This window comes from Chiloscyllium plagiosum, chromosome 34 (genome assembly GCF_004010195.1).
Source record: "Chiloscyllium plagiosum isolate BGI_BamShark_2017 chromosome 34, ASM401019v2, whole genome shotgun sequence".
Lineage (NCBI taxonomy): Eukaryota > Metazoa > Chordata > Chondrichthyes > Orectolobiformes > Hemiscylliidae > Chiloscyllium > Chiloscyllium plagiosum.
Window position 1 is genome coordinate 20,951,340 of NC_057743.1, and position 102,688 is coordinate 21,054,027.

Sequence of the window (102,688 nt, forward strand, 5' to 3'; positions counted from 1 at the left end):
GGTTGGTTTGTAGTAGATGTCTGTGTTGATTTGGTCGCCTGAGATAGAAATAGAAAGGTCGAGGGAGGGGAGGGAGGAATCTGAGACTGTCCAGGTGAATTTGAGGTCGGGGTGGAAGGTGTTGGTGAAGTGGATGAACTGTTCAACCTCCTCGTGGGAGCACGAGGCGGCGCCGATACAGTCATCGATGTAGCGGAGGAAAAGGTGGGGGGTGGGGCCAGTGTGTGGTTGCGGAAGATGGATTGTTCCACATATCGTACGAAGAGGCAGGCATAGCTGGGGCCTATGCGGGTGCCCATGGCTACTCCTTTTGTTTGGAGGAAGTGGGAGGATTGGAAGGAGAAGTTGTTCAGGGTGAGGACCAGTTCAGTCAGTCGAAGGAGGGTGTCTGTGGAAGGGTACTGGTCGGTACGGCGGGAAAGAAAGAAGCGGAGGGCTTTGAGTCCTTCGTGATGGGGGATGGAGGTGTACAGGGACTGGATGTCCATGGTGAAAATAAGGCGTTGGGGACCGGGGAAGCAAAAATCATGGAGCAGGTGGAGGGCATGGGTGGTGTCCCGAACGTAGGTGGGGAGTTCTTGGACTAAGAGGACATGAGATAGCTTTGGCAAATAGAATTAAGGAGAATCCAAAGGGTTTTTACAAATATATTAAGGACAAAAGGGTAACTAGGGAGAGAATAGGACCCCTCAAAGATTAGCAAGGTGGCTTTTGTGTGGAGCCACAGAAAATGGGGGAGATATCAAATTAATATTTTACATCAGTATTTACTGTGGAAAAGGATATGGAAGATATAGACTGTAGGGAAATAGATGGTGACATCTTGAAAAATGTCCAGATTACAGAGGAGGAAGTGCTGGATGCCTTGAAACGGTTAAAGGTGGATAAATCCCCAGGACCTGATCAGGTGTACCCAAGAACTCTGTGGGAAGCTAGAGAAGTGGTTGCTGGACCTCTTGCTGAGATATCTGTATTATCGATTGTCACAGGTGAGGTGCCGGAAGACTGGAGGTTGGCAAACGTGGTGCCACTGTTTAAGAAGGGCAGTAAAGACAAGCCCGGAAACTATAGACTGGTGAGCCTGACCTCAGTGGTGGGCAAGTTGTTGGAGGGAATCCTGAGGGACAGGATGTATTTGGAAAGGCAAGGACTGATTAGGGATAGTCAACATGGTTGTGTGCGTGGGAAATCATGTCTGACAAACTTGATTGAGTTTTTGAAAAAGTAACAAAGAAGATTGATGAGTGCAGAGCAGTAGATGTGATCTATATAGACTTCAGTAAGGCTTTTGACAAGGTTCCCCATGGGAGACTTATTTGCAAGGTTAGATCTTATGGAATACAGGGAGAACTAGCCATTTGGATACAGAACTGGCTCAAAGGTAGAAGACAGAGAGTGGTGGTGGAGGGTTGTTTTTCAGACTGGAGGCCTGTAACCAGTCGTGTGCCACAAGAATCGGTGCTGGGTCCTCTACTTTTTGTCATTTACATAAATTATTTGGATGCGAGCGTAAGAGGTACAGTTAGTAAGTTTGCAGATGACACCAAAATTGGAGGTGTAGTGGACAGTGAAGAAGGTTACCTCAGATTACAACAGGATCTGGACCAGATGGGCCAATGGGCTGAGAAGTGGCAGATGCAGTTTAATTCAGATAAATGCGAGGTGCCGCATTTTGGGAAAGCAAATCTTAGCAGGACTTATACACTAGGGAGTGTTGCTGAACAAAGAGACCTTGGAGTGTAGGTTCATAGCTCCTTGAAAGTGGAGTCGCAGGTAGATAGGATAGTGAAGAAGGCATTTGGTATACTTTCCTTTATTGGTCAGAGTATTGAGTACAGGAGTTGGGAGGTCATGTTGCGACTGTACAGGACATTGGTTAGGCCACTTTTGGAATATTGTGTGCAATTCTGGTCTTCTTCCTATCGGAAAGATGTTGTGAAACTTGAAAGGGTTCAGAAAAGATTTACAAGGATGTTGCCAGGGTTGGAGGATCTGAGCTACAGGGAGAGGCTGAACAGGCTGGGACTGTTTTCCCTGAAGCGTCGGAGGCTGAGGGGTGACTTTATAGAGGTTTATGAAACTATGAGGGGCACGGATAGGATAAATAGACAAAGTCTTTTCCCTCGGGTCGGAGAGTCCAGAACTAGGGGGTATAGGTTTAGGGTGAGAGGGGAAAGATATAAAAGAGACCTAAGGGGCAACTTTTTCACACAGAGGGTGGTACGTACATGGAATGAGCTGCCAGAGGATGAGGTGGAGACTGGTACAATTGCAACATTTAAGAGGCATTTGGATGGGTATATGAATAGAAAGGGTTTGAGGGGATATGGGCTGGATGCTGGTAGGTGGGACTAGTTTGGGTTGGGATATCTGGTCGGCATGGATGGGTTGGACCAAAGGGTCTGTTTCCATGCTGTACATCTCTATGACTCTATGACTGTAACCCCAATTCTGAAGACCATACTGTCATTCCCTAGACATGCATTTCAACTTCAATGCATTCCTCACTTTTACATAATTCAGTTACAACTTTTCCATTCTTGATTTGGACATTTCTCCATTTATTTCTGATAAGCTTTCCACAGATCCCTTTTATAAGCTCTTGACAGTCTGAATTGCTCTTTTTCCCAGTTGCTTCCTGTAAAGGGGCTGTGCCTCCATTTCTTCCTGTTTCTCTACGGTCATGTTTACTTTGATGAGAATGCTTTTCACAGAAGCTCTTCTAAAATTTTCCCTTTCCTCCCAAAAGATTTCATGTTGCATGTGGGGGAACACAGCTTTTGATTAGCCCATTCCTCATGACTTCTCTCTCGTGCTTTCCTTCCTTTTGAAACGTGTTTGTCTTCACCTTTCGCTCCAGGAGCTTTCCCATTTCCTAAGTAGTTGCCCTTCTTTCTGCCACAAATTCAACATGATCCCATTGACAAACACATCTTCACCTTCCAAGCTCAGGAGCAACTCTTCACCCTTGAGTAAACTTTATCAATATTCCACTACTTCAAATTCCAACTGGCCTTCCTTGGACATTGGTTTCTCTCCCACAGGAGTTGCAACGTTCCCTCAGTCACTATTCCTTCCATGTGAGGGAGCAATTAACACACACTTCCTCCGATCTAATGTTTTCTGTCTGAGGTGTGATCTCCTCTATGCTGTGGGGAACCAAATGTCAGGGAAAAGAATTTCCAGCTGGAAAGTCAGATGGTGGACAGTGTACAGCTGATATGCAAAAACCAGTAAGGAGTGAAAGTGAGCTGATGTTTCTAACTTAGATCATCAATCAGAACAGAGGTCTTCTGGGGAATTTGCATAAAGTATGGTGTTCTTTTTCCCACAAAAGAAAATGTTCTGTGAACTTTAAGAATTTACAACATTTTTATTATTTCTCTATGTTCTTGTTACCTTTGTGTATGTATCTCTTCAAATCTTTATCACTTTTGCTTGTCATGGAGCCATACAGCACAGAGTCCCTTTGGCCGATTGAATCTGTGCCAACCTATCTACATTAGTCCCACTTTCTCTCATTTGGCCCATAGTTTTGAATTTTATGACATTACATGTGCTCATGCATGTAATTTGTAAACATTATGAGGTCTCTATTACCCAAGGCAGTGCATTCCAGATTCCCATCATCCTGGAGGTGAAAGTTATTTCCTCAAATCCCTTCTAATCTTTCTGTCCTTCACCTTAAAATTGTGCCCCTCAGTATTAACACTTCATCTAGGAGGATCCTTATCCACCCTGTTCATACCCCTCATAACCTCAGTCAGGTCCCCCTTCAACCTTATCTGCTTGAAAGAGTTTTGCAGATTACAGTTTTACTGTTTTTCTCTCAGTGCCTCCTGAACTGTCCATCAACTCTTTAACCACTTTCCAACTTTCCAAAGAACCTGTTTACAGTTCATTTGGCCCAGTCACTCATCTCAATGCCAGGAGTCAGCATTCCTAAAGCTCTCTGGAGGACCACTATTGCTGTCTTGTTTAGCTCAGCGCTGTTACTTTCCAGTTTTCAGCTCCGGACTAAGAGGCCTACTCTTGGAAATTTATCAATGCCGATCTAAGGCAAGATATGAGGTTGAATGTTACCAGAAATTGACAAGGTGTCCAGTTTTGGTAAACTTTGTGGATAGTTTCTTCCGTGACTCCTTATAAGATTTCTCTCTGAATATCGCCTTACTATCATTCCACCCCATATCTATGGTATTCTGTTTTTCCTATCTTCCCTCTCACCAGAGGTGGATATACTCGTCACTGTTGGGACTTCCCTGGAATCTCAGCAACAGCAACATTTTTAGAATGCAGCAGTAGACCAAGTCAAGTGTTGTCAGTCCTGTGCTGCCTTGCACAGTTCCTCCTCCTGAAGAATTGCCCCAGATATGGCCAAAATAGTCAAGTTGGAACCCTAATTTTCCAACAGGCTTTAGGAGGTCCTTGTGGATGGAGTGTTGCAGAGTAAGCTCATCCTCTTCCTTCAGGACCAGGAGAGGAGATCACGCCACTAGAACCTGCCAGCCTCATCTGAGGCTACTACTTGGACCAGTGCCATAAGAAGGTCCTCTCATCACACTCCAAAGGTGGTCAGCCCTCCATTGCCACCCTACCTCCCATGCTCAACCCCTTCAGAGTTAAAGTGGGGAAAGTGAACTTGCCTCTGGGCAAGATACACTCAGTGTGTCTGGGCCTTCTAGTCACAAATATGCCTGGGGTCACACAACCAAAACTTCCAAGGCACTTTAAGGAAGGCTATCTCTATATTAGCTGTAGAGCCTGAGACTGCACCAAGACATACTAGAAGTGCAAAAAAGAAGAAGACCTTTAGAAGGCACATAGATAGGATTTCATTATAGACAGGTTCTCACATTTGTAAATATATGTTCACTTTTCATTGTCAGCTGTATGATTGGATGACTGCCTGGCTGCAACAACAAAATTGAAATACAGATCTTAATGCTCGTTACTGCTATATGATGTGTTGTGGTCCAAGGTGTGAACTGAGCAACTCTTGCACCATGTGAAGATTTTAAAGGGCTTCATGTCACGCCTCCCTCTCAGAATGAAACACCATCTCCGCCTACTCTGAGTATGGTGGCAGCCATTTTCAGCACCAATGCAGTTTGGATGAGGATGGTAGGAAACTATAGGTTGTGCTTCATGGAGTGAATCATAGAATCAACCTTCCCATCTCAATACCCCTACCACTAAATCTTCACTTCCCTTCTTTATTGCCCTCTGTGTAACCCCATCTGCTTTGATCTTCCCAACATTCCCACATGGTCTGTTTATTTAACTGTTCATCTCCCCACATTTCTCCCTGGACTTCAGGCATATCACATAATGTCTCCAGACACTGTAGTGCATTGTCTCCCATTGAAGCCAGAGTAATGCTGACTGTTGAAACCCCACCTCCTGCATTACCCCTTTCTCTCCTATGTTTTATCATTTGCCATCTCTATATGTTGAATTGCCCCATTCACAATTGCTATGCCCTCTGTATCCCAGCATTCAATCTCCACATTTAAGTTCCCAGCTTGCCTCCCACAGCAATGACTCCTGATAACACCTCCCCCTACATTTGAGGTTTAGTGGAGAGACTCCAGGATTGACCATGATTCACTTCCTTGACTGACTTCAACAGACATCCATAACAGATGATTGATCATATCTCTGATGTGCCTGACTTACCATGAATCCCCAGACTAGTTGTACTGGACTTACAAAATTACTGTCGTCCAATGTCTGCACAGGATACAGATCTCCTGAGCCTGATGGATCCAAGTGGCTGACTGACCACTTCAAGTACTGAATCAATAGTGGATGCTGGTTTTGACTTACTGAGCTGGGACACCTGACTGACAGCAGCCTCCAGACTTGGACTGAGGACTGCTCCCCTTCGACTTTCACACCTGACCATTTGGTTGATGCACATACAGTGTGCTTGCTGTTTACACTGCTGGCATGTGGTGCAGGTGTGAGATTGACATAGCACATTACCACACGGCAACATGTCCATCCCACTGACTGATGATAACCCTGGCTAACTGTCTGGCTTCATGTCCATTTCTGAGCCCCGGCGTGGTACCCGGCGAGGTTGTCCTTGGTCCTAACTGTGCTGGGACCCCAGAGCAAAGGCTATCTCCCTTGACTTGAATTAAACCTGCTGACAACCACAACAAGCTTCCTTTCTTTGCCTCATATCTCTGGCTGAGGGGACAAAGTGCAAATTGCAAGGCAATGCAAGGCAGGAATGCTGTACACATGCAGCTAGGTTCAGAGTAATTGATGAAGGTCTTTTGCCCGAAACGTCAATTTTGAAGCTCCTTGGATGCTGCCTGAACTGCTGTGCTCTTCCAGCACCACTAATCCAGAATCAGAGTAATTGAGCACTCTGACAGAGAGTAAAAAGTTGGCGATACAGCCTAGTCCACACCAAGAGCTGATGGGTGTTCCTAAGCATACAATATCCTTACTGCAGCATTATAATGAGAGTTACCTCTGCAGCCCGATGTACAGCATTGACATGTAAATGTGTCAATGAAGGTTCTTAGAAGCTGGCACATGTTAAATACCCATGTCCGTGGACACGGGGTACATGACTGGTGCCCATGGAGCATGCCTGGAGATTTTGGAACCAGGTGTCTGATTCAGAGGTCCATGAGAGCAAACAGTGAGCTGACCCTGCCAGGTACCCACTCTGGTCACTCAGCTTGATGTCAAGCTTGTTTGATAAGATTGAAAAGTAGAATATTAATGAGGTGAGTTGTGTCAGCAACAAGGCATTTAACAAATATTAATTCCCCTCAGTTGGCAACTCACCACTCCCTCCCTCGTAGGAAACTCATCAAACTTCTCCTAAAAACATAAAAGATAGAATGAAATGATCTTGACACTCAGATGGGCCTTGCCAAAATCTCATCTGATTCTTCCAAATCTCACCATAACCTACATTGTTCAGCCCTCCTATAAGATTCTGCCCATCATTGCCAATTAGATGGAGGGCCTTCCCATTGGAGTACCAAGTGGTATAAATAAGATTAAGCACTTGTTTGACATAGCTGCTTCAGAAGCAGCTGTTAGAATTGAGCCTGACTGCCCCTCTCCTGAATATTTCATTTCTGATTCACAAATATTTCTCATACCTTTTTGTTCTAACTTTAATACCTGAGCTGAGCAGTTCTATGGCAATAATAGGGTATTAATAATAGTGTAGCTAGAAACCCTTCACCAGATTCCAATGTCGGATATTCCAACCCTTTCCCAATTACTGTCCCAGCATGTCTTGCAACATTCTCTAGGAATACCACTAATACACTGAAATCAATTGTCTTTGTAACATCAGCACATTTCAGCAAATCCACTATCATATGCTGTGCTATGCTGAGCCTATAATATTAGTTTCTGAATGTTGGTAGCCATAATTTCAATGGACACGCGCCACACAAACGGAGTTTCTGCTGATCTTTTGCAGAAGTTGAGTTGGTGCATTGGGAAACACCCAGAGGAAATAGAAAATAGGTGTTAATGTCAAGGCATATCCTAAGTTTAAACAATTTGGGGAAATAAAAAGATAAGGAGGAAGTGCAGAGACCCTGGAAATATCCACTTTTACAATACAACCCGCATGTGTTACCATATCAATAGCTACAGTATCAGCAGTTTGTCACTAGTCATTGTGATGAAAAGTGACTTAACCATCACTGAATGTGTGCTAAGATTCACTTTACAAAAGTCTGTATATCCTCTAAATACTAATTATCTCTGCTACAGATAATACAGAGATGTGTCAGAGAGATGCTATAAATAGAGAAAGACATGTTAGTGTCATTGATTCCAAAGATTAATCATTCAGTCAGCCTCTGCTGTAATTGCCAATTCTTTCAGAAGTTGCTGAATAAAAGGACATTTTGTTAAATTGCATAATCATTGATGTTCAAATGCCACATAAGTGACTTTGTAGATTTTGTCGAATTTCTCTGTCCATAGAATCTAGCTGTCTCTGCCTCCAGGCTCCACATTAAGACTGTCCTTGATTGAAAGGATAGAATACTGCAGCTGGCAGATGTCTCCTTGAACAGCATCATATTCAGTTTGCCATAGAACAGGCCATTTCTACTAATTGTCTGATATAAATGGGTTTTGAACATTCCTCAGCCGAGAGACAGTTGGGTTCAATGCAATCTGTTAAAAATGTCTACAAAATTCACACCTCCCTATATTATATATGCTATTCACTTGCTTACCCAATGAATTAACTGTCCCATATTCCTTTGCAACTGTTTTACATCCTCCTCACAGCTTATTTATCTTTAGCAGATAATTTGGATATATCACACCCAGTTACCCCTTAACTAATTCATTGATATAGATTGTAAATGGCTGAACCCCAAACACTGATCCTTTCAGCAGTTCAGTTATACTGTACCATCCTGGAAATGACCCTTTCTAGTTTTACTCTTTGTCTTCTGTCTATTAATCAATCCTCAATTTATAATATCAACTGAATTTCTAATGCTGTATTAAAACCGATTGTGTATTACTTTATCAACTCCCTTCTAAAAGTCTGAATATACTTGTTCCACTCTACAAATATACCATGAAAAATCGCAAACAGATCTGTCAAACTCTATTTACGTATAAACATACCAAGTAGGAGCAGGCCCCTTGACACTGCTCTGCCATTTAATAAGATCATGGCTGATCTGATTATTCCCCAGTCCTACCTACTCTTGATAACTTAAACCATTGACCTCTGCCTTAAACACAGTCAAGGGCTCATGACCCTTTGTGAGAAAAGACAATGCTTATCTCTGTCTCAAACAGGTGAACGTTATTTTGAAACATTGACCCTTATTTCCCTTTCATGAAACCATGTTGACTCTGCATAATCATATTGTGATTTGTCAAGTCTTTAACAACAGAGTCTAGCATTTTCCCTGTGTGACAGTTCTCACAGATCCCTCATTTGTCTCTTTCTCCGAGCCTAACAATAGTTACTCATACTACTTTCTAGAACTTACGGATCATTCTTGAATAGAGCTTCCCAAACAGTTTGGTATATCCAGCATGGTAAAAGATTCACATCCCTTGAGATAACTGCATTACTCTTCTGTTATTCTCTATTTGCTGATTTATATGCTGTCCAACACCACAATTACTGTAATGCAGACAATACAACAGTACCAGTGTTTTATAGCTCTGTTACTTCTTACCTCAATCTGGACAATTCCAATTCATAAGGTCAGCAGCAATGATCCTTTCTCACCACTGCTTTTATTTTATCCTTTAATAATGGGGCGAGTGGTCCAAGGATCGAGCATTCTTTTAATAGCTGCGCTTGTGACTTCAAACAATGGTGAGGGGACTACACAATAGTGAGATGTCTTATTCTGGCACAATGAGAGTGTTGTCAGGTTTATGTCCTAGCCATACCCCAGAAAACTGGAAAAAATTGCAATGCTCCTTCCAAAAGACAATTTCCCATAGATGTCACACTACTGTGAAGTTGGCTGCCAGTTCCTTTCAGGCAAGGTGTGGTATTGATCTACTGGGGAGATGAATGTAAAATGCCAGAGACACTACATTGCAAACACCTCAAATACCAGTATATTAATCAAACCAGCTATTAAACAGACATTCAAATGTTGCGGAACTGCACACTTTTTCCAGACATTCAGTGTCTGTTTTCATGTATATCTTGGCACAATACACATCTTGTTTTATAGTTTCATTGTTGTGGTCCATCCAGTTTATATCAAGACTTTACAAAATTCAACATGAAGTGGTTATAGCTTTATAAATTTCCCCTGTATTCCCCTGCCTGCATTCAAAATTATGGATTTACACTTCCATAACTGTCCATGAGCTCCCATTGAAATGCCTTTCCAGGTGCAATCGGACTTTGGGAGATTTCCAAGGGGATGCTTGTCAGTCAGATTTCATTCCTCCCAGTGCTGTTGTTTTAGTGTTGGAACCAGTCATAAAGATGTAAAAGCAGACCCTTTGGTCCAACTCGCCCATGCTGACCAGATATCCTAAATTAATCTAGTCATATTTGCCAGCACTTAGCCCATATCTCTCTTAATCCTTCCTATTCATATGCCCATCCAGATGCCTTTTAAACGTTGTAATTGTACCAGCCTCCACAACTTCCTCTGGCAGCTCATTCCATGTGTGCACCACCCTTTGTGTGAAAACACTGTCCCTTAGGTCCCTTTTAAATCTTTCCCCTCTCACCCTAAACCTATGCCATCTCGTTCTGTGCTCCCCCACCTCAGGGAAAAGACATTTTCTATTTACCCTATCAATGCCCCTCATGATTTTATAAACCTCTATAAGATCATCCCTCAGCCTCTGACACTCCAGGGAAAATAGCCCCAGCCTACTCAGCCTCTCCCTATAGGTCAAACCCTCCAACCCTAGTAACATCCTTGTAATTTTTTTTCTGAACCCTTTCAAGTTTCACAACATCCTTCCTATAGGAGGGAGAGCAGAATTACACGCAGTATTCCAAAAGTGGCCTAATAAACGCCCCGTACAGTGGCAACATGACCTCCCAACTTTGCACTCAATGCACTGACCAATAAAGGAAAACATACTAAATGGCTTCTACACTATCCTAGCTACCTGAGACTCCACTTTCAAGGAACTATGAACCTGTATTCCAAGGTCTCATTGTTCAGTAACGCTCCCCAGGACCTGAACATTAAGTGTATAAGTCCTGCCCTGATTTGTCTTTCCAAAATGCAGCAGTTCACATTTACCTAATTTAAACTCTATCTGCCACTCCTTGGCACATGTCTCACTAACTTGATTGAGTTTTTTGAAGAAGTAATGAAGAGGATTGATGAGGGCAGAGTGATGAACGTGATTTATATGAACTTCAGTAAGGTGTTTGACAAGGTTCCTTATGGTAGACTGTATAGCAAGGTTAGATCACACAGAATACAGTGAGAACTAGCCATTTGGATACAGAACTGGCTCAAACATAGAAGACAGACAGAGATGGTGGAGGGTTGCTCTTCAGACTGGTGCCAAGTCAACCTAATGTGTGCAGCTATGGTCCAGGTTTCTGTATATCAGCATCACCCTTCCTCCACCTTGATGCTTTTGTTATAATTCATTGTTCTAGTACCTCCTTTCCCATTGCATTATTCTGGAGTTTAAAACTTATTTTATTAACCGACTCTCATTAAATCTCTTTTGGAGTGTAGCAATATTGATAACATGTGCAAGCTCATTTCTGCTCCATTATTCAATTAGATCGTGGTTGAACTCAATGTTATTTTCTCACCAATACTTCATATCACTTGACCCCCTTCTCTAATAAAAATCTATCTCAAAAGCCTCAATTATTCCAGCATCCCTGGGAGAGAGTTCCAGATCTTTACTGTCCTTTGAAAAAGTACTTGTTGATTTCTCTCAGAATGGCCTAGCTCAGATTTCAAAGAAATGTCTCCACCTTCCAGGACAAAGCAGCTCAGACACCTACAAACATGAATTCTCTCCATCACCAATGATCAGTATATACCAGATGCAGTGCAGAAATTCACTAATAAATGCTCCTTAAAAACTACCTTCCAAACCCACAACCACTGCCATCTAAAAGGATGAGGGAACCCATGGGAACACCACTTCCTGCAAGTTGCCTTCCAAGCCGCTCACTATCCTGACTTGGAAATATATTGCCCTTCCTTCAGTGTTATTGGATCAAAATCTTGGAATTCCCTACTCAGTGGCATTATCGGTCTACCTCCATGAAATGTACTGCAGACATTCCAAAGGGTAGCTCACCTCCATCTTCACAAAGGCAACTCAGAAACATTAATAATAAATGCTGGCCCAGCCAGCAACACCCATCTCCCTTGGTTTAACAAAAAACCCAATCAAATCTTTCAATATTTGAAACAGTTTAATCAGATCAACTCTCAACCTTTTGTACTGCACAGAATGGACTTTTACAACTTGTCCTCATAATTTATCCTTTTAAGATCCAGAATAATTATGCAGAGGGATATAAATAGGTTAAGTGAGTGGGCAAGGATCCGGCAGATGGAGTACAATGTTGGTAAATATGGGGTCATCCATTTTGGTGGGACTAACAGCAAATTGGACCATTATTTAAATAGAGAAAAATTGCGGCATGCTGCAGTGTAGAGGGACCTGGGTGTTTCAAGCATGAATCACAAAAGGTTGGTTTGTAGATACAGCAGGTAATTAAGAAGGCAAATGGAATATTGTCTTTCATTGTTGGAGGAATGGAATTTAAAAACAGTGAGGTTACGCTGCAGCTGTAGGGTGCTGGTGAGGCCACACCTGGAGTACTGTGTACAGTTTTGGTCTCCTTACTTGAGAAAGGATGTACTGGCACTGGAGTGGGTGCAGAGGAGGGTCACTAGGTTGATTTTCGAATTGAGAGGGTTGGCTTATGAGGAGAAATTGAGTAGATTGGGACTATACTGATTGTATAAAAATGGGGGGGGGCGGGGGGCGGTGATCTTATAAAAACATGTAGAATCATGAAGGGAATAGATATGATATTAACAGGGAGGTTGTTTCTGCTGGCGGGTGAAACTAGAACAAGAGGGCATAACCTTAAAATAAGGGGGAGCAGATTTAGGACTAAATTGGGGAGGAACCCCTTCACCCAGGGATTGTGAATCAATGGAATTCCCTGCCCAGTGAAGCAGTTGAGGCTACCTTGTTGAATGTTTTTAAGGCAAAGACATTTTTTAACAGTAAAGGAATTAAGGTTTATGGTGAATGGGTGAGTAAGTGGAGCTGAGGCCATGATCTTATTGAATGGTGGAGCAGACCTGATGGGCCAGATGGCCTACTCCTGCTCTTATTTCTTATGTTCCTATATAATTTGCACTGCACCCCTTCCAAGGCCAATACATCTTTACTGACACGTGAATCCCCAGTCTGACTGAGCTTCAATACAAATGAAACATAATCCCCTTGGTATTTCAACTCCCTCAAAATAAAAGCCAATATTCCATGAGCCTTTTTGATTCTTTATTATGTCTGTCAATTAGCTTTTGTACTGTCAAATCTCTTTGGCCCTTATAGTCCCATACTTTCTCACCATTTAGAACATATGCTAATTTATTTTCCAAGTGGTAATTGCACACATGCCCATCTTGACTCCATTTGCCAAAGCCTTGCCCACTCAATCTATGTTCCTTTGAAAATTAGTGCTCCCAACAACTCTATTTACTGTTCATCATAACTTAGTTTAATCTACAAACTTGGATATACAACAATATCTATTCCAAGTTGAGCCACCTAAGCAGATCCAAGGGAAGCACCATTTGCTGCATGCTGCCTGTCAGGGTATCTGCGTTTTGTCCACACTCTCTATCTTTTATCTCCTGAACAATTTTCAATGCAGGTCAAAACTCGTGTTCCATAAGCTCTAAGTTTTACCATGACTTTTCTTGTGGAACTCTATCGATTGTCTTCTGCAAGTCCACATTGACAAAATTGATAGATGTTGGCGATTTCTTTACAAATTTAACTGGATTTCTCTCCTAAGTTTCTCTTTGAAACTCATTCCTCCTGCCATCATTAGTCCCTCTAGTTCTCCTATTCTCCTTTCATACCCTTCTTCTAATTTCTACTGATGCTCATCCCTTTGGTACCCTAACTGTCCAATCAAAGCAAATCCCTCTATGATCCAACTCTGATATTGAAGGCCTTTCTGCTGGTATCTGAACTTACCAATAAATGCTTATTCTCATTAAACTACTAACTCTCTCATAACAGCACCGGTTATGACTTATTGTGTTTAATCATCATTAGAGAGACTGCATTATTTTGCAAACTTTAATTGTTCTGGTTATACATTTGAGGATCTTATTAGCTCTGTAACTCCATCATGTTGTCCAGACATTGAACATAACAAATGCTACAATTCAACCATATCATACATAGCTCATTAATTGCTGCCGCTGAGTCAGATAGTTATGAAGTCAAGCCCCATTCTGGAGAACTGAGTACGCAATTGAGGCTGATATCCAACGGTTTAGTGGGAAGAGGTGCATTTTGAATGAAAGGTTTCATGGCTTTATTTGAAGTATTTTCTGGCTCTATTTGAAGTCTCCTTTGTATTCGGTCCTGGAGAATGCCAATACCTTAACCATCATCAAAGAAAAATGATCAAGTTAATTTCATACTGTTGATTGTGGGATCTCGTGTGCACTTTGGCTGCTCTGGTCCCTATATTACAACAATGACCACACTTCAAAATTAGCTGTAAAGTGCTTTGGAATGTAATTGTAATTAGCTAGATAAATGCAAGATTTTTCCTTTCAGGTCCTTCTGCCACTCCACTTGAGTAAATATTTTAATGATCAGGGGACATAGATTCCTGCCCAAATTCATACAAATTGTTTACTATTTTTAAAGTTATAAATTTCTTTCTTTGATCATTATAGATTACAGTAGAAGCTGCACTAATCATGTTAGATGTCTATAAATGGACAATTTGGCAAAGGGAAACATTTTTTCAGAGCAAGAGATTTACTGTAGGGGGAAGTACTTTAATCTTTGTAATGGGCAGCAATGAAATTATAGGTCCAAAAATGAAAATAAGCCAGCATAATGGCTTGTGTTACCAGGTAAACAAATAATTTAAGGAATCCAGGATGACAACATTGGAAAGTCTGGGAATGGTCACTATTAAAACGAAATGAATAGAAGAGAAGCTGATTGAAGGAGTCACTTTTGCAACATTGCTTCGCCCGCAACTGAAAAGGGGAAAATCATTGACTTAGCAACACTTCTACCAATTAGAGTCTATGTGTCAACCAATCAGCGTTCTCCCCTCGTGTAATGTAAATGTTAGTTTTCTTCTTAAATTGGTATTCTTGCAATTGCCCTTGGAGTACTCTAAGCAGATGTTGGCACTAGACCTTTGGAAGGATATATTGGCCTTGAAGGGGGTGCAACATAGGTTTTCAAGAACAGTGCTTGGACTTCAACGTTAAGTTATGAGGCGAGATTATGCAAATCAGGCCTGCTTTCTCTAGTACTTCATAAGCTAAAGGTGTTGTGATCAAAGTTTCCAACATATTAACCAGAGAAGACAGGGTAGATAAAGATATACATCCAAAACTAGGGGGCATAGTCTGAGAATTAGGCCCAGACCATTCAGGCGGGTATGGTAGAGGTTTGGAGCTCTCTTCCACAAACAGCAGTCAATACTGGACCAGCTGTTCATTTTAAATCTGAGATAGATAAAGCAAAGGTATTAAGTGATATGAGCCAAAAGCAGATATATGGAATTAGGCCGCAAATCAGCCATGAACTCATTAAATGGAAAATAGGTTTGAGGGGCTGAATGGCTGTTCCTATGTCCCTATGGCCTGATGAGTACAAAACAAAAGCTTTGACAAAATGTGTCTTATTTTGGCAGTACTCAAGTTCTTTACTGCCAAAAAACTAAAAGGAAAGTCCTACTTGCACATTGATGGTGTGACTGTGAAAAATCTAATTGAATTTTCCCATTTCGAAGGAATGGATGCTTCCAGTCATGTGTCGAGTCATTTGCTGCTGCATATCATATTGACCTCTTTAGAAGAGCTTCTCTGTAACACAGTATGTAAACAGCAATGGAACTCTTTTGTACAGTTGGTTCAATTCAAAACATTGCTTGTTGATTGATTTCTAATGAGAACTCTGACTAGTGAATTGGACTATTGTCGAAAGAAGATTTTTCCATTTGACTTGGTTCATATTTACTTACATAAACTCTTGATTAGACACACTGTTTGTAGCCTGGATTACTTCCATTTGGTTTGCATTGTTCTCTGGAGCTCAATTATTTCTCTCAAACTGATGCAACTAACTCCCCGGTGAACAAATGCAACACCCAGTCTGGGACTGCACCATTTGGATCCAGATGGTGCCTCAATTCACATGCAAACATGCTGTTTCTGAATTATTGGATGGAAACCTGCAGTGGCGAATATGTGGTTGATTTTACTCCCTTTTCACAAATGGCATCTGTGACTCAGTACATTGAACATCAGAAACTTGTGCATTTAATCCCCACTCCAGAGACATGAGTACAAAATGGAGGTTCACACTTCAGTGTAACACAGGAAATACTGCACAGTTGGAGGTGTTGTCTTTTGATTGAGATGTTAAACTGAGGTCCTGTCTAACCCTTCAAGTGAATGTGAATGTTCCTATGGCAATGTTTGAAGTAGAGCGGTAAAGTTCATTTGATCGGTGTTATCCCTTTGTGGGACGTGAAAATACATTGTCATTTTCCAAATAGTACAGCAGTGACAATATTTCCAAAGTACTTATTTGGCTGTAAACCACTTAAGAACACTGGTCATCTAAATCATTACATAAGTGCAAGTCTTTTTCTGAGCTCAGGAGTACTGAAGCTAATATTAGTGTCCCATCAGCTAATATTAGCTAACTCTCCATAGACAAGGGATTGAATCTGGGACCTTCCTGTTTTACACAATGTCATTACCCAACTAGGAAGCAGCAAAACTGTTGAGTTGCATCATACAGGATAACTAGGTAACATACTGAAAGCTTTTAATTTACATTGAGAGTATAGATTGTGGTGGATGTGGTTTAAGCAAAGCCATAAGACATTGAGCGCATAAAAATAAGCTGTTTAGTTGAAAAGTACATACAAGTTTTTTTGGGTTAAGAAAAGCATTTCTTGTATTTACAGTTGTTATACACAGCTTTATTAAATACAACTAATTACAAGTATTAATCACTAATTTTACATGCATGACTGTCAAACTTTACTTGAAATTCACCAAATTTATTTAAAGGACTTTAAAAGTTTAAAAAGATGTAATTCTTTAATTGAAGAAATATTAACATTTTCTTTTCACAAAACTATTACGTCACTGATTACCAATCTATTACGGGTGAATTATCGACAGGATCACAACATGGATGGGAAGCAACAGTGGCACAGTAAGCTATCCTGACAACTTCTGGAGATTAACTTTGATAGGAACCATGGAACACCTCAGAGCAATGAAAATGGCTGCCAGTTTCTGATTGATTAACTCGTGGGATCATCTGTTTCACACCGTACACTGCGTGTACACAACCTGTTTGTGTACTATCGTGCAATATTGTCTCTCCGACACAGATTTACAATCAACCTCTTCACAGTCCCATTAATGCTACTTAATGGCCTGATGGAGTTGCCCATGGATGTTCTCCAATGTTTCCTCCAGATTACATGGCTGAGGCTAAGTTTATGACTTAATTTTATAGACTCAATGATTTTTGACATCTCCGAAGGATGAATATTGAAAGGATTCTATCACAGCCATGAAATCCTCTTATATTTAAGTTGCATTTGGACAGCAGGTACAAAGGAACAAAGTACTAAGAATATTCATGGAGACAATAGGAAGTATATCCATTAAACATTAGAGAACTTTTCTATTAAATTTCACCCAGAAAATGGAAAATCTCTTACTGACCTAACTTTTGGGAAAGGATTTTAGACCATACATACAGAAATAACTTAAATTCGTTTAGAAATGCAAAATTCATTTATTAAGTTCCAATTAACCTTTCATAGCATTGCAGATGAGGAATCATAAATAAATGTAACCTACAAGCGAATTGGGGATTAAGGGAATAATTTGAACAGGCACAGTTTTATTCAGTTGTCATTTTGAAGTGATATATTCAATCCTGATCATACTTCATTTTTATAAAATTTGTAAACCAACAGGAAATGTTGAGACAATTTGGGAAGCAGAGATGTTGAATATGTTGCAGCATAGATGTTTCTATGGCACACAGAGTGACGAGCTGGGAGGTATCAAACTGCGGAGCTATATCCTGACACATTTTTACAAACTGATTTCTTTATATTTGCTGACATTTACATTTCTAAGGATTCTGTGCAGACTTTCAACTATCAATTTGTGGCAATTGTATAATAATAAAGAATTTTATGAATATATCTCCAAACTGGTTATTCATGAGTGAATAAGTAAATAGATGAATAAAGATTCTGTATAATATTTGCTTAAGCCATGTTTGAAATTGCAAGAACATTTTGTGTTTTTGTATGTGCATTTCTGACACTCTTGATGGTACCTCCATTGCTGATAAATATAAACTTGCCTTATTCTGATATCAGCACATGATGTTGAGAAATCCACTACTCTCCAGTTGACCAGTGTATATGAAATAATTAAACATTCTGTTTAGTGCCATGACTTTACCATCAGATATTGGCCATTTACTTGCCAAAAGTTAAGCAAACTGGAAATAATGGTAATATTCAGTTACTGAATGGTGCAAATAGACAAATTAAAAATAAGGAATGGCTAAAAATCACATCCATCTCCAGGTCCATTTTTTCCCTCAACTCTCAAAAGGTCAGCATTCCAGGTGAAGACAATAAAAATGCTACAAGGACATTAGCTCTACTTGAAGCCTGGCAATACTGACTTAATGACTGGAGCAGCTTGCTGTAATCATTCAAAATGGCAACATTACGTCCAGCAATCTGCAATATGCTTCGAGTCCAAACACCCTAATTCTGAGGCAGAGCAGCAGCTGAGGAAAGGAAAGGAAGCAAATCCTGGATTCTGGAACACACTTGAGGAATGTCCTGCCCATTTTCCTAAAGATCTTCAAGAATCTGGTTGATGCCTCAATTTTAGGTATGCCTGCAGTTGCTCCTAGCAATCTGTCCTGAGCTCTGCTTTGAACCAGTGTTGATACCCTGGCTTGATAATGATAGTCAGGATTGCAGATTTGTAATTAAATATAATTCTGCTGATGAACCACAGTACCCCAGGGTGCCTAGTCACGTGTTGCTAGATTTGTTCAAAACCTAATCCCTTCAGTACAATGGCGATTTCCCACAAGGCAGTGGAGGCTATCCCCAACATAACTTAGGTTTAGGTCATTTGGCTGCTCAAGCCTCCTCCATCATTCATTAAAATCATGAATGATCCTCCAACTCTGCTTTCTCCCCGTATCCTTTTGATGTCTTTAGTCCTGAGTTATATCCACATCTTTCTTGATCGTCTTCATTGGTTTACTGTGACACAATTTCACAGGTTCACCACTCTGGGTGAAGAGATTCCTCCTTACCTCTATCCTAAGAGACTTGTCTGTTATCTTTTAGACTGTGATCCCTGGTTCTGAACTCTCCAGTCATCAAGAACATTCTTCCTGCATCTACCCTTTTTAATCCTGTTAGAATCTTCGCGGTTTCTACAGGATCCACTTCATTCATCTAAACTCACTCCAGTTAATATTGCAATATTTAAAAGGAACCCGGATGCTTATTTGAATAGAAAAGGTTTGGAGGGATATGGGCCAGGTGCTGGCAAGTGGGATTAGATTAGGTTAGGATATCTGGTTGGCATAAACGAGTTGGACCGAAGGGTCTGTTTCCGTGCTGTACGTCTCTGACTCTGTGACTCTAACTCACCTGTTCAGTCACATGAAGGCTGATAGCAAAAACACACAATTCTGAGTAGACATCATCCTTGAATTTAGGGACAGCCGATGATGACTCTGTCTGTTCAGGCATGAAATATAGTTTGCCAGTTAAACCTTTTATTTATTGTATTCAATCAAGTCTTTAAAATATGCAATATCTCTCAGCATTAGATATATGGTATAAAGAAATAAATAATATTACCCCATTTTTGCTATGGGTAGATATGTGATCTATTAAATTATTTCATCCTAACTACAATTTGATGAGGAAAGCTGAAAATTTTATAAGCTTCTAGTCATGTGCCTTCCTACTTGGTTCATTACGTTCCATTTGTTTTTCATTGATTCCTGAGCTTTAGCTTCACTACCCTATCAAGAAGCACATTCTACATGTGATCACACTTTATGTGAAAGATTTCCTGATATCAGTGTTAAATTGACTTTGCACCAATCCTTCATTAAGGCATCTTTACACATATTTCATAAATATTACACTATAAATGATTCCTAAATCCTAAAATTGGAGAAATTGGAGGATATTACCAAGGGACAAGATAAAATGGACTGCCTCACCTGTAACTAATAATCTTTAACTCATTGCTATTTCTTTATCAAAAGACTGCAATGTGTCTACAAAATGTCAAGAGGCATGAATCACACACTCTCAATCTTTGCAAACAAAACAGCTATTGTACTAGCACAGAACAAATTTATAAATTACAAAAATACCCAAAAAAACTTAACCAAATTACATTAAACTAATGCCTAATCCATGTATGCACTTTACAATGTCTCTATTTAATGTGCAGGCCTTGAGAATGACCTTTTCCCAACTGTTTTACATAAAATCCTAATCCTAACCTTTACTCTGATATGTGTGAAAACATGACTCAGATGGTATTACTCATGTCTCTGAGTGTAAAATGTTGTCAGGTTATCTATTCCAGGATTTGAGCTCAGATAACTAAGCCAGTGTCATACAATGGGAGCACTGCAGGGTTGGAAGCACTGCCTTTTGGAAAGCTGTTGAACTGAGCCCCTATCATCCTTGTTTTCTGGCTCCCATAGTTTTGATGAAGGGCAAGGTAATCATTTGTTATGTCCTGGATGTGGATCCGTCGGTCAACATCAAAAAGCATACTGTCTGTTCATTATCACATGGCTGTTTATGGGGTATTCAAATTGGCTGTCATGTTTCCTGCAGCACCCCAAAAGTACTTATTTGAAACATCTTATGGTCACAAAACGCACTACATTAATTCTAGTCTTTTTTTGGAGAATTCTCTCAGTGTAACATTGAAGTGATGAAAAGCGAACATTTGTCCAGCCTTGACTACTCAATCTGACCCTGACGATCAGTGACCACTTACTGACCTACTAACTGTGCATTTCCAATATTTGCTGACTGCATGACTGCAAACATTTCGCGCATTCTGATATAAACTATCACAATTCATCGAGTGGTTTGGGAAGCAGGTGAAACTGCTTCTAAATAAAGCTACTCGCATGGATTCGAAGAGTCGGGAACGCATGTCGGGTCTTGCACTGTTTTAAATGACTAACTGTACTGAAGTGCAAAGTTTCAGTGTGAGCACGACACTGTTGGAGGCTGCCAGATGGGATGCACAGTGCATGGCAATTTTAAAAACATTGGTTAACAGCACGAAACATAAACAGGACAAAATCCTCGGAACTGAAGAAAACGGCGAATAGGCCCCGCTTCTCTTGAGAAAGCTTGCCTCCACGCCCCGAGCTGATTGGTTGCTGGGGCGTACGCGACGTCAGCAGCGGGTTGCCTATTGGTTAGTTTCTGTGTCAATCTCGCTACTTCCTAAATGTATCAAGTCAATGTATCGGAGCTGAGTCTCGGCGCTTTGGTTACAGCGAGTTTGTTTCTCACTATTTCAGTGTCCAGCCGGGGCGGGGGGCAAGTATCTGTAGAGAGAGGGGGACGGGGAACTCCCTGCTACTGAAGCACACCAGACTAATGGTGGCTGCATAGAGGGATCTGAGAGGGGCTGAATTCTTCCAGTATGGGCAATGGGATGTGTTCCAGGAGACAGAAGGGAATGCTCCAGACGGGATTCTGCGTCCTAGTTGCACTTTGTTTTGGGTTCGGGTTTTACACCTACATCCACCTGAAGGAGAACGTGAGGGGCGCCGAACTGCTGGCCCAGAAATACAAGCAACAGCACGAATCCGTCTCAGCTCAGTTACAAGGTGGGTGTGCTGGGAGAGCTGCTTTCCACTGGAGTTTGTAACATTGCGGCCACAGCGGAATAAACGGAATGATGGAGGGCGGGGTTAAGAGGCATCCGGTGATTGTAACATTTTGGACCGGAGTAACTTTGTTTTGATTCAGAAAGAGCGAAGGTATTTTGTTCGCATCTGATTGAATGAGGGTGAAAAGTTTGTCTCTTACACAAGGGGAAGGGGGCCGCATTACTTGTTCTTTCATTGCGAGAAGTTTTGAGTTCCAGTAAAGTTAAATTTCACATCGACTTATACCCTCAGAGTTGCCCTATTTACATCAAAACCTCCAACCGAAAAGCGATACAGAATCTTCATGAGTGGTTTGAGAAGATGAAAAACTCTTCTAATTTGTTTTCTAGAGATTGAGATTAGCCTCATGCTTTTAGTTTGGAAGGTGGCGGGTGGCTTTAGAGAATTTATTTGATCAACCAACAGACGTTTCAGTTGGTTTTAGTCCCCAGCCCAGGTCTCGGTGAGTTGTCACCTCAGGAGGGGGCGGTGGGCAAATGTGCTCCGCTCGATTCAGACCCTGGGGTGGGCCTAATCCTTTCGCCAGTCAAAAGTCAGCGGCCAGGCAGTTTTTGCTGTAGCTAATTTGTGGACTTATTCAGAATTTTGAAAGTTGCCAATCTAACCGGTTAAGTACTTTCGTTATTCAAAAGCCTCGGTGAAAGGAACGGCGATAGTTTTGGGGAAGAAAAGTTCTTTGTCAGTGACCTGATCAATAGCATTTGGTGGTGGTAACGTTGGCTCTTTGTTGGACCCACTGACTGGTGGATGAGTACACGGAGCGGTTCTGAACCCCTACCTCCTCAGTTCTGTTGACTCTGCAGACTTAGTGGCGCTAGAAGTGTGAATGTGACCTTGGTATGAGCTGGAGAGAAGGCAGATTTGTACTTTTTATGCAGGCTAAACCCACCCTCAGTGTGCTGTCAAACTGGACTTCAATACAAGTATTTGACTCCTTTCTGTAAGTATCAAAAAAAATTGGCGGCTTGTGTGGTGCAGTAGTAGCGTTCCTATCTCTGAACTAGAAGTACTGGGTTCAAATCCCACTTATTTCAAAGGTGTGTCGTAATGCATGTGAATAGGTTGATTTAATTTGTGTTTTAAACATGCATGAAAAGCTAGGAGAGGGGTTCTGTGCAGTTGGACAGTCGGGGGAACCTTTTGTATATGGGTAAAGATTAAGATCCATTTTCTGCCCTTTTCAAGAAAGGATGTTTAAGTTTAAATCAATGTGAGTAGGGTGCTGTATGTACTGAGGGGATGTAAACCAGCCAGCATTACTCCAATGTTAGTCAATTCTGCTCTCCGTTTCAATCACATGAGGGATTGTGTCTGGAGTAAAAATATTAGCTTTGATCATATTTCCAGAGTTGTGTTTTCATTCCTGCCAGAAACAGACTAGAAATATTTATAGTTTGTATAATCAAACTATAATGAATGACATTTTCAGTTAATGAGACAATTTCCTTCACATTCTGAAAATATGTCTCATTGGCTGATTTTGCACACAATGACCTGACTTCAAACCTTACAAAATGTTAACAAAAAGACTTTTTCTTTTTAACAGTTTATCGTTCAGTGTCAATCCAGCATGAACACCATCATTATAAATCATGGCAGCCTGTGTTTTGGGGTCTGTGTATCATTTTGTAGCATTTCCTGTCAAGGAATATATTTCATAAAAAAAAATTAGAAAAGCAATACAAAAGTAAGATGGCTGATGCTGGAAATTTGGAATAAATGCAGAAAGTGCTGGAGAAATTCAGCATACCTACCAACATGTGGAAAGAGAACAGAATTAATTTTATTTTAAAACTATGGAAAGTTAGAGATGGAAAGGGGTTTAAAGAAGCACAGAAGAAGGGAAAGTGTTTGAAAGAACAAAAGGGAAGATCAGTCATAGGAAGGAGAGTTATTATTTGCAATTTGTGCCATTGTGAGTAATGGTCAATGGCTACACCTGGAGATCTAAGATGTTATTGCAGTGCAGTTTGTGCAGCAGGGGAAGAGGACCTAACCAGGCAGATACAGGGCGGCACGGTGGCTCAGTGATTAGCACCAGGGTTGCAGGTTCAATTCGAGCCTCGGGCGACTCTGTGTGGAGTTTGCACATTCTCCCCGTGTCTGCGTGGGTTTCCTCCGGGTGCTCCGGTTTCCTCCCGCAGTCCAAAGATGTGCAGGTCAGGTGAATTGGCCACGCTAAATTGCCCATAGTGATAGGTGCATTAGTCAGAGGGTAGTGGATCTGGGTGGGTTACTCGTCAGAGGGTCGGTGTGGACTGGTTGGGCCGAAGGGCCTGCTTCCACACTGTAGGGAATCTAATCTAATCTGATGTTGAAGTGAAATGGAAGACTTAATTGTGACACTTACAAATTTCCTTGACTCTTTTTTTTGTAGATAGGAACTGGCCATTGGTTGACTGAAGCATACTGTCATTATAGCTTTCTGCTTGATGGCACAGTGGTTAGCACTGCTGCCTCACAATGCTAGGGACCTGGGTTCCATTCCTGCCTTGAGTGACTGTCTGTGTAGAGTTTGCACATTCTCTCTGTGTTTGCGTGAGTTTCCTCTGGGTGCTGCAGTTTCCTCCCACAGTCCAAAGATATGCAGTTTAGATGCATTGGCCATGCTAAATTGCCCATAGTGTTCAGGTTCGGGGTAAATATATGGTAATAGGGTAGGGAAATGGGTCTGGGTGGGTTACTCTTCAGAGCATCATTGTGGACTTGTTGGCCTGTTTCCACACTGTAGGGATTCTATTCATCTCAGATTCAATGGAGCGGGAGTGAATTTCTCCCAGTCACGGATTTGTGTAGATTTTCCAATCAGTAGTAAAAAACTGTTAATATGGTGAAGGTTTCAGAATGTTGAGGGAATGTTTTCTCTCAATGATTGATATTAAACAATTTTTTACTTTTATATATTTTTTTCATATTTTATATAAATTAATTGGTTGTTGCTTGCAGTCTGTTTTTAATTTGGATGGTATGTTTGTTTAGCCTACTTTCCACCAAAGAGAGGAGGGTTCTTGAGACAGCACATGTTATATTCTAATAGCTGGTATGTGGATGAAGGGTTCTTCGCTATTATCTTTGTCTCTGTGTATTGTTTAACTTGCCATTAAGCACCAAAATCCACTGGATTAGAAAGGACTTGTGGGTCACATAAGGGAGGGATGGCACCAAATCTGAAGAAATTGCTGTGGTGAAATTTGCAGATTAGTACAATTGGAAATAAACAGCAGATCTGTCAGTGTCTTCAAGAGGAACAAACCTGCTTAACAGGCCCATGATAGAAGATTGAAGGAGGCAGCAAGAGATCAGAAAGATGAAGCATCTTCAGTGGGGAAAAAAAAACGGCAGTGGGGATGTTAAGCGGGCAGGGTATCTTTCACACCTCTGGCAGAAGACCACAATATTGTACACATTTGTTACAAAAATAGTCAACTGTTTACTGACAAAATCAAGTGAGAAGCAAATTGCATTATCTTTTATCATGGATTAGATCTTTGTTCTTTGGAGTCTGACCACTGTTCAGTGCATGTAGGATTGAAGATTGATCTTTTCAGAGTGAATGGAGTGGCTGAAGTAATTTCTAAGAAGGTGATTTTACATCGGGCTGATATTTACAGGATGTTTCGGTGTTTGGTGCTGTCCATGGTGGTGAGAATGTTGAGGTGCCAGTGCCTTGTGATGAGTCAGGAATGTTGGGTGATTCCTGGAAAAGGGGACGTTTATTGAGGTGTCCTGCAGTTAAGGTTTATCAGCACTACCTTGTATTCCTCCTTTCTCAGTTATTCATTGAGGGCAAAGAATCATCTTACTGAAGCCTTATTTGGCGAAGTCTTAGTTTAGAGTAACTAGTTTGAAAGAGTAATTTGAAACTGGTGTCTTTGAGCTTCTATGCTTTGGCAGTTGTATCACTGTTTGAATAACTGACACGAGCAGAAGGGGAGGACTGTGATGTAGCACCTTTACAATCTCTTTTAACAGCTAATGATATACTTCTGAATTTAGTTACTGTTGTAATGCAGGGGACTTCAGCAGCTATTCTCGGCACACTGTCTTAGAAATAGCACAGACAACATGAATGACATCTGTAAAGGGATAAAAACTGACCAGGTCAATAGCATATATTTCCCTGTTTTCAAAATAGTGCCATTTGGAGTTTTTACAATAACCAGACAGGAAGATGGTGCCTCAGTTTAAGCTCTCATTTGATCGACAGTACCTCCCATGATTTGCACTCCCTTCACACCATACTTGGAGTCTAACTCTTTAGCTGCAGTCTTTGGATTGTGTCGTGAACTCATGACCTTCCCATTCTAGAGGTGAGAGTGCGACCTTCTAAGCAAAGCTGACCCTACGTCTGCAGCTAATGTTTCAACTTGAGCTGAGTAGGCAAACTCAGCCAAGGAGCTGAATGATTCCAGATTTATAAATTCATTTTTCCCCATTTATTGTCTTGTTCAAGCTTGCCATGTGATTAATGTTTTTGGATCATCTCAGCTTTTACACATTCCTCCACAGAATGCAAAGCCTTCATTTTATACTTAGTAGAAGTAACTAAGATCTAATTAACTCAGAATAAGAACTGAAAAACTGTGGATGTTGGAAATCAGAAGCACAAACAGAAATTGCTGGAAAAGCTCAGTAGGTCTCACAGAAGAGACACTGGGCCCAAAATGTTAAGTCTGATTTCTTTCCACAGGGGCTGTCAGACTTGCTGAGCTTTTCCAGAAGTTTCCATTTTTGTTCTGAATTAATTCAAATTGAGCTTATTGTATAAAAACGAGCAAGAATGAAAAAAGAACAGTTGTGATATGATAAAGCTTTAGGAGAATTATAAAGAGATGCTGTAGCATTGTCCCTCCCCTCAAACCACTGGTATTTCAACCTGTAAACTTGAATAAACCACCTCCTCCCTTCTGAGATTCTCAGAATAACATCTGAACCATAAGGAAACAAATAAACAGTGTCAAGTCAATAAAGGTGATAAGACTGACTGGTAGTTCCTGTACTGTTTTATGGTTGGCTAATGTCTTATCAATGATTCGCCTGATGATGTCGCCTAGCCAGGGGACGAAACGTTTGCAACAAAAACTTCCAGCTCGGCGAACAGAACCACAGCAACGATTCATTTTGAAACTAGAGCTTTGAATATAATTTGACAAACTTAGATTCGATTCTCTACAGTGCGGAAACAGGCCCTTCAGTCCAACCAGACCCACTTCCCTCTGACTAATGCACCTAACGCTACGAGCAATTTAGCATGGCCAATTCACCTGACCTGCACATCTTTGGACTGTGGGAGGAAGCCAGAGCACCCAGAAGAAACCCAGGCAAACACGGGGAGAATGTGCAAACTCCACACAGACAGTTGCCCGAGGCTGGAATTGAACCTGGGACCCTGGTACTGTGAGGCAGCAGTGCTAATCACTGAGCCACTGTGCCACTTGTGTGTCCAACATATTCATGTGACAATTTGTTATATTTAACTGAAGTGCTAAAACAAACTGTTTCCAAATACTGTAGCAAATATTTGAATGAACATGTTATTTTTGAACTCAAAAATAATGTAGAATAGGCAAAGACATGAACATGTTAACTTTAGTATAATTTGCATTCATTCACATCCCAAATGACTATTTTAGGTCTGTTCTCTAGGTCGATTGTATTCACTTCTACGAACAAACTGTTTGCATTCACTCACTCTGCTTGAGATTAGCTTTGTCCACTTAATAAAACAAATAAAACCTAATACATGTTTCAGATGTTTGTCTGAAGTATAAGACAATCTTCATGCTGTTTATTGAAGTGTTTGATTATATCTACGTTTTAAAGATTCCTCACCATAGTTATTATTCAAATAAATATTTTTTTTCAATTTGATATTTCATTTTTCCTCCTTCGTAAAGCTTGGAAAAACCTCCCAGCAGCTGACTGCCTTGCCGGGAATGGGAAAGAACGAGCTCTGTTTGAAGTGGGTTCCAAACTCCAGGCTGACAGCCCCAGTTGGAAAAGTGCTGCGTTTTATGCAGCGATCCAGATGCTCTGCAGCAATCTCCGTTCACGCTGTTCAGCTCATACTGCAGTTTTGAGATGTGTAGAGCAGCACAATAACATTCCAACACCACATTTCTGGCACTTAACAGAATCTGAAGGGAAATTAGTGTTTTATTCCAGAGAGTTAAACAGTGAAAAATTAAACCAGACTCAATCTTTACTCAGTCTAATGTTTATTTACAGTGAAACAATACATGCATGCACCACATAACTCACCTACATAGTTTCAGTAAGTGTCTCTATATCTGCTTAATTGAAACTCCAATTCATGCCCTCCACCCGTATACAATTAAACACAATTAACATCCAGCATGTGAAGATCAAATGTTCCTCTCTGACTTATACTTCAAGGATGATTTATAGCTGAATTAAGGTAGTTTTGGATTTAGATAAAGTGCGTGAAGTTGATGGTTTTGAGTTTGTGATAGTTAATATCCAGGGCTTGCTCTGAAAGTTGGGACAAATGTGAATCCAGATTTGTCAGTTAAGAATGGGAATGTGATAAACAGCTGTAAGAATAAGTTTGTGACCATACTGTAGCTGATATGCTGGTAAACTCAGGATTGTCCATGTATCTGTGTTCATCCTTTAAGTCTGTCATTCTCCTGTCCTACAGATTCTGTTCCAGTGCTAGTGTCACTCAGGTTATATTGAAGAAGAATTGAAGATGAAACTACCTTACAGTGCACTTGGTTAAAAACGGAAAGAACTGCGGGTGGTGGAAATCAGAAACAAAAATAGAAATTGATGGAAAATCTTAGCAGATATGTGACAGCAAAGTGGAGAGAGATCAGTTAATGTTTCGGGTCTGAGGAAGAGTCACTGGACCTGAATCATTAACTGTAATTTCTCTCCACAGATGCTGCCAGACCTGCTGAGCCTTTCCAACAATTTCTGTTGTTGTTTACAATACACTTGAGCATTCCGATAGGGTTTCTGGAGTGTGGGTGCTGTCTTTCCACTCTTTTCCTAGAATCATAGAATCGCTGCAGTGTGAGAGCAGGCTATTCAGCTCATTGAAGAGATACTGACCCTCCAAAGCACATCCTACCCAGACCCACTCCCTTACTCTAATGCTATAACTTGCATTTCTCATGGCTGATAGCCCTAGACTGCACATGGTTACTATGGGCAACTTAGCATGGCCAATCCAACCAACCTGATTTGGAGGTACCAGTGTTGGACTGGGGAGTACAAAATTAAAAATCACACAACACCAGGTTATAGTCCAACAGGTGTATTTGGAGGCACTAGCTTTCAGAGTGCTGCTCCTTCATCAGGTGGTTGTGGAGCATTCCAATGACACTGCAATCTTGTTGCTATAAATTCTGTATCGTATGATTCTGTTCCACAACTACCTGGTGAAGAAACAGCCCTTTGAAAGCTAGTGCGTCCAAAAACTCCTGTTGGACTACAACCACTTGACCCGCACATTTTTGGACTGTGGGAGGAAACTGGACACGTTTGGCTTAGATAGAACACAGAATGATTTTAAAAAACACAGCCAAACAGCACCCAAGCCTTGACTTCCAGCCTGTGTATGTGTGGTGTTAAAGAAAGTATGCTTGAGACTCTAGTTCTGAAGTCTGATTCGCTTCCCTTTGAAAGTCCTTTGGAAATGTGAGCACTTTCAAAACATGCATTGGATGGTGTGGGTGCCCAGAGAAAAAGACACTGAGTTCTAATGAAGAGGAGATGGAAAGGACAGTGATGTAAATTATGTGTCAGTGATAGGTGTGGAATGTCTACTCTGCTGAGAGCAAAGACAACAAGACATGGTTGATTGGGGAAGGAGATTGGATGTTGTAACAAAAATGGAGGGCTGAGATAATTGCTGTGACGTTGCTGAACTGAAATGTTGAGTCTTACAGGTAGTAAAGTGCCTGGCTGGAAATTGGCGTGCTCTTCCTTCAAGTTTTGTTCTGCTTTGTTGGAACGTTGCTAAACACTGACATGTGAGCAAGATGGTTTATTGAAATTGCAAACAACTGGAAGGGGTGGGGCCATTTATCCAAACAATGTTCTGCAAAGTGATCTCAGTTTGCATTTGGTGTCAAAAATATAAAGGACGTTGCATTGTAAGCCACAGACAAAGTAGATTAGATTGAAAAAAGTATAGGCAAAAGTGAGGACTGCAGATGCTGGAAATCAGAGTCTAGATTAAAGTGGTGCTGGAAAAGCGCAGCAGATCAGGCAGCATCCGGGGAACAGGAAAATCAGCGTTTCCTGCAATAGCCTTTCATCAGGAGACCTTTGAGTGCAGGTTCATAGTTCCTTGAAAGTGGAGTTACAGGTAGATAGGATAGTGAAGGAGGCATTTGGTATGCTTTCCTTTATCGTTTAGTGCAATGAGTATAGAAGTTGGGAGGTCATGCTGTGGCTGTACAGGACGTTGGTTAGGCCATTGTTGGAATATTGAGTACAATTCTAGTCTCCTTCCTATCGGAAAGATGCTGTGAAACTTGAAAGGGTTCAGAAAAGACTTACAAGGATGTTGCCAGGGTTGGAGGATCTGAGCTACAGGGAGAGGCTGAACAGGCTGGGGCTGTTTTCCCTGGAGCGTTGGAGGCTGAGAAGTGACCTTATAGAGGTTTATACAATTATGAGGGGTGTGGATAGGAAAAACTGATGAGGTTTTTTCTCTCAGGTGGGGCAGTCCAAAACTAGAGGGCATAGGTTTAAAGTGAGAGGGGAAAGACATAAAAGGGACCTAAGGGGCAACTTTTTCACGCAGAGGGTGGTGTGTGTATGGAATGAGCTGCAAGAGGAAATGGTGGAGGCTAGTACAATTATAATATTTAAAAGGCATCTGGATGGGTATATGAATAGAAAGGGTTTAGAGGGCTATGGGCAAATGGGACTAGATTTATTTAGGATATTGGTTGGCATGGACAAATTGGACCGAAGGGTCTGTTTCTGTGCTGTAAATCCCTATGGCTCAAAGTAAAACACTGCTTCACCCAGAAGGTGTGTCTGGGACTTTGGACAGTGAGGAGAATTGGCAAATGTTACATTTGCTGCAATTGCATCGCAAGGTGCTATGAGCTGGGTGTGTTTGGAGAGGGAACACTCCCTGTGGAATGTGGAGTGGAGGAAAGGTGTGTTTGGAGATGGTACGAATGGCTGAGGATGATCCTTTGAATGCAGAAGGGTATGAATTGAGGACAAGGGGAACTCCATCACTGTTCACATTTCATGTTGGGCATCACTTTTGTCTTTTTAAATTCTCTTTTCCACCTGGCTCTATGCTGCTCTTTAATCTGATGTCAATCATTCTGGTGTCTGCATTGTGTATATTGGGTCCATTTAAATTGTTCCTGGACCAGTTCTTCCCTGGCAGTGGCAGATCAGTGATTTGCAATGCTTTAATTCACAGTTGCTTCGAAGACGAGGACCAATGCGGTGAGCAGGAGGGAGAATGTTGTCAACATTTCTTGTGTTGCCCAAGAAAGCAAGCATGCCACATCAGTAGTGGTCACAACCATTTCTGCCACAGGAGAGAAAGGTGCTGATTGACTGGCAAATTCACTCTGAATGGCCAAGCAGTTGACATTGGGAAAGCAATGGGGAGCTGTAGTTTTCCCAAACTCCCAGGTAATTCAAGGAAGGTTCAAGGCTTGACTATGTTCCAATTGGTTACACAGAACCAGTCGCTGTGTATGAATGTATGTTGTCATGGGAATGTGTCACTCTCTTCAGCAATGTTCACATTCTGAACCATTAAGCAACAAGTTGTGACATGTAATAACTCTGAGCCTAGTTTTAATTGGGTCCAGACTGTAATGTGCCAGGAATTGGGGTCAAAAACAAGTGCAATCATCAACATTTAGGGCCGAACCTTAATTAGATCAAAGTCTGACCCTCGTGTGTCAACCTACAGCTGGGATTTATTATCAGATGTGTAACACAAACCTGTTTACCTCATGGGCCTTCTAATTGAATCTATTTGTTAAACAATGGCATTTGTAGGGGCTGGCATTAAATAACATCTTACACTGTTTTGAAGGTGCTATATAAATGTAATCAGTTCAAGGATTTGTGATGTTGTTCAATGATTCAGTTCAACTAAAACTTGCAGCATTAATGAAAATTGCTCAAACTCTGAAACAATGGTGTCTTGCACTTTGCTGTCACAAATTAGCGTGTGTTGTCTCAGGGAGCTGAGTGAATTGGTAGCCACTCAGCCCCATGCAAATTTTCTACTCTCGACACCAACCTATACTGCTGTTCCCACTTTCCCTCCACTCCTTTCATGCACCTGTTTTTCTTCTACTTCTGATTCACTTTCCCTCCCTGGAAGCTGCTTCTTTTCATTTTTGCTCCTTCGCTGTCTACCAATACAGTCTCCAAACTTTTCCACATCCTCTCTCAACCTTCTCTCTTTCTTCATTCTCTCTACCTTCTTGCTTCCTCCTGTCCTTTCTACCCCATCTCTCCCTCTGCCCTCCCCTTTACCCTCTTCCTGTTTTCCTCTCCATGTCTGTCTGCCTTCCTCTTCCCCTTTCCCCGCCATCCCTTCCCCTTTCCCCTTCTCCCTACCTGCCTTCTCATATCTCCACCCCACCCACACCTTTGTCCCTCCCAGTGACTCTGTCTTTCTTTGCCCTCTCCCTCACCCACTGCTCCTTCCCTTCTGGAATCATATTGTCGAGATGAGGCCATTCGGCCCATCGTCTTCACTCTCTTCCACAGGAGTGAATGAGCCTGAGTTTTCAGGAGAAGAGGCTGCGAGCAGTGGGGTTACTGAATGCGCAGAGTTCTGTGTGATTGGAGTTGGAGGGGTGGTGTTGCCTTCAGTGCACAGTGCGGTGTTTAGAGAGCTGACATGGTGGTGATTGGTCAGTAACATCTGTTTCTTTTTGCAGTGGTGTACGAGCACCGATCAAGGCTGGAGCGTTCATTGCAGAAGGAACGAGGGGAGCACAAAAAGACAAAAGAAGGTTTGACTCGCCATCGGGTTTATTGTTTATTTCCCTGCAGGATCGTGTTCCTTTCCTGGGTTAGACTTCCTCACCTGGGAATAACCCACTCATTCCTCAGTTCAATCAGATTAGCTCTTCACCAATTCTCCACAGTGGCTCAGTGGTTAGCATTGCTGCTTCACAGCACTAGGGACCTGGGTTTGATTCCACCCTCAGGCGATTATCTGTGCGGGTTTCCTGCATATGCTCTGGTTCCCTTCCACAGTCCAGAGATGTGCAGGTTAGGTGGATTGACCATGTTCAATTGCCCATAATGTCCAGGGATGGGTTAGTAATGGGAAATACCGGGTTGCAGAGGTAGGCAAGGGGAGTGGGTCTGGGTAGGATGCTCGTTGGAGGGTTGATGTGGACTCTGGGCTAAATGGCCTACATCCATACTGTATAGGGATTCTATTATCTTTAAGAAGTAAAACTGAGTGTGTTGCCTGCTCAACATCTCACACTGAAAGCTCCAATTTTTTAGATGTTTTGAGAAAACTGTAGGCTGCCTGACTGCATGGGGATAGTTGCATTAGCCCCTGTGGCGCTTAGTCATAGAGAAGGTTCCAGATCTACTCCTGATCCATGCGCAGTTAACTGAAGCAAAGGTGCAAACTATCCTGATTTATTATCCTGAACTCCTGTTGGGAATGTTTCGAGGTAATGGGAAATGCTGTTAAAACTGGACTCTCTCACTTTTTTGTAATGGAACACCGGTTCCCCAGAAATATCTCTACCTGGGCTACAGAGTCCCCAAGGTGAGGCCCAGTAAAGTATTTCCTATTGGGAATTGGTCAGTGCTGTAGGATAGAGAAATCACCCAGGCTGCCATTATCCATGTCTGCTGGATGAGAGGAGACATGTTTTGGTTTTTGATGCAGTCAGAATGTATTTTTGTTGACATTCAGCTAATTATAGGATTATAATACAGAACTGGAGACATTTGTGATGTCTATATTTGGATGGGGAACAAAGGCAAGACTGATCCTGGGTTTCTGCGTTCAAAGTAAACACCCAGGCTTCTGGCTGTTTGGTCTGCTGCAGATCAATTCCATTGAATTGTGTGACACTGCAAAGTGGAGCCACCTGGTGGACACACATTACTGTAACAAGAGGACGTCAAAATCTTTTTAATTTAAAAATCACACAACGCCAGGTTATAGTCCAGCAGATTTATGTGGAAGCACTAGCTTTCTGAGTGCTGCTCCTTCATCAGGTGGTTGGGAAATATAAGATCATAAGACACAGAATCTATAGCAAAGATTTATAGTGTGATGTATCTGATATTATGTATTGAAAAAGATCTGGATTGTTTGTTAAGTCTCTCATCTTTTAGAATGAATGTGTTGGTTTCAGATTTTTCATACGTAAATTGCAGAACGTTTTAAAGTTACATTCTCAAGTGAACTTTAACAATCGGTGTCATGTCGGCCCAGATAATGCATTTAAGGTGTGAGGTGCCCTTTGTGAGACTGTCTGTGCCTCAGTGTTCAGACTGATTCTAATCTAAAAAACAGATTTACAGAATCTTACATGGATTCATGCAGTTTTTGAGCAAAATAAAATGTAATTCTGCAAGTACAAATTCACCCCACAACTTATTTGTGTGTGTGTTTGTGTGTGTTGGGGGGTGGTGTTATGAGAGTCTGTGAGAGTAAAGAGGTATAAATCTGTGAGAGGGTGCGTGAGAGTGTATGGGAGAGAGCTTGTGTATGAGAGAGGGTCTGCGTGAGTGTTTGGGTCTGTAAGAGTGTCTGTGTTTGTCTGAGAGTGTGCATCTGTGTGTGTAGTGCAGTGGGGTCATCTGGGGTCACATGAACCCAAGGTCCTGGTTGAAGCCATCTCCATCGGTACTGAATTTGGCTATCAGCCTCTGCTCGGCCTCTTTGCTTGTTGCTTGTCCCAAAGTCCGTCTTGGAAGGCGGTCACCCAAAAGTTCAAGTTCGAATGTCCCAGACTGCTGATGTGTTCTCTGACAGGGCGGGAACACTCCTGTCTGTTGATTGTTGTGCGGCGTTCATTCATCCGTTGCCAGGACATTCGACCTCGGACCTTTGTGTGACCATCCTCCAAAGCGGACTTTGGGACAGGCAACAGCGCAAAGTGGCCGAGCAGAGGCTGATAGCCAAGTTCAGTACCAATGGGGATGGTTTCAACCAGGACCTTGGGTTCATGTCACACTACAGGTGACCCACTGCACTACACACATAGAGACGCGCACACTTCTACAGACACGTGCGCACAGTCCTACATACGCGCGTGCACTCACGCAGACCCTCTCTCATACACAAGCTCTCTCTTATAGGCTCATACATGTACTCCCACAGTCTCCTGCACCCTCTCAGACGTATACCCCTTTACACTCTCACACTCACGCACACGCACATATAAGTTTGTGGGGTGAATTTGCACTTGCAGAATTACATTTTATTTTGCTCAAAAACTATATGAATCCACGTAAGATTAGAATCAGTCTGACCATTGTGGCACAGACAGTCTCACACAGGGCACCACATCTTCAATGCATTATTTGACACCAATTGTTAAAGTTCACTTGAGAACGTAGCTTTAAAAAAGTTCTGCAATTTACATATGGAAGAACTGAAACCAACATATTCATTCGAAAAGATGAGAAACTTAACAAACAATCCAAATCTTTATCAATACGTAATTTCAGTTACATCACACTGTAAACCTGTGTCTTATGATCTTATACTCCACAACTACCTGATGAAGGAGCAGCGCTCCAAAAGCTAGTGCTTCCAAATAAACTCGGTGTTGTGTGATTTTTAACTTTGTACACCCCAGTCCAACACTGGCATCTCCAAATCAAAACTTTTATTGGCTGTATCTCCTCACTTTGGGAAATATTCCAACCAGAAGGACAGGGGCAGCAGATGTCTGAGAATCATAGAACCCTTAGTGTGAGGCAGGCCATTCGGCACATCTAGTCCACACTGACCCTCCCAGAAGCATCCCACCCAGATCCACCCCCTAACCCAATGCCTATAACCCTGCATTTCCCAAGGCTGACCCAAATCTGCACATCCCTTGACACTGTGGGGCAATTTAGCATTGTCGATCCACCTAACCCACACATCTTTGAACTGTGGGAGGAAACTGGAGCACACAGAGAAACCCACGTAGACAAGAAGAATATGCAAACTCCACAGAGACAATCAGCTGAGGCTGGAATTGAACCAACGTTTGCCAGCACAGTGAAGCAGCAGCTGAGCCACCCTGCCACCATTCAGTGCCTACCCTATCCCTGAAATCATGAATTTCCCATGTCTAGACCACCTACCCTGCACATCCCTGGATAGGGTTGCCCTAGGGTTGAGTTGAACGTGGATCCCTGGTGCAGTGAGGCAGCAGCGCTAACCACTGAGCCACCCATGATACTATTCAGCTGTAAATGTTCCTCCAAGCCCCACACATCTTGACTTGAAACTGTGTTTTTCTTATATTGCTACTGCAACAAAATCCTGGAACTTCCTCCCAACAGTAACCAGGGCCCAGTGACCAGGCTGTGTGGAGATGGTTGGCTTGGGGGTCCAGACCCCAGACTAGGAGCAGCACAGAGTCCCATGATTTCTGTCCCAGCTAGTATTACCTCTAATTGATCTGTGTGAGATAATGACCTCTGGAACCAGGAGTCACTGCTGCGATCTGTGTCTGTTCATCAATCGCCATGCATATGTGGAGCAGCCTTGCAGCTTACTGGAAGCATTGGAACCAGCCCCTGGATATACCTCCTCCACCACATGGACTGCGGCAGCTCAAGGTGGCAACTCATTTCCCACTTCTCAAAGGAAATTAGGAATGGGCAATAAAAGCTGGCTTATACAGCAACAGCCACATTCTCTGAATGTATAATTTTTTAAAAAAAACATCATCTTGTGTGACATTCTGCAGTGAGAGAGAATTAAACGGCTTTTAAACATTTATGCCACATCACCAGCTCTGGTTATGGTACACTTTAAATGTAGCCCTTTGTATTTCCGGTTTCTTTGGCAGGCTTGATATGAAGAAACTTCAGAAATTAGATCAATTTAAAACCTAACACCTCTTTCAAGGAGCTGTTGTCAAATTTAATTGTTAGAATTATTTTTCACTGAATTATCTTGAATTTCATTTGAGACAGTTTCTTTTTCTCATCCACATCCTATTCTTATCAACACAATTTACTGTAATTTCCTACTTTACTGTTGTCTGCCAGTTTGGATCTGAAATTCTTTACTCCTTCGTTCAAGTTATTGGGAAAGATGAGGAACACTACTCGTCACGATCTCAGTTGGTTTCATCTCTCTGTGTCTTAATTCCTCTCTTAAATTTATCTCCCATGAGTAGCAGACTTTGTCCAACACAGCTCCTTTTGGGTGGAGAATCCTCATGGCTGTGACAGTATCTTTGTATGGGTCTCTGGTCAGTTTTGGTTCCTTGGCAAAGCTGCTTCCTCCAAGCCACAAGGTTGTGGGTTCATACCCCGCCCCGAATACCTGAGCACAGTATCCAAGTTGACATGTCATGGTGGAAATGGTGTAACATTGGAAGTACTATCTTCTGGTTGACAGTTTGAATCGAAGCTCCATTTGCCCCCTCAGATGGATATAGAATCATCCCGTGGCACTATTTGAAGAAGAATAGTGGAGTTCTCTTGATTTTCTGAATGATGTTTATCCTTCGACCAAAGTCACTGAAAGACAGACCCATTTGCTCCTTTATCTGATTGCTTGCTTGAGGGTTCTTGCTGTGTTTAAACTGACTGCGGTGTTTTCTGACTGTGACCACACCACAACATTACTTCATTAGTTTTCAAGAGCTTTCTGCAATGTCCAAAGGTTGTGAGTGTTGCAATATAACCCTTTCCTTTCCCATGCCAGCAGTTCCTGTACAATGTTAGTGTTTGAAGGGTAGGTTCCGCAAACATAAAAGTTTAAACTCCACAATGTTTCCTTCCATTTATTTTCTATGTCCCAATACGTGTGTTAAATTATTGCCCGCCCTTCCTGGTTGTCCCACATTGCACAGGACACAACGTGTTGTTAATAAAGTACACATTTCCTTATTAGTTTGAAAAGGAAATTCTCTGAACATGTTAAGCCAAGTTTGAAGGTCTCTTAGTGTTCAGGTGGAAGATCTGTTAGTTTTGCTTCTTGCTACAGGATGTTCGGGGGGTTCACAGAAAGCCCAGTGCCATCTGAAAGGCAAATGGGTTACAATGCTTATGAGATCCCTGCTTCACGTTGTAGTGAAATGTAAACGCCTCTAATTTGAGGCTATAAATATAAGTTAGTTGCTAATGAATTCACTAAGGAAGTCAGAATATACTTCTTTACCCAGAGAGTGACAAGAATATGTAACTTTGTTTAACCACAAGGAGCGATTGAAGGGAATGGCCGTTGATGTATGGAAGAGGGAGGATGCTCAATAAATATATGGGAGAACAGGACAGAAGGTTATGTTAATGACATTCAGTGATGTAGGGTGGGAGGAGGTAAATGTTTAACATAAACCCTGATGTAGGTTCTTTTGGTTTCTTGGCCTGTTTCGGGGCTGCTAATCTCTAGGGAACTGTTGCGTTCACACTGACCACTCGGAGAACTGTGTTGCCTGTCTCTTGTGTCAGCCTTACACTTGTTCTGTGCAATTGCCTTCCTTGTGAGTTTGCACCTCCCCACCCCTGCTGTGTGCCAGCTCTCCAAAATGCTAATGAGCCCAGATGAATGAAGGTGTTTATTGTACACAATGCTGGTTGGCTCCTCATCAGATCAGGACTTCCATTTTAAAGAGATTTCCCACCATTAATGGCTGTGCCAACAGCTGCCTGGGTCCCTAACCTTCAGAATTCCTGCCCAAAACCTCACTCTTTCAGTCTCCTCCTTTCAGTTGCTCCTCAAAGTCGGCCTCTGGCCATCTAAATTCCTCCTCATTTTCACTTCTCTGTCTGTAGACTATCAGTTCGATGAACATGAAAATTTGTTTACGTGTATTGACACTTCACTCTTTCGCACAATGTCAACTTCTGTTTGAAAATACAGGTACATCTGTGAGGCTCCATGTTCACTTTACATAAAGACATAGAAGATAGGAGCAGGAGTACACCATTCGATCCCTCAAGTTTGCTTGGCCATTCGATATGATCATGGCTGATCATGGAGCTCAATACCCAAATCCTACCCACCCCCATATCCCTTTAACCACAACAAGAGCTAAATCTACCTCCTTCTTAGAAAGACACTATCTGGCTTCAAGCACTTTCTGTGGCAATGAATTCCACAGGCTCATTACCCTCTGAGTTAAGACATTTCTCCTCATGTCCCTCCTTATCCTTAATCAAGACCCCTGGTTCTGGACTCTTGCTTCTTGCATCTCACCTGCCTAGTCTTGTTAGAATTGCACAGGTTTACTATGTTAAAGATGCTACATAAATACAAGTTATTGTGATAGAATTGTGGGGAGAGTGCTGGGAGGTGCAGGCTTAGTGTTAGCAGCTTGAGCAATAGCTTCCTGTTTATCCACTCCCATCTAATTTCAACCCCCGCACCAGTTCTTCAGAATGATGATTTAGTGTCAGAATATTGGTGACTGTCAGTGTAATATTTAGAATATTAAAATGATCTTCTTGTGACAGTTTGAATGTAAATTCTTCCTCATTTTCTCTTCCCTCTCTGCAGATTTTTTGGTTTATAAGTTGGAAGCTCAAGAGTCATTGAACAAGGAGAAGGTCAGTGATGACAGTATCCTAGAACTGATATCTTGATTATCTTCAAATTTCTACCATTTAAAGGGCTTTCAAAATACAAGCCTAGTCACCATAATCTGATTCACATGATCTTTTATCCTACTGTTTTTATTCTTAGCAGTATCTTGTGTTATAGAGTCAGAGAGTCATGTAGCAAGGAAACAGACCTTTCGGTCCAACGAGTCCACGTCAACCATATTCCCAAACTAAACTAGCCCCACTTGCCTGCATGTGTCCCATATCCTTCCAGACCTTTCCCATTCATATACTTAACCAAATGTCTTTTAAATATTGTAACTGTACCTGCATTCATTACTTCCTCTTGCAGTTCATTCCACAAATTGCCCTTCATGTCCACCTTAAAACTTTCTCCTCATCTTAAAAATCTGTCCCCAGTTGTGAACTTGCCTGCCTTTGGAAAAGGATGTTTGCTATTCAGCTTATCCCTGCTCCTCATGATTTTATAAACCTCCTATAAGGCCATCCTCAACTTTCTGTGCTTCGGTGGAAAAGGTCCCAGCCTATTTTAATCATTCAAACCCTCCATTCTCAGCAACATTCTGCTAAATCTTTTCTAAACCCTTTCCAGTTTGGTTGTAGATATTTTCACATCAATTTGTTCAGTGATGTTATTGACACACCTCTGGAGCAGACAGGACTTGAACTCCTGGTTCAGAGGCAGGGACATATCACTGCACTTCAAAAGCCCTTAAAAACTCAGACATGTCCCATGAGGTTTATATCTGGCACAGAAGTGACATTGAGGTAATGTGACTTCACTATAAATAGGTCATTGGTAGGTTTAGTGAGCTTTGGTTATTAAATGAAAGAACCTTCAAGTTTGATTGGCACTGCTTCTGGAATTCACATCGAGACAGTGTGAATGCTGATTTTTTTTTTTAAGCTAATGCTCATGCCGGTGTGTGTGAGCTGAGGATTCTTTCACTGTATTGTCATCTGCCCAATGTTTGTTGTTCATTCCCAGCTCCTTTTGTAATGATGCAATGTATAATGGGAGGTGTATATTTAAGCAGTGATTTGAAGTCCAGCTCAACTGCAGTTCAAATCTGTGGTATTGCTGTGCTTCTTTTGAACTTGTTCTGGCTCAGGCTTAGTTTATTCCATCATTATTTCTCTCTGACGGGGCTGTGTGTGTGGTTGAACGTTGAACAATGGTGTAGTAGTGGCTATGAGCACACTGCTAAGCCAGAGATTTACATAACAGACACCTAGTGGTGCACAGAGCAGCTGCATGCCCTCAAACTGAATAAATCTTCAAGGGGTCCTGAATCATTCTTTTTTTAGCGAACTGGGCCTTTGCCTCACACTGAAGGAGATTCTGGTTTTTGGGAGACTGCACACACGCGCTGCCTGGGCTGTCCACCCAGAAACAAAACTGTAAAATTGACAGCTGTTCAACAGAGTCTCTGTGACAGGAATCAAATCCAGACCTTCGAAGGGAGGAAATGTCCTGGGGATTCTAACAGATTATCTTGTGGTTGGTTGAGGAGTAACCACAAACCAGAGCAATCAGGAACTGATACTGGGCTTAATGCAGCCTGTGAGAAAGTCAGGACAAGTCCTTTGGCCACAAGGTCTCCCACATGTAAGGGAGCACAGGACTGATTCTGGAGCATGGCACTGACCCCTCACTTCCCGTAGCCTGTTCCTCTAGCTCTCCCTGTTTCTCTCCCTGTTTCTCTCCATTTCTCTGCCAACGTCTCTACTCCGTTTCACTGCCAATTCTGGGTGTGCTGTTTAGGTAGAAGGGTTTGGGATTTGTTTTATCCTAAAATAGATTCCATTGTGAGACTCTCAGTAACCTGAGATATTGAGCCAACAACCATTAACCTCTTGGATCCAGCCTATGTGCTTTTCTCTTCTTTTCATTCTTTCTCTGTGTCTCCATCCATCATCATACAAGTCATCCTTTCTCTCTCTTTTCCTGTCTGTGTGTGTGTGTCTCTCTCTCTCTTTCCCTCTCCCCCCCCGCCCCATACATTCTCCCACCTGTGCTGCTATTAGTACTTTCTGATTGGTGCTTGAGCTATTCATCAGCTAATGTTTTTATTTAATTTAATGTCTAAGTTATTTCAGAGGTCAGTTAAGTGTTGAGTCAGACCAGGTAAGGAGACCAGGTTTCCCTCTCCAAAGAGTGAGCCCAGGTGATTTATTTTTACTACAATTGTAGCTAGTTTCATGGCCACCATGACTGAGGTTAGCTTTTAATTCCAGATGTTACTAATTAATTGAATGTACATTCCACCTGAATCATAGCAGGATTTGAACCTGTGACCCTAGGCGGCTAACCTGACTCTCTAGGATTACCATACCGTTTTCATATACCCATTCAGATGCCTTTTAAATTTTGTAATTGTACTAGCCTCCACCACTTCCTCTGGCAGCTGCTTCCATACACGCACAACCCTCTGTGAAAAAGCTGACCCTTAGGTCCCTTTTATGTCTTTTCCCTCTCACCTTAAACCTATGTCCTATAGTTCTGTACTTGCCCACCTTGTGGAAAAGACCTTGTCTATTTACCCTATCCATGCGCCTCATGATTTTATAAATCTCTATAAGGTCACCCCTCCGCCTCCAATGCTCCAGAGAAAACAGCCCCAGCCTCTTCAGTCTCTCCCTATATTTCAAATCCCACCATCCTGGCAACATCCTTATAAATCCTTTCTGAACCCTTTCAAGTTTCACAATATCCTTCTAATCGAGGGAGACCACAATTGCAGAAAATATTCCAAAAGTGGCCTAACCGATGTCCTGTACAGCCGCAACATGACCTCCCAAGTCCTATACTGGATGTTCTGACCAATAAAGGCAAGCATACCAAATGCCGCCTTCACTATCCTATCGACCTGCGACTCCACTTTCAAGGTAATAATGTAGTTCACCAGAAATATTAAAGAGCTGATTACAGGGTTTTTCTCAAGTGAGAAAGGAAATTTATTATTTTTTAACCATGGGGAAAAAGACTGACATCAAACACGCACAAACAAACATAAGTACAAAATTAAAAAGAGGTTGGTGTCTAATTCGAAAGGGAAGATAAAAGAATATGCAGTTGAAAGTTGTTAGGGTGTTCTGAAGGTGTGAGGCATTAACCTGAGACCATGGTGGGTTAGCATGATATAACAGATGTGAATCTTTGAGTTCTTGATGTTTGAATATTCAACCAAATTGTGGTGTCAGTGGTGCTTTGTCCTCATGACCAAGAGCAAAGAAAGAGAGCATCTTCCACTTTTACTGTTAAATATCCATTTCCCAAGTGTTGCTAAAGTAGTTGTTTGAAATAGTTCATTAGTATATTCTGATGTCTAGATTCATTGTATCCAATCAAGACAATTGCAGGTGAGTCTTACATCTCCAACATATGAACCTTAACATAGAAGTGTCAATTGAAAACAGGAGATGAGAGTTTCTTCTTGTTTGACTTGTTTCAGTCATTTTTGATAAGTGTTAATTTCAGTTCATATTGTATTGTTTATTCCACCATTGATTTCCTCGAGCTTGGCTCAAGCTGTGATTGGTTTACATTTCCAAAACCATTTCAGTCTATAAAGTCCCAGGTATTAAAAGCAGATGATGAAAATTGGAAATTAATTGTCCATATTTCATCACTATTTTGGCACTATTGTTGAGAAATAAAGAATCAAAGTGGGTAGATTGTGTTGAAATGATTGTTTGTGGTGATCTGGTTGACTAGTAAAACAGGTCAATAGAACAGAATAGTCCATGCTTGTTCCTAAGAATGCATTTTCGAAGATGCTACCTATCAGTCCTATACTGTTGTCTCAATCTGGACTTTATGATTACTCCAGAATGGGACTTAAACCCCAAATGGTATTGTGACCAACTGTATCTGAGATTATATTCCGGTCTTTACCAGTTGAAAATTAACTGCAGATTTCCATAGATCGAGCTTCAGGGATTCAGTTTGGAGATCAGACAAGGGAGATGGGGAGGCTTCAAATAAACTTCTGTTTGGGCAGATTTTGGAACCGTTGAGTTCATGTGATGACACAGTAGCTGAACTGGTGACCTTTATACCTTTGACCAAGGACACTTTCCCTTTCTGTGTAACTGTACTTTGTTCACAAAAAAAAGTGTGAGGCTGCAAGGAAGATCTGGATTGAGCTGAAGCTGTGCATAGGGAAGGCTGGGGAACAGGGGGCTGTGACTGTCTGTGACTGTATACATAGGACTCTGTGCATGGTGGCATTGTATGATGTTCAGTGCAGCTTTTTATAGTATATTAGCACAAAATAAATAAACATTTCCTCTGTCAAGCTCGTAAACAGTTTGTAAATGATTTGAGGATTCAATGAAATCAACCTGACAATGTATGATAAATGGACTTTATTACAAAATAAACTGTTCATTTCTAGCCTGTAAATTAATGAAAGCCATAACATAACTATTCATGTGCTGAAATTATCATAATTATGTTATCCTTTATTATTTTATATTTATTTTAATAATTGTAACTGTCCTGAATTGCTACTTACTTATTCGTATTGTATTCACAATTCTGCACCTGTCATCGTGATGGTTTTTTAATAAACCAATTATCTATCCATCAAGCTATCTGAAAGGGCTGCTGCTGGTGTAGCAGCAAGAGAGAAGATACTTATGATGTTGGAAAGGATATAAAAAAAGAGAAGTTACTTAGAAGATTGGCAGTAGTCCAAGTAGAATAGTCATGTGGTCCAGATCAGATGCACTCAAGGTGTCTGAGGGCAGTACAGATAGAAATAGTGGCGATTCTGGCCACAATTCTCTAATCCTCCTTGGATATGGAGCTAGTGCCAGAGGACTATGGGATTGTAAACCGTGTACCACTGCTGCTGAGAAAGGGGAAGAGGATTAGACTCAACCTAATGTAAATGTTTAGAAAACAGTTGAAGGCAGTAATTCTGAAGAAAATTAACTAATTGTTGAAAAAGTAATAAATGAAAGTCAATAATGATTTAAAGTCCAGATTGTTTTTGATGAATTTGATCATTATTTTGATTGAGTAGCAAAGTTGATTTTGTAGAAATAAGTTTTCAGAAGTTTGATACAATACCACTAGTTAGGAAAATTAAATGCGTATATTAATGATGATTAAAGTACACAATGATTTAACTCTGGCCTTGGCAGAGGTCAGAGACGCTGAGAAGACAACAATGGAAGAATTGTAGTATTCTCTCCAGTGGAATGTAAATAGGAGTTTGATGGAACTCCTCTAAGATCTTGACATTAGTCAATGTTGAATCAGGTGGAGTTAAAGAAGCAGCAGACTCAGAGAAAAGTTAGTGTAAAAATCATAGAGCAACATCGAGAGTGCAGATTAAACACTCATCTTATGCTAGCCAGATCCATGTGGCAGACCAACAAAAGGTAGAATCCAAGGTCACAATTCAAACTACAAATGCAATTCACACTGCAATCGAACTGACAAAAGTCCATTTGTCACAGGCAAGTCTATGATTATCATGACTGGTTTTATTTTAGGACTAGATTGACCAGATTTGAAAGATTGGTTGTGGAGGACGTGCCTCTGTATACCATTTGGTGTGTGCTTATTTCTGCTGTCTCTGGGAAAGCCGGGGGTTCCAAAGAAGCTCGTAAGAGGAAATAGTTGGAGGAAAATCAAGACAATGGAATGTTGTGGAGGTGCCGGTGTTGGACTGGGTTGGGCAAAGTCAAAAATTGCTCGTCGCCAGGATATAGTCCAACAGGTTTATTTGAAAATGTGAGCTTTCGGAGTTCCGTTCCTTCATCAGGAACTAACGAGATTGCTTTTCAGAAACCTTCCACAGACTTGATAGACCAAATGGTCTCTTTCTGTGTTGTATTATTTGCTGATTCTGAAGGTGTTGTTGTTCAATTCTCTTGCAGCAAGATGCCATGAACCGGTATGGTGCGCTAAGTTCCCAGCATAAGATACTGAAGGTGAGTGACACCTTAACTACTGGAACCATTGACAAATCTGCATTTCTTCTCGAACAGCAAACCCTGTGGGATTTTGGAGGATGAGCTTGTGTCAATAAGATTGGTTGTACTGAGTCTGTTTGTTGAAGGTTCAAATGGGTAGCATGGTGGCTCAGTGGTTAGCATTGCTACCTCACAGCGCTAGGGACCCAGGTTCGATTCCAGCCTTGGGTGACTGTGTCTGTGTGGGTTTCTACCAGGTGATTTGGTTTTCTCCCACAGTCTAAAGATGTGCAGGCTTGGTAGATTAACCATGGGAAATGCAGGGTTACAGAGATAAGGTAGAGTGGTGAGTCTGGATGGGATGCTTTTCAGAGGGTTAATGTAGACTTGATGGGCTGAATGGCCTGCTTCTACACTACAGATTCTGTGAAAAGTGCATTAACGTGTGGAATTTAGGAACTGCATCATACCAGCCTAATTCCCAACACATCGTGTGTGGCTGAGAAAGAAGGTCCTTCATGGACTCCAGAGGGTCCTGTGGCAATTGCCTGGAGCCAGTGCTTTTCAAAGTACCTGCCCTTTTATTATACAAGTTGCAACTGATTTGTTTCACATTACCCACTGTCAGTGTTAGCTGGAGCAGGATGACCCCGTGGAGGTAGCTGAGAGTGATAATTGAACACCGATTGTTGTTTCCATCTGAAAACCTTCTGTTCTGAATCTCACTCGACTGTTTTGGTTTTTTGTTTCATGCTCCCCATTTTTCTTGTTGTGTTGTTGCTGTCTCTTGTCTATCTTAATGACCCTGCCTCAACAGCCCTCTCTGGTAAAGAATTCCACCGGTTCACACTCTTCTGAGAGAAATAATTCCTAGTTTCTGCTTTAATTGTGTGACCCCTTATTCTGAGATTTTGCCCTCCTCATCCTAAACTCTCCCACAAGGGGAAACATCTTTCTGCATCTGCTCTGTCAAGCCCCCCCCCCAGGAATTGTGTATGTTTCAATAAGGTGTTTCTGCTTTAATTGTGTGACCCCTTATTCTGAGATTTTGCCCTCTCATCCTAAACTCTCCCACAAGGGGAAACATCTTTCTGCATCTGCTCTGTCAAGCCCCCCCCCAGGAATTGTGTATGTTTCAATAAGGTCACCTCTCATTCTTAAACTCCAATGAGCACAGATTCAGCCTACTCAACCTCCCCTCATAAGATGATCCTTTCGTACCTGGTATCAGCCGAGTGACACTGCCATTGAATGGCAGCCTTCAATGCCAGATATCTTCCCTCAGATAAGGGGAGCAAAGCTGTTCAGTTTTATTAAAATAAAAAGTTAATTTATCAACAGTCTTGTACAGCTTTAGTCATGTGATCAGGTGATATGAAATTGTAGTTTTCTCTAGTTACCTTATTGACATCAATTCTCTCAGATTCTACCTTTAGAAGCATCCAGCATGTGACCAGCTAGCAAGGATGTTGTGGGGAACATTTACTTTTATCCCTTAAATTATTAATACTTCATCTCAGATCATTTTTCTGCAAACTTTATAATTTGTTGATGTAATTATCAGTTTATTTTAGATGAACCATGTGGAGGTGCTGGTGTCAGAGGTCACAGAACACCAGATTATAGTCCAATCAGTTTATCTGAAATCACAAGCTTTCGGAGTACTGCTCTTTCATTCGGAGATTTCACCTGATGAAGGAGCAATGCTCTGAAAGCTTGTGATTTCAGGTAAACTGATAGGACTATAACCTGATATCTTGTGACCCCTGACCATTTTAGTTGAAGATTGACTGACTGCTTACATATATTGTCCTTTTAGATGACTCTTTATTGTCTACATTCCACCTTTGGCCGTCTGAATTTGCACAACCAAGTATTGTCCAGTTTTATCATTGAGATACTAAGACTAGAATATCTTATTTTATGCTTGTTTGATCTGACTCGGTGTTCTTCCAAGATAGCAGAATCTTACAGAAGTATATTAGCACATTTTAATCTAAAAGCTATTTGAAAATGTAACCCAGCCTTAGTTTTTAAAATAATTTAAATGTTTTAATATCACTTCAATTAAAGTTTAATTGAGCTACATTTCTTTATCAACCATACATTTCTGACTGGTTGCTAATTATATAATAAGCCGTGTGTAAAGAGTTATAAAATGGCTTCAGATTGGCAGTGTTATCATAAAATGGCACCTTCTCAAAGATGGATATTAATGATCCCTTACTACTGTTAAACTTCACAAAATACTTGCTTTGTTAAAAGTCTCCAAGAATACCAGATTAACTAAATCTTAAATTATAATCCAAAAGCCAGCATTATTTGGACAGCTTTCTCTTCACTCCTTACAACACAACCTCATCCAAATGTCCATTCATGGTATATGAGATGAGATAGTGAAGCTCTGGACTGCTTGGCCATTCAGGATTACCCTTGCCCTGTTCTCACAAGCACCCACATGCCCTCAGTGTCCAGCAAAGGTCACTAGAACCTTGTTTCAGGAGTTGAATATCTCTCTCTGATTATTATCTTCCCTTTCCTCCTGTTCTGATCAAGATATCTGCTGGCGATTGCTCACATCACAGTCCATTCATTCCAGTTTCTGGTTCAGTGTTCTGTTACCTGGGCTATGATGTGGTAAAGTTGGTTTTTGTATGGACGTCTCTGGCTGACCAGCATTTATTGCCCATCCCTAGTAGCGATTGAGACAACTGAGTGGCTTGTTAGATCATTTCACAGGGCATTTGAGAGTCAGCCACGTTGCTATGGGTCTGTAGTCACATATAGGCCAGACTAGGTAACGACTCCTCACTAAACTAGTCCTCATCCTCAATAACTTTTCCTTTAACTCCTCCCATTTCCTCCAAATCAAGTGAGTGGCCATGGGCACCCGGATAGGCCCCAACTATGCATGTCTGTTTGGCTTTATCGAACAGTCCTTCTTTCATACCATCACCGGCACTGTGCCCCAACTCTTCTGCCATTACATCGATGACTGCATCTGTGCAGCGTCCTGCACCCAGGCTGAACTGGAGTCGTTCGACTTTGCCCAAAGCTTCCACCCCTCCCTCAAATTCACTTGGTCCATCTAGGACACCTCCTTCCCCTTTCTTGACGTCTCCATTTCTATGTCTGGTGACAGTTAACATCCATCTGGACACTACAAATCTACAGACTCCATAACTACCTGGACTACACCTTCTCCCACCCAGTATCCTGCAAGGACTCCATCCCATTCTCCTAATTCCTCCACCTCCACTGCATCTGTTCGGATGAGGAGACATTCCACTTGTGAGCATTCCAACTGTCCATCTATTTTGAACAACGTGCTTTTCCCCCCTGTCATCCAGACACCCCTCCACCACACCATCTCCACTCCCCATTCCACTGCTCTGAACCCCCCTGCAAATACAATAAAGACAAAGATCCCCCTTCTCCTCACTTACTACCTCACCAGTCTCCGCATCCAACCATCATCCTTAAACACTTCAAGCAACTCCACACTAGACCCCACCACCAAGAACATCTTCCCCTCCTCAACCCTCTCTGCCTTCCACAAGGACCATTCCCTCTGACAATCATTGGTTTGTGCCACTCTCCCCAATGACCCATTTTCCCCCAAACCACCCCGGTACCTTCTTCTGCAACCGGAAAAGATGCAAAACCTGTTGGTAAACCACCCCACCTCACCTCCACCCAGGGCCCCAAACAGTCCTTCCAGCTGAGACAGGTTCACATGCCTCTCTTCTAACCCAGTTTACAGCATCAGGTGCTCCCACTGTGGTTTTCTGTACATCGGGAAGACCAAAAGTCGGGGCTTGGTTCACCGAGCACCTCAGCGAGGCTTACAGGGGCTGACCGGACCTCCCAGTCACCACCTATTTTAATTTCCCTTTCCAACCTTGGCCTCCTTCATTGCCACAACGAACCAAACCACAAACTGGAGGAACACCACCTCATCTTCTGCCCGGGCAGCCTAGAGCCCGGAGGACTCAACATTGAGTTCTCCAATTTCAAATAACTTCCCTTCCCCGACTCTCTTCCCAGCCTATCCCCATCCCTTCCACTGTTCCCTGCCACCAACTGGATTCATTCCTCCCATTGACCAACCAGGTCGTGCCCTCTGCCTGTCTTCACTTATTCCCGCTTTACCACCCTGGCCCCGCCACCCCCTTTATTTGCAGCTCCCCTTACACCCACCACCCCGTCCTGAAGAAGGGCTATACCCGAAACGTTGACTTCTCCACCTCCTGATGCTGCCTGGCTTGCGTGTTCTTCCAGCCTCCTACCTGACCAGGTGAGGACAGCAGATTTCCTTCCCTGAAAGACAGATAGATCAAGGCAGAGGTGCTACAGTTGATGCTCAGGCTGTTAGAGTGAAATATTTACACTGATCCTGGATGTGACCCTGACTGCTGTTTTTACAGAACCAGCACGATGAAATTAAAAAACAGCTTCTGGATCTGCAGCTTCAGCACAACAGCCTTCGGTTAGAACACAGGAAAGCAGCAGAGACCCACAACCAGCGCTACCTGCAGCTGCATCAGCAGAAAGACCTAGAAATTGGCACTTTACAAGGTGTGTGGAAAGTGTCTGACTCACCACGGCTCTTGGGGCACTCTGACCTTGGAGCTGTATGTATATCTGTCCAATAACGTATTGCACTACAACATAATGTGCCTGTCTGAGTGTGTGACTTCTCTCTCTTTCATTCCTCTTCATGCTGTCTTTCAAATTCTCTCCCTCTCTCTGTGATTGTAGTCATGTAGGGGATCTTTAATACAGCAAACTGATCATTAACAGGTTTATAACTTGTATAAAAACTTACTAAAGCACCCTTCTGTGGGAGCGGCTGGAAGAGAATGTGAATTGATTTGTGAAAACGTCCTCCTTTTAAGCAATTTCATGTGACCTGCTGTAAACCTGAGAACGTGATGCTGACTGTGACCTTCCATGGGACTGGACTTGGCAGAACCTTGTGACGATGGTATATTTTTAGAATCTTCCTCTGGGAACTAGGCAGCAGGAGAAAAGCTCCAAAAGGAGGACAAATTGTTTGATGAAGATTTTGTGTTTTTGATTTCAGAATAAAATCTAAAAAAGCATTGAGCACTGGCTTCACTGTTTGAACTTGAATGGAGATGATTTGTTTGTTGTGTTTAACAGAACTGGTTCAGCAAAGCTCAGCGCAGGAAACTAGAGTGTATTTGAGCTATTGGAATGTGAGGGTGACTTTTGTCATTGGCATTTTTTTAAAGCCAGAATGTGAATCAGCAGGAGGGAATGTGACTTTCTCTCCCTCTCTCGCTCACTTGCTTTCTGTTTATTTTTCTCTTTTTTTCATACCAACGCATGCCACCTCCATCTCTGCCTACCAGCCTCTTGTAATTTCTGTCATCAGACTCGGACTGTTACCTGGGTCATTCTCTCTCTTTGCTGTCTTTTGGTTTCTTGCTACTGTTTCCTCATTGACAAGTCTTTTATTTCCTTACCTCCCAGATGCCATCAACAAGCTGAAACATGAGAGCAAGCAACTGCGGAGAGCCCATCAGGACATGCATGAACAGCTTGCCAAGGCACAGGTAAAGGGGTGATGAACAAGTGACATTATTTCCCCTGAAGAAGCCCATTCCTCCCCCCCCCAACCACTCAACTCTGACTTTATGAAAGGACCTCATGGAAGTAGATTCATAAGCACAGTTGCATAATTCAATGTAATTATAGTTTGATGTAAAGTTAAAAAACTCACAACAGGTTATAGTCCAGCAGTTTTATTTGAAGCACTAGCTTTTGGAGCGCTGCTCCCTCATCAGATCAATTATAGCTACCGCAGTCCAGAATACTTCAGCAGTCTTCTCAGTTCCACTCTGCTACCTTTTTAAATTCATCCATGCAACGTGGGTGTCGCTGGCTGGCCAGCGTTCATTGGCCCTTTGTGATTTCCCTGAAGATGGGGGTGGTGAGCTGCCTTCTTGAACCACACAGTTCATGTTTGGTAGGTAGACCCACAATGCTGTTAGGGAGGGATTTCCAGTATTTTGACCCCAGTGACACTATAGGAACAATGGTATATTTCCAAGTCAGGATGGTGAGTGGCTTGGAGGGAAACCTGCTGGGGATCTTCACCTTCAAGGTGGAAGTGGCCATGGGCTCGGAAGATGCACCTAAGGACCTTTTGTGAATTTCTCCTGTTCATTTCTCAGGATTCCCTGGCTGGGAACATCTTTGGATCCACTCCCACATTACTTTGCTGCAAGTTTGGTAAAGCAGGAGCAGATTTGAAGAATTTCTCAGAAACTACATCTGGCCCCTCCCCTTGCTAAATTAACCATCGCTCTTGTGAACTGATTTAAATTATTAACCCTGAGCATGTTTTGGTCTCTGTGCTAAATTCCTCCAATGCCCCCATTCAGTTCCTTGGGAGGATTGTCTCCAATATTGGCAGACTGCCTAATATGAAAGTAATTTCTTCAGCCAGAGAGTGGTGGACTTTGGAAGTCATTACCATGGAGCACAGTGGAGGCCGAGACGTTAAATGTCTTCAAGGCAGAGATTGATAAATTCTTGATCTCACAAGGAGTTAAGGGCTACGGGGAGAGTGCGGATAAGTGGAGTTGAAATGCCCACCAGCCATGATTAAATGGCGGAGTTGACTCGATGGGCCAAATGGCCTTACTTCCACTTCTATGTCTTATGGTTTTATGAACACGGGCAGCTGTCCCAACGCTGAATCTTGTGAAACTGCTGCTCGTCCAGCTTGATACCTGTTCCATTATCCTACCAGATTGAATTTCTTTCATGGTGTTCCACTTGGCCACTTGCCCACCGCTTTTTGAAAATTCCCAGTTTTGAACATTAACCCCTTACTCCCATCCCCGCCAACCCTGAAGGCTATGTCCTCCAATAATTCAATCTGGTATTGCAGACTCTCTGCCTCCTCAAACCATTCTGACGGTAAAGGATTGTAGCGAGATTTGAGAAGATTTGTAGCTCAGGTGTAGGTTTGCTCGCTGAGCTGGAAGGTTCATTTCCAGATGTTTTGTTACCCCACTAGGTAACATCCTCAGTGGGCCTCTGGGTAAAGCACTGATGATTCCTGCTTTCTATTTATATATTTGGGTTTCTTGGGTTGGTGATGTCATTTCATGTTCTTTTTCTCAGGGGGTGGTAGATGGGGTCTGACTCGATGAGTTTATTGATAGAATTCCAGTTGGAATGTCATGCTTCTAGGAATTCTTGTGTGTGTCTCTATTTGGCTCGTCCTAGGGTGGATGTGTTGTCCCAGTCAAAGTGATGTCCGTCCTTATCTGTGTGTAAGGATACTTGTGAGAGAGGGTCATGTCGTTTTGTGGCTAGTTGATGTTCATGTATCCTGGTGGCTAGTTTTCTGCCTGTTTGTCCAATGTAGTGTTTGTTACAGTTCTTGCAAGGTATTTTGTAAATGACATTAGTTTTGCTTGTTGTCTGTGTGGGGTCTTTCAAGTTCATTAGCTGCTGTTTTAGTGTGTTGGTGGGTTTGTGGGCTACCATGATGCCAAAAGGTCTCAGTAGTCTGGCAGTCATTTCCGAGATGTCTTTGATGGAGGGGAGAGTGGCTAGGGTTTCTGGACGTGTTTTGTCTGCTTGTTTGGGTTTGTTGCTGAGAAATCGGCAGACTGTGTTCGATGGGTACCCATTCTTTTTGAATACACGGTATAGGTAATTTTCCTCTGCTCTGTGTAGTTCCCCTGTGCTGCAGTGTGTGTTGGCTCATTGAAATAATGTCCTGATGTAGCTTCGTTTGTGTAGTTCAATATTTAGTCCGTATGTGTTGTTTTCCTGCAGACGCTGGTTTGAAGTTCCTCATTGGCTGTTCGCTCTACTGTGACATCTAGGAATAGCAGTTTGCAGTTGTTTTCCTCCACTTGAGTGAATTTAAGCCATAAAATCCCAAATGATCTGCTGGTATCTCTTTAAGCACCAAAAAGGTGCTGCCGTTGCCTTGTCTATCTCGTGTGACTCCGGTCCGAAGCAGAAGTCTACCTGCTTGGTTTGAGTTTTTTATCTGTTAACTAAAGTTGACAGTTCATGCTGTGTCTCCATTCCAATCATGGTCCAACCAATCAGCCATATAAATTGGTGTTCCATTTCAAGTTTGGGTTCTCGCTGTGTCAGTCCTGATAAGTGGTATTCAAAAGGCTTTTGCATCATGTTTCTATTTAGTAATCATCAAATTCAGATTACATTTTGTCCGAGACTAGAAATTTGTTGGTATGGCATAGTGGATAGTGCTGCTGCCTCACAGCGCTGGGGCTCTGGGTTCGATTCCACTCTTGAGCAACTGTGTGGATTTAGCATGTTCTCCCTGTGTCTGCATGGATTTTCCCTGGGTCTCTGGTTTTCTCCTACAGTCAGATTAGATGGATTGGCCATGCTAAATTGCCCATCGTATCTCCCTAGAGATGTGCAAGCTATGTGGAATTTGCAATGGGAAATGCAGGGTTACAGGGATAGGGTATGGGGGATGGGTCTGGGTAGGATGCTCTTTCGAGGGTCGGTGTGGACTTGATGAGCTGATTGACCTGCTTCCACACTGTAGGGAGTTCCATGAATTGAACAGCCCTAAATTTACACCAATGGAAGAGAGGATAATGGAAGGGGAGGGTTAAGTTCTACATGACTCTCGCATCTCACCACAGCACCATCATATTACAGATTAGAGTCTGTAATACAACTTTGTGCAATACATTCTGGTGATTAAAGGTTTGCAGTATGAAGCAGTGTTGCAGCACAGGATTTACTATTCTGGTGAAATGTTATGATTTGTCATTGCAGTTTCATTCCAGTGTTCCAATGGCTATGGTTCCAATGCAGTGTTGCAATGCATGACAGTAGATGTGGCTCGCTGTTGTAATGCATGCCTATGGTTCCAGTACAGAGCTGTAATGCATCACTCTAAATCTGATGCAGTTTTGCAAAGCATGGCTGTGGTTTCAGTGTGGTGAAGGTGATGCATGGCTATTGTTCTGGCGCAGTGTTGCAATGCAATGTTGTAGTTCTGGCTCCTTGTTGTGATGCATGGCTTGGATTCAGTGCAGTGTTTTTATGCAGAGTTATGGTCCCGACGCAATCTTGCATGGCTAGAATTCTGGCTCAGTGTTGCAGTTCCAGTGCAGTATTGGGATGCAGACTTACAGTTAGGAAACATTGTCACAGTTTCGGTCTGAGGTTCTGGTGCTGGGTTGCAGTACGGGTTGGTATTTGGATTCTGTACAAAACATCAGAGTAAGGAAATATTGGAGGATCAACTTTATTGGCAAAAAGGACAATCAATAATTTAGAATGTAAGTAACAACATTTACCCATCAACAAAGTTTAATACTTAACATTCTACTATCGAGGTATGGTTTAATGCATAAATCCAACATGGATTGGTCTGTCTTTCTGTGGATCTCGAGCCTTCTGTGATCTTCTCTTGACCCAAGACCACCTTCAAGATTTTAACTTGATCAACTTAACTATAACATAAAAATAAAATCAATTAGTAGCTTCAACTCTCATTTCCCAGTCTTCCTTAAGTACTGTAGCTGCACATTTCTCAGGAACTTGATAAGTGCTTCTATCTCTCTCTCTCTCTCTCTCTCTCTGTAAACTTCACAACTGATGCTGATTGCTCTCTGTTGAAAACAACTTTTAAATAAAATGTGCTCACTTTCTCTTAAGACAATTGTCTTTAGCTGTAACACTCTATTCTTAGACTGATCTAGATTTCTTATGGCAACCCCCAAACCAATGCCAATGAATGATTGACTGGCAATGTTCCTTGTAGGTGATCCACTGTTGATACCTTGCCTTTGTCCTGGTGAGAGCCCCTTAGCTAGTGGCTGTTGACAAGTTCTATTCCTTTTGACAAGTAACTCCCCTTGGCCATTGCAAAGACCTCTGGCAGATGTCCTTTTTTGTTCAGTTTTGCAGGAAGTGTCTCCAACATTTGGCCCAGGGAGTGCACCTGTCACTCAACAACTAATCGTTTTTTACCGAAGTATTTATAATTGACCAATGAGAAGTATGCTCCTGACATCCTTACAGTGACTCAGTCTTAACTTGTACCTGATATCCAGCCATTGGGTCATTCTTCTAGTCAAGCATTATCCCAGTTTGTCTTCTGTTTCTTAATAATGCTGAACATAATGGAAGGCAAATGTGTCCCAATTACAATCCTGTTTCACTCCTGTGTTTTTTTTTCTTCTTAAATCTACATTGTAGTGTTGACACTCAAGAAGTATTTAATTTAGCATCTCTTTAACAACATCCCAACAACACCTACACATTAAGGCTTTCAGTCATTAACCTTGTGTACAGGACAATTTTCTATCTGAAAACTTATTACCACTTGCACAAATGTGCTAACGAGCTGACTTCTAACAGTTCAGCAAAGGCCTGCCATGCGCCTCCGTTTGGTTGTCAAGAAATAGCCGGTGTCCCTTTCTGTTAGTTTTGTTCAGTCTGTGGTGATCTGGTAATCTGGCTTACATTGAAGGGAAGATCCCACCATGACTGTTCCTGAGCTGATTCACTCCACACAGATCCCCGCTGTTATCCAGTGGTGAATACTGGTCTTGAACACGGCTGTGTACCAACCTTTGCCTCAGCCCCTTTTTCAATGATCCTTGTCAGGTATTTTTGCGATTGACTCCTCCTGCAGGGCCAGGTGGAAGAGTACAGGCAGCTGAAGGAAGCTCTTCATGCAATGCCAAGCTTCAAAAACCTTGGACTGAATCCAGGCACACTGCAGAAACAGAATCAGGCACGACAAGAACATCCCCGAGGTCCTGACAGAAACCAGTCGCAGGTCACTGAACAGAAGGTACAGCTAACTTAAGACAAAATCTTTCATAAAATTCAAGGTTGCTGAGTGACACAAATATTAATGACAAATCAAAGCTCTGAGCAATCCTACTATTGTCAAGACTAAGTTCCTGAAAATTGGCAACTGCACTGTATGAAATATTTTTCGGTAATGTTAGTAAAATTGTTAACAAGCAGAAGGAAGAATCAGACAAATGCTGTTTTGTTTCAAAATAAATTCTCTGATTTTCAAGAACTTTGTCTTGCTCGGTGTTTGCCATGTGGGGTGGATTGGCCTGGATTTGATGTGTCGCCCCGGAGACGTATCTGAGTCAGCGACAAGAAGGGAATAGGATTGCAGGCCCGGATCCAGGCAGTGAAGTCAAGGCTAGGCATCTTTCTTATTCCACACCTTTATTGGTGTTGAGAGAATTGGGATATTTCTCTCGATTGTACAAGTGACCTCTGCAATGAGGAATCAATCTACCCTTTAGGCAAAGGCTGAACATTTGACTCTCTGCCCTGTTTGCTTGTTCCATTTCCTTTCGCCTCCTTGCTCTGCAGTGACTTGGTGTAAAATGCTGGGGCATCTGAAGCTGGGTATATTTTTTTTAATGGGATTCTACTTCCTGATGTCCTGTCTTCAGGTTGCACAGGCAGTTTGGATATAGTTGGGCCCTTGGCTCATTGTCAATCTCTCCTCCCAGAGTAACATCTGCTAACCCTGACCCCTTCAGTGCTCTAGTATCCATCAGAACCACAACTTGCCTTAATTCCATCTGAAGGGTGACACATCTGACAATACAATACGTCCTCAGGACTGCACTGAATTGTCAGCTTAGCTTAACTCTCCATCGACCATAAGTTAACAACTGAATTAAACTGACATCTGAAGGTGACAGAGGATGCCCAGTCCCATCATTTGCTTCTTTTGATCTTGGGAAGATTTTCACTCCAGGATGATTGGTGACAAAAAGTGGGAAACATGGCTGTTTCAGCTTGTTCCAAGTTCAGCTCATCCCATTACTTTCCCGTGATGCCACTCCCTATTCACTGACTGGTTCATCTCTTTTAGTTCACCTCTCCTTGGCTCCCACTTTCTGACTGGCAGAGGGTTCAAACTGAGACTTCTGTGTATAAGACCATAAGACCATAAGACATAGGAGTGGAAGTAAGGCCATTCGGCCCATCGAGTCCACTCCGCCATTCAATCATGGCTGATGCGCATTTCAGCTCCACTTACCAGCGTTCTCCCCGTAGCCCTTAATTCCTCTAGACAACAAGAATCTATCAATCTCGGCCTTGAAGACATTTAGCGTCCCGGCTTCCACTGCACTCCGTGGCAATGAATTCCACAGGCCCACCACTCTCTGGCTGAAGAAATGTCTCCGCATTTCTGTTCTGAAATGACCCCCTCTAATTCTAAGGCTGTGTCCATGGGTCCTAGTCTCCTGCTGTGTTGGCTGTCTGGGATGGTGTGAGTGGTGTTCATCATGCAGAAGGTTACACGTTGGCCTTTAAGTCTGGGGAAAATGCTGCTGGCATGTGGACCTCGACTCCTTGTGATAGCCCTGTCCCCTGTCTGAGTGAACACCCAAATCCTTTAGCAGGTCTTCAACCCCTAATCTCTTAGCTACAGGCTGTACTGAGGTAAACTGACTTCAGGTTGAATCAGATTCCATGCTCCAGTAAAATTGGGAGGCCTGTGTATAATATACATTGAAATTCCTATTTATTCCCATTTTACTGTAACATTCGCTGAATTTCTCTGTTATAGGAACAGTGGTTGCGAGACAGGTTGGTGAGCATGGGAGAACAAACGCTGACCTCCCAGCATGATGGTGGGCGAGAAGCAAAAGAAACTGTGGTGAAGGACCAGCTTAAAGAGCTGCCACAGGGTCATGCTGGCTTCGGGAACGTGCCAGCCTGGGATTCGAACAGCCTGCAGATTGAGGGAGCCAATCGAGTGCTGCGATTCACCAGGACAGTGAATAGTCTCCACTCTGACAGGCAGGTGAGAGCTCAAACCTTGATGCAAGCAGGAGTGGAGAGTCTGCAGTTGGATGGAGTGGAACGAGTTGGGGTAAATGTCACTAGTCCAAGAGCTGTGGTTAATGGAGGGGTGAAGGGCATGTAAGAACTGAGTGGGTGGAGTGGCAGCGAGTTTATAAATGGGAGAGTGGATCTAACTGGTCCTTCAGAAAGATTAAAGTTGTCATTTTGCAATGGAGTTTTGTACAGAGGGATGATAGGGTGGGGAACAGCATATCTTGAGGGAAGACAGTGGTCTTTCTAATAAGATAAACCTGACAGGGAGGGGAGGGGTCTGTCCCTTTTTAATTAAAATCTGTCTCTGTGATGGTGATCATGAAACTATCATTGATAGTCTCAAAAATAAATCTGGTTCACTAACATCCTCGAAGGAAGGAAATCTACTATTTTTACCTGGCCGTGCCTACATGTAACTCCAGAGCCACAGCGATATTAAAAACAAAGAAATATAGGGCATTCAGTCCATCGAACCAGCTGTGTCGATCAGTGTAATCACAGCTGACCATCCCTCGTAATGCCATATTTTTCTCTCTAATCTTTTGATACCTTTAGCCTCTAGAAATCTTCTACTTAAAAATATTCAGTGACTTGGCTGTCTTTTGTGTTCGGGAAGTTCTCATGTTTACCATCCTTTGAGTGAGGAAATTACTTTGCATCTTAGTCCTCAATGGCCTATCCCACATCCTGAGACCGTGACCCCATTCTAGTGTCCCTAGACATAGGAGACATCATTCCTGCAAACAGTCTGTACAATCCTGTTAGAATTTTATATGTTTCAATGATCTCCCCATTCATTCTCCTAAACTCCAGTGAATACAGGCTCAGTGAACCCAATCTCTCCTCAATGAATAAATGTGCCAACCCAGGAAACAGTCTGATGAACCTCTGCTGCACTATGAGGAAGTAATGGCCTAGTGGTATTACTGCTAGACTACTAATCCAGAAATTGAGAGATTGAGACTGTGGTGCTGATTTAATCCAGAAAACCTGGTGGGAATCAGGGTTCAAATCCTGCCATGGCAGATGGTGGAATTTGGATTCGATTCTTTTTAAAAATCTGGAATTAAGAGTCTAATGGTGACCATGAAACCACTGTTGATTGCCAGAAATACCTGTCTGGTTCATTAATCCCCTTTTAGAGAAGGAAATCTGCCAATGTGTGATTCCAGACTCTCAGGAATGTGATTGACACTTAACTGCCCTCTGGGCAATTAGAGATGGCAATAAATGCTAGCCTAGTCCACACCCCATAAATGAATGAAACAAAACACCCTTTATGGCACGTATATCTTGCCAAAGAGGCCAGAGTTGTACACAATATTCCAGATGTTGTCCCACCAATGCTCTGTTAAGCTGCAGTAAGACATCCTTGCTCCAATACACAAACCCTCTTGCAATGAAGGTCAACAGGCCATTTCCTTCCTAACTGCCTACTGTGCGTGCATGCTTTCAGTGACAAGTGTACAAGGACATTCTACTTTCTTTAAACATCAACATTTCTCACCGTTTAAATAATACTCTGCTACTGCATTCTGTTTTTCTACTGAAGTGGATAACTTTACAATTATCCATGTCACACTGCATCTGGCATGTATATCCCTACTTGCCCAGCTTGTGTAATCACTCTGCAGCCTCATTACAGTCTAGGCACCATTCACAATTCCAAGTGATTTTGTGTCCTGTGCAGAATTGGAAATATTTTGTTTCTTCATTGCTGAGGTTTTGTGAATACCTGGAGCACAAGCACTGCAATACCTCACTCATCATCACCTTCCACTATGAATTAGATCCTATCTGGCAGCCAATTCTCAACCTGTGCCAGTATATTCCTTCCAATTTCATGTACTTTTATCTTGCACACTAATCTCTTAAGTGGAACATTATCCATAAATTTCTGGAAATCTAAATACACCACATCAGGTGGTTCTCTGTTATCTGTTCTACTAATAACATCCTCAAAAGAAAAGCCTACAGTGCATTTGGCAAATGTGATTTCCCTTTCTTAAATTCATGTTGGCCTTTTGATCCTGTTGATATTATTACATCCTTTATATAGCCAACATTTTCCATATTCCTGATATTAGACTAACTGGACTGTAATACTCATATTTTTCTTCTCTCCTTTTGTGAAACAGTGGGAATACATTTGCAACCCTCCAAGAACCTACAATCCACAGAATTTTGGGAGCTGACAATGCATTTGCTATTTCCATGGATGTCATCTTTTGTACCCTGTAAATTAGATTATCAGATCATGGATATTTATCAGCTTAATTTATCCAGTATCTTTTTAAAACCAGTATTAATTTCCTTCAATAACTCCTTCTCACTATAGGCTTGATTCCCTTACAGTTCTGAGAAGTTATTTGTGACTTTTTCCCTGAAGACAGAAGTAAAATGTTAATGATTTTTGAGATCACACTGCAGCACCCAAGAACTACAAAAAAAAGAAGAAAAATATCTATACAATGTTTTCAAGAAAAACGGATACCCAATAAACACAATCCGCCGATTCCTCAGAAACAAACCCAAACAAGCAGACACAACTATAGCCACCTTACCCTTACATCAAAGACATATCAGAAATAACTTCCAGACTACTCAGACCCCATGGCATCATGGTAGCTCACAAACCTACTAACACACTTACACAGCGACTAATGAACCTAAAGGATCTATTAGATACCACCAGCAAAACTAATGTCATTTACAAGGTACCACGCAAGAACTGTAAAAAAAAAAAAATGATCTTGGACAAACTTGCCACCAGGATACATGAACACCAACTGGCCACCAGAAGACACAACCCACTAACACTAGTTTCTATACATACAGACAAAAAAGGACACCACTTTGACTGGGACAACACACACATCCTTGGACAGGCAAAACAAAGACAAGCACAAGAGTTCTTAGAGGCATGGCTTTCTAACCAGAACTCCAATAAACACATTAATTTAGACCCTATCTACCTCGCCTTGAAAAAACGAACCGGAAATGACATTATCCACCTCAAGAAACGAAGACCTGTAAATAGAGAGGTGGGACGTACCACCAGCACTTCACCGGAGACATTCACTGATGATGTTACCTAGTAGGATGATGAGACATCTGAAAACAAACCTTTCAGCTCAGTGAGCTAACTTACATACTTAACAGAAGTAAAATATTTGTTGAATTGCTGTGTCACCTATTTGTTCTCCCTTATCAGCTCTCCCATTTCAGACTGTAAGGGACCTACATTCCTCTTCACTTCTTTTCTTTATTCACGGAGAAGCTAATGGACCTTGCAAGTTTGTCCCTGTGCAATGTAACCACTCTTACTCAATCTCTTCGCTGAATTGGAAACTGCTCTCAATCCTCCGGTTTGCTTCTTATAAGACTCCTTTTTGGATCAAATGCTATCTTTAATTTATTTCATTAGCTATAGTTGGACCACTTGCCCTGAGAGGTGAAAGTGAGCATTGCAGATGCTGGAGATTAGAGTTGAGAGTGTGGTGCTGGAAAAGCACAGCAGGTCAAGCAGCATCCGAGGAGCAGGAAAATCGACATTTCGGGCAAAAGCCCTTTCTGATTCCTGATGAAGGGCTTTTGCCCAAAACGTCAAATTTTCCAGCACCACACTCTCAACACTTACTCTGAGAGCTACCTCTGAGGGAGCTGTATCAGCGTCAGGAACTCTCCACATATAAATAAAGAGTGACTTGGTGATGGGATACTGGCCTCTGTGGAGTTGTTTCAATGCCTTGGTTGTTTCCTCTGTTTAGATTTAGAATCCTACTTTTGGATTGGATTACTCCACTTTCTATCGCAATGAAAAATTCCATCGTCTTTATAGTCACATTTCCCTAAAGAACCCTGAACAACAAGATTCTTTAATTAGCCCTTTCTCAATGTGCAATATCAAATCTTTTCCCTAATTGTTTCCTCAATTTACTGGTCTCAAAAACCACTACGTATTCCAGGATTTCATCTGCCACAGTATTACTTTTAGTATGGTTCGCATGGTCTACACATAGACTAAAGTCACCCATGATTATTGTACCACCCTTGTTGAATGCACCTCCAATTTCCTGTTTAATGCCATTCCCTACTTTACCACTACTGTTTAGAGGCCTATGGACAACTCCTCCCTATGTCATCTGTCCTGTTTTCCATTTCTTAACAGCACCCAGACTGATTCCACGTCGAGATTTTCAGCACCATAATCCTTTCTTACTGATTTCATCTTCACTAACAACATCTCAGAAAACCTTTGGATGTTCAGTTAGATGTTTTGGTCACTCTGTAGCCATGACTACATAATTACAACCATGTTGTACCCATTTATAACTACTGCATTGTTAATTTATCTAGCTTATCCGAAAGAACAGAGTATTTGCACCTCAGTAACTTTAGATTTGCATTTTTACACATTTCTGTACTAAGGCTGTCTTTGGTGCTGTCCTATTTCTCCCCTGGCTTCAACTTCTGATTTCTACTTCTTTATTTTTGTTTCCTCTCTTGTATTTCCTCCCTCGGGTTCCCACCCCACTGTGGTTGGTTCGTAACCAGCCTTTTAAACATCCTGGCAAGCAACTCCATTCAAGGATGGGTGAAAATGCTGGGTCACGATGCTTACATTCCATGAAAGAATAAATTAAATTAACATGCACCTCTTCAGAATCTAGTTTAGTTCAATAGGATCACCACACATTCTCATAAATTTCAATATGTAGTGACCCGATCCACTCCATTTTGCCTCATAAGTCAACTCCCTTATCCGAGGAGTCAACCTGGTGAACCTTCTCTGAATGGTCACCAGTCCAAGTGATGCCAGTCTCTCCGTTGGAATTCTGAGGGAAGCACGTCACTGCAAACTTTGAGTGAACGCAGTGTAGCTGATAGAATGCCAAGTGAAAGTCATCGTTTGCTGAAACTGAGGAGCAGGCACTTCTGGCTGACCTGGGGAGGCCTCCCGTGATCTAATTAATTCAATCCCATCTGTTTTCTTTGGAAAGATATATAGGGTGTGAAGGTGATTTGGGATGAAATGGGTGCTTGGTGACTGGGGTATGTGTGGGTCTTTGGAACCCCTGCTGTTTGAACGTCAGGCCACTTGTTGGAGCAAATAATACTCTCAGTTCGGCTGAAAGAGAAGAGACTTCCTGGTGATCATGCACCTTATTTGTGAGTGTGTATGCAGTCTGAATATTCTTTCTGTTGTTAAATGCTGTGTGAGACTCTGTGGATGGTATAGAGAGATTTGATTGGAAAATTATCAGTTTTGTAGCATAATCTTGTTTTACTGTCCACAGCACTCCCTTTTTGGAATAGTGTAGGCATGTTAAACTGTAACGATTAGGCAGCTTCAAATCTAGGGATCTTCAGAAATTTAACAAATTTTTACAGATATCATTGCATCATTGATTAATCTAAATGCTTTATTTTAAAATGAACTATAGTTTCTTACATTGTTTAATCAGAGCTATACTTTTTTTAATATACGTTTTTATTCATTTATATACCTTTTCATGAGCCACCAATTTACCTACAATGAATTTCTGAACGGACAATAACATTTTAATCGGAATTAAATAAACATTTAATTTTCCTCTTAATGAGCCAGTCTGGGGAATTACTGGTTAATTCGGGCAGGTCAGGGAAATCAGAGGAATCTGTGCTTAAGGTGTAGACGCTTAACCTCAAAAATTAGTTTAACTGCTTCTCTGCCACCAATTCACCAATGTGTTTCAACAACTTACTTTTTTTGTCTCAGGTTTTCAACACATGCAGGTTTTTTTCCAATTTGTGTTGTCCCAAAGTTTGAGAGAAGGAGCAAAAGGTAGGAGACAGACAGTGTGAGTGAGCAAGAAGACGCAAGAGGTGAGAGACTGTGAGAGAGAGGGAAGTAGAATTGGGTGAGAGATTGCATGAGGGAGGCTATTCCACCCTTTGAGTGAGGTGCAGTAATCTGCAGAAATGTGCTCAATAGTTTTCTTCACTCCCAGATACTGGGCAGCAGGAGACTCCCAGTGATCTGGTTATGAGCATCTTGTGTTTCTCTTTGTTGACACAGAATACAAAGGTAACGGCCAATGGGGTGGATCAAACCCATCATGTTGAACAAGATCACATATTTCTGGAGGGAGAGCCCGCTGCTGGAAACCAACAACATCTTCCAACCAATGAGCAAGAGTCAGAGAATCATCTGATCAGCCGCCCGGCCAAGGTGAAAAGGTACCTCCCCCAAAGACAGCCACCCCCTCCACGGACCCTTGTTGGAATATAGGTCCTATCTGTTGCCTTGCTGGATTCCTTTACCCAAACTCATCATGCACCCACGCAGGGTTGGTAAACTATAAGTAAGTTTGATTTACTCAAAGACCTCAACAAACAGGTATTCTGTTGGGTTTTAGCAAGCATTAGTACTCCAACACACCACAAACTGGCTGCTGATCACATGATACTTTATATTCCAGGTTCCTTGATTATTTGCATATTCTCTTAAAGTGATATTACAACACCTTTGACACTAACCCTGCCTGTGGAATGGGTCTCATGAACATGGGCTCTCGCTGGGTGCAGCACCTTTCACAAGTAGTTTTGATTTAGTGAAAGCTCTTGGGTTCATGTTCGGGAAGCTGAGAGTGTCATGTTTTCAGAACCTTGGCTGACCTGATTTGCCTGAAAACTCTGTTCTGTGGTTCCTGATATGGGAGTACGTTAAACAGGCAATAACGTTTTCAATTGCAGCTGGCTGGGATGATCAGCCAGGAGTTTAGCCCAAGTCACAAAGACCTCTAAATAAAAACCGAAAGAACTGCAGATCAGAAACAAAGACAGGAATTGCTGGAAAAGCTCAGCAGTTCTGGCAGCATCTGTGGAGAGAAACCATTTCAGAACTAGTTCTTCCTCAGAAAGACTTGCTGAGCTTCTCCAGCAATTTCTGATTTTGTTTCAGAAAGACTTCTAATTTCTTCCCCCCCCCCCTCCCTCCCTGCCCATGTCTGGGGCCCTACAGGGACCTATTCTTGATCACTAACTGGCAACTCCTCTGAAACATAGAGCCACAACTCTATCCTAACTGGCACACACTATAATCTGCAGTTATTCATACACAGTAAATCTCCATTCGATATGATGTTGTGCTTTGATAGTTCTGATCTCATTGTTTCCATGTGTGTTTGCCCATGTGAGTGTGGGTTTTTTTTACAATCTATAAATAACCATAAATATCCCTGTCTCCCAGGCTCAGTGATAAATGATCGATGCTTGATATTACACTGACAGGAAGGTACTTGCTTTGGGAGAAGGGGAATATTGCTGGAATCCTCTGATTCTGATTTGGGAGAAGGAGAGAGAAAGACTGTGATCACATGGATGTGTTGATGTTATAGAGTCATACAGCACGGAAACAGATCCTTCGGTCCGACTCGTCCATGCCGACCAGATATCCCAACCCAATCTAGTCCCACCTGCCCATATCCCTCCAAACCCTTCCTATTTATACACTCATGCAAATGCCTTTTAAATGTTGTAATTGTGCTAGCCTCCATCACTTCCTGTGGCAGCTCATTCCATACACGCACCACCCTCTGTGTGAAAATGTTGCCCCTTCGGTCTCTTTTATATCTTTCCCCTCTCACCCTAAACCTATTCCCTCTAGTTATGGACCCCCCGACCCCAGGGAAAAGACTTTATCCTTTGTCCTTTTATCCTATTCATGCCCCTCGTGATTTTATAAACCTCTATAAGATCACCCATCAGCCTCCGATGCTCCAGGGAAAACAGCTCTAGCCAATTCAACCCTTCCCTTAAGTTCAAATCCTCCAACCCTGGTAAATCCTTGTAAATATTTTCTGAACCCTTTCAAGTTTCACAACATCTTTCTGATAGGAAGGAGACCAGAATTGCATGCAATATTCCAACAGTGGCTTAACCAATATCCTGTACAGCCGCAAAATGACCTCCCAACTCCTGTACTCAATGCCCTGACCAATAAAGGAAAGCATACCAAATGCCGCCTTAACTATCCTATCTACATGACCGGTCACTCTTTTCCAGGATCATGATGACAATATTGTGAAGGAAGAATTTGTTACCATTTCAACGTACCTATTTTTAAATTTGCCTTCAATTCATTTTCGGTTTCAAGAAGCTATGACCTGCACTCCAAGGTCTCTTTGTTCACCAACACTCCCTAGGACCTTACCATTAAGTGTATACGTCCTGCTAAGATTTGCTTTTCCAAAATGCAGCACCTCACACTTACTGAAATTAAACACCATCTGCCACTTCTCAGCCCATTGGCCCATCTGGTCAAGATCCTGCTGTAATCTGAGGTAATCTTCTTCGTTGTCTACTACACCTCCAATTTTGGTGTCATCTGCAAACTTACTTACTATACCTTTTAGGCTCGCATCTAAATCATTTATATAAATGATGAAAAGTAGTGGACCCAGCACCAATCCTTGTGGCACTCCAGGAGAAGCTTGGATTCCAGTGTGAAGCCACCTTTCGATATTTGCCGTCGAGACCCCCATTTGAATAATGAGCCCCTTGATGTGGTACCAGAAGGTGGACTTATCCACAGCCTGATTCAGTACCTTGCAGTAGGATATAAGAAAATGAATTGCTGGAGGCAAATTTAAAAATAGGTACGTTGAAATGGTAACAAATTCTTCCTTCACAATATTGTCATCATGATCGTGAAAAAAAGTGACCTGTACTGTACAGCATCTCTGAGGACCTGATGCATTGTTTAACTGGGTCACTGCCATTTTATTCACTTTCTTCCCATCTCACTGGCAGGTGGGACGAGATTATTAATGATGTGAACACGGGCAATGATTTTAAACTGCGCGGTCAGACAGATCAATTCCGAATCCCCTCGGTGCAGAATCATCGAGAACCTCCAACAGTCCCACCTCATGTCACCAGGAGGCAGTGGAGTCCAGGACGTGGAAACACCAACCGGCATGCAGACCGTGTGAGTGAAGTGGGAGAGGAGCCTGAGCAGGAGGAAGAGGAAGAGGAGGAGGAGGAGGAGGAGGCAGGTAGGGGACCGCTGCTATCCATGCCAGCATTCACTCTGATAAGTTTAACAATAACCCAGGCAAAAAAAAAGGTGACAGTGTGTCCCTTTTTCTGTGTTTCCTCTTGCTCCTCTCTTTCTCTCTCTCTTTCTCCCCCACCTCCCTCTCTTTCACACATAGCTGGATACTTCTGACATTGGGACTGCCATCACTTGCATCTCTTTCAAGGTAGCTAGTGCATCCTCAGAGAAAGCTACTCTTCCTTTTCCCATCTGAGTCCTAACAGTTTGATATTGGTCCCTTCAACGTTCTAACCTGGAAACTAACCACTTGGCAATCTATTCCCCAGGATGGAAGCTGATGTTTACAGTATGTAGCTGGTTCTCTGCACTGCATGGTCCCTTTTTAGGCCGACGCTTAGCTACACTTATGAGTAACTAAAATGAAGAGTTGCTATTGTGGGCAACCTGTGTATCCTGTGTGCAGCATATTCCTGATTGCATGGCTGCTCACCCGTGCAGCTTAAGGGAACACTTGTTGGAGATTCAACTCACTGACATCTGGTATAGATGAGTCACAACTTCCTCATGGCTTGTGCATTTTGAGTTGAATGCTGTCTGTGGTGATAACCAGTAGCTTCAGACTCATCTATCTACCTCTAATACTTGGCAGATCTTGAATCTCATGTTAGACTTCCTGTGTTATCTTTCGTGGAACATTTTGATCATTCATCATCCTCTCCCACCTCCATTGATTCCCACTCTTATAATGGAGTTTGTTTATGTAAACATCACCGTGACACTGTGACTGACTACTAAGCAAATAGGGGACCGACGGATGACATAATTGAGTCCATTATTATTTATTTATTTATTTATTTATTTATTTAATTAATTAATTTATTTATTTATTGGATTCATTAAGGTAAACCGGGGGGGGGGACTAAACTAGAGATCATCACTAAAAGTCCAATAGAGAATTCAGGAGAAATGTCTTTACCGAGAGAGAGATTTAATTATGGAACAATCTACCACATTTGCAGCAGATAGAATAGATCCATTTAAAGGGAAGCTGAATACACAGAAGGTTAAAAGATTTAAGAAACCAGTCAGACTAGTGGCCTGTTTAGTGCTGGAAATTCAATGTAAAACTCTATATTATATATTATATAACTAAAATGATCCCAAAGGATTTCCCAAACAATGATATACTGTTGTCACCATTGTGTAAAGCCATGAAATTCAGTTTGTGTACAAACAAAGTCCTTGTGCAGCATCGAGACAAATGACCAAATTATTAGCCTTGGTGTTGACCAGGACATTGAGGAAAACTCCTTTGCCCTCTTTGACTAGTGCCATGGGATCCTTATATTCCATGTATAGGAGCCAGAGTGTCCGTTTCATGTCGCAATCTTCAATTCTACTTCTGTAATCTCCTTCAGTCCCATCCCTCGAGTTCGCCTTCCGCCAGAAACACTCAAATGAATAAGCAATGACTGAGATTGATTACCATCTCCAGAAAAGACTGTCCAGAGGGGACTTGCTTAGACATTTAAAATTTATCATCTAGAATGTAAAACTCACAGTGAAACCTTCAAAATGTTTAAGGACTGGACATCTTGACTGCTGTTTATGCCAGATCAGAAACTTAAATCTGAAACTCTATACAAACAGAAGGAGTAAACGCCCACCACACGCATGTGCACTATGCACTGCTTAAATTCAAACACGCACACTTAAAGTGCTTCAGCTTTAAGCTTGCTGGGGCTGTGGATGAGGGAATGAAGTGCCTGTAAAAGGGAGTAAAGGAGGGAGGCAGGGGGTGGCTGTTGGGGGAGGGGAACTGTGGAAGGAGGTGGGTGGGGGGACAGTTCTCTCCCACATAATCGCCCATCGCTTGCCTGCCCCATCGCCAGTCATTGCCCTGGAGCATAGGAGATTGAGAGGCTACCTGATAAACGTTTACAAAATAATGAGAGATATTAATGGTAGTTGTCTTTTCCCTAGGATGGGGGGATTTCAAGACAAGGCGGCACATTTTTAAGGTGAGAGGAGAGAAATTTTAAAAAGACTTATGAGGCAAATGTTTTACGCACAGGGTGGTTCACATGTGAAATGAACTTCCTGAGGAAATGGTGGTTGTGGGTCCAATTAAAATATTCAAAAGACATTTGGACAGATGTATGAATAGGAAAGGTTTGGAAGGATATGGGCCAGGAGGAGGCAGATGGGTATAGTTCAGTTTAGAATTATGTTCAGCATGGACTGGTTGGGACAAAGGGTCTGTTTCCGTGCTGTATGACTATATGGTTTTGACTATGACCCCATCCTCACTTTCCTCTTCATCCTCACTCACACCAACCCACCCACCTCCTGCTGAACTGTTTCAGTCATGTTCTTTTCTGTGCACATGCAGTTCCTTTCAGTGTAAATCTGAATGATACATCATGTAGTGTTTCTGGAATCATATGCATGTGTGTTTCTGACCTTCCCAGTCTATGTGAAGATAAAAGTCACCTGTGATTAATGTGTTGCCTTTGTACATGTCCTTGTTCTCTCCTGATTTATTCTCTGGCCTATCCTATAGCTACTGTTCGGTGTGAGACTACTCCCACTAATATTGTCTTCCCTTTGTTACTTCTTTCCTCCACCTGTAAGAATTCTACATCTTCAGATCCAAGATAATTGTACTTACTCCATCCCAAAATAACTGAGCTACCCCACCATCCTTTCTTTCCCGCCTGTCCTTTTGAAAAGTCACTTACCCCTGAATATCTAGTTTTCAGTTTTAATCTCCTTTGAGAAGTTGCCCATCTTATTTTTTTCCCCATCAATTATTGAATTGACTTAAAAGAACCCCCTTTCTGTTGATCGCATGCCCTTAAGTAATGGCAGCCACTATGATATCCTTGCACAATAAACCTAAGGCAAAGTACAGCCTATAGAAATTCAAACCCCTACAATTTATTCTGGTGTGTACACGTGACCATATGAGGGTGATTCTCAAAGCCCAACTATCCATGATATTCCTTTGATTCTTCCCAATTGCCTTTTTCTTTATGAACCTCTTCAAAATAAAACTTTGATCAAAATGTACAAATCTAATTTTTTCCATTACCAAGCATCTTGACTAAATTGTGTGAGGATCACATTTTTTTCATGACTCTTCTTGGTAGCCATTACACCCATATTTGATGTTTCAATTTAACTAAGTTGAGTTCAACTTCAGATACTTTCTTTCATGTCATGATTCTTTCTGTTGGGATTGTTTTTCATCTACTGACTGTTGTAGATATGGCTTCAGGAACAAAAACATTGTGCTCTGCTATCTTCTAAGAAACAGTTCTGCTGACGTTCAGCCAGTCATGGTGCAAGTTGTGTTACAATAAATTAATCTCAAACGAGCAAATGTTTTGTTTAATGACATCTGAAGATTGTTTCAATTTGTATCTAGCAATTGTTTTAACAAAGTGCAAGTTTAACAATTTACACGTTGCACTCCACTGCTTCATTTGAAGCTGAATGATATGTTGCTACCCTAGTAGCATTTCCATGAAATTTGATTTTAAAACAAACTTGAGGTCACTGTTGGACACAATGTAATCTGGGAGTCTTCAGCAGTAATTAATCTGTCCAAAACACCTGGAATTTGCAAGTTCTTTTCTATTAATCAGAAATCCATCAACCACTTTGGCTATCAATCGCAATGAACAGCCCTTCAAATTCTGTGCAATCAATCTGATGCCTCTGCCACACTCTAGCTAGTAATTTATACATTCGCAAAAGTTCTAGTGGCAATTTTCCTATAGCTGGACATATTCTATGCTGTTTCACAATGTCTTGTATATCAATATTGGCCACTGAAGGTAACTTCTCACTAGATTCTTTTATCAAATTTATCCCCAAGTATTATTATGAATGCTATATAGCAACTGCAATCTTTATCTTTCAGGAATCATGAAGTGGGCAACACCATATTAAAAAAATCCTTTATCTGCTCATAATCCATTCTTACAGAAAAAAAGTGCCTGATTTCTAAATCCAGGATCTGTGCTGGTGCCATTTGTGATATTGTTGTGCACTATTGCCTTATGATATTGTGATTACTATCCCTCCAAAAGTTCTCCCCATTGACACTTGGCCTATTTGGTTCACCTCATTCCAAGAAGCAGCTCTAGCACCTTACTCTTTGAATTGAAACTGAGGAAATAGGAACTCTGTCCCAGTTGTGTTCAGGTGTAAACCGTCCAGCCTGTACATAATTTCTACAGAGCTTTGCCATTTCAGTCTCTCCCAACATATTGGAATAGTAAGAATGTCTTCAAACTGAATTCATGTTTATGACAAACTCAACACTCCCTCATCTCTCTTTTTTTTCTGAACTAGTCACTTATTTTCTGCTCCACTCTGTCATCTCATTTCCCTTCCTGTCTCCCTCGCTCTTTTCCCTGCCTCTGTCTCAATTTCCACTCCTGGTTAAAACACCCAGCACCATGTGTTCCCCTCCCCCTATACAAGCCCAGATCTCTCATCCCTAATCCTGGCCTCTGTCTTCCCCTCTTTGCCTGCTCCATTAGAATACACTTGTAATGCCACCTGCTGGGCTTTTGTTGGTTTGCAATCTGGTTGTTTCTGTTTTGGTCTTTATTTTTAGACAAAGAGTCGGATACAGCAGATCAAAATGATGCTGAGAAGCTCTTAATGCACACCATGACTTCTAGGAATAAGATGATTGCACAGGAACCACTGGTGAGTACCCTGACTGTGCTAAAAATCTGTTCCAGGGCTTTCCAAATTGGGGGTCGGGACCTCGGGTGGGACGGTGAGCTGAAATTTTGGGGTCACAAGCTCAGAGGCAGCAGCAGCTGCCATGGAACTTCAGCGAAGTTATGTCAGTTTGAACCAGGAATACACTTCAGTAATAAAAGACCAGGAACAGCAACTTTGTGTTTAATTAGTGTCTTTAATGTAAAGCGTCCCAAGGCGTCATGCTTTGGGACTACGGGATGAAGGACTAAGAGTACTGTCAAACAAAATTTGACACCGAGCCACATAAGAAGGTACCGGGACAGGTGAATGAAAACTTGTTGAAAAAGATTTTGAAGAACTTGAGAAACAGAAGTGGGAAAGAGTAAGCCATTTGGCCCCTCGAGCCTGCTTCTCCTTTCAATATGATCATGGATATTAGGGGAGAGGGGACAGTGCAGAGAAATTGCATTGAGGTTGAAGATCATCCATGACCTGGTTGAACGGCGGAGCAAGCTCAAAAGGCTAAATGGCCTACTATCCACCGGCTTGCTGCGTTCCTTTGATTTCTCTAGTTGTTGCTAAGCTCCGTTTTCCTGCCTGCTGCCCCCACCCCATTGTAGATCAAATAAAAACTATCTAACTCAGCCCCAAATATATCCGACGACCCGCTCTGTACAACTCTCAGGGTAAAGTATTCTAAAGATTAATGACCCTCTGAAAGAAGAAATCTCTCCTCAGGACCGTCTTAAATTATTTTGGGCCTGTCTCTCCCCTGCAAAGAAGGTTCAGAAGAGTCTGAAAGGAGGAGAGAAATGTTTTCGTGAGAAGTTCCCAGAATGTAGGACTTGGCTGGCTATGGGTCATGATTAAAGTTGCGGTTGTGCAAGTGAACAGAATTGGAAAGCTGCAGGAATTTTGGAGAGATCACTGTCAGAAAATATGTTAGAGATTCACTTGTTCATGCATTATTCACAAAGTTCTCTTGTTTGTTTTAAGTTTAAAGAAGGTCTGTTCTTTAGATCTTTGTGAAGGTGTAAGTGAAACACAGGATGAATCCAGCAGCGAAACCAATTTGTGGAACAGTTCTCTGTTTGTTCTCCTGAACTCCCCATCAGAAGCTCATTTAGGTAAATTAGGCGAGAAGCCACCCCTGAGACCCACAATGAGCTAAAGTTGCCTGAAATACAGAAACTGCAGGAACTAGAATGAACAAGGCAGAAAGGATCTGAAATGCTGCACTGTCTACCCATTTCACTGCCAAAATATTAGGTATTTTCATATTAAAAAGCAGTTCTCTGCTGCTACTTATTATGTCTACCGTAGCTGAGTTTTGGTTTAAATCTGATCACATTGATTTTTGTTTTGATATCAGTCCACATTCTGAGGGCCAAGCCTTCATCTCCGAGTGCCCTAAAGCAATGGAATTACCCCTCTAAACCCCTCTGGCCCATTAGTTCAATCGCCTCTTTGAAGCCTCCTGTGAAAGTCTTGGTCATCTAGCCTCCTCATATCTCCTAACGTGACTCACTAGCATGTCGTTTGCCACACCTGGAGATGTTGTAGTGCCTCAAAGGTAGTGCTATGTAAATGGTTGATGTTGTTGTGGTGGTATCACATGAGATGTTTGAAATGAGCCTTCTGTGGTTGGTTAGTCAGAGAATCTGCTGAACCAGTCACAGACTCACTTACACCATGATGTAACCTCAAATCTCAGAGAGAAGTTTACTTTGTACCAAAGAAAGTCCAGACCATTGTTACGTGGTGTCTCTGTGGTACAGCCCCTCACCAATTTTAATGCCTCTCTCTCCTCTCTGAGAATCTTCTCTGGGATCCACTTAGACACCCAGCTCCTCTCTTATTCCTTCAACTGAAAGTAGCCACAACATCCTGTTATGAGATGAAGCCTCACCACTTGTCATCGTGTCCTGTGAGCTATCTGGTAGGTTTACTGCCACTATCCTGTATCCTGTTAGGGATCTAAAGGGACTGCTTGCATTTGGATGGTCAAGAAATATCACTTGGAATTCTAAAGATAAGAGGCTTGTGTATGAAACAGGATGTATTTTTTTGCATTATAGTGGGTAGTACATAAGGTGTACCTCGTTATTAACCCTTTTAGATCTTTGTGCCTTTTCACCAGGTTGCAATTCCTCTGCAACCTAGTTCAAGATTGTCACACAGCAACAACAGCATTTGCATTGGTGCATCTCATTTTACAGAGCCATAAGGAAAAATAGACATGTCTTGGATTTTAGTGTCAAGGCAGCAATGTTCCTGAAACCTCTTCAAATATCTCTGGGAGAGTGGGCTGTCAACAGACATATTGCCAGAAAGCTCTCGTTGCTTTTCCTGCTCTCGATCATTAAGTGCAGTTCTAACCTGCCATCTCTTCAGATCCCAGATATCGATCAGGATCCAGCTCAGGATCCCAATAACCAGGGAGAAGATGAGTTTGAGGAAGCTGAACTTGAGAGGCCAGATTTTGCAGGGAAGGTGCCAGGACTGAAGGAGCAGCAGCTCCTCATTAAATCCATTCCAAAGGTAGGTGAAAGCCTAGAGCAGAAACATTTTCAAAGCCAATGTTCACCATTGTGTATTTTTACTCATTCATTAGGGGTTGTGGGAATCATTGGGGAGGTCTGTATTTATATTCATTCATGTGGTGTGGGTGTCACTGACCAGGCCTGCATTTATTGCCCGTTCCGAATTGCCCAGAGGGCAGTTAAGAATCAACCACATTGCTGTGGGTCTGGAGTCACATCTAGACTGGACTAAGTAAGGATGACAGTTTTCCCTTCCTTAAAGGACATTAGTGAACCTGATGGGATTTGCCTGTCAGTTTAATAATCTGGCGATAAAACTATTAGAACGTTGCCTACCCTAAATTTATTCTCCATCCCTAACTTCTCACGAAAGGAAATTGTGTACAGCATGTCTCCTTTTCCTCCATGTCATATCTGCCTCTGGCGCTGCCATGTTTGCTTTAGGTTTGGGTGAAGTGATTAGGTTTGCCTGAAGCTGTGTGATCCTGCCCAGAGGGAGCTTCTGTCTTCACTAATGTAATCTGGTGAGGATGGAGCCTTTGCAGCATGCAGGAGGCAGGGGAGCAGGTGGAAAACATTGCACACAGCTGCATGCAGAGCCCCACGTAGCAGGTCTGTGCACTTTGACTGGCACTAGCTGCATGGAATGCTAATGTCTCATTCATTTATCTTCTTAGATCTGAGACAAGGCAGCAGTTCATCACCATTGATTCATTATCTGTTCAGAAAGCTGTGCTGGAAATGGTGACAAATACACAATGCTGAGGTTTATTTTCTACAAATTGTTGAGAGAAAAAAAGAGTAATCAACGTGTGGCCATATCCTTTTTCCCTTTGCTTGTTTGTGAGTCTTCCTGTCTACCTCCCCAACCCCCATCCCCCTGCTCCTTGTCTATACACTCTCTCTAGCTGCTACCCTCACTCTCTCCCTCGCTTGTATTCGCCAGTTGCCACTCTCTAGTTCTCCCAGATCCCATTGTAGATGAAGCCTATTAAGCCAACCCTCTCTCTGCAACTTTAATATCAGTGGTTGATCTAGTCAGTGGAAAGAGCAAAGGTTAATGCTCCTCCTGGCATACAGAAGATCACAAATCGCTCCAGTTTAGTGAGTGTGGAGAAGTATGTTTTAAAATTTCTTATCTTCCTTTTCTAACTCCAGGGGGTTCACATTGCAAGTAAGGAAGGAGATGAGGCTGTGGACGAGTATCAGGAAGATGTGGAGACAGAGAATGTAAGCAATACCTAGAGGTTTTTTTTCAGTCAAAGGCTAGTGACATTAATTGACAGGGGATTTGCTCGTTTGGCTGAGGTAGACTTTCTCTGGAGGCACCAGCAATAATCATGAACGACCTTGGCTATAGTCAGACCCCATGATCATGCCATTGGAACTCCACGTTCAACAGGCGAACCAATACAGATAATATTTATTAAGGATTCTTCACAAAGAATTAATTGTGGTTGGACTGTTTTTATCTGGCTCTTTGCATTTCTTAAATCTAATGCTTCAACTGTGATCAAAATGAGTCTCAGGAAAAGGGTATATCTTTAGCAGATCTAGGAGTAAATTCCTTTAATTTGAATATCCACCCACCTGAACCTTATGCAGTCCAGCTCAAATCCAATTAGCATATTTTGTGAATTAGTATGGTATAAATAGATGGCTTAGCACTTTGAGATATTTTGTATCTGAAATTCTTTATTGTTTTAATTTGCTGGACACTGCCTCTGTATTGATGAGTTCAGAAATGTTTAAAATCCAATTAATAAATTCCAATTCTGAAATAAGTGAGAAAAAGAAACTCAGTCACTCCCAATCCCTCAACATGGTTTGGTTGTGATTTTAAACCAATTATGATTTGTAATGACTGAGGACCGTGGTATTGATAAGTGATGCTGTGAATAAGAGTTTGGCTGAACTGAAGTAAGAAATGATTAAAATGGATGATTGATGAGAAGATTTGTCCCAGAAATGTGTGCTGTTATTCATACACAGGCATTTAGATAATCTGGACAGACTTCAGGAATGAAAAATACCAATTGTTGCTAATAAGCCAGTGACCCATGGTAAACAGAAAGGAATAATGCAGGAGATAAAAGTTGTGCCAGGGATATTGGATTGGAATATTATTAAAATATGGAACATTTAGGATTAGTACAACATGGGATTTAAAAGGTTCAGCAGGAAAACAGTATGTTCTTGGTATGCATTACAAACTCTCCAACAATTGGAGATACATTTTGGTACAAAAGGCAAGGGTAGGACTGATATAATTAATGGTAGGGCCTTGTGTAGAACAGAGTGACCTAGGGGTTCAGGTACATAGCTTTTTGAAGTTTGTGTCACATGTAGACAGGCTGCCTTCATTGCTCAGTCCTTTGAGTATAGGAGTTGGGAAGTCATGTTGAGTTTGTACAGGACATTGGTGATACCTCTTCTGGAATACTCTGTCCATTTCTGGTCACTCAATTATAGGAAGGATATTATTAAGATGGAGAGGGTTCAGAAGAGATTTACCAGGATGTTGCTGGGTATGGAAGGTTTGAGTTATAAAGAAATACTAGATAAACTGGGACTTTTTCCACTGGAGTGTAGGACGTTGAAAGGAAACCTTAGAAAAGTTTATAAAATAATGAGGGGTATAGATCCAGTTAATGGTAGTTGTCTTTTCCCAGGATGGGGAATTTCAACACTAAGGGGTTAATTTTTTTTTAAGGTGAGAAGAGAGCGATTTTAAAAAAGATTTGAGAGGCAATTTTTTTTCACAGAAGCTGGAATGAACTTCCTGAGAAAGTGATAGATGTGGGTACAATTACAACATTTAAAAGACATTTGGGTAAGTATGTGAAAAGGAAAGGTTTGGAGGTATTATGGGCCAGGAGCAGAAGGTGAGACTACCTTAGTTTGGGATTATGTTTGACAGGGACTGGTTGGACCGAAGGGTCTGTTTCAGTGCTATATGACTCTATGGTTGCGATTTGGGATTTGTGGAGAACCTATGGATCTTTCAGAGAGATATGGACGAGAAATAGGACAGTAATATAGCCTGTGATAAAGGTGATCCAAATAGTGGACACTGTTTAGAATGCATTAAAAACTACTTCCTCGATCCTTGTGCTTGAGTTAGTCCTGAAAAATGAAGTCAAGCAGTAACAGGTGTCAGGATACGTGAACACTTGGGAAATAATGACAGCAACATGAATCAGCTCAGGAGTTGAGATGAGAAATATATCGATTGGCATAAGGCATTATAAAGAGTCATGCATGGTATGAGGAAATGCAGATGCATGGATGGAGTTGCTGACTGACAGGAAACCTGGATTTTCTTAATGAGTCAGAAATAAAATCCCGGAGATGCTGGGTATCTGATGTATAAACAGCAAGAGCGGCAGAAACTCAGTAGGTATTCTTTGAAACTCAAAGAAGAGTCATAGCAGACTCAATGTGAACTCAGTTTCTTTCTCCACTGATGCTGTCAGACCTGTTGATTTTTCTTTCTAAACACTTGCTATTTCTATTTTGCTAATGACTTGGAATGAATAAGGATTGAAAGTGGTGTACACCAGCAGTCAGTGTTGGCTTGAGTCCAGCTTTGCTCTCTGCATGCATTAGTTTGGATTTCAATGCAAGGACTACAATATTAAAATTTACAAGTTACACAAAGGGATTTATCAAACAACAAAGATTGTTTAAAAAAATTAAGAATAAACAGGTTGATAAAATTGACAATGGTAATAATCAACTAGGTAAAAACAATGACTGCAGATGCTGGAAACCAGATTCTGGATTAGAGTGGTGCTGGAAAAGCACAGCTGTTCAGGCAGCATCCGAGGAGTATGAAAATCGACATTTCGGGCAAAAGCCCTTCATCAGGAATACAGGGATGCTCTATTCCTGATTAAGGGCTTTTGCCCGAAACATTGATTTTCCTTCTCCTCGGATGCTGCCTGAACTGCTGTGCTTTTCCAGCTCCACTCTAATCCAGACAATAGTAATAATTTAGGATAGAGAAATGGAACGATGAAAAATTATGATTTGGAGTTTACTTAGACCCTGAAGAACATTGATAAAATGTGAAGCATAGGAATTTGCCTAGATAATTCCCTCAAAGTGTAAGTAGGTTAAAAGCTGTAAAGAACTGGGCACTGCCAGGGATGATATTTTACAATTATAAAGGGAGACGTGAGATAATTGGATCTATTTTCACTGGAGAATAGAAGGCTAACAATAAGTTCAATCCAGCTCATAAAGTTAAAAATTTTTAGTAAATTCAATAAAGAAAGACTTCTTCCTGTCATTAAAGATCAATGACGAACCACCATCAACTTAAAATTATCACAGAAAACAGCTAGGAGAAATGTTATTTTTGTAAAGAGCAGTTAGAAGTGTGGAATGCTTTGCTGTGCTGTGTTCAAGGTAGAGACCATGACATTCTTTCTGGCAAAACTGATGAGCTGAGGCAGAGTAAGATACAGGTATCTGGGGTGTACAGAGGATATTGGAATTAATATTTGATTGCTTTAGTAATGAATAACACAGGTGGGACAGGACAAATGACCTCCTCCATGGTAAATCCATTTTGATTTATAAAGTCTGGACTGGAGTAAAACCTAGAATGCAAGCATCTGAATATAAGAGGTGTTTTTGTGTAAAGTACGCAGTCCTTGAGAAGAGGATCAGTTCAAAAAGAGTTCCTTATTTCATTCAGATTTTGACATTCACATCATTACTATTGGATGGACTTGGGCTTGAAACTATTCCAATTGCATTTGTTCCATCTTATTTTGTTTCTTGGGATAGGAGGACAATGGAGGGGAAATGGAGGATGACCATGAAGATCCTGAACGCATTCACCAAGAAGCCAATGAAGAGGATGCTGGGGTATCAGATGATGAGGCCAATAAAGAAGAATACTGAAGGGACTGATTTCAGTGGCGCAAACATGGGATCATTTCTTGTTTCAAACGTGAGGGATTGGTGAGAAGAATTGAAGACTGAAAGCAGGATCCTGTCTCATGGTGTGTGCAAGACTGAGGCTGACCTCTGGTATCTAAACATTACATTTTCCCGAACTGCATTTAACCTCCTGACAGCCATCCTGACCACAGTGATTTTGTCCAATAGTGACATTTGATGGACTTATTGGTGCAGGGAGATGTTCTGCTTTGCCTCATTATATTATCTGTGTAAACATGATGGACTATGGTGAACATTCGGTTCCAGGGATGGGCAAAGGACACCTGAAGAATGTTTTGTTAATGACAGCACCTTGAGTGAACTAGAAATGACAAATAAGCAGTCAGTTCAGTGAAGTAATGAGTTCATTGAAATAATGAATGTGTCATATTTTGACTTGCATTGTTCTGTAGCCCAGCATGTTACATATTGGATTATTTTTATGATAAGAGTATGAGAAAGCTTTATATGACTTGCACGTATTCTGTGCAATTGATTCAGTGAAATCTGGAGACTGTACTATCCCATTGAGTATGTGGTACTACAACAACACAAATACAGACCAGCAGAATTTGTTCTTTTCTGTCCTGCAATATTGTTGACGGTAAACCTATCTGTACATGCTTGGACTCAGCTTATTGTTTACCAATAATTCAAATGATGGGATCCTTACTTCTGTCTGTCCTCCTTTCTTCCAGAAGCTACAAGCTCTTAAACTCAAATTTAGTGTCATCAGATTATTCATTCGCACTGCTATTTCTCTTGCTGAGACATCCCTGACATTCATCTGGGTTTCTTCATTTAAACTTTTAGCCATCGAACAATGCTGCTGCCTAGTGATGTCTGTCTCTTTCCTATGCCTGGCAACAGCACAAATTCATTAGTGTATCTCATTATTCCTGTTTACCTGGGGTAGGAGAGTATCACACAATCAGCTGGTGGAGCTGGCCTGAGGGGTCCAGAATCTGGTTCGGTGCAATGAATTCTATTCAACCTCTTGGTGCATTTGGGTACATCTATTAATCTCTTCAGTCTACAGTGTAAGAGAGGCTTGGATTGAATCAATTTTTGAATTATGGAGACAACCAAAATGTTTTAATATTCCTTTCCTAACATTAGAAAGGAAGATAGTGTTTTAAATGGATCAAATGACAGATTCTAGCCAGTAGCTGTGACATTCGGGTAACTACAAGACCGTTAGCAAGATACAAATTGCACTCAATAATATAAATCTGTGTGTGTCAGACACATGGAATGTATCATATGCACAAAATTCAAATTTTTTGACAAAAACTAGGTGCCTTCTGCAGTTGTTGTGGAGCAGACACTGCCTCACAACAAAACTTTGTAGATCCTCCAACATCACAGTGTTTATAATCTGTAATCTCAGACATTTTATGCTGTGTAATTTCTGTGCACAAAATCCAAATATTGAGATTTTTTTAAACAATTGAAATAAAATGTCATTGCCCATGTACAGTCTGGCAATTATTGTGTATGTTTAGTGTGTGAAACATTGTAACTAATTTTACAATTATCTAACTCCTATCTCACCACTTAATAAAGTTTCTGTATGTTTCTCCTCTTGTCAACACAAATATCAAAACCAGGACAACTTTTAAAGAATAAAGAAGCACAACAAAAGAGATAATTAGAGAGATTTAAGAAGAATATGGGGAAATATTGTGAAAAAGGAGGTACTAGTTTGGAAAGGGTTTCCAATTAGACACAAGTTTTAACAGAATAGTTTACTTTGACATGGGACTTCAGTTGGGAATGAATAAAATAGTGGAGGTGCTAAATAAAGATATTGCCTTAGTTTTTGTGGGGAAAAATGAAAATTTGGATTGTAGAATGAACAGAATTTGGTCCAGAACAGTTGGTGCTAAATACATTACTGAAACTAAGGTACATATAAATATTTTTTTCCTGATGGTTTACATTGACACTCCTGTCAGAAGAAAGTGGTGGACACAAAGTTTTGTATCTAAGCACTGAAAGATAGCATTGGGCCAGACAGCAGACTTCTACAAGTCAAGTCTTATTTAAAGATCATTGTCATTCTTTAATATGACTCTGTAGACAGGATAAATTAAGGAAATGCAGTGGATATGTTTAGATGGATTTTTGGAAAATATTTGATATGTTCCAAATAGGAAACAGAATATAGCAACTTAACGGGGCCACATTGCCAGCAGAGTATCGAGGAAAACAAAGAGGAAATGATTTATCAAATGGTGGGGTTATACTTTTCGACTAGAGTCTGTTAGAATTGCATTTATTATTCAAAATATAACCAAACCAAATTTAGTAATTCATAGCAAAATACTGAGATTTGCTGATTTGAGGGGGCTTAGTAAATCTGTGGTTATGGGAAGGCTGAATTTCCACGCTGTAATTAAAAATACCTTGCATCCTTTCTCCAGCACATTTTTTTTTCATGTGACTTAGTAGATTTTTTTGATTAGATTAGATTCCTTACAGTGTGGAAACAGGCCCTTCAGTACAACCAGTCCACACCGACCCTCTGAAGAGTAACCCACCCAGGACCATTTCCCTCTTAACACTAACACTAATGGGCAATTCAGCATGGCCAATTCACCTGACCTGCACATCTGTGGACTGTGGGAGGAAACCCACGCAGACACTGGGAGAATGTGCAAAGATCCTCCAGAGTGATTTAGGAATCCTATTTAATACTGTTACACATGGAAACCATTCTCCACCAGCAGCTATAGCTCCCCTACAGTCAGGCCACGACCAAACTGGACTCATTCTGTCATCTTCGAATGACAGAGCCGGCTCAAGGGGCCGAATGGTCGTTATTTCTTTCTTTCGGAGACAGTGTTATGGTGAGTTTCAGAAGGAGTCAGTTCTGATGATAGGCCACCAACCCTTAACGCTTGGTTTCTCTGTTCACAGATTCAGTTTGACCTGGTGAATATTTTCCAGCACCTTCTGTGTTCATGTCCGATTTCCAGCATCCACGGTATTACACTGTGGTTTGGTTTTCGTTTAGATGTGCCGCAGAAGTTGAATTCTCAGCGCTGAGCTTGATTAGGTTTGTCTGTTACAACAGTTGGAGCTTTCACAGGTACCGTTATGTCATCCAGAACATGGCTGACAGCTTTGTCATGATAAATGTGATGTTTAGTATTCAGCGGGTCAGGACTTTGGTTTAAAAAGTCTTAACTGTGCAGGCTTCTTAATCAAGTGTTACACAGGAAGCCTTGAACAACCTGGGTTATACTTAAAAAAAAAAAATTGTCACAAAACCTTCTCACAGTATTCCAACTATCTTATTACAAATTTGTTTGTCAGTATTTTGTGTTTAGTTCATACCTATTTATATTACCCTTTAGGTATGTATTTTACAATGATATTTTCATTCCAGAATTATGCTCAAATCTTTGTGGGGGAGAGTTGTTGGGAGATCTCATGGATGCCATCCTCCCACTGGGTGCATTTTAAATTTCATCCTCACTGCATTGCTGAGCCTGGTTTTAGATATGAGGTTGAAGTTGGAAATCTGACCTTTAGTTAATCTTGCACAAAGAGAACTGAACTACAAAGCCCTCTCTAACCAGTTTACATCACCTGGCAGGAATTCGATTCAGTGTACAAGTTCCAATCTTTAGGGCTTTCTTTCGGGGCCTGGAATCTTTTTGGAGTTGGGTATATTGTGTAAATAGATCACAAACAAGATCTACCAAACCAGGAATGCAGCTTTTCCCCAGACTAAACTTAAGTGATCTCGGACTAAGACCCGCTCTCTGCAAGTGGATCCTCAGTTTCCTGACCCACAAGCCACAATCAGTGAAGGTTAGGGACAATATTTCATCCTCACTAACACTCAACACTGGAGCCCCCCAGGGCTGTGTACTCAGCCCCCTACTGTACTCACTGTATACCCATGACTGCATCACCAAATACCAGACTAATGCCATTTACAAGTTTGCTGATGACATTACCATAGTCGGTCAAATCTCAGCTGGCAACAAAACAGACTACAGACGGGAGGTGGTAGACCTGGAAAAATGGTGCACTGAGAACAACCTAGCTGTCAATGCTGGCAAAACCAAGGAACTCATTATTGACTTTGGGCGGGATGTTACTCATGCCCCCCTACACATTAGCAACACAGAAGTGGAGTGACTGGAGAGTGTCAAGCTCCTGGGAGTGGTCATCCACAACAAGCTTCCTTGAACTCTTCATGTGGACGCATTGGTTACAAAAGCCCAACAATGTCTCCTCTTCCTCAGGCAGCTGAGGAAATTTGGCATGACAGTGAAAACCCTTGCCAACTTTTACAGAGAACATTCTGCCTGGATGTATTCACTACCTGGTATGGTAACTGTACCATTCAAGATCGGAGACAGTTACAAAGAGTGGTGAACTTGGCCCGGACAATCTCAAAGGCCAGTCTCCCATCTATAGAATCCATCTACCAGGCCCGCTGTCAAGGAAAGGCCGCCAGCATTCTCAAAAATCCATCCCACCCTGGCAATGTTTTTCTACAACCTCTACCACTGGGAGAAGGTACAGAAGCCTGAACATACGCACCAGCTGGATGTGAAACAGTTTCTACCCTACTGTTGTTAGAATACTGAATGGACTCTCAAACTCTTAACATTTGCCTGTTTTTGTTTTTGCTGCTGTTCACCTATTATTTACTTATCTATGCTACTTGACTATGTGATCTGCCTGTATTGTTCGCAAGACAAAGCTTTTCACTGTTCCTCCGCATACGTGACAATATATTCTATGCTTTGACAAATTCCCAGAGAATAGAACAGCAATGAGCAGCTGAAGAACTGAAATCTGGAATATTGTAATACTGAGGTTTCTAGGGCTGGGTTTGTAATATTCACATCTGCAATAGTGTGATGTTATAACAAGCTTTAGAATATGAAAATTTCCGGTAGTATGGTCAGTAACAATGACACATGCAAGAGGACTTGCATCATGTCATGAGGTCAGAGACTGACACCTTTCTAAAAAAAAATTAATAATTTTTAAAAATTAAATCATTTTTCATGTCACCAGATCACAATGTTAGCCTGGAGAAGAAGCTTTTCAGTCCCATTTGGTATCATCCATTCCCTCCACCCCTCCCCGCCGCCAGCCCCCAAATCAAACTGGCACTTCCCCCTGTACAACGTCCTGCCATTTAAGATGGTCCATTGTCCTGAACGATAGTAACTTTTCTTCTAATCTTTCCAGTTGTTTAATTATCCCTGTATAGATACTTAATGATTATTGGCCCTTCCCAAATCCTGTTTCTTCTTCTACACTGACATATCTGCAAGTATGTTACTGGAATTACTTTTTCTATTCCATTATGTGCCATCTTCTAGAACATTCCATCAATGATGTTTCTCTTTGTTTAATGAGGCCTGGCTTATTGGTGATCCACAAATCATGGTTCTCTCGTACTGCATTACTACAGGATCCAGGTGGTCTGTTTGTAACATGTACAGCACATGATCTGTCCCCATTTCTTCAAGCAAGAGCTTCTCAGTAACATTCTGAGTACTCCGGATAGAGTCATAGGAAACCGACGAGCCCAACCAGTCCAGGCTGAACGTAATCCCAAACTAAATTAGTCCCACCTGCCTGCTCCTGGCCCATATTCCTCCAAATCTTTCCTACTCATGTACTTCTCTAAGTGCCTTTTAAACATTGTAATTGTATCCACTTATAGAGTCATAGAGATGTACAGCAGGGAAACAAACCCTTTGGTCCAACCTGTCCATGCCAATCTAATTTAATCTAGTCCCATTTGCCAGCACTTAGCCCATTTCCCTCTCAACCCTTCCTATTCACATACCCATCCAGATGCCTTTTTAATGTTGTAATTGTACCAGCCTCCATCACCTCCTCTGGCAGCTTATTCCATAAACGCACACTGTTTGTGTCAAATCGTTGCCCCTTAGATCCCTTTTTAAATCTTTCCCCTCTCAGCCTAAACCTATGCCCTCTAGTTCTGGACATTCCCCATCCATCCACCCAAAGGAAAAGACCTTGTCTGTTTATCCATGCCCCTCATGATTTTGTAAACCTCTATTAGATTACCCCTCAGCCTCCAACACTCCAGGGAAAACAGCCCCAGCCTATTCGATCTCTCCCTATAGCTCAAGTCCTCCAACCCTGGCAACATCCTTGTAAGTCTATTCTGAACCCTTTCAAGTTTCACAACATCCTTTCTATAGGAGGGAGACCAGAATTGTACTCAATATTCCAAAAGGTCCTCAGGAAATTCATTCTATACCCAAATCATCCTCTGTGCAAAAAAGAATTGCCCCTCAAGCCTTTTGTAAATCTCCTCTCACCCTAAAAATATGGCTCTAGTCTTGAAAACCCTATATTAGGGAAAAGACACCTACTATTAACTCTATCTGTACCCCTCATGATTTCAAAAAGCCTCCACAAGGTCACCTCTCAAACTCTTATGCTCCAGTGAAAAGGTCCCAGCTATCCAGCCTTTCTTTATAACGTAAACCTTCCATAATCCTGCCACATCTTGATAAATCTCCTCTGAATCCTCTTTTGGCTTAATAATGTCCTTGCTAATTCCTTCCCATCCTTCCGGGCGATTGGAACTGTACACAGTACACCAGAAGAGGCCTCACCAGTGTCCTGTACAACCTCAACATAACTTCCTGACTCCCATATTCAAAAGTCTGAACAATGAAGGAAGCGTGCTAAATGTCTTCTTAGCCATACTCCAGCTGTTGATTCTCAGCACCATACTGACTACTCCAGAAATGGTTCCTAGCTGCATAGCCAGCTCCACACTCCAGCATCAGTGTTCCCAGCAAGATAAACTACACTTGCACTACATAATTAGGGATGAGGAGCAAACACTCCTAGGTGTCTTTCAGTTATTCTTTCTTTACTAAGTTTTATCCCACCCAGAACTGCAGTCAGTCCTGCTTCTACTTCTAAAATACTAAATTCTCCTTGTGATTCAGGTGATAGATGACTTTAGGTGTAGCAAGAACCCAGATGAAGATAGTCCCTAGCTCTTGATCCCCTGCCTATCAAATCATCTTACAAAGGGGAGCAGTAATATGGTTAGTTTCAGAGCTGCTTTGCCAGACAGCTAAAAAAATAAATCAGCCTTGCCAGTCCAGAGACTGTACATTCATAATGGCACATTTCCAGAGGACAGGACTGGGTCTTCTCTGATAGTTCTTCATGATTGGCACAGGGATCAGTACGCTCAAGAACAATTGGAAGATGATTGTTGTATGTAAAAGGATAATATTTTGTGCTGGGTATGATTCAGTCCTCAGTGCAAAGGTTGTGTTATGCATTGATTCTCAGTTGAGAATTTGAAACACTGTAGGAAGCACAAAGGTGGAAAACTGATAGGGTCAGTCTGGTTTTTGAAGGTATTTCTAACATCCGAATTGTAATACTGAGGTTTGTAGCATCTGGGTTATAGAGTGTCTGTAATATTGATACTGGAAATACTGAGGCTTGTGTGTAATAATGAATTTTGTAAGATCAAGCCAGCTCTAGAAATTACCTTTTAAATAATTAAACAATTCCACATAAGAAAGAAGTTGCACTCTCAAGTGCATAACTGCATTATTCGAGCACCAGGGAGGGATGTGAGAAAATTAAAGATTGACAGGTAAAAAGAAAAATCAGAAAAACTACAATGGAATAGGTAGACTGTAGTGGTTCTACACAATAGAGCCAAATTATGTAGAGTTCAAAAAGTATGGATAGAGTTATGTGTAAAACAAGGTCTCTATACAGTATAGTTAAATGGCCAAGTCCTGTGCAGATTTCAAAAGTACAAAAAAGGGACTTCAGAATCAGAGAGCTCTGCAGTGGGTACCAATACAAAGTAGGTTAGCATGGTTCAAGTCAGGTTTCTGAACCTCTGAGAAAGTTCCTTTGATTTCAGGTGATAACTGAAAAGAATAGAATGTTTATTGTCTTAATAAATGGCTTTGCTTAAAACAGAGCTTCCTAATCTAGCAAGAAACTAGGTACTCAGGTACCATCTGAGTCATAGCATCCACCAGTGTTTGACTGCATGTGTGTGTTTTAATTCTGCATCTGAATGTTAGTATGTTTCTATCTGCATGTATCACACACTACATGTATTTGTATGCCTCTCCAAGTATGTAGCTGCATCAATGACTGTCTGTACATGTATATGTGTAAGAGTATGTATAACTGTGCATATCTCTCCACATATTAGTTTACGTAAAACATTGATGATTCTCAATTAACACCTCTCCTCATCACCTTCCCCAACCCAATTTCCCCCTACTTCTCCCCCACCCACCCCACCCCCCACCTCTGCAAAAGGGCTCTTGAAAAAAATGTCTCTTCAGCACCATCAAACGAATGAAATAAATTCATGTGTCATGTGAACTACTAAATGTTATCTACTAAGGTACTTGATGTTTTGTATGATGCTGCAATCTCTGCTCCAGTCAGGAACTTGTCCGGCTTCTTCTTGAAGGTAGACTGAGAATCAGCAACCACTACGTCAGCCTTCAGTGCATTCTACAGGTTTACTGCTTTCTGGAGGGAAAAAAAAGACCTGCATAACATCCATTCTTGTCTCCCTCTGGCAAAACTTAAACTCATGTCCCATGCTTCTCCTCAGACTGCAGGGAAACAGACCATTCGGTCCAACTTGTCCATGTTGAACAGATATTCTACATTAATCTAGTCCCATTTGCCAGCTTTTGGCCCATATCCCTCTAAATCCTTCCTGTTCATGTACCTATTCAGGTTAAATGTTGTAACTGTACCCACCTCCACCACCTCCTCTGGCAGCTCATTTCATTCCATTCCATACACACACCATCCTTTGTGTGAAAAATATGCCCCGTATGTCCCTTTCCAATCTTTCCCCACTCACCTTAATGCCCCCTTGTTTTGGACTCCCCTCCCCTGGGGAAAAGACCTTGGTTATCCATGCCTGTCTTGATTTTATAAACCCCGAGAAGGTCAGCCCTCAGCCTCTGATGCTCCAGTGAAAATAGTCTCTGTTTTTAGAGATCTCTATTACATCATCTTTAAATTTACACTTCTCTACACAAATAATAGATTATTGAGAATATCTGAGCAACTGTAGTTCTGAAAGCCAGGAATCATTTTCACTGCTCTTCTATGGTTATTTTCAAAGCCAATATATCACTCATCACGATATCAACTAACCGTAATACTCTATATAAGGTCTAGCCAACAGTCTGAATGCTTCTGTGTTTGTAGACAAAGATTTGTAAGATTGCATGTTCCCATGTTTGTATAAGTCACTCTCTCTCTCTGTGAATACATATTTCTGTGCAGATATGTGTAAGGTTCAGGAATGAGTGCAACTCTAACAACCCTGAAGCAGCTTCAACACACCAATCCAGGGCAGAGCAATCCACCTGATAGGAATCCCATGCAGCACCTTAAACGTTTACAGACTCCAGCACCAGTGCACATTTGCAGCAGTGTGTCTCAGCCAGAAGAATCACATCTGATGTACCAAGGCTTATTCAACAACAGCTCCCAAACCACTGACCTCTATTATCTGGAAGGACAAGGGTAAAAGGGCCTGGAATTCTAAGTAACTGCCCAAGTCAAACACAATCCACATTTAGAAATAGACGACTTTATTGTTGCTGGGTCAAACTCCCGGAACCCCCAATCTAACAGTACTGTACCCTCATCAATGTTCAAACAGCCAGTTCACCTCCACTTTCTCAAGGAGAATTCAGGATGAGTAACGAATATAGGCCCTGCCAGCAAGCCTACACTGTTCAAAGAATGAAAAGTACAAATGTGCCGAGGTAAGTGTCTGTATTTATATTATCTTTATAGGTGTATCTCTCTGTGGGTGCCTCACTTTTTATGTGTTTGTCTGTGTGACAGATGGGAAAATGTAGTTTAGTGACGTCAGTAGTATTGAAAGAGAGGGCTAATTATTCCTCAAATGAGTTTTTACGACTGAATGGGTTTTTATTTGTAAAACAGTTATAGCTTGACATTTATCCTCTTTCAATTGTACGTGGTTTGGGATCTACTTAGGAATTATTTTGTCCTCATCTCTTTCCGAGCACTATTTGAGCTTTCGCTGAATAGGGAAGATCATCAGGACACCCAATTACTTTGAGTTATAACAATTATGTGGACATCTGGTAATGTTAACGTCAGGCTCAGATGTGATGAGCTCTATGATAAAGTAATCTATCAACACTTTCTAGACTCGAACTTGAACTATGGCCATTTGGGCAAAGTACTGGAGGGTGTGAACGAAAGGACAGCGGGAAGCCAGACCCTTCGCAAAAGGAGGAAAACAAAATCGTCAGAAGCACTGGTTCAGAGTGACACTGGCACCGACTGCTACAGGGGAATTGGATGCTGCACTGATACAGAGAGGTGCATTCGGAAAGGGTAGACCAATGAGGATTAGTTGGCAGAGTGGGACTGGGTGAAATAGAGATATCGTTTGATGAGATTGAGTGTTCTGATGGAAAACTGGAACTAGGTGGTTTGAGCTGGAGTGGCACTGTGCAATACAGTGGCTGCTGGGTACATGGAACTGAAAAGGATACAGTGAACGCAGGCTATTCGGCCCAACAAATCCATGCTAGTGTTTACGTTCCACTTGAGCTTCGTCCCATATTTCTCCATCGAAATCGATAATCGCTCACTTGGACCTGGGTTTTGCAGCAAGTGTGAGGGGCACTGGGACTGGGTATTGCAGGGGAAGGGGCGGAGCTGTGGAAGTCACCTCTCCAAGGTTCGACCCAATTCGGACGCTAATCTCCTGAAACTAAAAAGAAGGCATGGCAACAGAAGCGCCCTTGGTCTTTAAACCGTGAGCCCGCCTGGGAATCCAATGCAGACGCTGTCTGTTGGGACTGAGTCTTTGGAAAGGGCAGGACTCCGTGAGTTTTTTTTGGGCCGTTTGCCTCGCTTCGCTGCTTGGACACGGCGTGTGGCTGCAACGATCCCTGTACTTCAGGAATTCGGTTTAAGAAAGGAACATCCAGCCAAGACACGACGCTGGGAGCTGTGTGTGAGTGAGGAGGGTGGGTGTGGGGCCTGTGTACCTGACCGTGGAGGGGAGGGGAGCTCCCAGTTATGAGGGGAGTTTGAGTCCAGTGTGTGTCTGTTTCCTCATCCCAAGGACATCAGGTGGACTGAAAGTCAAGGCAGTGACATCACAGAGAGGCTGGCTGCACTCACTCTCTCAGGCGAGCGGCAGCTACAAGGAGAAAGCAGCAGCTTCAGAGGGAGAGGGAGAGAGACACAGAGACCCCCTCCCCCTCATACAAACACACACACACACACACACAGGGAGAGAGGAGGCGCTGGCGGAACCCCTAGGCTGGAGGATGTGAGTGAGACACAGAGAGAGAGAGAGAGCGGAGGCTCGGTGCCTTTCCTCGCCCCCTTTACCCCCAGGGCTCCGGGCGGCAGGATGCTGCTCCTGCTGCTGCCGCCGCTGCTGCTGCTTCTATGCTGGGGCGAACCCCGGCTCCAGGACGGGGACGCGCTGGTCGGCAGCTCCTGGAACACCAGCCGACCCGGGCTGCTCAGAGCGCGGGCAGGAGCAGCAGGGGAGACCGGGGCGCCGAACAACAGCGAGCCGGAGCCGCAGGAGGAGACGGGCAGCGGCCTGGAAGACAGCACTTGCGCCTATAAGGTGCTGCTGAACGGGAGAGGAGGAGGAGGAGGGGGCAGGATCTGCTTCAGGAGCACGGACAGCGGGTTCCGCTGCGGCCCGGGGAGCTGCCGGGTGTACCGCTCGGGCCCCTGGCTGGTGGCGAACGTACTGGCGAACAGCAGCGTCTTCCTGCAGTGGCGGCCGCGGAGCCTGCGCCACCTTCGGGGCTTCCAGCTGAACTGCAGCTGGAGCGGCCTCTACACCCAGTTCCAGTGCGACAGCGTGCAGCTCGGGGTCGCCTGCCGCGACTACCTGCTCAGCAGCGTCCACGACAGCGTGGAGTACCGCATCTGCCTGCACACCCTGTACAGCGGCGGCGGCCGGAGGGACGAGGAGTGCCTGCAGTTCCGCGCCGAGCCCGCCGGCATGCAGGACATTGTCATCGCCATGACCGCTGTCGGGGGCTCCATCTGCGTGATGCTGGTGATCATCTGCCTGCTGGTGGCCTACATCACCGAGAATATCATGCACCCCGCCTTCGGCCGGCCTTCCGCCAAGCGGGCACGGGAGGAGCACCGGCTCGCCACCTAATAATTTACACACCTCGCCCGCATTTATAGACAGGAACAAACCAACCAAAAACAAAAAAAAAACCAAACTTTTTCAGGAGCAGCCATCAAAAGTAGCCAGGAGGGGGAGCAAAGAAGAGGAGAAAGTGCACCTGGAATCAGCCCTCTCTCTGCAGTTTGAGGAGGGATGGGGAGAAACACACACACACACAGTCTGCTGGCCCCCTGCCTTTCCCAGGAGGGATCTGTCTGCAACGTCTCGACTCCGGGGATGATGAAGGTCGACAGACACGGACAGACGGCTCTACTTTTGAGTTGGAATGAACACTGGGAGCAGCTGGAGTTCGCCCCTTGCTGTGTCCCACTTCAAAAGTGACTTCCTCCCCCTTTTCGGTGTCAAGGCGACCTTGGAAACGCTGACCGCCCGGAAGGAGCGGACTGCAATCGCTCTCTGACACGAAGAAGCACAACCGATAACACGAGAGACCGTTTATCTCCTGTTCGGATCAAATTCTGTTCGACTCGTGTTTTTTTTTAAGATTTAAATTCTACTTCAGAGAACAGAATCTGTCCCATGTAAATATACAGGTACCGTTCGAGGGGAATAAAGTCCGAACATTGACTTGTATGCGCTTTGTACCCAGTATCCGGCTGTTTTCAAACTGAAGGGGTCTAGGTTTGACTATTTCTCGTGTTGCACGGATTGATGGGCTGGAGGAGGAGGACAAGGTGAGGCAGACCAGGAGCCCGGCCGCACACATCCCGCAATCTGCGGGCGACAGGGAAGGGAGGACCTCGAGACTGACAAACAGGGAGAGGCACAGCGTACAGGCATCAGAGACACAGGCCAGGCACTCACTGAACAGATGATCAAAACCAACACTGGAAAGTTGCTTAGAGAAGGAGGGATAAAAAATGGGACCATAGCGGAAGAGAGAGAGAGCACATAAAACAATCCAGAACTCGCTGGAGAAACTCCAGCAGGGAAAGTAACATCAACTTTTCCCGTCCAGCTGATGGATGCAGCCAGACCCGCTGAGTTTCTCCAGCAATATCTGGTTTTGTTTGATTTACAGTATCCGCGCCGTCATAGTTTTGTTTGAAAGCAGAAGGAATCCACATCCCGAATACCGGGCGCTGAGTACATTTCGCTGAGAGTATTGACAGCGTGGGAAACAGTGTAAGGGAGCGAGCAGCGAGGGTCATAGAACAATACAGCGCAGAACAGTCAGAGAGTCAGGATAGCTTCTTTCTGCACGTTTACAAATCCCAACTTTCCCAGTCTCGGCGCGGAGACTCACACTGTTAGTGACAACCAGCAGAGTCTGACACTGGGGCTATGTTCCGGGAAAAGGGGTGGGGAGGGGAATGGACTATCGAGTCCATTCTTTTCGTATCCGGGAAATCTGAACGAAAATTTAATCTAATCCCGAGGAAACAACTGAACTCCGTGTTTAAAATACAAATCTCCAGTGGCTGTCGGGAGAGAGTGACAGCCCTGATTCAGAACAAGGATCCCGGAATTTCACTGAATTTCTTGCAGATTTAGTCACTTTTGATACACTGTTGGTGTAAATGTGGCGTATTCTCTGGTTTCCTGGCAAAGTGGGAGGAAGGTTGGACAGAGTTTCCCTTTTACACTGCGGGCAGAGTGAGCCGGTCACAAATGGGGAAAATAAACGAGAAATTAATCCTGGGATTGGCAGACGGTCGGAACGAGAGAAATCCGAGGTGATGGGCGAAAGCGCGAATGTGATCCTAATGATAGAGCTAGAGTCATCCAGCACGGAAACAAACATTTCGGCCCAACCAGTCCATGCTGACCATAATCCCAAACTAAACTAGTGCCACCTGCCTGCTCCTGGCCCATATCCCTCCAAACCTTTCACGAACGTATCCAAATGTTTTTTTAAACGTTGTAACTACCCGCACTCGTCACTTCCTCAGGAAGTTCATCTATGTAAAAAGTTGACCCTCAAGTCTTTTTAAAATCTCTCTCCTATCAAGTCTTTTTAAAATCTCTCTCCTATCATCTTAAAAATGTGTCCTCTAGTCTTGAAATCCCCCATCATAGGGAAACGACAGCTACCATTAACTCTATGCCTCTCATTGTCTTATAAACTTCTATCAGGTCACCTCCGAATCTTCCGCGCTCCAGTGACAAAAGTCACAGCCTACCCATTCCTTATAGTTCAAACCTTCCATACCAGGCGGCATTCTGGTGAGTCTCATCTGAACCCTCTCCAGTTTGATACTATCCTTCTGGGACACCAGATCTGCACACAGTATTCCAGAACAGGCCTCCTGTTTTGCTGAGCGACACAATACCAAGATTTTCAAATAACAAAAACTGTACAGTGTTACTACAAGCCAAGCGCCCATTCAGCCCATCGGTTCAGCCTATCCAGTCCCATTTTCCAGCTCGCAGCCCTGATTTCTGTGGCGATGTATTTCTAGATCCAGATTATGCCTTGACCTCCTAATTTGACAGTTTTTCTCTCTCTGTGTCAGTGCAGGAGAGGCTATGTGCGGAGATCTTTGGGGATCTGGTTCAATATCTGTTGCCAACACCATCAATCTCCCTCCACATTTGTTATATTGGAACTTTTAAACGGATAAAGTTCCCCGTTGTTGGAATCCCAGCATTAACTCTCAGCGGTGAAATGATTTTCAAAAATCATTCTAACTGAAATTATGTTTCTTTGAGACGATTTTGTCCCTGCGGAGACGGATAATAAAGTGTCATCCTTAAAATGACCGGTTTGTTAAAAGAGTGGCGTTCGTTAATATTTGACTATTGTGCGGTCTTTTTGTATAAGAATTGATATTTTATGATGCATGCAAAGCCGCGGTAGATTTGACTGCTTTCAGACTGACTGCCCCATGGGTTTAATCACTTCCCGAAGCCTAAAGTTTTAAATTCATGTGTAGTGTGAAACATTCGGAGCAGCGTTTAGCAACGAGGAGAGAGTCTTCTGTGGACAATGGGCGTTACCAATGCAACCGAATGCAAGTGTTGGTAAATGAGAAGACGAGGAAGTCCAATGGTCTGATTTGCAGAAGAATATGTGGCTGGCGGAGAAAGCGGGCGGTGTTGTCTCCAGGTAGACAACAAAGGATTTACCAAATGGACATAAAGAGGAAACTAACAGCAAACGAGATTCCATACGAAGAGATACCTATACACGTGACGGTGTCAATTAACTGATGGTGAAAAGTGATCTCAGGATTAATAGGAATGGGGCTCAAATGGCCAATCTCTGAGGGGCTGTAGTCAATGCAAGCATTAGAATACCGACTACAAGAGTTCAACAGGAACACAAGCAGGAATCGCTGGCGAAACTCAGCAGGTCTGGCAGCATCTGAGGAGAAAGAAATAGTTAATTTTTGGAGTCCAGTTCTGAAGAAGGGTCACTGGACTCGAAACGTTAACTAGTTTCTCTCTCCACGGAGTCTGCTTGATCTGCTGTTTCTTTTATTGGTTTCAGATCTGCAGTTTATTTTATTGCAGAGGTAATGGACCCATTGTAATGCAGTGGTACGGCCCTTAGCTCTGAGCCAGGAGACCCGGGTCCAGGTCCCACCTGTTCTAGGGGTATGTCATAATATCTCTGAACAGATTGATTAAAAAGACTCTCGAGCTAAACGGGAGAGTACACGTTCAAGTGATCCACACCAGACTGTGCTGAGCTCTGGTCAGCTTGCTCCTGGAGTTCCTGAGTCTGTTTCAGAGAGAGACATTTGGGGTGCGGGTGGTAGTTCACAGTGCAATCCCTTCAGCAGAATCCAAAAGCACTTAGACCGATATTTGGGAACAACAGTCCTGTTATGAAATTTCTGAGCTTGGTACCATTAAAAATCTGATTAAAATCTAACTCATAGAAGTCGGTAATGTTATAAGACAATAAGATATAGGAGCAGAATTGAGTCATTCAGCCCATCGACTCTTACACCTCCATTTGATCATGGCTGAAATGTTTCTCAACCCCATTCTCCTGCCTTCTTCCAGTGCCCCTTCATCCCCTTGACAGTCAAGAAACTATCAATCTCTACCTTAAATACACTCAAAGTCAGATGTCACACAACACCAGGTTAGAGTCCTGGTTTATTTGAAACCATCAGCATTCGGAACACTGCTCCTTCAACAGGTGACGTTTCCACCCCAGTCAAACACCGGCATCTCCACATCATTTAATACACTCAATGTCTTGGTCCCCACCGCCGTCTGTGGCAAATGAGTTCCACAGATTCACCAACTTCTCGCTAAAGAAATCCTTCCTCATCTCAGTTCTGAAGGGTTGTCTCTTTACTCTGAGCCTATGCCCTTCAGTCCTACTCTCTCTGACTAATGAAAACATCTTCTCCAAGTCCACTCTATACAGGGGTCTCAGTATTCTGCAAGTTTCAATCAGATCCACCCTCATCCTTCTAAACACCATCAAATGCAAACCCAGAGTCCTCAACTGCTCCTCATATGACAACCCCTTTGTCTCCAGGACCATTCTTGTAAACCTCCTCTGGACCCCCTCCAGTGCCAGCGCATCCTTCCTTAGATATGGGGCCTAAAACTGCTCACAATATTCCAAATGTGGTCTGACCAGAGCATTATGCAGCCTCAACAGTACATCTCTGCTCTTGTTTTCATGCTCCCTTAAAACAAATGCATATTGCATTTGGCTTCCTAACCGCAAACTGCAACTCTATGTTAACCTTAAGAAAATCCTGAATTAGGACTCCCAAGTCCCTTTTTTTTCAGATTTTTGAAACCTTTCCCCATTTTGAAAATAGTCTATGCCTCTATTCTTCCTACCAATATGCATAATTTCACACTTTTCCCACATTCACAGTATTCCATCTGCCACTTTCCCCACATTGTATTCCATCTGCCATTTCTTTGTCCACTCTCTTAGCCTGTCCAAGCCCTTCTTCAGCCTTCCCATTTCCTCAACACTACCTACCCATCCAGCTATCTTTGTCTCATATAGTCACAGAGTCATAGAGATGTACAGCACCAAAACGGGCCTTTCGGTCCAACTCATCCATGCCGACCAGATATCCTAACCAAATCTAGTCCCATTTGCCAGAACTTGGCCCATATTCCTCTAAACCCTTCCTATTCAATTACTGATCCAGATGCCTTTTAAATCCTGTAATTGTCTCCAAACTTAGATAGTGGAGAAGTTGGGAACATTAGTGCTGTCTAGGACTGGGCTGTCTTTCATTTAATTCAGCCTCCTTGCTTTTTCTCCATCCTCTTTAGAATGAAGGGGTGCTTCCTCCCTTTCACTCTACCTCTCCCTCACTTTGGGGAGGGGGGGGAATGCGGGGAAAGTCTGCATTGCCCTTAATGGATTTTACATGCAAACTAATCAATTGGAAAGCATGGGTGATTTATTAGTGATGGTTAATAGATGACAAAAAGTGTCATGGCTGATTTGAAGATGGGGTAAAGACATTCTGGATAGAGAAAAAAAATAGAATGAGGACTGAGATGAGGAGAAATTTCTTCATTCAAAAGGTGTGAATCATTGGATTCCCTATCTCCCATACAGCTTTAGATGCTCATCCTTTAAAATTATCAGGACAAAGATAGATACATTTTGGAAGGTAATCCTGGGAAATGACAGTACTGCAGCAAGGTGGAATCAAGATAAAAGATCAGCCACAATCTCACTGAATGATAGAGCAGCATGCAAAGGCTAAGTAAGTTAGTTCACTTTTATAATGAATTCTTCTTCCACTCATCTCTGGAAGGGCATTGATGTCTGAACAACTCACTGTGAAAAACAAATTTGCTAATCTACATTCTTTTTGTCATTTATGTCCTCGAGTTACTGACTCACCACCAAAAATTGCTTTTCCCTATCGACCATGACCAAATCCTTCATGATTTTGAGTACATCTATTAGATTTGCTCTTTCTCTTTTCTGATGCAGTCCTATTTTTTTTTCTCTTCTGTCTGCTGATTATGAAAGGGTCTCTCCCTAATGAACAACTTACTAAAAGGGACCCAGAAAGTAAAAAGGTTAAGAAAGACAGATCTGAAACAGTATTTCAAGGTAAATCATAACTGATAAACAAGAACACGTTCAAATTACAGAAATTTACATCAGAGAATCTTTCAGTAACCAATATGGTATTTCGATGAATGCCTGGATTGCACAATACCAGAAAAACATGAACTATTTTATAAATAATTGATGCAGTGATGAGAGTGAAGGGTCATTCCTGATGGGTGAACAAAAATGGGTAAAATTAATACCTCATGGGTTTTAGTGCAAGCAGATAAAAACAGGATAATGTTGTGATTTAATATGACATTAAAAAACATGTTAATAATTTGTAATATTATCTAAGATGAACAAAACTATGAGGAGGTAAGGTGCTGAACTCAGTTTAATCCCTGTAAATTTTTAATATTGTCCATCCATTGTTACAAAGTTTTTCACGAAATGTATCTACATCCTTTAAATCACAATTCACATTCCAAGAGAAAGTTCTGAACATTAGACTTAAGAGCAGGAGTAGGACATTTAGTTCTTCAAGCCTGCTCCACCATTCAATAAGAGAATGGTTGATGTCTCTATAGTTTCCATTTCACTTTCCTGTCTGAATACCATAACCCTTGACTCCCTCATCTATCAAAAATCTATCTAACTCAGAGTGTGAATAAACTTAAAGATAGCCTAAACTGTGTTCTTAGTTTTTGCCTGCACCAAGTGTACCATATCCAATCCTCTCAAGATCTTATATGAATGCCGCAGGGTGAGGCAATTATTCTGCCAGAGGTATGTTGAAGATTTATATTTGTTTCAACATAAAATGATACTTTCCTGTAACTTTCTAAAAAGTGCATACTGAATAAATTTTAGATTACTTACAGCGTGGAAACAGGCTCTTCGGCCCAACAAGTCCACACCGACCCGCCGAAGCGCAACCCACCCATTTACCATACATTTACCCCTTTACCTAACACTACGGGGCCAATTCACCTGACCTGCACATCTTTGGAGTGTGGGAGGAAACCGGAGCACCCGGAGGAAACCCACGCAGACACAGGGAGAATGTGCAAACTTCACACAGTCAGTCGCCTGAGTCGGGAATTGAACCCGGGTCTCTGGCGCTGTGAGGCAGCAGTGCTAACCACTGTGCCACCGTGCCGCCCTATTATTTTGCTTTATCCAATGTTGTTGCATTCTTGGTTTCCAATGCCTCCCTATGATGATCTGTGAATGTACCACTATAGCAGGTTACAACTTTAATGGGTTATCTAATATTTAGCAAAGACATGATGGAGACTGAGTGCAGATAGATTTGAGCAAGGGAACTGAAAATGGAGCAGACTTTGGTGCAATCTTGTATTCAGAGTGATTTGAGTGTCCTTGTGCAAGAAGCAGGGAAATTCAATATGTAAATATAGCAAGCAAATAGGAAGGCAAATGGTACTTTGAACATCACTGTAAGAGGGTTAGATTATTAAAAATAGGGTAGTCTTGTTGCAATTATCCAGGACTTAGCAGAGATCAAACCTCAAGTACTGTGTATAGTTTTGGTGGTACTACTTAAGGAAGGAAATATTTGACTTGAGGGTGTGTAAGGAAGGTTCACTGGGTTAAGAGGTTTGTCCCATGAGAAAAGATTAATAGAATGGGCCTATGCACTTGGGAAACCAGAAGAATGAAATGTAATCTAACTGCACCATATAAGACTCTGAAAGAGTTTGACAAAATAGATGCTGAGTTTCCCCAGATTTAAGAGTTAAGAATGGAGTCAGAATCTCAGAACAAGGGTATTTGAATTGAGATGAGAATGTTTTTCACTCAGTGTTTGTGAATTTTTGGAATGGTCTACCTAGAGGGTTATGAAGACTCAATTGCTGGATATATTCAAGGTTGAGATTAATAGCTTTTTGGACCGTAAAGGAATAAGGGATTTGGGTATCAGGTGGAAAAGTAGAATTGAAGCCAAGGATCAGCCATGAGCTTATTAAATGGTGAAACAGAATGAAGTGATTATAAGGCTGACACCAGCTCTCATGTTTCTTAACATCCAGAAAGGCTTCAAAACCAATTCACTGTGCACTTTCCCATCCAACAAACATCTGTGTCAATCATTCCCGTTTTTACCTCAGGTACTACTTCTGAGGCATTTATCAAAGAAAATTTGCTGTGTTGCCTCTTCCTTCTGTGAGTCCATTTCTTTCTCCTTCCCCTTCACCCCACCCTCCAGCTTTTCTTAGCCCTCCTCCATACTTTTAATTTCAGGACCCCCTACCCTCTTACTTGTTCAAGTGTCTCCTCCATCTAGCCCCCTGATGCCGCCGTACCTAACATTCTTAACATCTCCCTATTTCAACACCTGATCAGTCAATGCCCTCCACTGTCTCATGCTTGCCAACATTATCAACTTGTCCCTATCTTCCACATCAAACCAGCTGTCTTTACACTGTCTCTTCTGTTCACCCCAGAGAATGAGTTGCTGGTTGTGTGCCACAGAGAGCGATATACTTAAACCACTGAACCTCTAAGAGTCTCAACAGTTGAAGGACTTGCTGAGAGTGGGAATTGAGTTCTCATTTCCCTCCAAGAACTATTCAACAGATGAAGTTGTGAAGAATGATAAATACTCCAAGCCAACAGGACTGCCCAACTTCGCTGATCGAGCTCTCCCTCATCCAGACCAAATACAGTGCCTCTTAGCTCTCAAATAATATGGTTGCATATCTGGTGCCAAATGGAGAAGCTGATCTGTTGGGATAGTGGAGGGGGGACATTCAACAATAAGGTCCCAATTGGTGAAGCCAAGCTGAATGAGCCACCTACATCTGGTTAATTCCTGTCCCTGAGGCTTCATCTCCCGGTTAACTCAGAGCCCTCTCTCCAACTGTTACCATCCCAAATTGTTGGAAAATCTAAAAAAAAGGTAAGTGTGATAGTACATTTTGAGCAGATTATTTGAATGATTGATATGGATTATTGTGAGGGACATATAATTCAGGATGGGCAAATGTGGAGATGATGCAAGTAGTTCATTGCTTTTCGTCATTTATATAAATGATTTAAATGTGAACAAAGGAGGTATAGTTAATAAGTTTGCAGATGGCACCAAAATTGGAGGTGTAGTGGACAGCAAAGAAGGTTACCTCAGAATATAATGGGATCCTGATCAAACAGACCAATGGGCTGAGGAATGGCAGATGGAGTTTAATTTAGATAAACATGAGGTGCTGCATTTTGGAAAGGCAAATCAGGGCAGGACATATACACTCAATGGTCAGGTCCTAGTGTCACAACACTGGTTCTTTTTACAAGGTTACTATGCCTTTGAGTTTTCTTCTGATTTTAATCATAATTCAAACTGTGGTATTTCTGCTGTCTTTTCCTTCTCTCTTGCCTCTAACTCAAGCTGCTTCATTTGCAATTGAATTCTTGCAATTTCTGCAGATCCTGATGGTGTTTCCAGCAAATTAAATACTGAGCTACTGGTGAAATCATCTCATCTTTCCTCACATTAAAAGGTAAATTCAACCCCAGTTTGTCTATTAATTCCTGCAGCTTGGTCTTACTTGCCTTTTATAAAACCCTCAAGGTAATTTCTTCTACCTCCAGAACCTACTCGGTGATCAAAAGAGCCATTGCTATCCGAGCGCTGTTTAAACCAACAAAATCAGCACCCAAAATAAAAGACACTTAACGCCTACCACTCGCTGTTTAAATCCCACAAAGAGCCCCAATCTGTTATGGACTAGGCCAGACCCCTCAAAGCATTTTTAAGCAGGTAGCCCAGACTGTAACTTTGCTATTTGTTTTAGCTTAGTGTATAATGGATATTCCCAGAGTAAATTAGCTAGTTCGACTGCCAAGTTTTAAACAAATTTATTTACAAAATAACAGAATGAAACACAAAGAACAGAAAATAGAATATCAGATAACCTATTCTATCCAAACCTGACTTAGTGATGCTGTTCTGAAAATACTGGCAATAGTCCCAGTACACACATCCCTTAGCACAAAGAGTAAAAATGACACAAACAGCTTACAGTTTGCGAAGTCAGGAGAGAGAGAAGATCCCACAGCATTTTCCACACATAGTTCTGAACTGAATTAAAAAAATTTTAATCTAAATGAAGGCTAGCTACACAGCTAGCTGGCCACTCCCCTTTGATTATGCCAGTTTCTTTTAAGACATTTAAGTCTTAGGCTGGAGCTATTACCTGTTAGGGTAAACAAAAGGCCCTAACAAACCAGTCAAACTTCAGACATGATGGAACCTTGGGTCATCCGTACTTCTCTGAAAAAATACACAAAGGCATAGTAACCTTGTAAAAGGAATGAGTATTGCGACACTGGGGAATGTTGCTGAACAAAGAGACCTTGGAGTGCAGGTTCATAGTTTCTTGAAAGTGGAATCTCAGGTAGATAGGATAATGAAGAAGGTGTTTAGTATGCTTTCATTTATTGGTCAGTGCACTGAATATAGGAGTTGGGATGTCAAGTTGCCATTGTATGGAACATTGGTTAGGCCACTTTTGGAATATTGTGTGCAATTCTGGTCTCACTTCTATAGAAAGGATGTTGTCAAACTTGAAAGGGTTCAGTTAAGATTTACAAGGATGTTGCCAGGATTGGAGGATTTGAGCTACAAGCTTCATCGGATATGTGGAACAGTCCATCTTCCGCAGCTACACTGGCACCACCCCCCACCTTTTCCTCCGCTACATTGATGACTGTATCAGCGCTACCTCGTGCTCCCACGAGGAGGTTGAACAGTTCATCCACTTCACTAACACCTTCCACCCCGACCTCAAATTTACCTGGACCGTCTCAGACTCCTCCCTCCCCTTCCTAGACCTCTCCATTTCTAGCTCGGACATTTACTACAAACCGACCAACTCCCACAGCTACCTAGATTACACCTCCTCCCA

General features: G+C 42.2%; 2 protein-coding genes across 7 annotated transcripts; both read left to right on the forward strand.

Annotated features, from left to right (window-relative positions):
* The first annotated feature begins 20,970 nt into the window (after positions 1–20,970).
* Positions 20,971–81,039, forward strand: LOC122540296 (Golgi integral membrane protein 4-like). Of its 6 annotated transcripts, none has more exons than XM_043675798.1 (14): positions 20,971–21,260; positions 32,652–32,726; positions 39,425–39,474; positions 45,385–45,438; positions 49,848–49,998; positions 50,920–51,002; positions 56,105–56,266; positions 58,025–58,261; positions 64,358–64,518; positions 67,093–67,337; positions 71,970–72,064; positions 74,459–74,605; positions 75,766–75,837; positions 79,405–81,039. In XM_043675798.1, exons 4-14 carry the CDS (start codon positions 45,394–45,396, stop codon positions 79,519–79,521), a joined length of 1,515 nt encoding a protein of 504 aa, XP_043531733.1. In that variant the 5' UTR covers positions 20,971–21,260; positions 32,652–32,726; positions 39,425–39,474; positions 45,385–45,393; the 3' UTR covers positions 79,522–81,039. The 6 variants fall into 6 exon arrangements, with proteins under 6 accessions (XP_043531733.1, XP_043531730.1, XP_043531732.1 ...); XM_043675795.1 differs by lacking the exon at positions 20,971–21,260 and adding an exon at positions 21,306–21,678 and having other exon boundaries at positions 67,222–67,337; XM_043675792.1 differs by lacking the exon at positions 20,971–21,260 and adding an exon at positions 21,307–21,678.
* Positions 81,040–90,006: 8,967 nt separating this feature from the next.
* Positions 90,007–92,392, forward strand: fndc10 (fibronectin type III domain containing 10). Its single transcript, XM_043675440.1, has one exon. The coding sequence runs from the start codon at positions 91,010–91,012 to the stop codon at positions 91,784–91,786; it is 777 nt and encodes a 258-aa protein (XP_043531375.1). The 5' UTR covers positions 90,007–91,009; the 3' UTR covers positions 91,787–92,392.
* Positions 92,393–102,688: the final 10,296 nt, after the last annotated feature.

Excerpts from the sequence above, each read along its gene's own strand:
- LOC122540296 (XM_043675792.1), top strand. The coding sequence starts at position 21,492 with ATGGGCAATGGGATGTGTTCCAGGAGACAGAAGGGAATGCTCCAGACG. Across the intron at positions 49,999-50,919 it reads AGAAATTGGCACTTTACAAG|ATGCCATCAACAAGCTGAAA; the intron begins GTGTGTGGAAAG and ends CTTACCTCCCAG. Across the intron at positions 58,262-64,357 it reads GTCTCCACTCTGACAGGCAG|AATACAAAGGTAACGGCCAA; the intron begins GTGAGAGCTCAA and ends TTGTTGACACAG.
- fndc10 (XM_043675440.1), top strand. The coding sequence starts at position 91,010 with ATGCTGCTCCTGCTGCTGCCGCCGCTGCTGCTGCTTCTATGCTGGGGC.